Raw genomic sequence first — 144,179 nt, 5'->3', positions numbered from 1 at the left:
AGGGAGAAAATCATGAGGATTACCAACCACTATATATTTTCTCCTTCCATTTTTCACACTTTGCCTCGGGGTGCAAAGGCATGATGGATACAAGCGATGTAGCTAGATTGTTTCAAACTAAACCTATTATTAACTTATTCTTACCCTACAATGATTCATATCCTTTTTTAAAATTTAGACGCTATAATGTTCCAAACAAGGTTTCCATCAATTACAACCTGTGAGAATATGTAATGCATTTCCCTTGTCCATAGTTCATTTAAGGACATTCAAGTCAATCTGCAATGGGCGCAATAACAACTCGAAAAAAATCACAATCAAAGCAATGACAACACCGAAAATGAAGTAAATTAGAGTGACCATGGCATAAAACTTCAAGCTAATGGTAGGTAGTACTTTTACAACATAAAGAAATTCAAGCATGCCAGAATTTAGGCATGGTAACTCTCGAGCTATTTCTCATTCTCGTTCGCTACTGGCATACTTGCGCAAACTATTATTTTTGAATGATTACAATGTGTTTGCTTGGATCGAGGTTTGTGAAAGATGCATGGCTCAACATAGATTGTAACCCTAAGCAACTGTAATAATGCAATATATACATTCAAGTAATTTTGTTGCAAGTCCCCAAGTTAGCCATCCTCTACAGGATTCCAAATGACAAAGTGATAAGAGTGCGGCAAAAGCTAGGGACTTTCTAAAACCTAGGCTTTCTTTTGCCCCAAAATCCCATGAAGAGTAGTGTAATTCTTGCTCCTCAAGGTTAGCCAATAGGAAAATCCTTTTAAGATTCCTAGTATGCATAACTTGACTTAGAGTCAATATACATACACACACACACACACACACACACACACACACACACATATATATATATATATATATATATATATATAACACATATATAAATTATGAGCGAGACTAAAGCATCACAAAAACACAAAAGCAAGGGACACAAGAAAGCGGCTTACGAAAGAACATAATCACTTTCCTTCTTTCTTTCTTCAGAAAAAACAAAGGATTTCTTTCTTTAGAAAAAGAGATTAAAAGAAACCCTTGTCAATTTAGAATGCTTTTAGAAAAGGCATAGGCAAACTAAGTTAAAGAAGCTTATATGGCTGAAACATTGAAACAAGTAATCAATGATTGAATGTCAAAGCACAATGGTTTAGATAAAGCATGCTCCGATTTGTCTGAAGAGACTCTTTAACATTTGGCAAAAACTAACGTCGAAAAATTGAATGAAATAGATGCCTCTCTGCAAGTGAATGGCCATTCATTTTAATGTGGATCTATGTATTGAAGCCAACTATGAATATCAATACAAGGCTTTGATTGCCTTCCAAGTGTAGTTAGTCAGACAAACAATCATTTGATTACCTCCATAAAAGAAAAAGTATTGATTCTTTTATATAGCTTTATGTGCAATTAGCACTCATGTTGTACAAGCTTTGCTATTCTGGTTGAAACTATCTGTATGTACGCCTCGACATTTTAGCGTTAACTTTGAGATTTAGGATCTTGTGAGATAGGGTGGCTTGGAAGCCAATTGGAATTACCATGTGCAGGTGGTGGGGCCTCTTCTGCGTGGTGCTCGATTTTGCGAGCTTCAGCTTTGTCTTCTGCATCCGCCTTCTTGCGATCTGCCTTCAAGCTTGCTTGCATTCGTTCCTCTGGTCCCTGGGCCTTCATCTTGTCCACCTATTTTGCAAACCTCTCTCTCTCTTTCTCTCTCTCTCTCTCTCTCTCTCTCTCTCTCTCTCTCTCACACACACACACACACGCACACTCGTTCACGTAAACAATATATTTGACATACCATGGCGCCCATGTTTGCATCGACATTCTGAACCATCTTCTCTGCATCAGCGTAGGCGTTCTTCAACGCCTCCTTCATTGGAGACCCCATGCAGCTTCTCTCGCTCTCTCTCTCTCTCTCTCTCTCTCTCTCACACAGGCCCTTACTCTCCCTCGCACACAGGCCCTTACTCTCCCTTTCTTTGTTCCTCGCAAGGTAGCTGTGTAGGCAAAAGATGATCTGATCTACAGAGCATAGAGTTTCCTCACAAGACCATCAAATGGGGACGCGTGTCTGCAATTAAGGGAGTACTGGAAGGGAGGCAACTCCACTTGGCTATTCTAGAGCTTAGAAGGGCTAAAGTCAAGATTCCTGCCGGAGCCAAAAACAAAAAAACTAGTCTTTGCTTGGTTGGCCTCTACAAAGACATACCTAGTGAATTTGAGTCAGTAGAGTGCACTAGAAAACATTAGGGAGACCAAAAGAAAAATTGGCAAAATCACACTCTAATTTAGGTCAAACGCAATTTGAAATTAGAAGAAACACGCATGAATGTGGCAATAAGTGGAAAATGGGCTATTAGAGGTGAACATACAAGATTAGCTAGGCGCAGATTGTTCAAATTACAATGTATTCAAAATTGAATGCATTTCGAAAGTAAGTCCATTGGAAGTTATCAAAATGTATATGAATGCGACCACATTAAGTTGAAACGTGGAAGACAAGACGAGGAAGACGTTATCAAGATTTAGAAAATTTCATTTTTTTCCTGTTTCTTTTAGATATGTATATTTCGTGCAATGCGACGGGTGAGCTTGCAAGATGTTGTATCCTATGGAGCTTGTGATATTATACTTACAAATCATTGATTTTTCTATTATTCTTGCTACATGTAATGTTCTACAAGTGACGAGAGGTGCAAAAATGAAGTTTTCAACAAAAGGTTTAAAGCGGAGCACATCATTATGCATCATTGAAGGAGGGTTTCAAGTGTGCTCCCTCTTCCTTCTATCGTAGTTGTTAGTGACGCCTACATACTTGTGTCCATTCTTGATTCACGTGATGGAGTATACTGTGAATTTGATGTTCGCTGCCTCTTCATGCATGTGTTGTCCTTTTCGAGTAGCAATACATGGTTCTTGTTGTCCTGTTTTGAATGGCAAGAGTCATGGCAGTTTGAGATGAAATCAGAGAAAATAAAATCAGAAACCATTACAGGAAAGAGTACATGCAATTAAATTTGATTAACTCAAAAAAGAAGCTCACCTATAGGCTGGGCTTGGTTGTTAATGTAGGCATATGGGTCAAACTGTTTGAATCGCAATGCGTAAAGCTCTTTGTCATGCTTCCATGTGACTTTTTGTGCCGTGATAGATGGTGTGTATTCTTTGCCCTCTTTTTTTTAATTGGTCCAAATCTCGCTTGCGCCGTTGTTTGACATGTCCATTAGTTCTATGGGTTCAATATTGTAGGCATACGAGAGCATTTCTAGAACATACGGTCCGACGCTTGTCTTTGTCCGTAGAAGGTGATTTGCATCCTCTATAGTCATGTGCTCCTCACGCACATCAATATCTATGCCCAACTTTGATTATCTTTTTTGTAAGGCATGTGCAAGTAAATTGTGTTAGTCCATTGGCATGTACCTATATGTGTAAAAAAGGAGTTTTGTGTGTAAATAAAACTGATATGTTGCTCGTTTGAGTCCCAAAGTCTTATCCTCCTCCGCAGACTTGTTCGCATACTTGTCCATAAATGCGTACAATTCTGTGTAGTTCAGGACTCCCTTCATGTATGTGCCTGGACGACAGCTCGCAAGGTTGAGCAAATCAATTTGTTTGTCGTTAACGTGGACTCGCTGCTCCAGGCTTGGCTTTTTTTGTTGCAATGTTCTGTTTGAAAAGGTTGAAAAGTCTCTGCATAAAAAATGGAAAACCAACATTAGATGTGCTGGCAAACATCAAATGCAAACTAAGTACTATCAGACCTTGTTGTTGCTCATGGTGTTGATAGAGGATATCGGCTTGCAATAGAGAGGAAAGAAAGATAGACTAGAATGTCAAAGAATCAATATTTAAAGAGGTTAAGAAGAGCAGAGCCCGATGTTATTCATATAAGGTAGAAAATGAGAAGAGTCCAACGTGACATTCCATTAATGAATTGCCATGAAGAATATGTGGCCAAGAAGAGGAAAGCAAAATTTTATTCATTCAAGAAAGAAAATGACAAGATGACAATGTGGTATTACAGTAATGAGCTATCAAGAAAAAATATGTACAAGTACTCAAGCGTGATGCACTCCATGAACAGTTTCTATTGGAATGGGCTGAAAAGTCGCAGGTGTTGGCGTCGCAAGAATTTTCAGGTTGCATCGATCTGTGATTCGTGATAGCACGACATAAGCAAGACCTGGTGTGAAAGCGTCTATGAAGACTAGTAGTACTCTAGTGGATATTGGCACACCCTGTGCCTTGTGTCCAATCATTGCTTATGCCAATGTGAATGGGAATGTGGATTTATGGTACCACGTTCCATTAACAGAAGTTCGTTTGTGCTTTGTTTGATGTAGGGTGATTTTTTTTTCCAGTGCAGTGAATGACAACAGTGATACTATTAATGTGTCCTTCACATGTATGTGTAGCATGGTTGACTATGCATGATGCCCTATTTGCTGCACCGATCGTCAGGTTGATGTTCTCGGTGATCATGCAATGGATGCCTATGGCAATGGAGGAAATCTCGTTGAACCTGGGTTCGTGAAGCCATTGTTGCACAACTTTGATATCTCTTGCATTTGTCTTTAATCGACCTGCATGATTTGATTTTCATTTTATAGTTTTTTTCAGGCGATGTTGTAATTTTGGACATTTACCCTATGAGTGCAAATCACTGTAATAGAACTGTTTATGTAGTCATGAAAATCCTTCTCATGTAGTATGCATGTGCTCATAGTGGTCTCAATCTCTTGAATTGTGGGTTTCCTTTCGCGAATAATGGTAAGGAAGTTAAGAAACTCCGGATCGGTGGCATGTCTGACAGAGCATGACATAATGTAGAAAGTGGCATGCAACCAATGCACAAAGCTTGTGATGTGACCCGTGTAACATAGTTCCGTCGCATGGTTGCACATAGGAGGTAGCTGGGCAAGGTCTCCAAGCAAAATAACACACTTTACACTGAAAGGATCGGCCAATCTCCCACCTGTGACATTGACAATTTGTCTGACAACAAGATCAAAAGTGATTTTTGTGAGCATGGATAGCTCATTGATGATTATCACGTCCACTTCCTTAATGTCGATGTATTGGTCATCAGTTTTGTGAATGGATAGTGGGTAGAGTTGATTTCTGGTTGGTATTTTGAACTGGTAATGAAATGTCGATGCTATTGAGTCTAGTTGTTGCCGCCCCAGTTGATGCAGTGATATCACACTCCTGTCTTGCTTGACATAGTCGTATGTCAAACATCTGATCAAATGTGTTTTCCCATTGCTTGGGGTTCCTATGACAATGTGCAAACCTTTTGTGGCATTCACCAAGTGGTCATATATATTTTGTTGTTCGTTTGTGAGTGTCAAACCAGCAACACTAGCAAATTCTGTCAGTACAACCAATGACTTTAGGCGATGGTGACTTGTGTCCAGGACATTATCTGATGAAGTTGTCGATGTTTCATTTGCTTTGCGCAACGTAGTCTTCTGGATGATCATTTGGACAAGTTGGTCTATATGATCAAAGATTAGCATGTTCCGCTATGTGTACTCTGTAATGTACATCTCAAGTCTTCGTTTCTTTGAATTAGATTCCTTATTTGACATTCCATGAAGTAGGACGATGATGTATTTCCATGCGATATTAGTTCGGCCTATGTACGGAAGGATGTACAACGAAGCAGTACATTATAAAATAAAGCCTTTGTGTGGTGTCCTAATTGGCATTATTGTGAATCTGGTGAGTCTTTTTTGATGTGTGATGGTGTTCCCATAGTTGTCTGTTGTGCCCATCAGTTTTCTTTCTGATGCAAAGGGCTTTTGAATAACATGATTCTTGTGATATTCAAAGAATGTCAAATGCTCGAGCACATCTGGCCTCACACAGTACAAGTCAATGGGGTGCATGAAAACATACTATGATCTGAACAGAATATGCTACCTCAAATCAAGAGGGGAGGAGTCTATGTAGTGAACAGCCTCACTTTTTGATATATTGGGAATTTGCAAGCAATTCAGTGCAATCTCTATTGTTGAAATTGGTTTGGTTAGCAGGGATGCAGCTACTAATGGCAATTTAATCTTGTCTTGTCCCTCTAAGCCCAATTTGATTGTTGATTCTACAAATATGTTAAGTGTACCAATTGTCTCATCCTTCATTGTGTATTTGAGAAAATAATATGATATTGATGAGTTCGTGACGCGTTGGATATTCATATGAGCTTCCCAAAGGAAAAGTATGGTTGGGTGGTACGGCACAACATTTTGATGCTTGAAACTTGGTTGATAGTACATCCACTTCAAGCAGTGAGGGTCCAGGACTGGGAGAGGCTTTTTCTGGTTATCATATGGAAACCCATACTTACACTTACCATTGTTGTTATGTATGGGACACACATCATGACAAACATGCATTTGTTTTTGGAGGACAAGTTCCCGTAATGTCCCTGCATGTATATCATTGGCAGCTACTAACGCGATATGAGTAGTAATCTCTTATGGAGTTTGATCAATGTCTTGATTGTCATTCCATAAGATAACATGGGCATGTATAGATCCCCTGTTTTGAATCTCATATCGTATAAGATGGTGGTGAACACTCCCTAGAATTTGGTTACCATGAAAGATATATCGTTGCATGAATTGTCTCGATCGATTGTGGAAGAGTAGCACACATTCAACCGGGCAGTCCTTCCAAGAAAATCGAGGCTTCATAGTTTGGGCTATATTTTTTAGTGTGTATCTCCGTCCACTTGGTGGAGGTCACTTCATCCACCGTGAATGTATAAAAATATTTGGCAAACCCCATGCATCCACCATGCTGATCAAATCCTTTAGACATCGTCCATGCCATGATGGAGTGCCAGCAACTGTTTTGCAGGAAGGCTGAAGTCAAGTATGTTTTGGATAGCCTCCTCGTCATTTGAATTTTTGTGTGTCCTTTTATATTAGTCAATATCTCATTGTAAAACAGATGTTGTTGTACTGTTTGCATTCAATATTTCCTGCTTCAACTGAAACATCAAGAGAGGTATGGCTTGTGTAATGTAAACAACGAGAATAACGTATGAGCTCGCATCCTGATATAGTCACTGTATCAAATATGGCCATTGTAGTGGCCATGCCTAAATGGAAACAAGCAGGGAAAGACTACGGATTCTATTGTGATATCTTTGTAGACTTAGTCATGAGTGTTATCATTGCAAAGCTGAATGGACCTAAACTCGTGTGTATCAGATGTGCTATACGTGCACCATTGTGATGGTTTAGCCATTGACTGCAGGATCGAGAAGCTGTTATCGTTCTCCACCTGAGTCATGAGATCAAAGGGTTGCAGTTCAGCATGGCGTCAAATCAAATTGCTCAGAACATCTTCAGACAGTATCCATAGTCATAGCCTCTTGTGCCTTTTCTCGGCCATGCTCTTGTATCTTTGTAGTATTGGATTGTGTAGGATATTGAAAGCAATCACATCTGAGATGTCTGAAGTAGAAAGTTCCTGGGTCATTGAGAGTAGAGCGTGATTACTTGTCCAGCACAACAATGGATTATCAAGGAGTGACCTCTTCTCCAGTAATCCGCGCGTTATAGCATGAGTAGTTTTCATCACATTGATGGAGATGTCAACAACATTGAGCAGTTTCACATGCAGCTCTCGTGTTGATAGAACTTGTTGTACATAGTTAGGGGTATAGACAGTAACATAGTTCAGATGGGGCTATCTTTTTTGCAAGCATTGCAAGATGTCCATGTACATTTCACTTTCGCATAGTCCAAGGCATTAAGCAATAGTATTGAAGCCAAGGTGGCGGAAATATCCTGTTCAAAAGTTGGGTTTTGTTGTCAATCATGGCATGTAAAATATGCGAGTCCGCAATATTGACATATTTCTAGATTATGGGCAAGAATAATATCATTGTGTTGTCCAATCTCTATGTAATATAGCTACTTCAAACCATGATCTACAGTACGGACGTAAGGCTAGCTTCATGCTAGTTGCAACACTTTGTCTAGCCCTCTGACAAATGTTATGAAGTACTGCATTTTGAGTGCTCATCATCTTCACCCTAACAGAAGATACAGTATTGTTCACTAAATTTAGGTGTTGTGCAGTATTCAATAGAGCATGCACAGTCAAACGCTGAAAAAATTCACTACCTAATACCGAATTTGTAGAAGATTGTGCAATGGCTAACGGAAGCTACTAGAAGAGACTTCAAAATGCAATCTTCACAAAGAGTAAGTAAATACCAATCTCCTACTTCAGTATAGTTTCTTCAAGACGTGCAGCGGAAAGCAGACTTGCTCTGCAAAGCAGCCAAAAAAACATTTGGCAAATTAGAATTCTCATCATGTTTTTGGCGTAGGAGGGAAAGTAAGAGCAAAAAGTCAATGGCATGCAAACGTGCCATACACCAGTATGGTGGAGAGTCGGCACTGTGTCTCTCCGAAAGTAGTGTGCCCTGCCTTGTAGATTGTATGTGCCATCCAAGCAGACATATAGACATGGAGATTAGGAAGCAAATTACAAACCTTTCTCAAAGCGTCGTTCGACACTATCTTGTTGCTAACATCCTTATTGATGCTTGTAGATATACACAATTTATATCGGTTTCTAAAGCTGAAAGGTGATAAATATCATTAATCTCAATCAATTAAACACCTCATCATTGCCATATCCTGTTATCATATCATAGTTGTTAAACAATGTAGAATACACTAGGGAAGTCAGAGAGAGTGAGAGTAAGTACATCAATTCTTTGGTTGATAAGGAAGCTAAAATGGAGACATTTTTACTATTAGCATCGCGATTGAAGATGGTCAAGGACGTGTGAATGCAGGATAAGGAAGATATTTGTTTTTAATATGGAAATCAAAAATAAAGAGGCGTACATGTTGGCATGGCAACGATACTACAACGGTAGTGTCGGTTGCATAAGACAGTTGATCGTAGTACTAGATGAAGAGAATTTCAACGCCGTGTGAAACTATGTTAACAAGAAGGGTTTTAACATGGGACTATGTGGCTATTTTTAGATTAAGTAAATTAGCTATGTATTGAATAGCGCTTGCTGAAGGAAGCCTCAATGCAGGTAGGTGCCACCACCCAGTGCATGATGGATCTATGTGTCGGAGCAATTAATTTAAATTCAAAAGCTTTTTCCTGCCTCCAAATAGAGCTTTCACCAAATCCATGTCAAAATTTCCATTGACATGCTTATGCTTCAGTATCTCATTGACAAGAAACCAATCTGGTTTTAACCCATCCGATTCATGCGTTTTCAATATTGAAGCTTTTGTTGAAGATGGAAAATGACATATTACAAATTTCACGAGAGTATGAATATTTGGAAGGGCAAGTTTGGACTCCAGTCACTAGCCTATGCAAATCATGAATGACTAGTTTATATTGATAATGCTTGAGAGGGTTTGATGGATCCACATGATCAACAAGTTGCAGGTCCAACAGGCCATGATACACACGATTCTCGCTTTTGGTAGAAGCTACGTGCTACAGCGACATGTTGGGCTAATACGAGAAGGTGCAAGCATATAGAACACCCTTGCTTGGTTGGAAGGGCAAGTTTGGACTCAGTCACTAGCCTATGCAAATCATGAATGACTTTTATGTTGATAATGCTTTAGAGGGTCTATGTGCTACAACTATATGTTGGGCTAGTACGAGCAGGTGGAAGCATACCGTACGCCCTTTCTTGATCATGATACACACAATTCCCGGTGCTTTTTGTAGAAGCTACATGATACGTCTACATGTTGGGCTAGTACAAGGAGGTGCAAGCATATCAGACGCCCTTGCTTGATCATGATACACCCGATTCCCGCTTTTTGTAGAAGATATGTGATACGGCTGCATGTTGGGCTAGTACAAGGAGGTGCAAGCATACCAGATGCCCTTGCTTGGTTGGAAGGGCAAGTTTGGACTTAGTCACTAGCCTATGCAAATCATGAATGACAACTTTGTATTGATAATTCTTTAGAGGGTCTGACGGATCCACATGATCAACAAGTTTCAGGTCCAACAGACCATGATACACCCAATTCTCACTTTTTGTAGAAGCTACATGTTATGTCTACATGTTGGGCTAGTACGAGAAGGTGAAAGCATACTGGACGCTCTTGCTTGGATGGTTGAGCTAGAAGGAGAGAGAGTAGATAAACGAGAAGAGAGAGAGCGCACAATATTAGCACAGTATTTGTTGGATGTTGTTGCCTCTCATTGCATGTTACTTACAACGTCATCCGCCAGCTCAGTGTTGTGTTGATGATCGATGTTGTGTAGCTTGGTTTACACGTTTGTTGTTGGTCGTTTGTTGATGCACGTTTCTTGTTGCCGTAGGATGATTGGAACAATCATTTGCTTCTTTTTATGTCTTACTACATGCAGCTCGTAAAGCAAGGAATCATTTGCTTCTTATTATGTCTTACTACACGTAGCTCGTAAAGCAAGGAAATAAAGCTGCACTAGAAAAGCAATCACAGGCTCGTCGCAAGGAAGAAATAAAGCTGCGCTCAAAAAGTGGACGATGGTGGGGGACTGATTTTTACTAACGCTGGGCTAAAAATTCATTGTTGTGGTGCCGTAGGATGATTGCCACGATCTGACAATAGATGATTGCAACACGTGAACCATGTTGGGGGCTAATTTGAGACTTTTGGCCTATGCCAACCAAGTAAAGAAACTAGAGTGCTTTGTTAACCGCTTTTCTATTGAATTGAAGTGAGTTTGAGGGTAAGAGAAAACAAGAACCTAAAAGAGAAAAAGCTTCGGGTCGGGGGGAGGAGGAGGGAGAGAGAGAGAGAGAGAGAGCTTGCACTTTGTTTTTCACAAATCCTATTACCTTAAGTGACATGGTCTTGTGTTTACAATGCCATGGTCTTCATGTTCCAAATTTAATATGTCTAAATATGTCCTTAGCTTTTAGATTGTATTAATTCTTTGATTCAGTGTCTCTCTATTGTGTGTATTTGTCATTTGTGTGAATGTGGTTGTGTCATTTGAAATTTCAACAAGAGTATACGTCCCTAGAGAAGAAAAAGGAGAAAGAGAGCGCACGAGAGAGAGAGAGAGAGAGAGCTTGATACCTTTCACCATAGCAAGGTTTCTTGTTCCTTGATTGGTACCATCTCTAGTACGTTACGATCATGATGCGTCAATTTTGAGCCGTGTACCTCACAAAAGAACCATAAGAAGGGTTAGAATTTATACAAAGTGATGATGTGGATCATTTGAAATATGTTCACTTTTAGATTTTTTCTCCTTTTTATGTTTGGAAAAAAAAAAGACATTTAACTCGCCTTGCATGGGGGAGTTTGCACAATCCTGCCCAATTTTTATAATACAAAGAAATGTGCCATTCCCGCGGCAGCGTGCAATTTTCAGTGCGTTCATTTCACTCCATCATTAGTAATGAGTTTAGAATTGAGAGTATTTTACGTACCCTTCTGTTTCATTGTTGATTTTTGTACCAAACACGATGATGTTGGCTAAAGCTTTGTGAATGATTTTGTTGACACGATGCTTGTCTGCTCCTATTGGTAAATCTTGCTATCTCATCGTGGATTCTCATTCTTGTGAAGGCGTTGTGTAAGGCCACCTACTTTCAAAGAGCTGACGAAACTGGAGGAAGTGTTTGGGGAGAGACGTTCTCTTAAACCAACCCAAAACTTTGTGGCATCGACGCAAGAGACTTTGTCCGAAGACAAACCCTAACCTCGTTTATTGATCTAAAATGTCTCTCATGGGCAAGACGGTGAGGCAATCTTCATCTTGGTGGTGATACACCATTCACATCAATCTTGTGTCATCATTTGAAGCATCTTTGGATGGAATCTCTGCAATTAATACCCACACATTAATCAAGAACCATTGCATCAACAAATTAATCAACTATTGCCCATAAATTCATCAAGATCCACAAATTACTTCTGAGGTGCTTCTCCAGTTGAGTGGATACGCTCATCTATATAGCTCTAAAGCTTACTGTGAAGCTCATTAAGGATCCCTGGGTGATCCTTATCAGGGTCAAGAAGGAGTGGAAACGACCCTCTTCCATTGGTTGGCAAGGAAGTGCAAGGGAAGCATGCACCATTTCAGTCACTTGCGACACTGCATGTCAATCTAGAATCGGCAAATCAACAAAGCACAAATGCATGTGATAAAACTGATCTTTTTGTATAATTCATGCCCCTTGTCCATTACCTATGCATGAATCGATTCTCCATGTTTTAAAGCAAGAATGCTAGTACAAACCTTTATCAAAGAAACGAATGTAACCCTATCTGGCTCTATTCCTCTCTCCACCATCCCTTCAGGTAGCTGAAGAGCCTCCTTACCCTACCATGTCTATTATGTGCATAACCAAAAATCAAGACACTCCATGACACACAATCTTTTGCAAGGAAGTCTATCAAATACTGCACGAGTGTCCTCCATGTTATCGCACTTTCCATACATGTCAACAAGGGAGCTGCCAATAAATGGGCTGATATCTAGACCCCTTTTGATGACTTGGTCATGTACCCATTTGCCATGTTCTTCATTGCAATGATAGAGCATGATTTGAGAAGCGCAACAAAGGTGAATTTGTGTGAGAGTGCGCATGTGCGGAAGCGAGAGAGAGAGAGAGAGAGAGAGAGAGAGAGAGAGAGAGTAGACACAAACACCAAAGATGGTGAAGAGGGGGCAATCAACCCCCCATGAGTACCATGAGCAAAAGACCCAATACAATCAGATGTGTGTGATCTCTATGAGATGAGAGATATGGAAGTGGGTACCCCCGTGGCCCCATAAATAGGTGCCCAAGGGGAGGTAGGGCAAGGCCTAATAAAAATCCCCACGAATAGCGCAGATTACTACATCTGGCCTTCCTGGAGTTTACAGAGCTTAGCCACATGGCCACACTAGGTTACACGTTCATGCACTGACAGGCTTCCGGTCATTCTCACGACGGTTCCTAAGCTTCCCCATTTTCTCCAGAAGGTTTGACTACAGACACCACAGATCCTATTGGGCAGTGTACTTGCAGGTCTATTGGCACTTCTTTCATGACAAAAATTTGTTTTCAAACTCAGTTCGGGACCTTCACGCAATATCTTCACCCTGTATTGGCTGAGTACAACAGTTTTCTACACTGCTCGGCATCACACCATGGAGATTTCTTGGCAATCGGGACACCCCAAACTGCTGCTACACTCGCGGAGTTCGGCGAAATATTGTCCTTCAGTGGACATCATAGCAGACATCTTCATCATTTGCCTCACATCTTCCGCTTCGTGCGGTTTTTTCAGCATCAGGTGTTGAGAGGGGGTGTTAGATTTACACCACTCTACTGCTTCACAGGTCTAGGGCATACATGTACGACTAGTATGTCTCCGGGCTGGCCACCCATAGTCTAGGTTGCTCCTAGTCCGCCGAGGCCGCCCAAGTTTGGGGCCGCTCGCCCACATATATTTCCATATATCATTTTTATGTTGGGTCGTGGGGATTTTTTTTATTTTTAATTTTGTCTTTGGGCTGGCCACCCATAGTCTAGGTTGCTCTTGGTCCAGGGCTGCTCGCGTTTGGGGCCGACCGCCCACATATATTTCCATATATCATTTTTTTGTTGACGTTCCTAGTCTCAGAATGACCATTGAACATGTCATGGACTATAATGCAACACTGAAGAATAGGCTAGATGAGTTGTTGAAGCTGAATGCACTCAATTCATTGTTTGCATCCTATCCTTCAGCTATCCTTATGCCTTATAGAATGATAAAAGAAAATATATAGTGGTTGATCTTTAGAGGCAAATGCTTCCTTGCCTTGCTCATTTGATGTTGGAGGTTTTTCTAATCTGGAATAGTTTAACTTGATCTTCTCTCCATTATACAACCCTAGTAGCATGAGTCCAAATAAATCCTTCGATTTGATTGTACCCAATCCATCTCATATGGTCCTGACCATGATATCTTTGCATTAGGCTTCTTTGGACTAAATTTTATTGATACGGTAAGACTAAGTCCTGTTTTCTAAACTCCTTGACCTTCATCTTATTTTCATGCCAATATTTTCTTCTCTGTTGTACCACTTCCTGTTCTAGCATTGCTCTCTACCTGATTTCAATGAAATAGGCGATAATAAAAAGGCATCTAAACTTCATAACGGTCATGCAATTCATTAAAGACCATATCTAATCTATGCACTTGTGCATACTATTGTCTTTTTTCTTTACCAACAAGATGGGAGAGGCCCATGGTGCATAATTGGGTTATATAAACCCTCTACAGAGATAGTCAGCAAGGTGACTTTCCACCTTAGCAACCTCAAAATAACTCATTCTGAGGCTCAGAATGAATCAATTCTATAGGGTGGTTTATTTATGGGCTTACTGCCTACAACCACATCTATGCCATGTTGCATAGCACGTGTTGGCAATAACCCTGGTGGAAAATCATGTGGAGCTATATCTTTGTATTCCATTAATATAGCTTTTAACCTAAAAGCAACATATGCTTGTTATGGTGAGAGAGAGAGAGAGAGAGAGAGAGAGAGAGAGAGAGAGAGAGAGAGAGAGAGAGAGAGAGTGCGAGTGTGTGTGTGTGTGTGTGTGTGAGAGAGAGAGAGAGAGAGAAGTAGCCATAAATGGAAGAGAAGAGAGAGAAGCGTGCGGCATTGAGAAATTATCATTCAAAACATTATCAAAATTTGAGAAAAAATGACTGGTGAGTAGCACAAAAAGAGTTCTTCTATTTCAACTTGAGAAGAGAGCTTCATAAGCTTGGTTGTACAAATGAGTAGTGAGGACGGAACATCCTTCTTCCCAAACAGTAGCACCTACATGCCATTTGATTCAAACATCAAACTATTGTGCTCATAGCTATGTTTTAATGATAATCCTAAATGATATAGCCTTTTCCAACTACATACCACATCTACTTGATATATAAGCACCATCATCAATCAAGATTAGCACCTTGTGACATTGGATAAACCCATGCATATGCACCAATTGATATCGAATAAAGGTTAGTTGCCACATTGAGGTCATGATACAGCACTTGTACACCCCTTTGGTGTGTGTTACTTTCACATTGGATCAATGAGAAGAGGACTCAAGAGGAAACATTTACGCCATTTGCACCACTTTCTCCTTACCCACCAAGGCAGCACATTTCCCCTTGGGACAATATTTTTTGTCGTGTCCACTTCCTAAACATATAAAACATATCTTTCTCCTTACCCACCAAGGCAGCACATTTCCCCTTGGGACAATATTTTTTGTCGTGTCCACTCCCTAAACATATAAAACATATCTTTTTCTTCTTACCCTTTCAAACTCTTCACTACACAAATGGCCCCTAAGCCCCTTGGGCTTCTTGGATTTATCAGATGCAGCTACTATAAATTTTCTCTTATTATGTCCATGCTACGTCAGTGCATTTGTGGGTGCAATGTCAGACACGTGAGTGTTATGCAATGTTTTTCATTGGGATCATTGTGTATATGTGCTTGCATTGTAGCCTCCTCAAGCGTCTTGGGGCCCTAGGTTATGACATGCTTCTTAAGCTCTAGTGTCATCACATAGATGAACCCACACACTTCTTGAAAAGTATCTAAACAATCTAGCTTGAGAATCACGTCACGATAGTGCAAGATATACTCCAGTAGTGTCTTATGTTGATGCATAGAGCACTTGTCCCATGCAAACTAACTTATGTCTGCTTCATTATGGATTAGAACATGTTCTCAAAGGTTGTCCAAGTTTATGGTATATTCACAGCATCTTTGTTGCGTTCCCTTCCCTCTCTTCTAAATATCGATGGCTTGGTATTCTTTAACAAGTCATCCACCTCTTTTTGAGAAATAAGATGCAACCCCTCCAGATTGGAGCCTTGCTCCCGTAGACCAGGTGTGATCCTACTAGGTATGGGGGTCACAAAAATGCAAGTCTGCCCAGTAATGTTCCCCTTGGCCAACTGTTGCATGAATTGCACAAGCATATCAGACATCTTGGTGACATTCTCATTCAACTATGCAAAACTAGACTCAAAAGCAGTCATGCATGTTTGCAGTGCTCTAAACTCTTGGATATAAAACAATTAAATGCTATCATCCAACCTCATTTCCACACAGGTATCATATATGAGAGTAGCCAACCACCACAGGGTAGCAGTAGGTGGAACTTGTGCAAGATTTTTTATATCAAACATATGCTACATGTCAATATCCAAATTTATGGTGTGACATGATGTGCTAGCCAGAGAAAAGATGTACCTTAGAGAGAAATTTTCCTGCCAAGAACATATTGGAATCAACTATGAAGTGAATTAGCCTTGCTAATTCAATACCGCCAAGTCGTAGACAATCATCGATGTCAACCACGAATTGCAAAAATCTCCACCCAATTGTGAACTTTGTCAATATTAGAAAGCCCGTCAAATTTTTTTTTGACTAATTCTGACATAAAAAACTGTTAACTCATAGATAGATCAGGGTGTTGCTAGCATTCCCCAACTAATACAGCACAATTGGTGGTGGTAAACGCCATTTTGGATGGTTGAAAGTAACCCTTTTTTAATACTGATGTAATATAGGCATTTGAAATCGCTCGCATTTCTTTATAATATTTCAGCATTTGTAGCAATTAGAGAGTTTCCCTTTGTTATAGCATGCCTCGGCTACCTTCACTCAGAGGCTTGCCGAGTTTGTAGCCGAAGAGAGCAAGTGGGGGGAGGGGGGTCAATTTCGATCGAGAGCACCCTCCCTTATTGTCCTTTTTTTAAAGCTTCATCTTAAAGGCTAACTTTGGGCACCCCAAGTGGGAAAATGTCAAGGGCTAACTTATCTTTCCCATTGCGCACTAAGCAATATACTCTTTGTTATGTGTCTTGAGCTTTTTCATCTTTTTCAACTTGTGTGTGCTTCCCTGCAACCCTAATTCCAATAATTGGTATCAAAGCAGGTTGCATCCTCTTGGGCATAGTCCTCAGCATCACAAACACCCACCTGCTCATTTTCTTTGACTTGGGTGAGCTTTCGTGAGCGTCAGCAGGTCAACAAATACTTCGGGATAGCTCTAAGAGCTTGGTGTGCTCAAAATTTTGATTTGAGCTCATTTTGGCCTCCATTTCCACTATATGCAGTATTGCACAAGTAATCTTGTCCTTTTGTGCAAAATCTCTTTCAATGCAATATTTTGTAGAACATGTCCCTTACAAATTTTTTGGGGGTTGTGCTATATAGCACATGTTGGTCCTACTTTGTTTTTTCTCTTTTCGGCAGTTTTCATTTCAAGTGCGGTCGTTCGCCATGGCTAACAACAACACACATGTTTTTAAGATGTTTGTTGTTGAGGATAAACTAGATGGGTAGAATAACCCAATATGGGCTTACATGATGACATGTGTTCTTGTGTCAAAGGGCATTTGGAATGTTGTGCAGGGCATTGATGTACGTCCACTTTCTGTGGATATAGGCTCTATGGAGGATGTTGAAGGGTTGGAGCAATGTTAGAGATGTGCAGACTCGTCTATTGATTGCATTATCTATGAAGTACACTATTATTCCTCACATTTTCTCAACTAAATTATTAATACAGGCTTGGGATATCCTGGCTGGTCTTTATGCAAGTCGCAACTAGGCTAAAACTGCATTGTTGCGTAAAGAGCTAGAGTCAAAGATTACACAAGAGGAAGATGACATGGACAATTTTCTTGTTGGTATCAAAAATATTAATGAACAACTCTTTTTTCCAGTTGAAGTCATTTCCAATAGTTCACTTGTGCAAACTTTTCTTGATGCATTGCCAGATTCTGACCAGAATTTTGCTAGGGAGACTTATGACCCAAGGAAACCCTCAAGTTGTCAAATTTAATCCATTATGCACATTTTTGTTGCAAGAGTCACTTTCAAGAAAGAACATGGGTAAATAGAATGCAGTGGAAGACGCTTTTGTTGCTGCTTAGAGAAAGGTGGTAACAGCAATGTAGCCACTTCTCATGGTTCTTGATGAGTAGTAAATCACTTATTTCTAATGCTTCTACTGACAACACCTCGTCTAGGAATTCTAGTGAAAAAGACAAAAATAATATGTGTTGCCATTATTGCAAGGCTAATGATCACTTGATAAAGTAGTGTCCTAGATTGAAGGCAAAAGAGGCCAAGAAGAAAGAGGTTGGTTCCACTACAAGTGCAACTATTGTAGAATCTTTTGGGAAAGGAAATTGTGATGCTGATGTAGATGCAAAGTGGGCATTTAGTGCAGAGTATACTTATGATCCTTTTGTCCATGATGCATGTATGTCAATTGTTGTAGATTCACATGTGTGGTACGTTGATAATGGTTCTATAAAGCATATTACTTCACATCATGACTTTTTTGCCACTATCAAGTCTGTGCCTCAAGGGAATACGATCACTTGTGCCAACAATGCCTCATATTTGGTCCAGGGAGTTGGAAAGATTTTGGTAACTTCTGTGAATGGCAGTTCTTTCATACTTGTTGATGCACTTTATATATTAGGAATCAAAAGGAACCTTTTGTCTGTATCTACACTTACGAGACTTGGTCTTGTTTGCAAATTTGTGGATTACAGATGTAGAGTTCATGATTTCAATTCTGGTGATGAAATAGTTTCATCTTGCATTTTGTGTTGTGGGCTGTATAAGCTCACTTTGTATGACAAGTGTGCATACAATTTTGCAAACGTAGTTGTGGATTCAAAGGCTATTCCTAGCGCAAAACTTTGGCATGCACATTTTGCGCATTTAAATTTTGCCAGTTTCTTGCATTTTCAAAAATCTGATTTGGTTACTTGTTGACCGCTGGGTCAACAACACGACATAACTCAACAAAGCCTTGTTTTTTTAGAGTTATGGAATGCTGAGGATTATGGTTATAAACATCGTTGGTAACAAGTAGGTAATCTAGTTACAGAAGCAGGGTCCAATGACACTTCCAAATTGTAAATACCAAGCCATTTGACCCCTCAATCTCTATTTTTGGTTAACCTAAGGTAGCCTTAGGTTATAAGGTACCTAGGTCACTTTTGTAAGAACACTTAATCATAATCATAAGTTTTAAGCTGCCGTCGACTGTGTGTGAGAGAGGAAGAGAGTGAACGTGAGCTTCATCCTGGCGGTACTCCCCGCTCGTTCATCACATTGAAGAACCAACAACACCATCGTGTTAGGCTTGGCAAGAGCTACACAACATACCCAAGCATTGCTCGCGGAACGGAGCGAACCTGCTTGCACATCTACAAGCTATTTGTGGCTGTAAGTATATCAAATGATGTCTGTTTTCTACGTGCAAGTAGTCTTTAGAATCTTAGCAACATAAGCTACACATAGGTACTCATAGATTTTAGTTTCGGGCACTTTCAAAATTTGGCTCTATCTTTATACACGTTCTTTGTAGGTGGGTTTAGAGCTAGGGTTTTGAGTGTAGAGGCTTTGGGACATGTGTATCTTAGTGAGGGGATGGTGTTCCTTAAGTTTCGTATGATTCTGGCATGGTTTGGTGAGTTTCCTTCCGTTGTGTGTATGTGGGTTGAATGGTGTAGTTGAAAGCAGTGAGATTCTAGATTGTGGTTTAGTTGGTCTTCCAGAGTGTTGTATGTGTAGGATGGTCTCAACCTAACAAGCTAAAGAGATTTCCTATGTGTGCCTATCGTGTCATTTATGTCCTTGATTGACATTATGTTGATCTAGGTTGTGTTGCATGCACTTTATGGGTGGTGTGATTCACTTCCGCAACATTAGCGCTGCTGTCGGGGATACAAGGACTTAGGTAGATATTCCTACTAACACTCATGTGATGGTTGCTTGCTTTAGTTTTGGTTAAAGAAAGCATTTTTCTTAAGTGGATCCGAAAGAGATTATTCCAATATCAAGTGGATAGCCAAGAAGCCTGTGTCTTGCCGAGGGTCTACGACGACTAGGTAGATTTAGTTAGGAGTTGTAGATTAGAGTAGTTGTTGTGGCGGGTGAGTGTTTTGTGAGGTGATAAAAGTGTTTTCTAGTCCGTGTGTGGCATTGAAGCGTTTTTCTACTCATAGATGCAAAACCCCATATGATTTGTAGGAGTAGCTTTAGGTAACTAATCTAATAAGTTGATCTAGAGCTATTCATCATTGATCTATTTACTAAGTGCTTGTTTGCATTTAAAATCATGGTTTTGACGAAAAAATGCAAAAAAAGTGCTTTTTGTTCACATTTTTGCATGGCTGATTGGTGTTGAGCATGTAAGAGGGCATGTGCTAGGGTTCTGTGTACAAAAACTGAAATTCTGTAAACTTGGACATGATACGCGTATGATGTCTCAAGGGGCATTTGGAGACCAAATTTGAAAAATATGATTGCACTACTGTGTTCAAAAGGGGGGTTTTACTCTAGGTCTATTCTGAAACTAAAGTTTTTACCAACCCTTGACACCCAATAGACAAAAGACGAAGTGTCAAAAACGGGAAAAAGGAAAATTCGTGATTCTGAGCACTTTTTTGCATGAAAATTGGTAGAAGTGCTTGAAAACCAATACTAGAGACTTGGGGATGCTTGTGAATGAATTTTGTCCAAAACTTCATCAACAGACATCATACGCGTATGATGTCTGAGGGGTTATTTTTGTTGGAATCAGGGTTGCATAGAAACGCACACAGCTTGGAGAAGACAAAGGAAGCTCAAGGCACACAACTCAGAGTGTATTACTTAGTGTGCAATGGAAAGATAGATAGCCCTAGAGTGATGGGCGTATATACAATGCATGGGGAGGAAAACCTCCTAAAGAGGGAAAAAATACCCCGGCATCCAAGTGTGTGTTCACACACATCAGTACCACATGTATATGGTAACAAATCCCCCCTAGAGTGATGTGGTGAACGAGAGTTGGCACATGAGTTAAGGGAAGTTCCATGCTCTGAGGATATGATCAGTCCACAAAGGGGAGTAAGCTCAAAGCTTTGTGGAAAGCTTTGAGCTTCACACGAGACAATGCCTTTGTGAAAAGATCCGCAAGGTTGTCCTGTGTTGGCACATAAGCCAAGCTGATATCTCCTGTTGAGAGCCTCTCCTTGACATAGTGGTAATGCACCTCAATGTGCTTTGGCGAGCATGAAAAACTGGGTTCCTCGCAACTACCAATGCGCTATGGCTGTCAGTGTAGATAGTGTTGGTAGTGTTCTGTCCAACACCCAAATCAGCCATAAGGTGTGTAATCCATACACACTCAACCATAGCTGTGAAGACTGCCTTGTACACAGCCTCACAACTTGAAGTGGCCAAAGTAGGTTTCTTCTTGCTCAACCATGATATACATGAACTTCCAAACATGAAACAAAAACCACTTGTGGACACTCGCGTGTTGAAACAACCAGCCCAATCTGAGTCCGAAAAAGCATGTAAGTCTGGCGGCAATGATCCCCCCTTGGGATAAAACAAGCCAAGATGTAAAGTGCCACTAAGGTAGCGGAAAATCCTCTTGACAGCCTGCCAATGCTTAGACCCTGGGCTATGCATAAATATGTTGACGTGTGAGACTACAAATTGAATATCCGGCCTCATGTTGCATACATAAATGAGGCAGCCAACATCAATTTGATGGTAAAGAGTGACATTAGCAGGATCGGCAGCATCATGTAGACTCAACTTCAAACATGTTTCCATGGGAGTAGCAATAGGTTTGCAATCCTCAAGTCCAAACTTACATAGCAATGTCTTTATGTAACTTTTCTGACACAAGGCAATACCACCATCACATTGCTTAAACTGTATGCCCAAGTAATGATGCACCAGTCCCAAATCTTTCATCTTGAAAGTAGCATTCAAGTCAGCCTTAAATTCAGTAATATGTGCCTCATTGGGACCAATGATCACCAAATCATCCACATAAAGAACAATAATGAGAAGTACATCACCCTCACGCTTTACATACAATGTGATTTCTGTTGGACTGTTTTACAAAAGCCTCATTTGACCAAATGAGTGTTAGCTTTCTCATACCAAGCACTAGGAGATTGCTTCAACCCATACAAAGCCTTCTTACATCTGCAAACTTTGTCCTCTTGTCCTTTCTTGACAAAACCACAAAGCTGCATTACATAAACTACCTCAAATATGTCACCATTCAAGAAAGTAGTAACAATGTCTGATTGATGTACATCCCAACCAAAATGAGCTGCCAATGCACATAGAAACACACAGTAGTCATACAACAAGTGGGAGCAAAAGTCTCTTCATAGTCTATGCCTTTTTGTTGTGCATAACCCTTTGCAACAAGTCGAGCCTTATGGAAATCGATCTCACCATCCAGCTTGCATTTCAACTTGGAAACCCACTTCATACCAATGGACTTTTTGCCAGGAGACAAATCACATAAAGTCCATGTGTCATTTTCTATAAGTGCATCATATTCTGATTGCATGGCAGCCATCCAATTTTCTGAATTCTGTGCTTCATCAAAAGACAGAGGTTCCTCAACATCATGTAAGCTAGACACAGCCAAAGCATAACAATCTCATGCATACGATGCATGGCCAGAGCCTGAACGAGTACAACTAGACTAAGATGCATGGCCAGAGCCTGAACGAGTACGACTAGACAAAGGTGCATCCAATTTATTGTCATGCAATGTATGCACCAGCCATTTTGGCATACCTCTAACCTGCTCATTTTAAGCCCTTTCCTCATCAAGTACATCATGTACATCTACATTAGTAATAGACTGACCTATAACATTTTTGGAAACCCCCATAGATTGTACATTTTGCCTCATTGGAATTTGCATTCGAACTTCCACCACTGAAAAGAGGCAACAAAGTGTCATAAATGTCATGTGAGCTTACATTATTGTCTCTAGTACATGACAGCAAGGGCTAAATAGAATCTTCCACAAACACTACATCCCGTGAAATTTGCGGATGATACAACCTGTAACCTTTTCTTTCAACACTATAACCCAACAAAAATACATTTGATAGCCTTATCATCCAATTTTCTGGCTGTGTTTGTGGCACCAAAGCATATGCCAAACAACCAAAAACATGCATGTGCTCAATAGAAGGCTTTCTATCATGCCATGTTTTATATGAAGTAATAGATTGTAAAGCTTTTGTAGGACACCTGTTAAGTACATAAGTGGCACACATGATGGCTTCAAGCCAAAAAGAATGCGGCAAAGCTTGACTTTTGACCATACATTGTGCCATTTCCGTAAGTGACCTGTTTTTCCTCTCAGCAACACCATTTTGCTAAGGTGTAGAAGGCATTGTACATTGGTGTTTTATCCCACGACTAGCTAGAAATGCATTAAATTCATGAGACATATACTCCCCCCCTCGATCGGAACGGAGGGTGCCCATAGTACATTTTGATACATTCTCAACCATAGCCAAAAATTGTTTGAAGCACATAAAAACTTCGGACTTCGCTTTAAGCGGAAATACCCATGCATGCCTGGAGTAATCATCAATGAAAGTCATGAAGTACAGGTAATTGCCCAAGGACGGAGTTTGCATGGGCCCACAAACATCACTATGCACAAGCTGCAACCTGCATGTGGCCCTAATTGAACCATCCTTTGGAAACTTAGAATGCTGCATTCTACCCAAAATACAGCCTTCACAAACATGTTTGATAGGTGCCTCAAGAGGCAACAAAGAAGCAACCATATCAGATTTCTGCAAACGCAGCAAACTGGCAAAATTCAGATGCCCAAAACGTGCATGCCACAGTTTTGCATCTGAGACAGCCCTTGAATTTGCAACTGCATTTGAAAAAAAATTTCCACACTTGTCATACAAAATGAGCTTATACAGCCCATGGCACAAAAGGCTAGATGCAACAATTTCATCACCAAAACTGAGATCGTGAACTGTACTTCTATCATCCACAAATTTGACTACAAGTCCAAGTCTAGCAAGTGCAGATACAGACAAAAGATTCTTCTTGATCCCAGGCACATAAAGTGCATCAACAAGTGTGAAATAACTGCCATTTGCAGCAGTAAGCACAATCTTTCCAACTCCTTGAATTGGATAAGAGGCATTGTTGGCACAAGTGACTGAATTTCCATGAGGGAGAGACTCGAGAGAGGTGAACAATTCATGATGTGAGGTAATGTGCTTTGTAGCACCACTCTCGCAACACCACACATGTGAATATGCAGCAACTGACATGCATGCATCATGGACAACAAGATTATAAGTGCACTCTGCACTAAAAGTCCATTCTGCATCAACATCAACATCACAATCTCCTTTCATAAAAGACTCAACAATGGCTGCATTTGTAGTGAAACCAACATTTGCAGTGGAACCACCCTCTTTCTTCTTAGCCTCTTTGGCCTTCAACTTAGGACACTACTTGATCAAGTGATCATTAGCTTTACAATAATGGCAACGCATCTTCTTTTTCCCCTTATCGCAAAAATTTCCATACGAATTGCTGCCAGCAGAAGCATTAGAAACAGGTGATTTTCCACTCGCAGAAGAACCATAAGAAGTGGTTGCATTGTTGTTACCACCCTTTCTTTGAGAAGCAATAAAAGCATGTCCAACTGCACGCTATCTAGTCCTGTTTTTTTTGGAAAGTGGCTCTTGCAAACAACAATGGTCATAAGTCTCCAAGTACTAGCAAAAGTATGGTAAGAATCTAGTAAGGCATTAAGAACAGTCTGCACAAGGGAACTGTCATAAATGACTTCACTTGCAGAAATAAGTTGCTCATTGATATCCTTGAGACTAGCAAGGAAATTGTCCATATCATCTTCCTCATGCATAATCTTCGATTCCAGCTCTTTACGTAGCAAAGCAATTTTTGCCTCATTACGGCTTGCATAAAGACTAGCCAGAATATCACAAGCCTGTTTAGCAAATTTCATTGAATGAATGTGAGGAGTAATGGTGAGCTTCACAGAAAACACAATTAATGCATGAGCATGCGCATCCTTTACATCCCAACAAGATTGTTCTACCGTAGGCAAAACAACTCTAATAGCAGCAATCCTTGCAGCAAGACCTGTAACATCCTCAACATCGCCTACATCCTCAGAACCAGGACGTACATCAATGCCTTGCACAATATTCCAGACTCCCTTTGACACAAGAACATGTTGCATCATGTAAGCCCACATAGGGTAATTGTCCACATCCAACCTATCCTCAGTAACAAACATCTTGAACACATTTGTGTTGTTGTCAAAATTTTTGTCGACCTGCGAGAACGCTTGCCAAAGTTCACTGAAATTGGAGAAAGTGAGCAGGCTTGTGATGGAGTTGCTGGCGACTAAGCCCGAGAGGATGCAACCTACTCTGATACCAATTGTTGGAATTAGGGTTGCAGAGAAACGCACACAGCTTGGAGAAGATGAAGGAAGCTCAAGGCACACAACTGAGAGTGTATTACTTAGTGTGCAATGGAAAGATAGATAGCCCTAGAGTGATGGGCATATATACAATGCACAGGGGGGGAAACCTCCTAAAGAGGGAAAAAATGGCCCGCGGTCCTAGTGTGTTCACACACATCACTATCACATATATATGGTAACAATTTTGGCAATAATTTTGAACTTTTGACATTATGCCCATCTTCTGCATGTTGTGTTGAGCACATACACCAAATTTCATAACATTTGGGCTTATAGATTGAAAATCGGGGGCATTTTACTCTTTTAGGGGATTTCCTTGTCAAAACTGACGATTTTGTGCATTTTTGACATCGAAAATTTGTTGTGAGCACATATTCTTGTTCTACACACTAAGGGGCACCTCTGGTAGAAACATAACTGAATTCTGACCACTTGAACATATACGCGTATGATGTCTTAGAGGCTAGATTTGCATTCAAAAGTTTTATATGAGTGCGCCCTTGTGATCTACATCATTTAGGAAGCATAAAGGCCAAATTTCATCAAATTTGAAGCATTTTCGGGCTTGTAAAGACCACAAGATGCATCTAGGCAAGTGGCTTGTATTGGCCATAACTTGCACAAAAAATGTCAAAATTCAATTCTAAAACTTGATGTGAGTTGCTAGAATAGAGAGGAACCTCTGGAATGAAACTTACTTCATTGTGACCAGTTACACATCATACGCGTATGATGTCTAAAGGGCATTTTTAGAGGCCAAAATTGAGATTTGACCATACCAAGGTGTTAAGCACAACAAGACAAGCTCACATACCAAATTTTGTCAAAATTTGAGTACATATACATTATACGCGTATGATGTCTCAAGGCCAGATCTGAAAGTCAAATTTCACTTTTGACCACATAGGGGGTTGGAAAATGATATGTTAAGCTTGCTCAAAAAATTTCAACTAATTTGGACACATACTTTTGCATTTAAAGATAATTTTGCAGATACAAGAAGGTAAAGGTGAAAAAGTGATGATTTTGAGCAATTTTGACATCCAAAATTTGTTGTCATCACATATTCTAGTTGTATGCATCAAGGAGTACTTGGGGTAGAAATATAAGTGAATTCTAAGCCAGTAGTCATCATACATGTATGATGTCTCATAGGCCAGATCTGGGTCAAAACAAACATTTGAGTATACCTCAGTGTCCTAGAGCATAAAAGAAGTCCCTAGCCAAAATTTCATTGCATTTGGAGCTCATTTGAGCTTCTAAAGGCCAGAAGACAGATCTTGACAGATTCATGCTTGTATTGATCATAACTTGCCAAAAAAAAGTCCAAATTGAATTCTAAAAGTTGCTGAGAGTTGCCCAAGTGATAAAGATCCTCTGGAGTAAAAATCACTTGATGTCGCCGCAATAGACATCATATGTGTATGATCTCTCTAGCCCTAATTTGGAGGTGAAAACTCACATAGAGCTTCTAGAAGCGTTAAGCACAGTAGAATAAGCCTAGTGACCAAGTTTCAACAAATTTTGGTAACATTTGGTCAAGATACAAGGAAAAATCCTTGATCTTGAAACTATTTTCTGTGCTATTTCAAGTGCAGTTCACCAAAACTGCTCTAACTTTTGATAGATAACTCCAAATTGAATCAGGTATAGATTGATAAACATTTTGTCAACACAAATCACCTGTACAATAATGTTAGCCAAATTGTTCTATATATGACCAAAAATGTGGGCAGCTGTGGGAAAATACCTAGAGAAATTTGGTGTTAAGAAACCAATGACTCAGATCAAAGAAGGGATCAAAAAGCTTGAAATGCCTCAGCTAAATACTAGACTAGTGCCATTAAACAAGTTTGGAGAGTATTATGAGGGAGAAGATGGGAACACCACTCTTCCCATGGAATTGACAGTGGATGGTGTTGCCATCGCAACAAAAGAGGTCTAGAAAAAATGGGGAAAACCAACAATGAGGGCTACTAGGAAGAAAGTGCATCTTACATATGGACACATGGAAAGCCCCATAGGACTGCTAGAAAAAGCAATTATTACTTCTTGTAGAATTGAATATGAGCAAATCTTTGCTATTGTTGACTCTGGCAAGAAGAACAACTATGATATCGTTCTAGGAAGACCATTCATGCAACAATTGAAAATGGTCCAAGATTGGGGATATGACTATATCTACTTGAGACATATGGAAACCATGACAAGGATAGATTTGAAGGACCATAGTTACAGGGATGTGACAAGAACACCTATGGAGGAGTTTTGATTCCGCTACTGTAGTAGGATCAAAACTTACAGCATTGTTGGGTAAGCCTAAAGAACTGTGGATGTGTGGAGCTTCGCAATGCGAAAGCTTAAAGTGAGAGGAAGGCATCCTAGAAAGGGCAATTGAAGATGAGGATTATATTTGAGAAACCTTTCTTGAGGAAGCTTTAGAGACACTTGAATGGCACGCATCTTGGTTACTATGGATGTGTGTGCTATTCAGGACGATCCAGCAACAAAGTTTTGTGATGAAAATGGCTATGATGTTGTTCCTTACTTTGCAGTGAGTGTGATCCAGGGTAATGAAGACAAAGAAGAAGATGAGTTCTACGACTCCGTAGAACACTTGGAGCTTCAAGAAGATGTCGACATTGGAAATCTCAACAACTTAGCAGGTGACATAAAAGACACTTTAACTAAAGAACAGTTTTTTGAGTGTCCAGATCAAAGACCCAAGAACCAATGTCACCATTACAAGAAGAAAGTGCATCAGAAGTGGATTCCAAAATCTCTGATGGTGAAAAAGCAACCGCAACAAGCATCATCATATGTGGCTCCTATACATGAAGAAAAAACTCAACCAAGAAGAACACAGCCATGTCAACGGGCTAACAACATGCTAATCAAGTGGATAGAAAAGTCATCCCAGAAACAACAACCCAAGAGCAAGCAAACAATAACTTTCCATAACGAGCCAAATCACAAAGGGAAAGTTCTTGAATGCAACCTTACTAAGCACAACAACTTTAGTTATGATTCTTTTGGCATCCCCTACCAGGTACTCATGTCATCACCATCACTAGCATCTTCCGTGATAACCAAGGTAGGCCAAAAGCAAAGAACAACGAGTCAGAACCAAAAAGCTCACCAAATCTGGATACCAAAGAGCCAGATTGGCCAGAAACAAGTATGGATCAAGAAGGCAAAGATCTCTAATGAAAAATCACAAGATCCAATGCCAAAAGAAAAATAGTCAGAGTTTACAAGAACGGCTAAGCAAATAACAAAGTCCAAGGCTTTTGCAAATTGGATTTGGATTCCAAAGAAGTTGATTCAAGCACAAAGAGGTCAGGAGTTTATTTAGATTCCAAAACGATTAAATTGTCAACTCCCAAAGTATCAACTCCCAAAGTCTCAATCACGTCCTCAACCAAGAGAACAAGAGCTAAAGCAAAGACAGCTAAAGTATCACACAAAGACAAGGTGGATCCCAAAAAATTCGAAGCAAGGACAAGTATGGGTCCCCAAACAAGCAGCATCAACAAAAAAGCCAGTAATCACGAAGAAGTGGGTCCAAAAGGAAACCAATAACACTACTGTCACTGCATCGCCGCTTGAATTTTTTCAATTCCTCCTACGATTACAGTACAGTTAGAAGAGAGCAAGTCACTCACTTCAAGCCAGAACCCACTCTAAGGAACAATGCCATATACGAAAACCAACCACAAGGCTAAACTAGATTCCAAAGAAACATTGAACACATAAGCAAGCCTTTGAAAAGCTCTACAAACATATATCAAGAAAACGTCACAAGAGCTTCAAAAAAAATCACATTCCTTAGAATAGGAAGCCTTGTCAACAAATGCCAATAAGCAAATTGCTTATACCCACATCTTGCACAACATAAATCTTTTCAATGCATTGATTGTGTATGCATAATAGGGCTACATTACAAGGCCTGCACATGCACAAATTTTGTTTGCCCAAGCACAACAGATACCCTTGGTGATAATACCCTGTCATCAAGGAGGACTCCAAATAGGAGGGGGGGAGGCATTCTAAATGCGGACCTAATATTATGAATATTAGAGGGAAATGTTTTGTGAGTTGTATTGAATTTTTGTGTTTGATTGTGATGATTTTTTTGACAAAATTCAAGTATATGCCCAAGCAGTAGCATTACAAGAGGATTACGGAGATGATAAAAGCCATATATGAGCCCCTAGGGACATTGTACAATGTACATAGAGTTTACATTATTAGGTGTTAGAATGATTTTGATTTTTTAGTTGAGTTGATTTTTAGTTTTATTTCGTTATTTTTGAAGTTTTTTTAAAAAAACAGGTAGGAAAAATCTATAATCCAGATGAAGTAAAGCAGTACAAAGAGAAGAAGGTACATGAAAATGACGACACTTCACAAAATATATCTCAAACACCATATACACAATGGGTAATGTTAGAGGTAAGAAAAGCATGTTGATCAGTCTTCAACAACAACATGAGGCCCATAATGATTGGGAATGGTCATCAAAATCCGGGATGGACTACAAAGACAAAGAAAGTTGGTGATTGACTAAACGAAAGCACCCATCAAGTGTAAAGTTTCCTATCAGACACTTCATGCGACTACAAGGTTTATACTGTAATCTTCTATCTTGTATGTGACTTAATGAAGCCTAACAAACAAAATGGACTAACAATACTGACAAAAACAAAAGGAGCGAAACTGATAGTTCAATCATTTATCGTGATAGATGCCTGCAATAGCCACCAGGGATCAAGCCCAATTTTGATCATCATCATTGGTTCTACATGTGTTTGGTAGCCTAAACGTGCCAGAGATGCCCATCAGTCACTTTCCAGACTGAAATTCAAAAAAACAAAAAAGCCAAATACAAGTCAAAATCAAGCCAAACTTTGTCAAGAGGCTACAAATAGAGAATACACGCTAAGGGTGTTCCAAAAAAAAAAAGTTTAACCCCTAGCCAAAGGTATAATTTTTGGCTATATGAAGCCGTGATAGCTATCTACATACCCTATACATCATGTATATGAGTTTTGGAGACAAATGGACAATGATAGCTCATTGATAGTCATCTATTGCGAATGATGTCGGATAAAGCCCTTTTGATGCAAGTTACTAACTTAGGGAATTAACAGGGTTTTTTCGGACTTTAATTAAGTCATGTATCACAAGTAGAAGCAATATAATGATTTACAAAGCACAAAAGCTAACAGTGGCAAATGCGACTTTGATCACCTTGATACAAGAACAAAGGAGTCACCAACGAAGAAGAACATACACAAATGGAAACAAGCCAACCTTCGCATGGTTACATATCTTGAATTTGACGAGATGGATCAAATGCTAGACATGGGTTTTCAACCTCAAGTCGGGGAAAGTTATCTCCCAGATTTGGCATGACAGATAGACTTTGCATTGGAGTGCAACTTGGCCTAAAGAAGTTGAAGGTTTAGCCAGACAATTTCTACAGAATCCTTACAAAGTTGTCATTGTCTCACAAGATTTGAAATCCAATCACTCAATTCTACAAATTGTAGAAGTTGTTTCTGAAAATGAGAAAGACAAAAAATTGGCAGATATTCGTCATCAATTATGATTTTCCTGAATCATGTGAAGACTATGTACATCGGATTGGACGAACAAGACGACCTCGTGCAAAGGCTACACATCAGCAAAACAACAACAATGACCGCACCGACATCGAAAACCAGGTCATGTCAGGGACGACATGAATTAGGAGGGGGGGAGTGTTGACCACTAGGTAACACGACATAACTCAACAAAGCCTTATTTTTTTAGAGTTATTGAATGCTGAGGATTATGGTTATAAACATCATTTGTAATAAGGAAGTAGTCTAGTTGTAGAAGCTGGGGTGCAATGACACTTCCAGATTGTAAATACCAAGCCATTTGACCCCTCAAACTCTTTCTTAGTAGTTTTTCTAGTGGGAGACTTGGTTGTGTGCAGCTTATTGATGATTTTGTGTGTGACATAATTGTAGGAGACGTATGTTTGTCATTGGCCAATGGTGCATCATACACATTTCGTCACCTGATACGTTCCTCAGTTGAGATAGAGTTTGATCTCAATGAGACAATTGAGAGATAGTGGATGTTAGGTACTGCTTAGAGAGAAGTCTTTTCAGTTGCATTGTAGATTTCTAGTGATTGCGCGTGGAGCGAGGATTGGTTTGGTCTACCCTATGCATGTATCTGAGGTACAAGACATCATAGTCTCGATTACATTGCAAAAATGTCAACGAAAGACGAGACGAGTCTCTTTCACAAGTCTTCAGATTGCAGTGCATGACATGTCTGTTGTTACAATGTTAGAGAAAACAAGCTCTAGCAAGACACAATAGCTTGATCCTCTTTAAATAGAGATGCCTCCTACCATAGAGATGAGCGATATAGATTTTATTGACATGCTCATCCTAGAGGCTGATATGGTGATGCCAAGACGTGTGGATACAATCCCTATGGAGAACAAGGGACTACCCTAGAGTTAGAATTGACACAACCATGTGTGGCTAGTTTTGGTGGTGATGCAAGGAGTGTTGAGATGCCTATTGCAGATAGATTGGTAGAGGTCACTACACATGGCATTGATGTGGTTGCATTGGATATGTTGGCAGAGATTGTGCATTTGCTATCAATCTTTGGGACTCTCATGTACAACCTCTTATTGGCAAGACCTGATATAGCAGCTACAGTGGGAGCGTTTGCATTTTGGATTCACTCATGCAATGAACGACACTAGCATGATGCATCATGGAGCACTGCAGGTCTTTACAGGATACCTGCAGAGTATTCATGGTGATTCTAGCAGGGACATACACTTCCGCAGACCGCTAGAGCCTCTTACGGTGGCATGCATTGACTTTCGAGAGAGCAAGTGGACATAGGTTGAGACGAGATTCCTCCCTTTACCTCATGTACATATTACTATGGAGCTACCACTAGGGGCTTTCTCACATATTATCGTGGTGAGCAACTCCACCCCCTCTGTGTGTTCTCTCTCTCTCTCTCTCTCTCTCTCTCTCTCTCTCTCTCTCTCTCTCTCTCTCTCTCTCTCTCTCTCTCTCTTTTCACACATGCACTACATTCGCGTACCTTGCACAAAATTGTATTATCAAACATTAGTTCATATTTTTCATCAATGGAATATCCATGGTTAAGTAATATTTAAAAAATTATTTAATTTACATTTTCATAACAATTTGATAAACTGCCATATCCCCACCGCTAGGGAATATAATCTCAAACACCTCATTGATCCATAGCCCAAGTACTATAGGAGAGAGTTGGCACCCTTGCTTCTCACAAGTGGTGCTAGCAATCAACGTTGACATCTCTCCTGGGCATCTAAATCTCCCAAATACTTTCTTACATACAAGGCATAGATGCCCCATTGTTGGAAATAGGGTTGCACGAAAACACACACAACTTGGAGAAGACGAAGAAGCTCAAGGCACACAATAGAGAGTAGTGTTACTTAGTATGCAAATGGAAAGATAATTTATCCCTAGAATGATGGGCGTATATACAATGCACGGGAGGAAAAACCTCGTAGTGAGAGTAGAAACGCCCCGACGATCCTAAGTGTGTTCACACACATCACTACCACATATGTATGGTAACGAATCCCCCCTGGAATGATGTGATGAACAAGAGCTCGCACATAATGTATAGGGAAGTACCATACCCTGAGTGCATGATCAATCCACAAATTGCCCAAAGCTTTGTGGAAAGCTTTGAACTTCTCATGAGGAAAGGCCTTTGTGAACAGATGGGCAAGGTTGTCATGTGTTGGCACATAAGCCAAGTTGATCTCTCCTACTGAAAGTCTCTCCTTGACATAATGATAATGCACCTCAATGTGCTTTGTGCGAGCATGAAAAATTGGGTTCCTCACAACTGTCAATGCGCTCTGACTGTTAGGGTAGATGATGTTGGTAGTATCCAGTCCAACACCCAAATCAGCCATATTAAGGTGTCTAATCCATACACACTCAACCATAGATGTGAAGACTGTCGTGTACTCAACCTCACAATTGGAAGTAGCCACAATAGGTTGCTTCTTTCTCAACCATGATATGCATGAATTGTCGAACATGAAACAAAAACCCACTTTGTGGACACTCGTGTGTCAAAATAGCCAGCCCAATCTGAGTCTGAAAAAGCATGTAAATCTGGCAAGAATGATCGCCCCTTGGGATAAAACAAAAGACAAGATGCAAAGTTCCACTCAAGTAGCAAAAAATCCTCTTGACAGCTTGCCAATGCTTAGACCCTGGGCTCAGACTTAAAGTCAACAATATGTGTCTCATTGGGTCCAGTGATCAGCAAATCATCAACGTAGAGAAGGATGATGAGATGTGCATCACCCTCGCGCTTTACATACAAAGTGATTTCTGTTGGACTATTACAAAAGCCTCATTTAACCAAATGAGTGTCAGCTTTCTTATACCAAGCACGAGGAGACTGCTTTAACCCATACAAAGCTTTCTTACGTTTGCACACTTTATCTTCTTGTCCTTTAATGAAAAAATTGCGAGACTGTGTTACATAGACTTCCTCAAACATGTCACCATTTGAGAAAGCAGTAACAATATCTGATTGATGTACATCCCGTTCAAAATGAGTTGCCAATGCACATAGAAAACTCACAGTACTTTTTGTTGCGCATAACCTTTTGCAACAAGTTGAGCCTTATAGCGATCAATCTCACCATCTGGCTTACGTTTCAAGTTGTAAACCCACTTCGTACCAATGGACTTTTTGCCAGGAGGAAAATCACATTAAGTTCATGTGTCATTTTCTATAAGTGCATCATATTCTAATTGCATGGCAGCCATCCAATTTTCAAAACTGTGCTTCATCAAAAGATAGAGGTTCCTCAACATCACATAGGCTAGAAATAGCCAAAGCATAACAATCTGATGCAAAAGATGCATGGCGAGAACCTAAATGAGTACGACTAGATAAAGGTGCATCCAATTTACTATCACACAAAGTATTGTTAGATTTTCTTCGTCTCCAGATGCTTCGCACACTGTCTATAGGCTCCTCACCACTCACGTCGTGCACTGGCCCTTGGTTGTGGGTTGGCCACCCGTACACCTGCTGGACAGGGATCTCAGACACACTTAGGGTTGTTCAACACATTTTCCATTTTAGATATGTTCTGGTCACATATTCCCCCATTTATATTGGAGGGTCATATTTTTAGGTCATTGGGCTATGTTGAGGATTATTGCCCGACCATCCCCTATTCTCCTATATATAGGAGAGGAGCCACCCTCTTTCTCATTGTATTGTCTCACACCATGTAGCCATCTGGAGTTATTGGGCACCCAGCCTTTCCACCATCTATCTCTTGTCATGTCCTCTCTCTCTCTCTCTCTCTCTCTCTCTCTCTCTCTCTCTCTCTCTCTCTCTCACACACACACACACACACACACACACACACACCTTCCGCTGCACACTCTGACATGGTATTAGAGCTCTCTCTCTCTCTCTCTCTCTCTCTCACACACACACACACACACACACACACACACACCTTCCGCTGCACACTCTGACATGGTATTAGAGCTCTAGGCTTGGATCTACCATCGCCAACACCTAGGAGGACTCTGCGGAGGATTTCATCACTAAGAAGTTCTTCTTCCCCATCATCATTTTTTTGGAATTTGGAGTTTTTGCTATAGCCCTGCGTTTTTTTGGGTGGATGGCATCTTCTTCTGCACCCTTTGCTAGCGCACCTCCCTCCATCTGCCTCATCGCCGCCACCTGCCCTCTCCTCTGCCTGGCATTTTTCAGCCAGATCTGGACCAGTGTTTTTGCAAGTGGGCAGCGTGCTGACCTTGCGTTTTCAGCCCCTTGCATCAGCGTTTTTCAGCCAGCTTCTGGCTTAGCGTTTTTTGCACGAAGACAGCCCGTTGATCTACGTTTTTCAGCCGTATGCCCTAGCATTTTGGGCAAGACAACAACCAACATTTTTAGCGTTTTTTGGGCAGGACAGTAGCCTTTAGACCAACGTTTTTTTAACCTCTGCTTCAGCCTTTCCTCCTTGCCAATCTTGGATAACCGGAGCCCTGCTCCTTGCTCCTTGGTCTTCCCGCTTGGAAGCTGATCGATCCCGTGACTTTGTCGGCGATTCTCCGACTTCTACCTTGCTGATTTTCAGCCTGTTTTGGTGCATTTACCGCCCTCGCCTTACCTTCTCGGCATTCGGTGATTCCATCACTTGGCATTTTGCTCAAACCCCTGCATTCTCGCAGTGTTTTGAGCTCCCTTTTGCTGCAATTTTAGTTTTGGACAGCACCTTGATTTTGCTTCTTCAGCATCCCTTCGGGTTTCCCTTGCCTCTCCCGTCACTTACACCCTACTTCGCAGTCATTTGGCATTTCATCCAGTGCGGTTATTCAAATCCTCTTCTCACCTTTGCTCCCTTTCAATCGACATTAAGACGTGGACTCAGATATAGGTTCTGGCACAATGGACGGATCTTCCTCGACATTACAGATCTTCCCTCCTCGAGGCTCTCTTGCCCTTGGGGAGATGCAAGGGATTGGATTGATACAGGTACTTATGTGGACGTGGCTTGTATTTTCCGCTGCTACTTCTCTCTCAGTAACCCTCCCTCCCTTTCCCTCAACTGTTGTCTCTCTATTTGGGATTGCCCTATCCACCCCCTTCATTGGTTCTCTGTATGATAGACCCATGCCTCTTGGCACGTTAGACACTTCTTTTAGACATGCTAGATGTGAGTATCCTTTGGCATTTGGATGCCTGCAGGGTCTCTTCCGGCACATTGCTCCATGGTGACTCTTTTGCCTTGCCTCTACTTGGTAGAGCCTCTTCCTTGCTTGTGCTTAGTTCTATGGCTCCTCCACTTGCAGTTTGCATGTACTTATGCACTACTTACACGGTGAAGACCTCCTAGATGATCCTTGCTTTGCTGTCTACTCCGAGGCTATGAATTCTACAACACCGGTCATTCTTCCCAATGCATCCTCTCAACCGTCCTTTACCTCACCACATTCCATTACTTTCCCGGGGGGGAGTTCTCCTATGTCACGTGTCTTACAACTTGCACTTGCAGATTCCCTCTTGGATATTTTGTCCAAACCCTGGTGGTGGATGTGCTCCCACAGGTTGACCTTTTTTGAGATCTCCTCTGAATCTTTTGTCCGATATTGTGTGTCTGCCATGGAACGACAGATCGTATTACAACTTATATATACCCTTGAGACGACTCCTCTCCCGGAATATTGGAGATTCTGCGGTCTCTACATGGATGGATTGCTTATCCTGTCATCTTGTCTACTATAGTGGACGATGCCTTCTCTATTGAGACTCTTCTTCTTGCACTTCCTCCCTCTTCTGCTCGAGCTTCTTTGACTTGGATATGCTACCGGTTTTCCACCTCGGCAGTTTTCCTCTCCTCGTGTTCCTCCTCGGGGGCGTCCCCATGTCTTGTCTCCTGCTGCTACACTGGGTTCCTCCATCCTAGTGGTGATCATCACTGATGGGCTATTGGACGCTCATCTTAGGTTACCTCCTCATCTTAGGTTACCTCCTCATATAAATCCTCTTCAGCGACTTATTCCGTAGCTTGCCACTCCATCAGCTTCCTTGTGCGACTTGAACGGAGTTTCCTCACCCTTGGTCATCATCACATTGGTGTTGTACGGATTGTCGTGTTGTTTGACTGGCGCTCCTTATCCTTTTCTCTTGAAATTTACATCTTCTCTAGATTTACTAGGCGTGTTGTATTCTCCTCGTAGCTTCTCCACATCTGTGGGGGTGTTAGATTTTCTTCATCTCCAAATGCTTCACACACTGTCTACATGCTTTTCACCACTCACATGCATTGGACCTTGGTTGTGGGTTCACCACATGTACACCTGCTGGATAGGGATCTCAGGCACACTTAGGGTTGTTCAACACATTTCCCACTTTAGATCTGTTTTGATCACATATTACCCCATTTATATTGGAGGGTAATATTTTTAGGTCATTGAGAAATATTGAGGATTATTGCCCGACCAGCCCCTATTCTCCTATATATAGGAGGGGGGGCACCCTCTTTCTCATTGTATTGTCTCACACCATGTAGCCATCTGGAGTTATTGGGTTGTCAACCTTTCCACCATCTATCTCCTGTCATGTCTCTCTCTCTCTCTCTCTCTCTCTCTCTCTCTCTCTCTCTCTCTCTCTCTCTCTCTCTCTCTCTCTCTCTCTCTCTCTCTCTCTCTCTCTCTCTGTGTGTGTGTGTGTGTGTGTGTGTGTGTGTGTGTGTGTGTGTGTGTGTGTGTGTGTGTGTGTCTCATGCCATTGTCTCTTTCTCTCTCTCACCTTTCGCTGCACACTCTGACAAGTATGCACCAACCATTTTGGCATACCGCTAGCTTGCTCATTCTCAGCCCTTTCCACATCAAGTACATCATGTACAACTACATCAATAATATGTTGATCCATAGCTTATTTAAAAACTGTACATTTTACTCATTGGAAGTTACGTTCAAGTTTCCATCAATAAAAGGAGGCAAAAAACTATCATAAATGTCCTGTGAGCTTACAACATTGTGTCTAGTACATGACAACAAGGGCTGTGAACAAAATATTCCACAAACACAACAAATTCTGAAACCAAGATATGCTTTGTTTGCGGATTGCACAACTTGTAACCTTTGCTTTCAGTACTTTAACCAACAAAAATGCATTTAACAGCCTTATCATCCAATTTTTTGGGTTGTGTTTGTGGCACCAAAGCATAAGCCAAAGAACCAAAATGCGCATTTGATCAACTATCATGCCATGCTTCATATGGAGTCATAGACTGCAAAGCTTTTGTAGGACAGATGTTAAGTACATAAGTGGCACACATGATAGCCTCAAGACAAAACGAATGTGGAAAAGCTTGACTTTTGACCATAAATCGTGCCATTTTTGTAAGTGACCTCTTTTCCTTTGAGCGACACCATTTTGTTGAGGTGTATACGGCACTATACATTGGTGTTTTATCGCATGACTAGCCAAAAATGCATTAAACTCATGAAACATATAATCCCCCCCTTGATTTGAACGGAGGCTGCCCATAGTACATTTAGAGACATTTTCAGCCATAGCCAAAGATTGCTTGAAGCACATAAATACTTCAGACTTTGCTTTAAGCATATACACCCATGCATCCTTGGAGTACTCATTGATGAAAGTCGCAAAGTAAAGGTAATTTCCCAAGGACGGAGTTTGCATGGGCCCACACACATTACCATGCACAAGTTGTAATCTACATGTAGCCCTAACTGAACCATCCTTGGAAACTTTGAAGGCTGCATCTTACCCAGAATATAGCCTTCCTAGACATGCTTTACATGTGCTTCAAGAGGTGGAAAAGAAGCAACCATATCAAATTGCTGCAAATGCAACAAAGTGGAAAAATTCAGATGCCCAAACGTGCATGCCAAAGTTTTGCATCTAAAACTGCCTTTGAATCCACAATTGCATTTGCAAAGTTCTGCCCACATGTGTCATACAAAGTGAGCTCATACAACCCCAGCATAAAATGCCGGATGCAACAATTTCATTATCAAAGCTAAGATCATGATGAACAATACATCTGTCAACCACAAATTTCACAACAAGACCAAGTCTAGCAAGTGCAAATATAGACAAAAAGGTTCTTTTTTATCCCATTTACATAAAGTGCATCAACAAGTGTGAAAGAACTATCATTTGCTGAGGACAACCTCGAGAGAGGTAAACATGAGAGGTAATGTGCTTTGTAGCACCACTATCAAAGTACCACACATGAGAATCTACAACAATTGACATACATGCATCATGGACAGAAGGATCATATGTGCACTCTGCACTAACAGCCCATTCTGCATCGACATCAACATCACAATCTCCTTTCATAGAAGACTCGACAATGGTTGCACTTGTAGTGGAACCAGCCTCTTTCTTCTTGGCCTCTTTTGTATTCAATTTAGGACACTGCTTAATCAAGTGATCATTAGCCTTGCAATAATGGCAACGCGTCTTCTTTTTGCCCTTTTCACCATAATTCCCAAACGATGTGTTTCCAACAGAAGCATTAGGAACATGTGATTTTCCACTCAATGAAGAACCATGAGAAGTGGCTACATTGCTGTTACCACCTTTTCTTTGAGCAGCAATAAAAGCCTGTTCAACTACATGTTGTTTAGCCCTATTCTTTCTTGAAAGTGACTCTTGCAATAGTAATGTGCATAATGCATCAAACTTGACAACATCAGGATTTCCTTGTATCATAAGTCTCTAAGTTCTAGCAAAAATCTGGTAAGAATCTGGCAAAGCATGAAGAACAACCTGCAATGACGGGAACTGTCTAAAATGAATTTGCATGGAAGAATGAGTTGCTCATTGATATCCTTGATACCAATAAGGAAAGTTTTAATGCCAGCTTCCTCATGCATAATCTTCGATTCCAGCTCTTTACGCAACAATGCAATTCTAATCTCATTGTGACCAACCTATTTAGCTGATTTAGTTGAGCGAATGTGAGCGGTAATAGTGCGCTTCACAGATAATGCAATCAATGCATGGGCCTGTGCATCTCAACATCCCAACGAGCTTGCTCAACCATAGGCAAAATAGCTCTGGCAACAACAACCCTACCACCAAAACTTGCAACATCCTCAACATCGCCTATATCCATAGAGCCATGATGTACATCAATGCCCTGCACAACATTCCAAACACCCTTTGACACAAGAACATGTTGCATCATGTAATCCCACATTGGATAATTGTCCCCATCCAATTTATCCTCAATAACAAACATCTTGAACACATCTGTGTTGTTTTCAGCCATGGCAAATGCCTGCACCTGATGTGAAAACTGCCTAATAAGAGGAGAAACGAAGCGGGACCAGCACATGCTATATAGCACAACTCAAAGAAGATTGTAAGGGACCTGTTATGCAAAAAATGGCACTGACAAAAATTCTACACAAAAGGACGAAATTGTATGCACAATACTTCTTGTATCGGAAACAGGGCCGAAATGAGCCCAAATGGAAAATTTGAGCAGACCTAGCCTATTGAGCTTTCCCCAAAGTATTTGTTGACCTATTGATGCTCACCAAAGCCCACCCAAACCGAAGGAAGTGAGCATGCATGTGCTCGCAATGCTAGTGACTATGCCCAGGAGGATGCAACCTGCTCTGATATCAATTGTTGGAAATAGGGTTGCAAGGAAACAAACACAACTTGGAGAAGATGAAGAAGCTCAAGGCACACAACAAAGAGTAGTATGCAATGGAAATATAAGTTAGCCGTAGAATGATGGGCATATATACAATGCACGGGGGGGAAAAACCTCCTAGTGAGGGAAAAAATGCCCCGACGGTCCTAAATGTGTTCACACACATCACTACATATGTATGGTAACACCCATATAGTGGCTGGAATATTCTCTCTCATGATTCTATGTCAAAAGCTTTGTGAGAATCCCAAATACTTTCTTATATACATGGCATAGATGCCCCATATCATCTCCCTGTCATCTCTCATGGTCTTTCGAGTGAATATAGTGGTGGCTGGAATATCGCGTCTCTCATGGTACTATGTCAAAGGCCTTGTAAAATTCACAAAGTAGCAATATGACTTCTTCTTCCGCACCTTGCCTTGCTCCATTAAAAATCTCAGGGTAAAGATAGAGAAGGCTCTTTAGAAGCTTGCATGCCATAATGTTCGCAAAGCCCTCTCGTTCAGCATACAAGCTAAGCTTTGTCTCAAGCACTGCTCCATCATACAGTTCGGTCAAGGCACACCCGTAATAGTTCTGTCAGATGGGGGGGGGGGAAGAGAGAGAGAGAGAGAGAGAGAACTTTGGTGCTAAATTCTCTTTCTTGCATTTTTGCACCTTACATCGTGGAGACATATGTCATGATGTCTCTTTGATTTATGTTTGAAATACGTCTATATAAAGTTAGAAATTCGTATGGTTATATTACCTTTGACTATAGATTTTATTGATTCTTATAATTTCCTAATTAAAGTATAAATGGTACATATTGTATTACCTTTAACTACAGACGGTATCGAGCCTTATAAGTTCCATCATAAGACTCTAGTAGGATCCTCAACAACTCTAAATCTTTATTTCTCAACAACAAACCAAATTGGGAGTCTCTCCTTATCATCAAGGTTTGATTTTGAGGACATAATTACTTACAATAGTGATAACATGACTTCACATTAATTTTTATATAGTGTAAAAATGTTCATAAGATACTATATGGAGATGGAATGCTATTGTCCTTTTTGAAGGACACTTAGCTTATCTAAATACCCCACTAAATATTCGCGATAATTTTTTAGAGTATGTTGTCGTGCCAAAAGTCATTTTAGAATATTTTACATTGTAAAGCACACTAAATATTTGTGATAATTTTTTGTAGTATGTCGTCATGGGGCAAAAGTCGTTATAGAATAGTTACATTGTAAATCACACATTCATATCTGAGTAATCCTCTTATTCTTTTTTTGGATCAACGTTTAACATGTGCATTCATGAAGTTGGCTTTATGTGATGAAATTACGATAATAAAGATAATTATTTAAAAATTTTGGTGTTAACTTGCTATCTTATAGTGCTTCCTTCTTGGATTACTGAATTCCTTATGCAAGTAACTAGAGGGCTTCGTTAGCCTGCATGACTGCAAGTGGATAACAAACTGGTGGAAGGTACAAGCCTTCAAGGTGATTGCAATTAGAGAGAGAGCTTGTGAAATTCTGTGCCCACGTTCAAAAGCGAGCGTAGTGCCGGGGGCGATGAGTCAACATAGTGGACGCTATCGCTCTTTGAAATGATTGGGATTTGCAAACAATTTAATGCCGCTTCTGTTGTTGAGATAGGTTTCGACAGTAAAGAGGCTGAGATCAGCTTCAATTTCACAGTGTCGAGGCCACCTAGGCCTAAGTGCTCTGCATCTTCTGAGCGGATGTTGAGATGGCCCATTCATTAAGTTTTGAGTGCATACTTCAAGAGGTAGTAGGACAACGATGAATTGGTGACCCGCTGTATATTCGTATTTGCAACCCATAGCAAGAGCAGTGTAGAGTGGTAAGGTACGACATTTATGTCTTCATGTCGGGGCCTGAAGTAGTGCCGTCTGTGATTTTGTTCGTTGAAGACTGGGTTTGGATTTGGCTGCACATGAAATGGAAACCCGTGTTTACATACTCCATCTCTTTGACTGTGGTAACAACTGGTACGGCACTTGTGAAGTTGTTTCCTGAGCACGAGTTCTCAGAGCCGACTTATCTCTAGTGAAACCACAGAGCCAGTTTCTGTCGGGATGTATGTAGCTATTTCAGCAAATAGTTGCTCTTTGTTTTCTTCATGCATCCACAATATGATATGAGCATGCAATGATCCTCTATTTTGAACCTCATATCTAACCAAGTGGTGTTGCCCACGGCCCAACACACCTTTTGCAAGTATGTATTTGGACAGAAGCATCTGGAACTTGGAGTGGAAGGTGAGGGCGCATTCGACTGGGCAGTCTGTCCAAGTGAAGGAGGCATTTAACTGCTGCGTAATTAGCTTGATCGTGTCAATCTCAGGCTATCTTGTGTCTGTGAGCTCATTGGCAGTGAAAGTTAAGAAGAAATCAAGAATTCCCCATTCATCCACCATTGCTATCAGGTCCTTTAGGTTCTTGTGGTGCCACGAGTAGGAGCCTGGCATGGTGGATGGGGTGCTGTATCGAAGCACATGCCTCATAGTATCTTCGTTAGTTGTTGTACGGTTGACCCTGTTGTAGTTGTTAATGTCCTTCTGCAACAAGCTCGTGTGTGTATTGTTAGCCAACATAAGTGTCTCCTTTAGTTGGTACATTATAAGAAGATATGGCTTGTACAGTGTGTAAACGGAGAATAGAGTCAATGCACGTATCTTTACATATATACTGAAGTTGATTTTACCATCATACTGGCCTTTCCCAAAAGGGAATATGAATGGAAACGATACTGTCTCTATTGTGATGTCGTTTGCAGAGCTTGATGGGGCAGGCATGCCATTGGGCTTGAAAGTAACTGTTCTCGCAAGCAACTGTGACGGCCACGGAGTTGCAAGGAAGCAAATTTGTAAGTATTGCTAGCGGTGAATGCTCTTCTCCTGGCTGGTTCAATGATGTTTTTGATGATACCAAATATCAAACTTGTATCCAACTACGCATCAGTGCAAATGGTGCATTATCTCGTTGTTGTTGAATGATCTTCCTCACACTATCTTGACTTAGTATGCAGAGGCCAACCTTCTTATTTGACCATTTAGCCATTGACATGTACTTCTGTAGTACAAAGTTGTTCTCGAGATTGAATGCAAGTATGTTCGCCACTTGTGATGTAGCTAGATCTTGCTCTGTGAAGGTTGTTCTATGCTCTTTACTCCATGATAGCAGAGGGCTATCCAATATTGAACATCTGTCTAGTGTACCTCGTGCAATTGCTGTCACTGTTGAGATGGCTTTGACAGATATGTCAATGACGCTCAATAGCTGTATGTGAAGCCAATTTCCGTTCAATATTCTTTGTGTGTAGTTTGGAAGTAAGGGCACACAATATCTGCGACATGCACTTGAGTTCTCACAAGCGGAGCACTGCACCCATTGCGTTTGTATTTTTGTAGCCTCTAAGCTAGATACCAATAGACTGCTAGCAAACATTGCAATCGATGTCTCATCTGGAGCTCGAGTACAATCAAAAGAGGCACTTCTTTGGATGAAAACTACACCACAAACAAAGCATATGCTTAAAGGTTTAAATATCACTGCAACGTCTGAACTCCATTGATAGACTATATTGATGATATCAATCCATGATTGTGTGCACGGTAGAAATATGGCCTTCTTCCTGATTGAAGTGCGATATCTCGCTTTTGATCTGCTGAGGTGTATCCTACGCTTTCGGTGATGGTCCCTTCAAGGCTTAAGTCGGACTCAAACTGTATGATTCAATGCAATGAGAACCTTGTGATATTTACTTACTAGTCACGCCCAAGCAACAAACAATGCAAGCATTCGAAACAACCATGTACTTGGTGTTGGATTGTGCTACTGTGGGTTTTCAAGCTAGGAAGAGGAGATGTCGCCGTTGCAAATGAAGAGGAGATGTGTCCAAGCTTCTCTTGATTGTCAGAGGTTTGAATGGGATGCATGAAGAATAGTGGAATAACAAGCTGAATTACAATATTTAGTGCACTCCGAGAGGCGAAATCTTAGGCAAAAGCTCCTCAAGCAGTTTTTTTGCTTTCTCAAGCGTAACACATTTGGCATACATATCAACCAAAAAACTGCCAAGCACAATATCTCCTCTCAATAACCCTGGCTGGAAATCTCATCACATTCCAAGCGATGACATGCAACGAACTGTTGCAAATTGTGACGCTCTGCTGCAATGATGGGAGGATTTGCAGATCATGGAGAACTCTAATAATTCAAATGGGGAATGTCGCCGTGGCAGGAACTCTTTGATACGAAGCACCTCCCAGGCTGATTTGATGCACCTTTGAATCCTTCTCGATGGGGGATTGCCGATGGCCACCGATGGCTGGAATGCGCACCCGATGTGAGAGGAATGAAGGACTCAAAATGCAGATCTTGGCGTTGCCAATGATGGACAACAATCGAGCAATCAATGTCGATGAGAAAATGGCTAAGGAGAAGCCCAACGGGCTAACGATGCACCGGACCGCAATGGGATGATTGCGAAGGTAGTTACGACCCGTTTCGTCGACGGGGAATGGGCTGAAAACTGGGATCGCTGGCTGATTTTCTGTAGGCTGAGAGAATAGGCTGATTCGAAGAAAAAACACTAGGCTAATATGCTACAATTGCCAAGTAGCAGGGCTGATCTGTAGTAGCCAGCACAATGCGAGCGAGCCGGAAACGCTGGCTATGCTGATGCAAAAAACACTGGGAGAGCATCCCTCTTTTATACGGGCTGATATCTGCTCCGAAAGTCGATCATGCAAAGATCCACATGGTCATACTCGCGGAATTCCTCTGCTAATGTATCATAGAAGGTAGCCTGACAAGTTGTTGTCCTTGCATTCTCGAAGAGCACTCCAAGAGACTCTGTATGGCAAGAAGCCCTTACTTCCTTGCCACAACCATGTTAGGTATATCCTACAATCAACATACTCCAAGAGACGACATTTCTCACAAAAAGCTCATTAAAAACTTTTTCTACTTTTGCATTTGGCATACATATCAAGAAAAGCCTTACCATGAACAACATCTTTCTAACAGGTCATGACTAGCACTCTCATCATGTATTCTCTAAACCATGTCAGGATCTTTCGGAATGGCAGATGCTTTCAAGGTGCCGATCGCCACTGATGGTTGAAATGTGCACCTGATGCGAGAGGAGTGAAGGACTCAAAATACAGATCTTGGCATTGCCGATGATGGATAGCGATTGAGCACTCGATGTCGTCGTGGAAATGGCCGAGGACATGCCAATGGGCTACCGAAGCATCGGACCGCAACGGGATGATTGCGAAAGCAATTACAAGCCATTCCGTTGATGGAGAATGGGCTTAAAAGTGAGATCACTGGCTGATCTGCTTGCAGGCTGAGAGCATCAACAAAAGAATGTGCTAAACGGGCCAGCAAAGGCAATGAGTTTTGGTGATTCGACTATAGATCAGACCAACTGATCATCGATTGAAATCTGATATCTTCTGCTTCAGCAGCACTAGTAGAACATACCTCTGCCCTAAGTTGATCGCACGAGATATCTGAGCTTTGCAAGTGCTCATCATGTCGGCAAGTATCCGAAGTACTCTCCACTTGATGATCTGCAAAATATTACAAGGGTTTGAAAGATCTTCGATACTTCTTTCTGGTTCTATCCGGCTTGCTGCTACGCAGACATACTGCACGGAAAAGAACTGGTGTGAATCTTGAGAATTAGGCATGGGACCTGCTGTATATCATTTCCAACATTGAAGGATGGCCGAGGGCACATGGTTGTTGAATCTGCATGAGCTATACTTGGAGCGGCATAATGCTGGTCATAACTAGTTGCACCTGCAGAAACGAGCTGAGTAAGGTAGTTGAACCTTGACATACTATTCAACTAGCCACTGGGTCTTGTTGCACACAAAGCTGCTATGATTGCTACGCGGGGAAGGCACAGAGGCTTCACTGCAAAAGAAGGTCGATTCCAATATGCCGATGAGGCAAACAGTGACATTATCGACCTTCTATTGCTGGAATGATAGGGAGGAGCTTGGCCTACATACTCTATGCTACTGAAGAATGCTCTTGCCATGTCGACGAGGTAGGATTTTCTTCATGGCTCTTTGCTTTCATGTGAATAGGTATAAGGTGCCAGTACAACAGCTAGCTGGGCGTTTCCACTTCCAACACCATAGATGGGTGTTGCCACTCCCAACACCATAGATCAGAGGATGAGTCAAAGGCAGTAGGGTCCGCGTTTGATGGTTCCATTAAAGCTCTGCGCGAGCAAGTACTTTTAACTTTTGTCTCCATTGCTTTCTCTTATATGACTTCATATGTGAGTAGAAGCTGCTAGTTAACCTCCTAATAAGTTGCTTAAGCGTAGGGTAAATGCGAGCTATTTTGGAGCACAGAAGAAAAGCATGGAAAGAGAAGGGTAATCTACAGACCCACATCCAGCAATGCTTGTTACTTCTTGTAGTACTAGCTAGAAAGAAGTCGCAGTCTCCTGTAGCAATTACTCCTGTGAGTATGTGTGCGTGGAAATTATAATGTGCTGCGATGAGTTTTGGTAATTCGACTACAGATTAGACCAACTGATCATCGATTGAAATCTGATATCTTCTGCTTCAGTAGCACTAGTAGAACATACCTCTGCCATGGGTTGATCGCACGAAATATCTGAGCTTTGGGAGTGCTCATCACGTCGGCAAGCATCCGAAGTACTCTCCACTTGATGATCTGCGAAATATTACCAGGGTTCGAAAGATCTTTGATACTTCTTTCCGGTTCTATCCAGGCTTGCTGCTACGCGGGCATACTGAGTGGAAAAGAATTGGTGTGAATCTTGAGAATTAGGCATGGGACCTGTTGTATATCATTTCCATGAACATTGAAGGATGGCTGAGGGCACAGGGTTGTTGAATCTGCTCGAGCTATACTTGGAGCGGCATAATGTTGGTCATAACTAGTTGCACCTACAGAAACGAGCTGAGTAAGATAGTTGAAGCTGGACATACTATTCAACTAGCCACTGGGTCTTGTTGCACACAAAGCTGCTATGATTGCTACTCAGGGAAGGCGCAGAGGTTTCACTGCAAAAGAAGGTTGATTCCAATATGCCGATGAGGCAAACAATGACACTGTCGACCTTCTACTGCTGGAATGAATAGGGAGGAGCTTGGCCTACAGACTCTATGCTACTGAAGAATGCTCTCGCCATGTGATGAGGTAGGCTTTTCTTCATGGCTCTTTGCTTTCATGTGAACAGGTATAAGGTGCCAGTACAACAGCTAGCTGGGCGTTCTACTTCCAACACCATAGATGGGTGTTGCCACTCCCAGCAACATAGATCAGAGGATGAGTTGAAGGCAGTAGGGTCCACGTTTGTTGGTTCCATTAAAGCTCTGCGTGAGCAAGTACTTTTAACTTTTGTCTCGATTGCTTTCTCTTATATGACTTCATATGTGAGTAGAAGCTGCTAATTAACCTCTTAATAAGTTTCTTAAGCTTAGGGTAAATGCGAGCTATTTTGGAGCACATAAGGAAATCTTGGAAAGAGAAGGGTAATCTGTAGACCCACATCCAGCAATGCTTGTTACTTCCTGTAGTACTACCTAGAAAGAAGTCGCAGCCTCCTGTAGCAATTACTCCTGTGAGTATCTGTGTGCAGAAATTATAATGTGCTACGATGAAGGCTTTGGTTGAAAGGAGGAGCATCAAAAGATGCTACTAGCTTCATAGCCTTCTCTCTTTGTCTCTCTCTCTCTCTCTCTCTCTCTCTCTCTCTCTCTCTCTCTCTCTCTCTCTCTCTCTCTCTCTCTCTCTCTCTCTCTCTCCCTCTCTCTCTCTCTCTCTCTCTCTCTCTCTCTCTCTCTCTCTCTCTCTCTCTCTCTCTCTCTCTCTCTCTCTCTCAAACAGTGGCTAGAGACAAACCTGCAGACAAAGCTCCGGGCTGATTCTGGGAACCTGCAAATTGCTTATGGAGAAGATCGAGTTTGTTGCTGAGAGCCTTCTCTCTCTCTCTCTCTCTCTCTCTCTCTCTCTCTCTCTCTCTCTCTCTCTCTCTCTCTCTCTCTCTCTCTCTCTCTCTCTCTCTCTCTCTCTCTCGTTTTTTGTGTTCGCTCGGTAAAGTTTGCTCGGTGCTTGGTAAAACTCCTCAGGGAGCTTTGTCTGTAGGTCTCTCTCTCTCTCTCTCTCTCTCTCTCTCTCTCTCTCTCTCTCTCTCTCTCTCTCTCTCTCTCTCTCTCTCTCTCTCTCTCGTTTTTTGTGTTCGCTCGGTAAAGTTTGCTCGGTGCTTGGTAAAACTCCTCGGGGAGCTTTGTCTGTAGGTTTGTCTCCGGCCACTGTTTGAGAGAGAGAGAGAGAGAGAGAGAGAGAGAGAGAGAGATACGATTATTTGCTTTCATTTCTAAGCCATGAGTAACACTTTAGTGAAATTAACATCATTTCTAAACAACAAAGTAATTATAACAATTGGCTTCATCAAGTACAAAACATGATAGTTTAGCATGAATCACACGTAAACATGATGAAGGCATGTCTTTTACGTGGTTTGTCGCAGGCTTGAACATTGTATTATGGATCTCGCACCATCCTTTTAGCCCTGGCCTAAATGTACATAGGCAAGGCGATTTCATGAAGCAAAAATCAACAAAGCAGAGTAAATCAACCGACCTCACATAGTGCAAATCAAAATTCTTAAAAATCATTCAAAACCACATCAATAGCCGGCTAGCTGCTAGCAAATATTACAATGAACATACATAGCTTGCAAAGGCAAAATATAAGTAAGGGGAGGTACTCAAAAATAACATGTCCATGACCAAAGGAAATGGAATGCTCACAAATGATCGAATAGGCTCCCAGAGGGAGGTTTATTCTCCTCATCCACCACATCTGCAGAAGTATAGGAGGCCAAAGCATGTGTGTTTATGCTACAGAAATAGATTCACCAAATAACACACTTGGTTTAGCATTGCACTTACAAGTTCATTCTTTGAAGACTTGTCATCAAAGCAATCTCTGATACCTTGGTGGCATTAATGATCATAAACAAAACTCTACAATGCTTGTGTTTTTTTTAAAGTATAATAACCAACAAACATTCAATTACATATACCGGATTTATCTAATTATAATCAAGACTTTTGTTCATTTCAATATAAATTTTGAGCTCGAACACTTAATTCTTGCTAGACTTAACACGTGGCACATGCAATCTCTCTGTGTGGACAAATCATGTAAAGCTTGTGGGACAATTATGAAAACCGATGGGACACTGCCCAAAACTGCCCCACGTCGATGCAGGACAGCTAAGGGGAGTATCCCAAAAGGGTAGTTCTATGAACATGATACTAAAGATAGTAATAGAATAATGATAATATCAAGGGTATTTAATTCTCTGTGCCCTAAAAGTGGTCGTTAATAACCATGGCAAGCAATTGAGGAACTTAGAGCCTCGTCTCGCAAAGGGACTGCAAGACCTACAAGACAAGCATCCTATGCTTTGCAAATTCCACCTTATTTCTTGATAATCATGGAGAGAACCCACAATTTTCCCTAATTATGGTTCAAATGCATCCTACTTTTCAATGTGAGGTTTAAGTGTATGCGTTCTAAGTTTTACCTATTTTCACAATAGCAGCACTTGCAGCACGGTCTTCATGTCCTTATAAGTCCTGCAAGCGGATTGGTGTGACAGTTGCTTTTGGAGAATCCAAGTTGCTGTAACCCCTAGAGGTATGGGGCAAGACGGGGCTCTTAAAGCAGATAATAGTGGTGGATTGTCCCATTTTGTATTTATTGGCACTGTTTGCTTGCAGGGAGCGATATAAGCATGGTGCCAATCAAATGTTGTACACAATTTTTAGGCTTTTTGAAGCTATTTTAAGATGCTGCTTTTCAGCGTCCCTTTGGAACCATGCCTTTAATAAAAAATAGCGCTTGCATAAAAAAAGCTAATTTGTCGAGCGTAAAGAGACGAGAGCAAGGAATGCAAGATATGCTGCTACATTTCTCTCTCTCTCTCTCTCTCTCTCTCTCTCTCTCTCTCTCTCTCTCTCTCTCTCTTTTTGACCAAATTGTCAGATACTATATAAAGGTCTTGTCGGACGAAGATCACAAAGCTTTTACAAATACAGGACTTGAGTACAAATAACAATATGTTGAGCTTTGGAGCAGTGAATGGCTCCACGTACAAATGCAAAAAATACCTTGGAATCACAAAAAAACATTAGGCAGTGCCAGTAAAATGTGCATTAAGTCTCACGATAAGTTGTTGTTTGCACATTGTTTGTGCATGGGTCTAGACTCTCGTAAGTACCATGAAGGCAAAGATCTATATGATGATGATTGAGCTCATTTCTTGCCGAAGAGGCCAAACAAGCCACCACCACCACTGCTAGAAGAAGACTGCTTGGACTTGTGAGAGGGCATTCATGCTCACGGGGTGGCGGGCTTTTTCGGGGCGTTTTCCACGCTCTGCAATGGAATCAGTCTCCGAGAATGACTCCTTGTCCCCTCGCACACCGTTGTCGGCACGCCTAGCACTGCCCATGACGCTATTCTCTCTCTCTCTCTCTCTCTCTCTCTCTCTCTCTCTCTCTCTCTCTCTCTCTCTCTCTCTCTCTCTCTCTCTCTCTCTCTTTTTGACATTGAAATGGAACATGATGGCAGTTACATGGCATGTCCTTCCTTATAAATTTGACTCGTGGCTTTTAAACTGTCATTTGAACCAAAGCTGTCGTAGTTCCAATCAACATCTCACACATTGCATACTAACATAAAAAGTCCAGCAATCTCCAAATCATCTAAGGTTATGTACATGGAAAAGGCCAATATCGATTTTGCAACATTTTGCATGAAGTATCCGCATGACTTGAGTCCAGCCTCTCTCTCTCTCTCTCTGTCTCTCTCTCTCTCTCTCTCTCTCTCTCTCTCTCTCTCTCTCTCTAATTTGCTGACAGCAGCAACTCAAAGTGATGAGAGCAAGGTATGTTGCTACTGAATTCTCTCTCTCTCTCTCTCTCTCTCTCTCTCTCTCTCTCTCTCTCTCTCTCTCTTTCCGACAGCAGCACCACAAAGAGACAAGAGCAACTAGAAGTGTAAGGTATTGTGCTACAGCACTCTCTCTCTCTCTCTCTCTCTCTCTCTCTCTCTCTCTCTCTCTCTCTCTCTCTCTCTCTCTCTCTCTCTCTCTCTCTCTCTCTCTCTCTCTCTCTCTCTGTCTCCCTCTCTCCCTCCCCCTCTCTCTCAGGCAGTGCCAAAAAATCCCATGTCGATGTAGCACTCTCTTTATCCCTCTCTCTCTCCCCCTCTCTCTCGGGCAGTGCCAAAAAATCCCATGTCGACAAATCTTCTGAAGTTTATGAGGTGAGTTGTCAAGCTGTGGAGGTGGAGAACACGCAGTAGTCGAGGAGGAGGAGGCATGGGCACCGAGGAGGTGGGATGACCAGCCAATCTTTGAGTACATAGGCTGCCACTAGGTGTCGTCTGCGACTGCCTATCTCACATCCGGTAGCTTCTGAGAAGCTGTGGTTGAAGGGGCGGGCGAGGAGAACCAGCAAGTTCGACTCTCGAGCAGCCTGACGATCATACAAGTTCAATCGGGACACACACCTTAACCATTCCGCGTCGGCGCGGGAGCATTTAGGATAGAGTCCCAATATAGCCTGCCTAGCTAGGATGAGCAAATGAGTTCATTTGGGACACACCCCTTAACCATTCTGCGTTGGCGCGGTAGCATTTAGGATAGAGTCCCAATATAGTCGCCCAAAAGTTTTTCTCAATCCATTTAATTTAATTTCATCTCAATCCAATTCCAGATGGCACTTGATTGTTGAGCATTCCACGTAGGGTCCCGAGCTTGATGTGCTTATCATCATATAGGTGTTAATCTTTGTAATCCTATCTACCCGGACATGACCCTTCAACATATCGCGTCTATGGGGAACAAGTTAAGGCATGAATTAACATGAGCTAATGCTTTCCCTATAAATCATTAACTAAATGAACAAAACGACATGAACATCTTTATTTACTCCTTTATCTACCAGATCATAAACCTTTCTTCACACTTTGACTCGCTCACCTTTGTAGTTTTGAAAACAAAAAGATGCAAGTTTCTCAAGAAGGCCCCCCTTACCTTTCTTAACAGCGCGCTCCAATCCCTTGCTACCCTAAAATGGGACTTTATCCTAAATTGTTCCACACCGACGCGGGAGCAATTAGAGCAGTGTCCAAGTGGTTTTTGTTACATTTGTAAATAGCAAGAGCAACGTCCACCTAATGGGTGGACCTTGCTTTGGAGACATGCTTTGGAAAATTATATGCTCTGTGCATAGTTGAACAAAGAGGAGCAACGATGTCTAGGGTTGAAAAACATTAAAAACACAGCTCTTTTGAGACATCAAAGAGGTTTTAATGATAAAAACTTAAGCGAACATAGATAAAGAGGAAAATGGATCATAAAGGTGTAGTTCATCAACGTTATGAAGGAAAATGAAACGTCGAGAATAAGTTGAGAGAGGTGTAGTCGATTGAGGTTCTGGGGAAAAAAAAACACTTAACCTCTTGAAAACATTTTCCCTAGGTTTTGGCATTTTCAGACTTAGTATCTGAAAGCGTGTGGCATGGGTAAAAAAACATCATTGGTTTGTCTTCTCCAAGAGATTGTGGTGTGGAAAAAGTGGTCTTTGTTTCGCTCTAGGACAATAGTTGTTCAGCATGTGCTATCAGTTGCCATATGACTATAATGGTTATGATAAGCCTAAATTTTGAGGATTTATAGCAAATAAGGCAAATGCAAATTGGATTGTAGTTCATACTGCCTACTTTGGAGGAGCCAAGAAAAAGATGCTGAACGAAGAGATATCATGTGTTTTTTAAGCACATTGTAAGTTAATATACACTCCTCTTTTCAAGAGAAGCATAAATATTGTGTTGAAAATGGTTACATGCACCATCAGATGATGCAGTACAAGTGTGCAAGGACGAACTCAAATAGTTCTAGAGAACGGGACATGCTATTTTGGATAAGATTCCAACATCAAAAACTTGGTTGTCATGGTGGGATGTTAGAGTGCCACACTGAGGAGATAGATTTGTTGCTCAAGACGAGTCAGGTTCTTTTGTCCCAAGCACAAATCTTTCTAAGGCTAAACATGCAAGTATGCATGCTTCAGTTGGTTATAAAAAAATTCATTGGTCTTTATGAAGTCAATTGTGTAGATATGTCACTAGCAGTTCTTCAAAGTGTGCATTATAACACCTACTTGAAGGGCATGTAATCATCCATAGGACCAATGTGGTAGACTTGGCAGCTAGATTTATGAACAATCAATCAGTGTTTGCATCCAATAGAATACTTGTTGATGCAGCTCAATCATTAGTTCTAGAAATGAAAACACCAAGTCTAGAAATGAATAGAGATACAATACAAGATTTGTGTGCGAAAATCGTAGTCAATTTTTCTTAACCCTGATGAAAGTCTTGAAGAAGATTTCCATAGATCAAAGTTTGTTACTACCACTACACCATTTTGAACCGTACCACAAGCAAGCAAAATGCTTCCACTGTTCCTAGTCTTTGATGGGAGAAGAAGGTGCCTCAGATAGTTTGGGCAATTATGCGCACAGAGCCTGACAAAAAAATAAGTGTTTTGGTGTTCTTCTCGGAGAGAAAGTGCGTTGTAGTAGGTCCATAAACAACAATTAATGTGAAACATGGTGAATATTCATGTCCTTGCTTTTTTTTTTTTTTTTGAGGGGGGGGGGGGGGGGAGAATATCGTGATGTGGGTGCCAAACCAAGAGGAATTGTGGAGGGGTTCGTATGGTTTTGGAACGAGAGTAACACTCATGCATGGAATATTGATGAGATGATTATTGGACCTCTTCGGCCAGTTCCAGGGATGTGGGTCGTGGAAGAAGGAACCTATCTGCTTTCATGGGAGGTTGAGATGCTGCAAAACAATGGATTTGTGCTACAAGGAAGCAACGCGGCAACACAACACAACCTCTGCCCTATTGGGCAATGTGAAACACAGCCTAGTTCGGTCTATGCTAGATTCATAGATGGAAAGCATCTCAGATGGAGGTCAAAATTAACCAAAGACTTCAATGAGAGGATAGCCACTGGGTCTAAGCATGCAAGCACTAATAGTGAGAGAGGTTATATTGGTACCTACTGTGTTGCATGTTTTTCATGGTAGCACTCTTGCCTTGCTTCAACAGGGGGTTACTTATGCTATGACCATTGCAAACTTCCCTTGATGTACTTGTGAGGATTTCCAAAAAAGAGACAGCAGGTGCCTCACGTATATGCATTGTAAACACACATACTTTGTGTATTTTTGAGTCCTTGGGTTGGATTCTATAGCTCATGATCAGTTTGTGCTTCAGGCAGCACTGACAAAAGTAGAGTTGTTCCAGGATTGTCTGGGACACCAGAGTTTCAACATAGCATTGACTTTTTGAGCTAAGGTTTATGGCCCTCTATGCATTGTTTTGATAGCTTATGTTATTTAGTCAATTAAGAATTTATATTATCGCAATGATCACCTTTTATTGATTAAGCATTTTTTTTGGACTACTTGCACTTGACATTATGGAAGGGATTAATACAAAAAATCCTTCTATGCTACGATTCTCTTTATTTTTGCTCGAAAAAATGCCACACTCGGTTTTTTTCGCTCGGTGTATGGATCTCCTCCTCCCCGAGCTGCTTTTGGGAACCTGCGAACTGCTTGTGGAGAAGATCAAATTGCTGTTGAGAGCAACGCAGAATGCTTTTTTTATTTTATTCACTTGGCAGTTGGTAGCTTTTGATGGCGTGGTTTTTTTTAGAGCTTTTCATCGCAGTGGTTTTTTTTAAGAAGAGAGCATCCACGTGGGTTAACGAGAGGGCAGGGATTTGAAATTGGCTCCTACGCTAACGAAGTAACCATATTTGTTTTTATTTATGGAGTTTTAAATTACAAATTTTTTCTTTGCTCAAAAAGTTTAATTTTGTCCTTGTATAACCTTTGGGTACATAAGGGCATGTGTTGCTTGTGGCACCTAAATTGCTCCATCAGACTAAGTGCGTTGTTACACATGCTAGAAAAGGAATTGCACGACAATAAAAATGGATTTCCTCGTTAACACCACTTACAGCAGTGTCTAAAATTTGATCAGATTTATAAGTCGCAATTCAAACATGAGTGAAACCGGAGATCGCGAGAGAAGATGGCGACTAAACAGATGGAGGAAATCCAGCAGAAGCTGGTGGCCTTGAGCTACCCCAGAGCTAATGCGCCTGCCCAATCTCTTCTCTACGCTGGCCTCGAACGTTACGCTCTGCTAGAATGGCTCTTCTTCAGGTTCTCCACACACACACACACACACACACACACACACACACACACACACACACACACAGCTTCGAGGAGTCACGTTCACGTGCTAGATCTCTCTAGTCTGAAGAATGTTTGCTAAGGCGTACATCTTTGTTTGCTGGGTTTGTGCCCCTTTTTTTCCATATAACTTTGGGTGTTTTATGCTCGGTCAAAAACACATTAAGGTGTCACTGTACATGGAGTGGGTTTTGACTGGAGATCTTCTTGTTGAAGTAAAGTTCGATTGTGGGCAATGTAGTAATATTTTTCGCAAATGGGATGACAAAAGCTGGAGAGCGGAGTCAATGTAAGAATGGCGAAAAGGAAAGGGGTTTTCCTTTGGAATTTTGGAATGATATTTATGCTGCATAGAGAAAACAACACGCTGAGCATAGAATTGCACCAAAAAACATGACTCATATTAGCAAAATTTACGAGTACATAATCGATAGAGTGGTGATGGATACCACTAGATAAGTACATTTGAGGGCTCCAAGTGACAGACCATGTTGAAGTAAAGTTCGATTGTGGGCAATGTAGTAGATTTTTTCACAAATGGGATGGCAAAAGCTAGAGAGTGTAGTCAATGTAAGGAATGGCGAAAAGGAAAAGGGTTTTCCACTGGAATTTTGGAATGATATTTATGCTACATAGAGAAAACAACACACTGAGCATAGGATTGCACCAAAAAACATGATGCATATTAGCAAAATTTGCCAGTACATAATCGATAGAGTGGTGACGTCAAACGGATACCACTAGATAAGTACATGCTTGGAGGGTTCCAAAGGACATACCAAAAAATGTTAAAGCCTAACTAGAGAGGGGGATGGGGGGACACATTATGCTTGACATCAGAGTCTTAGACGGTTCTTGGAGTTAGAGACTTTCAAGATTGGATCTTTGATAGTGGTGCTTCATGCCACATGACAATTTTGAAGGATCTCTTCCCCAATGTGTGGCGATAATGTGGCTCCGTCTTTATTGGCGACTAGTCGGTGATTCCTATTCATAGTGAGGCAGTATGTGTTAAAGTTATGGCATCTCAAGTGAATTACCCAATGTGATCCCAATATTTGTTTTGTCTTTAGGTATTTATTTTACTAATTTGTCAAATCTAGGGTAGGGCAATTTGCCTAAGTGACGATATAAGAAACCTAAAGCCCCCATTGTAAATCATCTAATTCATTGCCCAGATTGATCGGTACAATACTCTCTCTCTCTCTCTCTCTCTTGCATTATGTCCTTGGTTCGGGTGCTTCCGTATCGCCAACTGGACACGTTATCAGAGTCTTGGTGAAGTGAAGCAAGTGCTATGAAGAGAACCCCTCCCCCCCCCGGCCCATTTTTCCTCCCTTGCCGACGGCGACATCTCCTCCCTTCTCTGCACCGTGCGTTTTGAAATGCTGCCCTATCGGAGCTATTGGCACTTTCTCCCCGTTGCACACCTCTTGTGCCCGTTGTGCTCGCGTTGCCGCTTGCGTTTTGAAATGCTGTCCTCTACAGCGATGTCGACGGTATCGCTTGCAACAAGCTTGGTGACTTCGCAAGCGTTCTGAAATGTTGCCCTATCCACGGCACCCCCCTCTCCCCTTGATGGCGGCGACGCTTTCCCCCTCTTTCCGGCGACTCACCTCCCCTTGCCATAGCGTTTTAAAACGCTGCTTGCAGTGCTTGCAGAGGCTTGTGGGCGCCCAAAGGGCATTGAAGTGGAAACACCTCCCCCCTCCTCAAAAGTCTTGGTGACTTGGAAGCATAGGACTCCGGAGCTCCCTTTTTTTTGCAGATTTTGGTCGATGGGTTGGGGATTGTGCGGCCCTTTTGGAGTACGAGAAGGGAGCAACTTTTCGTTTCCAGATCTTGCACTTGCAACATGGACCCCCCTTGCTCGAGTGACTGACAAACTGAACGACGATAATTATGCCCATTGGAATTTGATCATGCGACTCTGGTTCACGCGGAAAGGCTTATGGGACATTGTGGATGGCTATCCTACGAGGGATCCCAACAACACCCCCCTTCAGGATGACGAGCTTAAAAAATCATGTGTTGATTGGGATGTGAGCAATGCAAAGGCAATGTCGGCCATTGCGGAATCTCTTACAAAGGAAATTTCTCCAGCCATACAAACTTTGAAGACTACCAATGATATGTGGTTCAAGCTCGTCGGAATGTTTGATCGAGATTCTACGATGCGAGCGGTCACCCTTCTTGAACAATTGTTTTTCATCAAGTTTCAAACAGAAGTGCCATGCAGTCTTTTCGTATGAAGGTTAAGGTTATTCATGATCAACTATCCGCTATGAAAAGTGCATTGACTAGCACTCAATTATTTGCTTTGGTACTCACAAAATTGCCCAAGGAGTACGAAACAATCTCTAGGACACTTCAACTACAAATCACGAAGGAAAAGCTAGAAGTTGATGATCTTAGCTCTTTTCTCATTGAGGAGGAAGCTGTGTTACTCAGTCAAGGCAAAATTCGAGCTTTTCACAAAGGTGGTGAAGCACTTGTTGCTTCGGATTCCTAAAAGAAGACCAATCGCAGTTGTTACAATTGTGGGAAGCGTGGTCATTTGTCTAGAGATTGCAGATCCAAAGGCAAAGACAAAAGCTCTACAAAGGACAAAGGCAAAGGCAAGCATAACCATTGCCGCCATTGGCTTCAGCCAGGGAGAGGCTTGTGAGTGGCAGAGAGGGGCAAACAATGCTCCCTACAAATGATTTGGACCCATGTGTTGGAGTTCAAGGTATTGGTGTGTGAAGCCGTGGGTCGGAGGCACATGCATTTGGCAAGGAACCAATCAGACGTATCTTAAACACTATGGATGAGTGCACCAATTTATTGTCGTTGGCCGGATTATGGATTGGATGTGTTTCAAAGTTCATTATGAGGGAGTCTTTCGACGTGATGTGTTCACAGTTCAGGAATGGGGATTCTTGGACAGTGTGTTCTAATGTTCAACTTTCTAAAAAGGCAACTACTTCTCAAGATGGCATTCTTCTTAGGTGACACGTTTGATACTAGTAAACCCGAGGTTTATTGAGTATGATAAGTGGGGGTGTCCATTGTAGCTTCTTCATCGACTTGGTCTAACCATTTATGTCCACTATGAGCTGCAGAGAGGGTGTTAAAGTTGTGGCATCTCAAGTGAATAGCCCAGTGTGATCCCAATATTTATTTTGGCTTTAGGTATTTATTTTACTTGTTTGTCAAATCTTAAGTAGGGCAATTTGCCTAGGATTGCCCAGGTTGATTGGTTGAGTAGTCTCTCCCTCTCTCTCTCTCTCTCGTGCATTCTCTCCTTGGTTTGGGCGCTTCTGCATCATCAACTTTGACACTATGGAGCTGATCCTATACGGAAGAGAGGGGAGGCATTCCTCCAAGGTACTCTATGTTCCACAATTGGGCTTCCATGTCACGTGACAGATCCGACCCTGTGTGTCCGTGGACAAGTTACAACATAACAGGGTTCCGTTAGTCGAGTCAGCCTAGATTAGAAGTGATCTGGATCATAAGCATTCCCATCAGAATCCATCAGAATCCTTCAAAGGAATTTTCTAGTGCATTTAGTGTATTTTCCCTATTTTTGACATTTTTCACTTATTATTTTTAAGTGACATAGGTGGGGCAAATTGAGTAAGTTTGTATATAAGCAAACCTAGACTAGCACTAAATGGCAGAAGAGGCGGTAGGTACTAGGAGCACCTTGCTCAACAGGCAACTTCTCAGTAGAATCCATCAGAAGGCCTAGCGTTTTGCAGATTGCAGGACCTAGCGTTTTTCCCATCAAGATCAGCCAACGATTTGCTTTGCAGATTCCGGCGACAGCAAGACCACAAGCCTAGCGTTTTGATCCCAGATCTTCACCGTCAGAAGCTTCAGCACCTAGCGTTTTTGGAGACCCAGCACCTAGCGTTTTTGACAGTTTTCAGCATGGCGTTCTCAGCATTGAAGCACCTGCAGATTCAGCCCTAAGGAGTAGCAGATTCAGCCCGGAAAGACCATCAGTTTCAGCCCTAATACCTGCAGATTTTCAGCGACAAAGACCTACAAAAACAACTCCCAAAATCAGCGTTTTTGGACTAACCACAGATTTCAGCCCATAGCGTTTTTGGACAGCAAATAAAAGATTGCAGATTTTAGCCCTAGTGTCGGTCTCTCGTCCCTGTCGTCATCACCGACATAGCTTCGAGTTGCATCATTCACATGCATCCGCATTGTACCAGTTTGTGCAATCATAAGTAGACCACTCTCGCCGACGAGAGTGGGGCCTTTGGAGGAGGGTTTTACAACAGTCTCTGGTGTCGTATCTCTCTTCTCTCTCTATCTCTCAGTCTCATACACTTGCACGCATAGTGTCCATTCACTTTGTTTGTGATCATAGCATCTCTCATTAAGAACGGAAGGCTCTACCTTCCATAAGAACGAAAAGGAACCTTGAGCACAGTTCGGAGCACTCATCTTGAGCAAAGGGCAAACATTCATTCTGCTGCACCTAACATTGGTATCAGAGCTTTGGCAGTGTTTTGTATCACTCAAGGAAAGAATCACAAGCATTTTTTTTGCTTCTTGTGGTCGCACGAACCCAAGTTCGCTTGGGCGTGTTGATTCCTAATCGTGTTTTTGAAGAGTGACAAGAATCCCACGAAAGAAGGGCTTGTCCAGCCTACCCTTGTGTCTCTTTTCACTCATTGAGAGCGGACCGTGCACTTAGCGGCCGGCCAATCGACGTGAGGTGGGAAAAAGCAATCTTGGTGTGAGCGCAAGGCCGCCAAGGGGTGCGTGTGCGGAAAAGAGCAGAACTTGGGTGAAGAGAAGATCCTTCTCAAACACAGATTGCAAGCGAAAGAAAACCTCAAGAACCTCAAGAACCTCAAGGCCCTCAAGAACCCAAGAACTCAAGACCCACAAGAACCCAAGTTCCTCGTGAACTTAAGAACCCAAGACCACAAGAATCCACAAGAACCCAAGACTTCAGTGGATGGTCATCACTTGAAGTGGAATGGATACTTCGCTTGGAGGTGATGAGCATGAGAGAGGCGAAGAAGAATTTTCCCCACCAGGAGGTTTTTCTGACCCTCCCTCTTCTCCATCTACGCCAAGGATTGCACCAGATCCTATGGAGGCTTTGTGCAAGAGGATGATGGACATGATGACAACGTGGCACGAAGCAAGAATGGCAGCCATGGAGCGTGAGCGCAAGCAATTACGCTTGGAGGCCAAAGAATTTGATGACAAGTACGCAGAAAGAAAAACAGAATTAGATCGCAACAACGTTGTTCATTCTTCCTCTCTCATCTCTAATGTGCAGGTGAAGATTGAAGAGATTCGAGAAAAGGAGACTCTCTCAGTCTCTTCTTCTCCAAAGCATGACACACAGGATTTGCATGATGATAAGCATGATGAATTGAATGATAATGATACACATCATGATTTGAATGACAATGATAAGCATGATGATTTGGATGACACTGACAAGCATGATGATTTGCATGAAGATGACGTGATTGTTCACAAGGATGATGAGTTAGTTGATGCTTTTTCTAGCGAAGCTAACCTCGTTGCAGATTCGATCAATCACGAAGGATCGATCTTGGCTCTCGAGCCTAAATCCAAAGCACCCTTTCAGGAAGAAGCGATCTTGGCTCTCGAGCGTAGGTCCAAAGCAGAGTAGAATCCGTATGTACGTACGGTACCTTTCCGTACGGTACAGTACGTACCGTACGGTACAATACTGCATAAAAAAAAATTTGGGCGTTTTTTGCTCGGACAAATTCTGCTAGGGAGCGCTTCCAGTTAGGCTTATTAGTGTGAAGGGGGGAAGCCTTAGGCAGCATGCTTTTTTAATCGACCACTGTAGCAAAAGAGTCTCTGTTCTGTTACAGAGAAGTCTGCAGAGCAGTGCACAGAGTCTTGCAGAGCCGAGCTACGCGCGTGAAAAGGTACTGCTTCTGCCACCATGCACTCCGTACTCTTCTCTCGCACTCCGTACTTCTCATGTGCGTGCACTCTTTTGCATTTGCAATGTGCAGGATTCATTATGCCGCGTAAAACCAACCCCAACTGGTCGCTCCACACCAATGTTTTGAGGATCATCACGACCACTTCTCAGCAAGGTTCTGGTACACGCTTATGGCAATGCAAGTATTGTGGGGACCAATACACCAGCACTATTACGCGAGTCAAAAAGCACTTGACAGGCATCGGGTGCACTGATCAGATTGGTGCATGTGAGAAAATACCACCACCTTTGAGGGAGCAGCTTATTCAAGAGTATTTTCCTGTTGGTGCTCCTGCTTTGAGAGGTGCTCCCAGCACACAGGATGCTTTACATGATGCTTTTGTTGGAGAGCTGGAGTCTTTAGGTGCGGAGACAGAGGTTGGAGGAGGTTCGGCCTCCATGCAACCCCCTACTTCCAGGAAGAGAGCACGTGTTGGTGGTGAAGGTGAGGATTCCTTGCCACGTGAAAAAGGTACATCTGAAACATCAACGCAGACCACTTTGCCTAGTCGCATCTCTTCTCAGGCTTGGGTGAAAGAGCGTCAGAGGGTGGCAGAGATGGAGATATGTCGCACTCTTATTGAGTGCAACATATCTTTCAATGTTTTGCGCGCAGATCAGTGGAAAAGAATGGTAAAAGCCATTGCACAGGTGGGGCCTATTGAGACATGGACAGGTGTTGATTACACAAAGATGCGCACCACTATGTTAGATGAACAAAAGGCCTTAATTGACAAGGCGCTTACGCCTGTGAAAGGTGGATGGAAGGAGTTTGGATGCACCATTATCTCAGATGGTTGGGCAGACATACGCAGACGACACATAATCAATATTCTTGTGTCTTCTGCTTTGGGCACCTATTTCTTGCATGCTGTGGATGCAGGAAAACTAGGGGAAAAGATCACGGCTGAGTTTATTTTTGGTCACATCAAAACAGCCATAGAGGAGGTTGGCAAGGAGAATGTTGTGCAGGTGGTGACAGATAATGCAGCTAATTGCAAGGCAATGGGATTTATGGTGGAGCAACATTTTCCTGGCATAGTGTGGACTCCATGTGCTGCACATTGTTTGGATTTGCTCATGGAGGATATTGGCAAACTTTCATGGGTGCAGCCCATAGTTGCAGATGTAGTCAAGGTCACCACATTCTTTCGCAAGAAACATCAGGCTCTTGCTATCTTCCGCAGCCATAGCACTTTGGATATGGTTCGACCTTCAAAAACCAGGTTTGCCTACATTTACTTGGTTTTACAGAGGCTCTACAAACTTAGAGATCCACTACTACAGACAGTGGTGGATCCAAAATGGTGAGGCATGTCAAGATCGCAGGATGAATCTACAAAATACTTGCAAAGGCGGATCCTTGATGAGAGCTTTTGGCAGGAAGTGCACGCTCTTTCAGTGGCACTCAAGCCAGTCTACGTCCTCCTTCGATTGACGGATATGGAGGGATCGACCTTGGGACTAGTCTATCATCTGTTTATGCAGATGAAAGACCACGTTCCCAAATGCGATCTGTTGACTATTGATCGATAAGGGTTCCTCATGTTCTAATGGTTGTAACTTGTCTATTTTAACCATCATATGTCACCATTCAAGAAAGCAGTAACAATGTCTGATTGATGTACATCCCAACCAAAATGAGCTGCCAATGCACATAGAAAACGCACAGTAGTCATACGACAAGTGGGAGAAAAAGTCTCTTCATAATCAATGCCTTTTTGCTGTGCATAACCCTTTGCAACAAGTCGAGCCTTATGGCGATCAATCTCACCATCCGGCTTGCGTTTCAACTTGTAAACCCACTTTGTACCTATGGCCTTTTTGCCAAGAGGCAAATCACATAAAGTCCATGTGTCATTTTCTATGAGTGCATCATATTTTGATTGCATGGCAGCCATCCAATTTTCTAAATTCTGTGCTTCATCAAAAGACAGAGGCTCCTCAACATCATGTAAACTAGACACAGCCAAAGCATAACAATCTGATGCATAAGATGCATGGTGAGAGCCTGAATGAGTACGACTAGACAAAGGTGCATCCAAAGTCTAAGTTATAACAGTTAACTTGTATTGACAAGTTGTTTTGATATTTCAGCCGATCAGATTTATTGGGATGTGTTGAGAGCCGCTGGACTTTCATGAGCCGTCCCATACATGCGATGGCTGCCATGCTTCATCCTCTCTACAGGTCGCCAGAGCTATGGAGTGATACCTTGCTTAGCACAAAACAATCAGAGTATGTTGGGCTCATGTTTTCAGAGGATGATCAGCTTGGGATAGACAAGGAATTCACCAACTACATGAATGGCATTGGCGCTTCTTTCACGAGAGCAGTTTCTTTGAGGAAGGAAGCCACAAAGTATCCTTTGACGTGGTGGCACTCGTATGGGAGAGTTGGTCTTCCCAACCTCTCACGCATTGCTCTTCGTATCCTTTCCCAGGTTAGGAAACTGCCATCCATGATTACATTGTATATATCATTTTAAACTTCTAACTTCATCTTTATATTACTTGACACTTGTCACTCTCTTGCTGATGATTGCGCTCTTGCTTGATCACTGAGCAGGATTGCTCGGCTGGAGCATGTGAGCGCAATTGGAGTGCTTACTCTCTCATACACACGAAGATTCGAAATCGCCTTAGCACTTCTCAGTTGGAGAAGTTGGTGTATTTCAGAGCCAACATGAGGCTCGTGCGGAGTTACCATTCTTTGGGGCAACCCAAACATGTAATTACCTTGATGTTGGCCACTGTAAACTCAACCTGCAAGCATATGCCATAAATAAGTCAGTTTAACTTTATTTTACTCTTCAACAGGTTGATGCGACAGAGCTGAAAATGGTAGATGATCCTAGACCAGAGGAGGTGGACCGACAGATTAGAGACGAGCAGGAGCAGATTCTCAGAGAGCTGCATAGAGAGCTCGAGAGCGTGGATCGTCGTGTGACTAGATCACGTGCACGAGCTCTTAGCCTTCCTCTACGCACGGTGGGAGGAGATCCAGACACTGTGAGACGAGAGAGTATTCGCAGGGGGAAGCTTCCTATTCGCTCCATTCGCAGGCGAGCGAATGAAGCTGTCCGGCTCATCCATGCAGAGATTGCTGATATGCCTGAGGAGGCTTGTGGTGCAGAGGTGCTTGTACCAGATTTGACATATGTTGAGCCTGACCCTGAGTTTGATGAGGAGGGCAATGTCCTTGATGATGGGGGCTTGCTCTCTACCGACGATTCATCTTCCGCATCTGACACAGACTTTTGAGGCCGCACGTCTTAGTGCACACTGGTGACTTCATGCTTTGGAGGACAGGCTGCAACAGACTTTTATTGTTATTATGGCATTGTAGTATTTCACAGTACTTTGTTTTGGATCTTGATTCAGTTTGTATGGTATATGCCCACTTCTGGCTAATGCCATGGACATGATGTTTGAACTTTGTAGTTGTTATTTGGTCTTATGATTTATGGTCATTGGTTTTCTCATTGAGTATTGAATCTTGAGTCATTAAGTTTTTTGATCAGTATGTTCATTTTAAGCATTGCATTGTTAATGAGGCTGAATTTGGAAAGGTCTGTGAACTTAAATTTAGTGTAATTGTCTTTTTTTACAAATGGTACGTACCTATCACGTACCTAAAGGTTGGTTCAGTACGGAAGTACGTTCCGTACGTACCTAAACCGTACCGTACACTACGTACCTTTCCACCTTGGTCCAAAGAGCCCTCACAGGAAGTATTATGTGTTCGCATGATTGATATGCGCGCATTGTTCGAGTGTTTCATTCGTGATCGTTTCCTGTATTTTAGTCAGCGTCTTTATGTGATCCCTTTTCCTAGGCATGACATATTGTAAGTTGAGCACGTTTCACTCGTGAATGAGCACGGATGTATGCGGATTATTCATGAAAAGCTGAAAAGTATGCATTCAAGGAAGTCACATTCCATGTCTCTTCCTTGGTACGACACAATTGTAGAAAGAGCACATGAAAGTATGAGCACCAAGCATGGGCATTTCTGTTGTGAATTGCCACAGTTGATTGCTCTAGATCGTAAGAGAAAGATTCGATCTCATTGTTTGCGTGTGTGTGGTGAACGGTTTGGCACTCCGTCCCTATGTTCATCTATATTGCATGCACTGTCTTTGAGGAAGACAAGATTTTTTCCATTCTCTTTACATGGAATGGGTATGTTCATGTTTTTGTGTTGGAAGTGGTTTCAGGAATTTTCAGCCATGGAGATTCTTGAAGAAGAAAGGAGCATGACACTCGACGAAGTTGAAGCATTGAAGGAGCTACAAAAGACTTTGTGTCGCTTTTGGCGCGGCCCAAAGAAGCAAGCATTGCAGACCTTTACGAAGTTCAAGTACCGCACGACCCACACATCAGAGTGGGCAGGCGAAGAGTCCCGTCCAGGATTCTGGATGCTATTGGCGATCTCCCTCGACGTCATACAGTTCGGTACCAGTACCTCACTTTGAAAAGGAGGGGATGTCACGTGACACATCCAACCCTATGTGTCCGTGGACAAGCTACAGCATAACAGGGTTCCGTCAGTCCAGTCAGTCTAGATTAGAAGTGATCTGGCACTTTTGTGAGTCTATTCGTAGACCGTGCATGTCCAGTCACTTAGTGTAGATGCATATCCTTTGGTTGCACACAGCATGATCATAAGCATTCCCATTAGAATCCTTCAAGGGAATTTTCCAGTGCATTTAGCCTATTTTCCCTAGTTTTGAGATTTTTCACTTATTATTTTTAAGTGACTTTTGCTGGAAAGTAGGTAGGGCAAATTGAGTAAGTTTGTATATAAGCAAACCTAGACTAGCACTAAATGGCAGAAGAGGCAGCAAGAGCACCTTGCTCAATAGGCAACTTCTCAGCAGAACCCATCAGAAAGCCTAGCATTTTGCAGATTGCAGGACCTAGTGTTTTTCCCATCAAGATCAGCCAGCGATTTGCTTTGCAGATTCCGGCGACAGCAAGACCACAAGCCTAGCGTTTTAATCCCAGATCTTCACCGCCAGAACTTCAACACCTAGCGTTTTTGGAGACCCAGCACCTAGCGTTTTTGACAGTTTTCAGCATGGCGTTTTTCAGCATTGAAGCACCTGCAGAGTCAGCCCGGAAAGACCATCAGTTTCAGCCCTTAAGAACCTCAGTTTTCAGCCCTAATACGTGCAGATTTTCAGCGACAAAGACCTACAAAAACAGCCCCCAAAATCAGCGTTTTTGGACTAGCCGCAGATTTCAGCCCATAGCGTTTTTGAACATCAGATAAAAAATTGCAGATTTCAGCCCTAGTGCCAGTCTCGTCTTCCCCGTTGTCATCACCGACATAGCCTCGAGTTGCATCATTCACATGCATCCGCATTGTACCAGTTTGTGCAATCATAAGTAGACCACTCTCGCCGACGAGAGTGGGGCCTTCGGAGGAGGGTTTTACAACAATCTCTGGTGTCGTATCTCTCTTCTCTCTCTATCTCTCAGTCTCATACACTTGCACGCATAGTGTCCATTCACTTTGTTTGTGATCATAGCATCTCTCATTAAGAACGGAAGGCTCTACCTTCCATAAGAACGAAGAGGAACCTTGAGCACAGTTCGGAGCACTCATCTTGAGCAAAGCGCAAACATTCATTCCGTTGCACCTAACATTCCATCTTATGTTAGTGCATGAGGTGTGCAAGTTGGACATAGAGGTGGGCTTCATGGCATGCATGGGCTATTTGGGATCTTAGCGTATGCAAGGAGGTCAGAGGGGGCACCTTGATCAAAAGGCTTTCCTACAGGTGATCTTTGGCATTATCCATTTGGCCATTTGAATATTGATGCTCTTCGTCGGGCGTTTGGTTATCAAATGATAGAGAGCTTACCCAATGTTGGGTGTAAGCAACAACGATGTACTTCTTGCATTCATGGGAAGGAGCACATAGAGGCAACCATAAAGCCAAGCCCGCACATTGGAGAGGGGGAATGGGGAACACATCCGACACACAGTACAATGCCTCCCTATAGCTCAGGGTATCCACAACACCCCTAACCTCTCGAATAACACCTTCAGATTGGCTAATTTGCACTAACAGAACCACCTTTGCACACAAAACAACAATCTCCTGCTTTGCTAAACCACCACTCAACACGAATGCACCTCGACAACTCAACATTTCTAGGCCCAAAGATTGCACATTGAACCTCCTTCATCTGCTCCTCAAATTAGCCCCTTTTAGAGCCTTTCTTGGCCTATAAACCGCATCAACCATACACATCCGTTGCTACCAACCTGCCCAAGGTCTTTGTAGCTGCTCTAGACCTTTGCCATGCTTCTGCTAGCCTGCACATACCTGCCCATGCCGTCTTCTACGGTTGACCACTTTGGCTGCACCATCATTGCCCACCCCCTAGTTGAACATTTATGTTCAACCATAAAAGAGCTTTATTCCACTTCTAACTGCAAAACCTGGCACACTATGAGAAAACCAAAACCATATATACAAGTCTTATTGCAGCCTTGTTAAGTGCAGCGGAATGAATGCTTGTGCTTTGCTCTCGGGCTCCGAACTGTGCTCAAGGTTCCTTTTGTCCTGATGGAAGGGAGAGCCTTCTGTTCTTAATGAGAGAATGCTAGGATCACAAACAAAGTGAATGGACACTGTGCGTGCAAGTGTATGAGACTGAGAGATAGAGAGAGAAGAGAAATACGACACCAGAGACGTTCTAAAACCCTCCTCCGAAGGCCCCACTCTCCATGGCGAGAGTGGTCTACTTATGATTGCACAAACTGGTACAAACGGTATGCATGAGACTGATGTAAGTCTAGGCTATGTCGGCGATGACGACGGGGATGATGACATCGGTCTAAGGGTTGAAATCTGCAAGTGAGTATCTGTTGTCCAAAAACGCTATGGGCTGAAATCTGTGACTAGTCCAAGAACGCTGATTTTGGGACTGTTTCTGTAGGTCTTTGATGCTGAAAATTTGCAGGTTTAGGGCTGAAAACTGAGGTTTCTTCCGGGCTGAATCTGCTACTCTTTAGGGGCTGAACTTGATGGTCTTTTTACTGCTGAAAATGGCGAAGGCTGAAATCTGCAAAGGCTGAAATCTGGAACCGCTGGGATCTTCAAAAATGCTAGGGGAAGAGCTACTGCTGGCGTTAGTAGATGCTGATGCAAAACGCTAGGTTGATGCAGATCTAGGGCGATGGTGCTTGATGGAGAAAACGCTAGGGATGAGTCCTTGCTTGGAGGGGAGACCACCAAGTTCTTGCTTGAGAAGTTGCCTGCTGAGCTTGGCTCCTGTTGCCTCTTTTGCCAATTAATGCTAGTCTAGGTTTGCTTATATACAAACTTACTCAATTTGCCCTACCTACTTTCCAACAAAAGTCACTTTAAAATAATAAGTGAAAAATGTCAAAAATAGGTAAAATAGGCTAAATGCAGTGGAAAATTCCCCTGAAGGATTCTGATGGGAATGCTTATGATCATGCTGTGTGCAACCATAGGATATGCATCTACACTAAGTGACTAGGCATGCATGGTCTACGAATAGACTCACAAAAGTGCCAGATCACTTTTAAATCTAGACTGACTGGACCGACTGAACCCTTGTCGTGCTGTAGCTTGTCCACGGACACACAGGGTTGGATGTGTCACGTGACATCCCCTCCTTTTCAAAGTGAGGTACTGGTACCTAACTGTATGGCGTCGAGGGAGATCGCCAAAAACATCCGGAATCTTGGAAGGGACTCTTCGCTATCCCACCTTGATGTGTGGGTCGTGCGGTACTTGAACTTCATAAAGGTCTGCAATGCTTGCTTCTTTGGGCCGCGCCGAAAGCGACACAAAGTCTCCTGTGACTCCTTCGATGCTTCAACTTCGTCTAGAGTTCTGCTTCTTTCTTCTTCAAGAATCTCCATGGCTGAAAATTCCTGAAACCATTTCCAACACAAAACCATGAACATACATATTCCATGTAAAGTGAGTGGAAAAAATCTTGTCTTCCTCAAAGATTGTGCATGCAATGTAGATGAACCAAATTACCAATAGACGGAGTGCCAAACCGTTCACCACACACACGCAAACAATGCAATCGACTCTTGTCTTTTTGATCTAAATCAGTCAACTGCGGCAATTCACAATAGAAATGCCCATGCTTGGTGCTCATACTTTCTTGTGCTCTTTCTAGACTGGGTCGTGCCAAGGAAGAGACATGGAATGTGACTTCCTTGAATGCATACTTTTCAGCTTTTCATGAAAAATCCGCATACATTCGTGCTCATTCATGAGTGAAACGTGCTCAACGTACAATATGTCATGCCTAGGAAAAGGGATCACATAAAGACGCTGACTAAAATACAGGAAACGATCACGAATGAAACACTCGAACAATGCGTGCGTATCAACCATGCGAACACATAATACTTCCTGTGAGGGTTCTTTGGACCTAATCCCGTATCCGTGTGAAAAAATATCCGCAAAATTTGTATCTGTGGCATACTAATCGACCATATCCTCGAACCTCCTATGATGTATCGCGGAAATAGCCAGAATCAACGGCTTCCGAGACAAAGCATCTGCCGCCACATTCTTCTGTCCTTGCACATGGACAATTTGGAAGTGAAACTGTGACAAGATGTTCGTCCACCGCATCTGCTTTTCCGAAAGCTGCTTCTGTGACAAGAAGTAGCGCAAACTCTGATGGTCTGTAAAGACAGCTCCGAGTAGGTAATGCCGCCACTGAGTAAGAGCATGGATAACCGCCAAATGTTCTTTCTCATAAATCTGTGCTGTCATCTCCGGCCTAGAGAACAATCGGCTCTCGTAAGCAATGACATGGCCTTCTTGCATTAAGACCGCACCCAGACTACGACCACAAGCATCACAAAATACTTCAAATGACTTCTGCAAGTCCTGCAAAGTCAAATCTGGTCCTGTAGTCAATTTCTCTTTCAATGTCCGAAAGGCAGTCACCTCTGTGGATCCCCACGAGAAAGGGACTCCTTTTGTGTCAAGATATGCAAAGGGGAAGCAACCTCTGCAAACTTTCGTATGAACCGCCTGTAGTACGAGCACAGTCCCAAGAAGCTTCTAACTTCATGGACATTCTTCAAATCGGGCCAATCACGTATGGTCTCTATCTTGGCCGGATCCATTTGTACTCCTGCTGCTGAGGCAGTCACCTCTGTGGATCCCCACGAGAAAGGGACTCCTTCTGTGTCAAGATATGCAAAGGGGAAGCAACCTCTGCGAACTTTCGTATGAACCGCCTGTAGTACGAGCACAGTCCCAAGAAGCTTCTAACTTCATGGACATTCTTCAAATCGGGCCAATCACGTATGGTCTCTATCTTGGCCGGATCCATTTGTACTCCTGCTGCTGAGACAATGTGTCCCAAAAAGTGCATCTCTGGTAGGAAAAATTCACTTTTCTTTGCATTAATCACTAACTTGTGATCTCGTAATGCGTGAAAGACCTGAAGTAGATGATCCTTGTGTTCTGCCTCATTCTTGGAGAAAACAATGATGTCGTCAAAGAAAGTGCCAACAAATAGCCTGTACTCTCGAAAAATCTTGTCCATCATCTGGTTAAATGTCGCAGGAGCATTGGTTAAGCCAAAAGGCATCACCAAAAACTCAAATAAGCCAAAAGTCGTCTAAAAGGCCGTCTTGTAGACGTCTCCCAACGCGATTCGGATATGATGATATCCACTCTTCAAGTCAATCCTGCTAAAGCACGAGGATCCCTGTAACCTGTCGAGTATATCATCGATCCTAGGAATCGGAAATCTGTTCTTGATGGTGATTTTGTTGAGAGCTCTATAATCAATGCACATTCTCCAAGATCGTCTTTCTTCAAATCCAACAACAGTGGAGAGCAATACGGTGAAGTACCTTCTTCGAGTACCTTCTACTTCGAGCTTCAAGCTTCGAGATTCGGGGCTACAGGTTACAGGTTACAGGGACAGGTACAGGTACAGGTGATTGACACAAGTACAGGTAGCTGGAGTACAGTGATATACTAGCAGTGATGTCACTTGCAGTTGTTGTGGGTATGCATCACTTGGCGCCTATTTGAGCGCATTGTCTGCTGGATTGTACGTTACTTGTGGAAACTGCCATTGTACGCATTTGTGGAGCCATACTTGATTGTATTTGGCAGTCTCAGCCATTTCTGAGACTTGGTCTGGAAGATAGTCATTTCTGAGACTTGACTATACGCGATTTGCATTAGCCTTCGTGTGAGGGTCGATAGCGTGAGGTTTTATTGAGCTGGGGGATTCTCAAATGTGGAGATCCTTTCGGTGATACAGGTAGCTGGAGCACCTTTTCGTGACCTCGCCATAGGCTATGTACTAGTGAGTCCTATTTGATGCTCGGGTTCTATTGTTGAGAGTTTATGCATATATATACAGTCTATATTTTGGGTTCCTACAGCTCTACTTTTGGGGAAACTTTGTCAAAATTTTTTCAAGTTATGATGGCTGGTTTCTTGGTCTTTTGAGCCATTTATGTTGTTATGTTGTTGAAATTTTGGCAAAATCAGAGGTTAAGTCAGGTGTGCCTTCTTGGGAGCTTCATGGTTGGCTTTAATGGATGATCAAAATGGTCCTCAATTCACTCCTTTTCATTTAACTCAAAGAATCCAGATAAATGTTCATGTGTCCAGGAAGATTTTTTTCCAGCAACGCATAGTCTTTATGTTCGGGCCAAGAAGATTACGAGAGATCCTGGAATGTCCTTTGCCTGTTGTCATTCCAATGATTAACTATGAAAACTCATTTGATGTGCATGTGTTTGTCCTTATCTAAAGTTGAGCTCCATTGAAGTTTCTGGGGATTGGATAGTGAGAAGTTTTGGGTTCTTGCATGTGTGTTCGAAGGGGTTCTCAAAGCATCGTAGCTTGGGTAGCGATGGCTTTCTCTTATCCGGAGTTTCATGGAAGAAGTGATGAAGATGTGGAAGACTTTTTGGAAAAGATGGAGGTTGCATGCATTAGCAAACAGATCCATGACCCAACACAGATGTTACGTCTTCTTCAAATTTGTTTGAAGAGTGATGCACGAGTTTGGTCCAAAGCATTTGAAGAGGAGTTGCGTGCAGCGGATCCACCCGAAAGATTGAGTTGGGACAATCTAAGGCATGGATTGGAAGTGGAGTTTATAAAGATAGAAGATCCTGACAAAGTGTAGCAAGAAGTACAGGGTTTAGTGCAAAAAGAAGGTGAGCCAGTAGATGCGTACATACGTAAGTTCTCATTGGCATGGGAGAGGATGTGCAAGGCCTTAGCACCACAGGTATCCCTGCCTGACATGATGAAGGACAGGTTCTTGGCTGGTCTTTGGGAGAATATACGTTGGAGAGTGGAGCTAAAGAAGCCTAGGACATATGAAGATGCACTAGAGGTAGCAAGGAACAAAGAGTGGAAGCTGAGGAAAATGAGCCAGTTAGGGGTGGAGTCTTTGTCCATGAGGTCTGAATTTCAGCCTATGGACTCTTTACAAGGTCACATGCCAGGGGTTCATCACGAACCAGTGGTTCCTGTTACTACTCAGGTTATGCCAGCAGTGGTCAATACATCGGTGCAAGATGATGGGCTAAGGCAAGCCATGAGGCAAATGGTAGATTTGATGAAGAATCTCAGCCTAAACATGCTAGGTCAAGTGGGAAATAATCGAGGTCGAGGGAGGTATGCAAATTAGCCAGGAGGTGAAGAGAGTCGTAGGAATGGTGTTGGACAAAGCAATGGTAGGTTTTGGAGGCAGACGCCCACATGTTACAATTGTGGAGAGTTGGGTCACATCAGCCCGCAATGTGATAAGCCACCAAGGATGGGAGGAGACATGTATCCATTGCCAAGATAGGTGTTAACTAGGTCAAATGATTATGGCATTGAAATTAAGGGAGATGAAGGAACCAGTGGATTAACCCAAGAGGAAAAGGGAAAGACAAAAGTGCTAAGTGTAGTCACCTTGGAGAAGGCATCAAAGCTAGAGGATACATTAGTGATGCCTATTGGGAAGAGGACCACAGAGGATAAGGAAGGAAGAAGTGCCCCAGGTCCTAGTAAGAAGAAAGGAAAGAGCTATGAAGGCGAGGATGTCAAGGCCAAGAGGAAAAGGAGAGCTCGTCGAAAGTTTCATGTTTCAGATTTTCCACTAGGGGATGGGCAATTAAGCTATGACTTGAAGGAGGATCTGACGAGCAGGAAGACACATGTTACTTTTGGGCAGCTTATAGAGATGGTGCCTAAGCTAAAGCGACAATGGAAGAGGATGGTTAACCCAATGGAGAAAGAGCCAGAGAGAGGTTTAGTAAAGGTGTTGGCAATGGATAAGCTACTAGACATTTGTCCAATAGTAGATGTGTGGCATAAAAGGAAAAATTTGGGACAAGGTTATGTGGATGGTGGAGCCCAAATATGCGTCATAACACACTCATGCGTTGAGAAGATGGGTCTCACAGTGACTGGGGTGTTAGGTTTCCGGATCAGATTGACAAACCATCAGAAAGTAAAATGTTTAGGTGTTGTAAAGAGCTTACAAGTGGAGGCATATGATGCAAAGGCAGTGGTTGATTTTCATGTGATGCCAGCAGGGTTGGGAGCATATCCTATTATACTGGGCAGACCATGGTTACGTGCAGTGGGAGCTGTTCAAGATTGGCGACATGGAACGATTAGCCTCTATGGAAAGACAGGTACCAAGAAGCTTTATAATATGGACACAAGGAAACGATTAGAGGAGCTTTATGAAGATGAGGATGAGTCTAGTGATGAAGACTCTTCCACGGTGACAGATGAGGACAGTGATAGCAGTACCAACAGTGATGAGGATGCTGATGTTGCATTTCTTTTGATGGACAAAGAAATCCAGGAGTTTGGTTTAGTTGCATTTGCGAATGAGGTTGAAGATGAAAGTGAAGGGCCTTATGAAGTGATTGAAGGGCTGATGCAAACCAAGGTTGAGTTGTCAAAGAAGCAGGAATTGATGACACAAATGATCAGTGGAGACCTCTCAGCTATGGAGAAGGATATATATTTGCACATGCTGGCTAGTTTTCCTGATTTGTTCATTACTTCATATGAAGAGATCAGAGGGTTCAAGGGTGAAGAGATGCATATAGAGCTGAAAGAAGGTGCTAAGTCAGTGCGGCAAAGGCTAAGAAGGATGGGTCAAGAGCAAATGGAAGCCTTGCGAGAAGAGGTGGACAAGTTATTGAAGGCAGGGTTTATAGTCCCTGTGGAGACCACAGAATGGGTGAGTCCAGTTGTAGTCAGTCCAAAGAAGGATGGGAAGTGGAGAATTTGTGTAGATTTTAAACCCTTAAACGCAGCCACTAAGAAGAACCCATATCCTCTTCCATTCATCGATCAGATCTTGGATTCAGTGGCAGGTTATGAGAGGTACAGTGTGTGTGATGGTTTTTCAGGCTATTTTCGATTGAAGATTGCTCTTAAAGACCGCACAAAGACCACTTTTATTACGCCATGGGGCTGCTATTGCTACACAGTATTGCCATTTGGGTTGTCAAATGGACCTTCCTTCTATCAAGAGAGAGCAAATTGGGTGTTGGAACCATTCATTGGTAGTTGTGTTAAAGCTTTTATGGATGACTTCTGTGTTTATAGCAGTAGGGCTGAACACCATGAGAAGTTGCAGATGGTATTGGCTCGATATGATGAATGTGGAGGATAACTAAATCCAAAGAAATGTCATCTAGCACAGCCAAGGGTGAAGTTATTGGGCCATATGGTGTCAGAAAATGGCATTGAGGTTGATCCAGATAAGGTTAAGTCTATTATTCTTCTTTCATCACCTACGAGTACGAAGCAATTGGCAACCTTTATACACAAAGTGAAGTACATGGCACGGTTTATTCCATTGTCTTCACAGCTCCTTTATCCATTACAACAAGTGGCAAAGCATGATCCATTGCAATGGGATGACAAGTGTGAAGAAGTGTTTCAAGAGGTGAAAGAGGTGTTAGGGGGGTTGTCAGCCATGCAGGTTCCTGATTGGGAGAAAGTTTTTTATGTAAATCCCTCAGTAGGGGATGATGCCATTGGAGCCATGCTATTGCAAAAGGGGAAGGGCAGCCATTATATGAGGCCAGTGTATTGTGCAAGCCGAGTGAAGTTGGTAGCGGAGAGAAAGTTCTCGGAAGTAGAGCTAGTGATGGCTAGTGTAATATTTGCTTGTCGACGATTTCGTCATTACTTGCTACCACGACCTTTTGTTTTCTTGACGAGTTATGCCTTTTTGCCACAGTTAATTAATGGTACTAACATGTCAAATGTGGTGAAGAAATGGGTAATTGAGCTGCAAGAGTTTGAGTTCTCTTTTCTAGTGGAAGATAGTACAAGGGCTACCCTAGCTGATTTGTTGACCTACAAGGAGAATCTCCTTATTGTTAAGGAAGAGGTGGTGAGAAAGGTAGTTGAAGAAGTGCCACAGATCAGCAATGCACATGTGTTGTTCTTTGATGGTTCATACAGAAAGAGCCATGATGCAGCTTCAGGGGGTATAGCACTTTATGATCCAGAGGGGAAGCTAGTATGCAAGAGAGGGTTCAAATTGGATGCTCATAGTAGCAATGAGGCTGAATATGCTACTCTGGAAGCCGGATTACACATTTGTTTGAAGCATGGGGTTCGAAGGTTGAGCATAAAAGGTGATGCCTTGTTAGTGGTCAAGCAAGTGCTGGGTGTGTGGAAGAGCAAGAACACCTCATTGAAGGAAATGTGCTTCAGAATTAAAGGCCTGTTAAAAAAGTTCGAAGCATGGAGCATCAGACACATTGAAGGTGCTCTAAATGGAGAGGCACATGAAGCAGCTCAAGGCATGATTGGGGAGCTATTTGTGTTGAGGAACACTTTACCTCTTTATCATGGCCGGGAAAGTTTGGCTCAAAAAGAGGAGTTTTTGCTAACAGGAATTATTCCAAAGGAGATTCAGAAGTCTAAGAAGTATGGTTTTGTGGGTAGAGCATACAAGTACAAATTGATTGGTGATGTCTTATACATGAAAGGGGCTGATTTCGTGTTGAGACGTGTACCTTGGCGAGAGGAGCTTTATAGAGTGTTGGAAGAGAATCATGAAGGCGCATGTGGTGGCCATTTTGCTCTAAAGATCACCTTGCATAAGATTTTGCAAGAGGGGTATTTATAGTCTAGTTTGCACAAGGATGTTCATCATTGGTGTAGGTCTTGCAGTAGGTGTCAAGCATTTGGGAAGAGAGTGTTGAAGCCAGAGCTAAGAAAAACCATTATGACGTTTGATGTGTTTGAAAAGTGGGGGATTGATGCAATAGGCCCGTTACCTATCACAAGCAGGGGCAAAAGCTATATTTTGACTGCAGTGGACTATCTCTCTAGATGGGCAGAGGCTATAGCAATAAAACAGATCACTGCAAGGGATGTGGCAAAATTTGTGTATGATGAAATATGTTGCAAGTTTGGGGTGCCACTGGAGCTACTTTCAGATAAGGGGCCTGGCTTTAGAGCTAAACTGCTAGATTTTTTATGTGCAAAGATGAAGATTAGGCACCAGCATACCACTCCTTATTACCCACAATGTAATGGCTTAAATGAAAGATTCAATGGTGAGTTGGTACAGATTCTTTCGAAAGTGACAGAGCAACAAGGAAAGAAAAAGAATTGGGATTTAGAATTGCCTAGTGCATTATGGGCTTACCGTACTTCGGTGAAGACAGGTACAGGGTTTACTCCATTTCATTTGGTGTATGGAAAAGAAGCACTATTGCCTGTAGAAGTAGAGTTGCCTGCGGTCAAGATGTTAGAGAAGTTGCTTGGGCCGCCTAGTGATGCATTCGAAGAGAGGCTCTTACAGCTACAAGAGGTTCAATTGGATAGGATGAGTGCATTGGAACATTATGGGCAGATGCAAGATAGGGCTTTGGCAAAGATAAATGAAAAGGTCAAAAGTAAGGGTATCAAGAAGCATGACTTGGTTTTACGCTACAACAGTAAGCTGGACAACACCTTCCAAAAGAAGTTTCAAATTACGTGGGAAGGCCCTTTCAAGGTAGTGGAGTGTTTCCCGAATGGTACATATCAGTTGGCTAACCTGGATGGGTTTCTACATAAGTCAAGGGTAAATGGATTGCGTCTTAAATTGTATCATGCCAGGTTGATGATGGTCGAGAAAGATGAGCTGTATGTGGATCAAGGAGTGTTGGTGAAGGACGAGGAGACTTGTGACGCTGCTAGTCTCATATCGCTTTTTGCTGCTGCTGATCATGAATGATCTAGCAGGCTAGGAGATGGACAAATTATGTCAGGAGTTTTTTGGAGCAAGGGATTGCGCATATGTACATACACATGTATGGTGCATCGAATAAAGGATTGCCCATTTTCCAGAGCCAGGTGGTTACGTGGGGCCCACATGTGTACAGGTAGGACAGCATGTACATAGTGCATCGATTTCACTATTACTAGTACCAGTGTGTTTTTTCTACAATAAGGAGGAGTTGGTAGCGCGTAAAACTTCTGGAGGAAGCTATCCGCGGGCCGACGACATGAGGTAAGCAGGTGCGTCAGATGGCATCGAGTGGCGTCAGGAGGTCGAACGGGGTCAATACTTGCACGCGGAGAAGTACGGATACGACGTGGGTGTTTTCTTGTGATACTTATGCAGAAAGGTCATCATGAGGACCACTTTTTGGGGCCACTTCACGTGGTTGCGGGATGCATTATTGGGAAAAACTGAGTGCCAGGTGTGCGGATGATGCAAAAAGGTGACAACTATGCACTGCGAGGTCAGTTTTTAGCCTGTTCGGGGTCCGTTTGAGGTCATCTAAAAGGCCAAGGGTGCCCAACTAATAAAGCTAAGTGTGGGAACTGAAAAAACAGAGGGAAGACCAGAAAAAAACGTGGAGAAGAGAAGAGGAACAGCCGTAGGTGTGTTTTTGGGGTTTTTGGAGCTTGTTTTGGCCGTAAACTGCTCATCCGAGGTCGGATTTGAGCACTTTGACATTGTAGTCTGGGGTTTTGGGCCGTTTTGACGCGATGGCGTTGTCCATTTTGCCAAATTCCTCATTGTTTTTCTGTTGTTTTGGCTGTGTAAGTTTCTCCTATAAATGAAGCTTCTTCTCCAATTTGTGATTGTATCTGGCATATTTTACCCATATTGTGTGAGCTGTTTGCCCCATTGGTGTTGGCCCAAGCTCATTTGTATCTAATTATCAGAAGTTCTCCTCTTTTGAGCTGAGTTTTTTGGGTGTGTGTGTGTGTGTGTCTCTGTGTGGAGTGGACAAGTGGATAGTCTCTCTCCTCTCACTCCAGAGGTGTGTTCCCTGTCTCGGCCAGGTGTGTTGTGTAAGCCGAGTGGTGCCTCATAGTGTGTGTGTGTATCTTCCCAAGAGTGTGTGTTGGGTAGTTATAGAGGTGCTGTGTGTGTTTTTCTCCCGCTCACAGCGACAAAGTTTGTACTTTCATTCATTAGATTCGGTGCAGGTTCCACGCTATGTGGTACCAGTTCTGTTTTTCTATCTGCCTTTTCTGCCACGTTTCTCAGCTGCTCTCGAACTCTCAGGCTTGTCGTCGTCTTTATCATTCTGTTCTTTCTGTGCCTTATTAGGGCACTTCGCGGAGATATGTCCATGTTCCCCGCATCCAAAGCACTTCCCCTCTCTGATGAAGCGAGCTCTCTCCTCAGGAGTAAGCTTGGGTCGTGCATACTTTTTCTCTGGGTTGCTCTTTTTCTTTCTACTTCCATTCCTAGAAGTCTGTTCTGCTCGTTGTGTCATGGCCTCATCTGTGGGGTAGGTCAGACTGCCAGAGTGAATGGCAAAGCCCCGCTTCGCATGACTCATCAACTCCTGAATAGAAGCTACCTTCTGTTCCAAGCAGTGATCTCGGATCTCTGTAGGTAGACCCAAGGTAAACCGCTCAATCTGTTCTCTGAATGAGATCTTCTTGAATGAAGAGGCGGGTAGAAAAGAGCTCCAGAATCTTTCACATTAAGCATTGATTGTATCTTTCTTGGTCATCCGAAGATGGTTCCAAGCAGCTCGGACAACTCGTTCATATTCTTGCGTCAACCAAGAAGAAATAAAAAGCTTGTTAAATTTCAGCCATTTAACTGGCGCACTCCTGTTAAAAGAAGCGTGGACTACCAAGTACGAGCATCCCCCTTAAGGTAAGAGGTAGCTCTCCGAATCTTGGAGTGCTCTGAATAGCGTCCTCCCGCGAAAGCGATGTCAAACTGCTGTATAAAAGACAAAGCCTTCGAAGCATCTAGTATCCTGAAAAAGTATCAAACTTGATCGAGTGGCCACCTTCCTTAAACTCTCGGACTTTCTTGCTTTTATAAAAATTCTTCTTGTTTGCAAAAAAGTTTCCGTCATCGGAATCTGAGGTGTCTGTAGACGAGTCCTCAATAGAACTGTCAGTCTTTGGGCGAGATTTAGCCTTCTTTGCCTTTCTCTTGCCCTTTCCGAAGCTTTGTTTCTTGCTTCGCTTTTTACCTTTTCTGTCTTTCTTCGCTCGAATCTGAAGAGCTAGAGGAACTGCCAGAAGAAGAAGAAGAACTGGGTACTCCTTCAAATCGAACACGCTTCTTCTGTTTCTTTGCCTTGTCAATTGTCGACTGACGACCCAAATAACCCGTGAAGTTAGTGCTTTTCTTCTGCTTTTTTCCGTGCTTTTTGGCTTTCTTTTGCGCGTCAAAAAGCTGAGCAATCCGTGCATCAACCACCTCTTCTAGTTCCTTCTCTGTATACTGTTTGTGATCAGAAGGTTTCTTGAGAGCGGGTTTCAGGGGTGGTGTAGTGGTTTTCTGCCACTGCGCATGCACTTCCTGAAAAGAAGTCTCGCTCATATATTTTGCCAACTTCGGATCCTTCGCAAAACTGAGCATCATCTTTGTTGCATCGCTGATCAATTGACGACGCTTCATCTCTCTTTGCTCCGCTTGAGTAGGCCGAGGCGGGCCATACTCTCTGTGATCCCTGCCCGCATCTCCAGATGCAGAGGGAGTCGACTGATCCTTGCGTGAAGCCATAGGTGCCGCGGAAAAAAAATTGGGGATCGGATTTCCCGTAGAAGAGAAATCGGCCGTGCTCTGATACCACTGTAACAGACTTGGACACTCCAAGTCAAGAATCAATCACCACAACACCAAATAACCACTTCAAAACAATTCACAGATCACAATAGATTTGCACTGGCCCCGCAGAGTTCCGTGCCTAGAGATATTGGCCCCAAAGACTGGCGCCCCTTTCGGTATTTCTTTATGTATTAATCAATCATCAAAGTACAAGAGTGCGGTTAGGGTTTCACTCTCAGACTCTGCGTCCAGATGCTCTGAGAAGTGAGCCCTAGACCACTAATAAAAAGGTTACAAGGGATGCCCAAAAGGAGAGCCCCAAAAGCTTTCAGTTCCAAAAAGCAGTTTCTCTCTCTCTCTCTCTCTCTCTCTCTCTCTCTCTCTCTCTCTCTCTCTCTCTGTGTGTAACAGACTTGGACACTCCAAGTCAAGAATCAACCGCGACAGCACCAAATAACCACTTCAAAATTCACAGATCACAATAGATTTGCACTGGCCCGGCGGAGTTCCGTGCCTAGAGATATTGGCCCCAAAGACTGGCGCCCCTTTCGGTATTTCTTTTTATATTAATCAATCATCAAGGTACAAGAGAGCGGTTAGGGTTTCACTCTTAGACTCTGCGTCCAGATGCTGTGAGAAATGAGGCCCTCACCACTAATTTAAAGATTACAAGGGATGCCCAAAAGCAGAGCCCCAAAAGCTTTTAAAATCAAAAGCATCAGTTCTCTCTCTCTCTTAGAGAGTCTTTTCTCTTTTTTTTAATAAAAAAAAAGAAAAAGCAAAATTCGCGTCGCTCATCATTTTCCTTTTTTTTTTATAGCCTCCGCGATTTCTGGAAATTAGGGTTTTTGGCAAAAATTAGGGTTTGCAGGAATTTTAGGGTTTCTGGCAGAAATTAGGGTTTCTGCTGTCTGCCACGTCATCACTTTGTGACACTCTCTCTCAATGAGAGTTAGTAAAAATAAAGCAAATTCAATCTTTCTCTCTCAATCTCCCTTGCGTAGCCAAAAGCATGCCCAAAAAAAATGTCGCTTGCTTTTTTTTTCCAGCTTCCGCAAATTCCGGGACGTCCGTACACTGCCGCCAGTGGCACTGGTGCCAGCTTTAAGGGTTTCCAGCCACTTAGGGTTTCAACCAGCAGTTAGGGTTAGGGTTTCCAGAAATAGGGTTTTTGCAAAAATTAGGGTTTTTGGCAAAAATTAGGGTTTCTGCTGTCGGTAGCCACGTCATCACTTTGTGACATCCTTCCTAACTCTTGCTCAATATTTGTGCACAAGTTATGCAATGTAAGACGCTTTGCAGAGGATCTTTTTTGTTTGTGACATTCCTTCTCTGCAAAATTTTATGTACTTGAATTCAAGTTCTATAGGTGGAGGAATGTATCCTAAGGAGTGTTGTGCACTTAATTGTACCACAAATAGTGATTGTTGTGCCTTATGATATGTTAAACTCCCTTGGGTTTGGAAGTAGAAATTTATGATAAATGCCTTGAATGAGAGTATCTCAATCTAAATATTATTCTATGCCTCACATTTTTTCGAATATCTCCCTTTTTGCTAAATATGGTATCATTGATTCTCAGCTAATTAGATTTTCTCGACTTTGTTCTTGTAAATATGCTTTTTTTGTTCAATAGTGCCATCTTATTTCTTTACTTGTTGAGAAAGGATACTCATTCAAAAGAATCATGAAAAACGGTCTTTTATTTTTGCATTGTAGTAAGTTTATTTTCAATGTTTCAAGCCAGTCAGTAGTAAATTCAATAAAAGTGGGCAGCTTAAAAGCCCACTTGTTATTTAACTTAGTAACACACTAATTTGTTGTTTAGATCTTTAATGTTTTTAGTAGTTTTGCTCTTACTTGACAAATGCTAGTCTTTATCATGACTGAGTTTGTCCATCACCTCCGGAGGGTGATAGAAACTCGGTTTGTTGGTTTTATAGAGTACGTTCAAGTCATGAATGAACTCCATACAAACTTGCACCTACTCTTTGGCACTGACGACGTGAGTAGGGATGTCATAGCTGTTGTCTAGGCTTATGCATGATAAAGGTGATAATCTTATTCTTCCTGTTTGGACAAGCAACGAAATTGAAGTTAAGGTCGCATGTTCCTTTATTATTGGGGTTTCCATTATACCCCAAGAATGCCTTCTTTTTAGATGGTGTTCAAAGATATGCATTCCAGTTGAGCTTTGGAATGTGTATTCACTCACTCACCACTGTTGGGGTCATTTCTGTGGCAAATGCACGAGTTTGGAAGGATGGCCTCTTAGCTGCTACATTCATTGCTTAATCCTCAGCATGACTGCTTTGCCATCTTGGTTGAACTTTTCATGTTGGTCTTCTACTGTACATAGCTGTTTGATTGGCGTTTGAGAATGTACAATTTTTTCATTAATCGATATGATTACACATTGCAAAGAAAAAGGGATAATTTTTTCCGTGTTTTCCTGTATAGGCTTCTTGGAGATAAGTCACCTTTTACTCAACAAAACTCACATGGTGACAGTGCTGACAGAGATGAGGAGGCTTCTCGCATTCAATGTAATCACAGCTTCATTATGCAAACTTCTTTGAATCAGACTTCTCAGTTTGCCTTACTGCTATTAGTCAGTATTTCTGGTGAGAGTGGGTGAAGTAGCTTCATTTAAAATTTGTGTAGACATTTTACTAAGGTTGGAATCAAAACTTGAATGGGAACAGAGTGTTTCAAGGTCATTATTTCAAACTGGCTTTACACAAGGAATGTGACTGTCTTCTTAAATATTCTACATTGTGTCCACAAGAAGGGGTTATAAATTTTAACCGCATTACACTTTCATCTTCCATGTTGGTGACCATAGACATTGTAGGGCTTGGATTGACTTCGCATGCAATTAGACAAAAGAAAACTTTTTCGCTTCAATTTTTGCATTTGAGGTTCATGAGGTGGTGCGTGTTGCTAGAACTCTGCATCGTTCATTCTGCCTAAGTTTGTTTTAGCATACATGAGGAAGCCAAGAAGTTGATTTGCGCTTTGAATGCAACAGCGGATGTTGGCTAGCCATGTTTTTCTCCGAATTGATCTGTTTGTTTCTCTTTTTGATGCTTCTGTAAAAGCTCTTCTGAATCAGCAGCATGGTGTATTTTTGTTTCTAAGTAGCAATTTTTGGTATTCATCTTGACAGATTTAGCAGAGATAGCAAAATTTCTAGGATTGACTCCTACAGTTGACACGGAGGCAATTCAGGTAAGCACACTTTACCTGCATAGGAGAATGATTACGAGCATTTGTTGGACTTTTAAAGAATTACTTCATTACTTCTCTTTCTTGCATACATTTTTCTATAGGGTTATTCTTTCTTAGGTCTCTGGCACAAGATATATACTTGACCTGGGGTTTGTGCCCTTAAAGCTTTTATCAATGGAACATATTTCTCTCGCCGAACAAAACCAAAGGAAAAGCTGGTAATATTAGCTCAAGTTAAGCATAGAAAGAATTACTTCATTACTTCTCTTTCTTGCATACATTTTTCTATAGGGTTATTCTTTCTTAGGTCTCTGGCACAAGATATATACTTGACCTGGGGTTTGTGCCCTTAAAGCTTTTATCAATGGAACATATTTCTCTTGCCGAACAAAACCAAAGGAAAAGCTGGTAATATTAGCTCAAGTTAAGCATAGAAAGAAAAAGCTGGCAGCTGTCCCACTATCCAAAGGGCTGCCATATCTCTCTTTCATACTTACAATTTGCTTTCTTAACTCTCAAGTGAGTCCCATACTTGTAGATTGGTTGTGGAAAGCAGTCAAGAACTCTCAGCCAGCAACCTTACGGAATTTGGATTAGCTCTTGGCAGTCTAATTGCCTTTTGACAGTATCAGATCAGCCGATCGTTAGGCATCACATCAGCCTCAAGGTCCAATGCAAAAGAGCATGGAAGTAGTATTCCTTAGCCCGAAAGGCTGATTCAGTCCAGAAGCTCCATCAGAGCAGCCCATTGAAGGCATTTTCAGCCTAGCCCTAAACACCCATCTCAAATCAGCTTCAAGAGATATCTTTTTGGAGGAATGACTTCAGGCCTTCAGGAAGGAGTAGATTGGAGCCGAAGAGAGAGGCCATCTGGTAGCCACAAGTCATCTATGGGCTGCATCATCATCTAAAATACATACATTGCTTATCACAAGGTGACATCTCCAACAAAGAAGCAAATACGACTCTGGGAATGAGTGGGGGACCCCATGAGAGGATTGGATAGGACCCCATATTGGTGTTGTCACGTCTTTCCCTCTATTTCTCTATGATTATCTCCCCTCTTTATATCTCTATATCTACTTCCTAAGGGCAAGGAACGTTCTCTCTAAGTAGGAACCAAGGAACTAAACAAAAAGTGGTGGTGTGCTAGTCAAAAACTGGTGGTGTGTCAAGTTTTAACGTCCACTGCACTTGACATTGGTATCAGAACTTTTGGCTATCTCAATAATGATCTAAGCAAGACTTACAGGTTTTGTCTCTCGTGTCTGAGTATATGCTTTCAACGTATTCCACCAAGAGACTCCTCTCACTTGAGGAAAAAGAGATCTGCCAACTAAGCCAGAACTGTTTGACCTTAGTGGAGAGAAAAGGCAAACATTTTATACACAAGGTTGCAATGTGGTGTGCCTGCGAGAGGGTAGATTGTATGTCATTTGCATACTGCTTGGTTTGCCACGTTGACATGCTTAACATCCTTCCAAAGCCAAACAATGCCTATAGAGCTTAGGAGATTTTGTTCTCGCGTTTTTGTGAGCTTGTTCACAAGACCTGCATGTCCCAGTAAGTCAGGAGATTAGGTTTGTTACTTTACGAACCCCTTTGCATAACCGCTTTTTTTTTTTTTCCCGAGAGAAAGATCCTTCTATTAGTTAATGAAACTGCCCATAGGGCTACAACCACCTCTATGAGAGAGGGCTAAAACAACCATGATGGGGAGACTCTCCCAATGAAAAAACACCAAATGTACAAAGAGGCTAAATCAAGAGATGGGAGGAGGGAAAAGCCACACAGGTGGACGGTAGTGCCATCTGAGTACACCCTGGACCATGGTGTAAAAAGGCCCAGGACACCAGAGTCGAAGGAAAGCCTCTCTGCGCTCCCGCATGTGGTCGGAGCTGCCCTGGAGTCTCTCGAGTTGTCCTCTGAGAGTGTGGATCAGCTCTAGCCAAAGATCGCGAATAGTCTCTGCTGGTGGTACAGGGCGAGCCTCAAAGATGCGGAAGCAGCGGGCCCACTATATGAACCAGAGTGTCAGGCCACTGATGAGCTCCCAACACTCCTCTCTCTCACTGCACCACTCTTGTGGAGTAAGCTTTGTGGCAGGCTGGAGTGTAGGCCACCTCCCCTGCATCACTATCATCCTGCTGGTGGAAGATAGCTCAAACTGAAGTGCCGGGCCCGTGAGGGTGGACCAAGTAGCTGCTCCCCAAGTGTACTGCTGAGCTGTGGAAAGAGCAGGCATCAGCCAAAGAACACGAAGCCACACCTGCTGTGCCAAAGGATAGTCCCAAAGACAGTGATGCTGACTCTCCACAAGATGGTCACAAGTTGCACATGCGGTCGAGAGACCACTATGCACAAGCCAGCTCCCAACTGCTGTAGCTCTGTGTGCGACCAGCCACTGAAACAAGGTGACTCGCCTCGGCTGTCTGGAGTCCCACAACCTCTCCCAAAAAGCTGCCAAGAACTCAGCTGTGAGACCCTCCTCTTGCCAATGAGGTGCTGCAGTAGGGCGAGCCTCTCTGTGTGCTGATAGTATGTGATGTCTCAGTCGAACTGTGTATTGAAAGAAAGGGACACCTGGGTGGTCTGCAAAAGAGAAAGGGTCCCTCCAAAGCACTCTCCAGGATCCCACTGTACTCGTGCCAGTGGACAACACTCCCAAGCCCACAGTCTCCAATGTCCAGTCTCAAGAACTGCTGGGTCAGGATCGATGACACTAAGTCCTCCCACAAATGCCCACCACTCGGATCCTTTAAAAAGAGTACTCTGCCACCTGCAAGGCCTCTACTGCAACTCGCTATAAGCGTCCCTCACCATGTAACTCGAAAAACAGGGAGGGAATTGTCTTTGAGCAGGCCAGAACTGAGATGAGAACCTCCAGTCGCATGAAGGCTCCCATACATCTGGGTGCTACTGGCTCGAGAGGTGTGAGCCACTCAGTTGGAACTGCCTCTAAGATGTCTTGGCACATGCTCTGCACCCCTCTCATGCCCTGTAGAGCTGGAAACCTTGCAGCTCCTCTGACAAGCCTGAAAACTCTAACCAGTCACCTAAAGAGCGTGCTGGACCTGCTGCCATGGGACCCCAGGAAACATGATACGGACTACCAACCAAGTGGCCTCTCTGAGTGCTAACCATGGGGTTCCAAACAAGGGGCTGTTGTAGGCGCTGCTCCGTGCAAGTAGGCTGTCGCTGCTCCAGGCCTCGCTGCAAATGCTCCCAAGATTGAAGCAAACTCACAGCGAAGCGGTTCTCCAGTCCCCTGCTCAAACCAACTCTGCGCATCTCTGTGAAGATCCATCTGGTTGAAGGTCGCCAGGGGCCTCCTACCTGAGGCACCCTAGCATGAAGACGCTGTAGCAAGAACTCCTTCCAGTGCTCCTCACCTGGAAGAAGTCCTCTGACTATGAACTTCCAAGAAGGGCTCTGCTCTGTTGTGCTGGGTCTATGATCCCAAGTCCTCCCTGTGAACAAGGAAGAGTGATGACCTGCCAAGCCACTTTGGCCCGGGCTATCTGAGTGTCACGTCCTGACCAAAGGAAGTTCCTGATCAGCCTCTCTACCTGGCTGATACAAGAACTCAAGAAGATTCAGCAAGAAGTGATGTACCACATAGTCGCCAACAACACCCGGTTTGCCACTACAACTCTGCCAGCCAAAGAAAGTCGTGCGGAGCTCCAATGTAACAACTTCCTCCTGATAGACAGGAGGAGGGGAGCAATCTGCTGCTCGGGAGACAAGTCCATACCAACCTGACAGCCCAAGTACCGAACTGCAGTCCTTGGGGGAATCCACTCGAAACCCTCACCTGGCATCCAATCGGGCACAGGAGCACTACCAACTGAGAAAGCGACTGTCTTTCTCCAGTTGATCAGTGCGCCAGATTCACAACAGAAGGTCTCAAGAGCTTGCTCACACTTGTGAAGGTTGGTCTCCTGGCCATCCAAGTACAAGGCTAAGTCGTCAACAAACTCAGCGTCCAGTAGCTCATCTCCCCGAATAGGAAGTGCTAAGCCCCGCAAACCAACCTGCTGCGACACCAAAAACCTGCTCATCGCCTCAACATAGAATAGAAAGAGGAAGGGGGCAAGAGGGCAGCCCTGTCTGACCGAACGTGTGAGCATGAACGATCACCTCTACCTCCTGACAAAAGTACGTGACTGTGTGCCCGTCTGTACAAAGTTGACACCCCTCTGATCCAAGCATCTGAGAAGCCCATCCTACGCAGAGTGTCCTCCAGAAAGTCCCAGTCAACTCTGTTGTAGGCCTTCTCAAAATCGAGAAGAAGAATCACCAGATCCTCACCACTTAGCCTCGTTAGGGCAGAAGCCTCCCAAAAAGTAAAGATGTTGTGAAGGATACTACGCTCCTTGACAAGACCAGTCTGAGTCCCATGTATAAGGCTCTCTAGAAGTGGGTGGATCCTCAAACTCAGAGCCTTGGCAAGAATTTTGTAGGTTGAGTTGAGGATGGTGATGGGGCGCCACTGTCGAATCTCATCCAAGGAGCTACCCTCCTTGGGAATGAGGTAGATTGGACCCTCACTCATGCTGTCCGGCATCTCTCCTGTGTGCAAGATGTATTGGAAAGCACTACAAAGATCTGGGCCAAGCAAGTCCCAGTACTCCAAGAAAAAATTGGGAGTCAAGCCATCCTTACGTGGACAGCTACCACGGGAGAGGGGGACACTTGTCCCAAGGCTACCCCTGTTGCTTGTAATGGCTCCTGCTTGTGATTGGCTAGGCCTGGAGGGATCCAATGAGCTTCAAGCATGAGCTACAAGGGGGGGGTCGACCCAAGCAAGCTAGGGGGGTGCTTAGGGGGTATACTCACCCACACACACTCACAAACACTCACATTGTGTACTATGCAAAGTGCAAGAGCTCCCTCTCCTTCTCCAAGCAAGTAGAGGTTGAGAGCCTACACCAACACTCTTGGCTATGGAGTGCAAATCCATCCAAGAGCCATGCTTCAATGCTTGAGCTTGCCATCTATTTCTTCTTCATTACTATGCTATTATGTATGCTAGCACAAGAGTTATGATAAGTGAGGAACTAGCTCTTTCTCGTATGAAATGTTTCTTCCTCCTCTTCCCTACCCTCATTCCCTGCTAGCTCTCTCCACCTTCGAAGGTGTTTGAGGTCTTGGGACTGAGGCTTGGTATAGCTAAAGCTTTCTTCAAGTTTAGGTTATGCTATGATGGTGATGCATGAAGCTTTCCATCTTCATTGCTTCACCTAGGTCACAAGGAACACAAAGAATGTATTGTAACAAGTCTCTCTTTATGGGAGAAATCATAATACAAATGCCTATTGGAGGGGGGACCGGCTCCACATAAATCCGGTCCTCAACTGTTGTCATGTTCTCTAAATTCTCTCTCTTGCAAAAGTATTGTCTATGCCAAGTTAACTAATTGCTATGCTTATGTTGCTATCTTCAATTATGTCTACCCGCTATGCTCACAAAATCATTTCTTGAAAGTACTCTCATTAAATTCCGCTACTCTCAAATTGAATAGGCAAATTCCATTACATTGGTATCAGAGCATTTGGTTTCTCTTTTCTTGCTTAAGAAGAGAGGTCCTTAAGTAGCCTATAAATGGTTGATGTTGTTAATTATAATAGAGTAAGTGGAACTGGGATCTAATATCGGTTTTGTTAAGCCCACTATGTGGGGGATGGTGCACACCTCGGGAGCTTTGGACTTAATAATGGAGTCATTTTAGACTTGCCTACGGCTTTACCATTATTGAGCCATAAGAAGTCCGAAAGGAGCTAGCCCTTGGCAACTCTGCTATGTTAGACCTACTCCTCTACTCTCTATAATTAACCACTTTGAGCCGTGGGTGTAGATACTTAAGAGCCGATTTTCAAAGGCTAAGAGGAGTGGCAACTAAGTTTTTGTATTGCCAAAGCATACACTAAGTATAAACATAAATTTTGTTAACATGGCTGACAATAATCAAGAGAGTAGAATGAACATTGATAGCTTTGATTTTGCACATGAAGGTGCTAATGATGATGCTCCCATGTTTGTGAATTATCTTGTCACTAGGTTGCAATAAGCTATGGGCAACTCTGTTTTGCAAGCCGAAGTTACTCAACAACTTCGTGCTTATGGAATTTCCCTTCCTCTCCCAGAGGAGAGAGAGAGCTTAGGAGGCCTCTTGAAGAGACCCCCAAAAGAAGACTCTCTCCCATTCGAGAGGAGGAATCCAAAGAGAAAGAAAGCAATGAAAGTCTAAGTTCCTCTGAAGATGTGGCTCCACGAAGACGGCGGTCTAGACGATCGCCTACTCCTCCCAAGAGGAAAAGAGCAACCCATAGTCCTTCTCCTCATCACTCTGAAAGGCAAGAGAGGAAACAAAGGAAGAAAAGGGTTAGGAAGAGGTCACCCTCTTCTCCTTCTTCTTCACCTTCCTCCTCTTCCGATGAAAGTTATGGCTATTCTCCTCGAGAATACAAGAGGGGAGGACATCGCAAATCATTTCCTGCATGGCGAAGGTCACAAAAGCTAAAGAAGTTCAAGGAGAGAGGAAAGAGTATCTCTTTTCTCACCTATGATGGCACCTTTGGTGCTACCGACAAAGTGTTGGCCTTCATCCAACAATTTGATGCGGCCTTTGGGGACGAGGGCTTCACAGAGTCCTCCAAGCTACGCCATGTGGCTATGCACTTCCAAAAATCAGCTCGTCAATGGTGGGCTAGCCTTCGTGGCAATGGAGAAGCCCCAAAGACATGGAAAACTCTACGAGTTTCCATCATGAAGCAATTTTTTCCAAGTGATACTAAAGATAAAGTTCTTACCGAATGGCGTGGCTTGAAGCTTCTCTCTCATGAGTCTATCAACAAGTATGTAGACAAGTTTTGGGATTTACATCTCGAAGCTACCGTCTTTCAAAAGATAGACTTTGCCGAGCAAAGACAACAATTCTGTGCGGGATTACCTGAAGAGATGGCCGAATACATCAACTCTCAACAGCCCGATACTATTACCGAAGTAATCCACCACACCATGGTTGCTTCACGCATCAATTTCCATCAAGGGGCTAGACGTAATGTCAAGCCCATGGAAAACAAAGATAAAAATGATGCAAAGGGGAAATCCAATGCTCAAAATAATTCCCAAGGCACTTCCAACAACAACAATAACAACAACAACAATCGGTCCAAGGAGAAGGGAGTTTACAAAGGTAAAAACAAACTCTCTCCTGAAGAGCTTGAAGCTTTTCGCAAGGACCATAAGTGTTTCAAGTGTGGGGAGCAAGGACATGGCTATCGTTCTTGCCCCAAGAAGAATACTCGCAATGAGACTCCTAGGGCTTCCACCATCGAAGCTCTAAAGAGGATGCTCATTGCAAAGGATCATCACTTTCCTATGCGTGGGGAAAGGTAAGAGAGCATGATGCCCTCATCTTGTTTGACCTAGGCTCTACTCTCAACTTCATATCAATAGAGTTGGCCACCAAGTTGGGCATTCAAGCTTTTGAGATGGGAGATATAGTAACAGCTGATGCAGCTTTCAAGGGACAACAAGCCTCCGTTACTCCCTTGATTGGGAAGTTGAGGCTTCATGTCCAAAGCTATGTCGACAAAGAAGACTTCTTCATCTCTCCTCTCCAACATCAGGATGTTATCCTAGGGGCACCATGGTTTGATCGCATGGCTGCCAACATGAAGTTCCCTGAAAGGAGAATTTACTTCACCTACAGGGGAAAGAACATGTATATAGATGCTAGTGAGCGTGGTCGCACTATTCCACTTGTAAATCCTCTTTCTTTTGATAAATCAATGAAGAGCTCAGTTTCTGCGTACATGATTTATGTCAAAGAGTCTCTAAAAGCTAATAATGTTTCATCAAATGTAAATGATAGGAATCAAGAAGAGTTAGACTTGTCTACTTTTCTAAAAGGATTCCAAGATGTGTTCATCGATGATATCCCTATGGACCTACCTCCAAAACGAGGGGATGATGACCATCGTATTGAGCTCCTTCCAGGAAGCTCACCGCCTAACAAACCTCCTTATCGAGTCTCACAAGCTCAATAAGAGGAGATTATGAGGCAAGTACAGGAATTGGTAGACAAAGGGATGGTGAGGCCTAGTTCCTCTCCCTTTTGTTCTCCAGTCCTTTTAGTGCAAAAGAAAGATGGTACATACCGTATGTGTTTAAGGGGATCGGGGAGCACCACAGACGGAGAGTGAGAGAGAGAGAAGGAGACACACAACACAGATATGGGTGGGGAGACTCCAAAGAGTGAGCAGCCCCCTATACACTTATGCTATGTATAAAGTATACAAGTCAGTGGGCGCCCAGACTCTGGGCGGCCGGGCAAGGCACAGACGCCTATACCCCAACAACCTCCCACTTAAAGGCGACTGTGCCTTTAAGCAAGGGAACCTAGTCTAAAGACTACAAAAGGCGAGAGAAAACCGCTCTCAACCGATGCCCATTGGCTGGCTGTGATCGTGTGCATCCGGTTGTCCTGCTCCTGTGTAAGTCCATACACCACCAGACGTACCGCACACGTACTGCAAGTATGTACGCAATACCTGCATATCTCCCTCGTGCACTATGCCATCATCAGTCAACAAACGACTGACAACCCCAACTGCAAATGCTCCCACTGCAGCTGCGATATCCGGTCTCAAGATCAACATCTCATACATGAGACCACCGAATGCCGATGCAATGCTAGCGGGCCCTGCTAGCTCTACGGAGCATGCATCAACATATATATCCCTGGCAATAGGCATCTCTGACTGACAAGGCGTGTTAGCCACATGCATCTCCTGACTGTCCGCAAAAGACGCATCAACCTGTCGTGCAACCTCAGAGCAAACCAGTTTCTCTAGGTGTCTGCTGGAAGACATATCCTGCACAACTATATCCCCATGCTCACTGTCGAGCATAGAAAGGAATGACTGCATAATCGCTGACATCTCAGCCTCCTCTGCAATCATCCACTGCAAACATGACCACTCAATCTGCTGTGACTCACTAGAGCTCTCATGCTCTAACTCCGTATGCATAGAATCTTGCACAACGTCCTCCTGTCGTGACTCACTAGAGCAAGACCGCTCTACCTGTCTATCCTGCATAGAAGTATCTCGCACAATTGACTCTCTGCTTTGCTCAGTCACTAGCAAAGCATGCATGTCTGACTCTGTCACCTCTCTGTGTGACTGCTCAAGTTGTGCCCCAACTGTGTGCACAACGAGCTCACTACTCTGCACTCCATGCAAAGCACCCTGCAACCCATGAGCAAAAGAGACTCGCCTGCTCTCTCGCTCTCTACCTGGCTACATGATCACAGAGACAACACCGTCTCTCCTGTGATCCACATGCAATGGGTAACCTGTACCACTCCTGGCACCTCTCGCAATCACTAGCGAACCCAAATGCATCACAAAATCTCGCTCTCGTAGCGAAATCTGACATCCACTATCCCGTAACTGTCTCACTGAGATTAAATCCCGTCTCAGATCTGGTACATAACGCACATGACGCAGGGTAAATCTCATACCACTGGGCAAGGACAAACATATGTCTCCTGCACCCTCAATGTCATACAAAAAACCATCAGCCATGTGCACACAACCAAGTCTCCCACTAAAAAACGTGCTAAACCACTCACGATGAGATGTGACATGGAAAGTAGCATCTGAATCTAGTAACCAATGTGAAGACAATGTGCAATCCGATATGCAATCCGTAGACATAAGGTCGTCTGAAGACAAGCTAGATGTAAATGTGACATCGCCGTCACAAGCATACTCAGTAACCACCGTACTGATCTCACTAGCATCTGTCATGCCCAAATCTGCATCACGCATCTGTCGCCTCCGTTGTCTCAAACGCCTAAAACATCGACGCCTAATGTGCCCTCTATGTCCACAATGCCAACATGTCAAGTCTCTATGCCGTCGAGACTTGCGTGTGGGACCAATCTCTCCCATGGACATAGAAGTGGGACTAGACTCCCCTGTAGACATGGATGTCGCGTACATAGCATGTAAACTCTGCCATAAAGCATGAGTTGTAGTCTCCCTCGAGACCTGCCAGTCAACAGATTCAACCAGATGCAAACGAATCGTAGACATTGCTAACTCATCAAGATCCTGCCAATCATCATCACGCATAGACTTGGGCTTCGCCGATAAACCATGCAAGGGTTTATCCTGCCCCAAATCCGCCAATGCAACAAGCATATGCTCCTTCCAAGCAACAAAATCTGCACCATCAAACTGTGTCAGACCATAACGCTGGAAGTCAAATGAAAAATCAGCCATAATGCTCGCAAAAGAGCAACCAACAATGAGTAGCAAATGTCAACCAAATCAGTCCTAAACTGGCTCGAATCGCATCAACAAAAGTCTGCAAATATGGCTGCAAATCAGCCCCAAAACAGCCCCAAAATTCAGCTCTTAAACAGCTGCATAAACAAGTCACAAATGTGTCCCAAATCAGCCTACAACTGAGCCATACATGGACACCTGCAAAGAGGAAACAATGGCTGAAAATTCAGCACCCAAAGAAGCCCTCAAACCTGCCTGTAAACTTGTAAACCTGTAGCTGAAACCTGCTGAAAAACCTCAAGCCATTAGTGCTCGAATCCGGCTACCTAGCTCGTAGCCACACAAGCATACATCACAACATTCACTCTTGTGAGTGTGTCAAGATAATTGTACGCCTGTCAAACTCGTGAGCTAATCACCAAGCCCACAATGTGCGGTATCAATGCATAGTGTCAAACCCGTGAGCTAATCACCAAGCCCACAATGTGCGGTATCGATGCATACACACGCACAAATCTCCCACCTGCAGAGAACACCGCACGTAAATGCTGAGTGCAACCCGCAATCTCTACCTAGATCGCATAAATGATACGCATAAAACTCCTGGGAAAATTTCGCCAGAGTTTCGTCAGTAAAACGGCCACAAAACCAATAACCAAACCGACTACACGCTCAAAACCATGAGCAACCAAAGCACATCAAACCGCACTCCAAATGCATGCACCAATCTCCACACTTTGCATACATCATTGCAAACACTTGCAAATCTAGTACACAAATATCTGCTCTACCTGTGACTGCCAAAAAACATGCTCGAGGCATACATTGCCGAGCTCAAAATGCAATCACATTAGTCTCCCTGAGCATCAAACCACATAAGGCATACATCGTATCCGCCCACCTGTGAGGAAACTTGCAGCAAATATCACTCTCACATTTGAAAGCAAACCATGTGTGGAATCCTCGACACACAATAAACAACTGCTGCTGCAGAAAATTCAGCGTTCAGAATTTTAGAATTCTGATATGACGAGCGCGTCCGGAGTGTGCCAAAACCCCAAGGTAGACTCGTGGATCACATGTATCCGAGTCCGGGTGTGAAAGCTATGCCAAAAACCTCCGTTTCGACCCAAAAACGCAGCATAAACTGCCAAAAGAGGGCTGTAAATGCAGCTCCTCAACCGTAGCTCGAATGAAGTTTTTGATGGCTCGAATGGCTTCGAAAGGGGGGAAAACGGCAGGACGCCTGAGGACGCCTGGTGGAAACGCTCTCGAAAAGCTGAATTTGCCGATGCCGAAGTCGAAACCCTGTTTGCACTCTTGAAAGTGCACGCGCGCGCGGACGCGATTTCGGGAATGAAACTGGCTCTCCGCTGTCGTCGTGACTGTGTACACACGCGCTCCCTTCGCACCTACGCTCTGATACCAATTGAAGGGGATCGGGGAGCACCACAAACGGAGAGTGAGAGAGAGAGAAGGAGACACACAACACAGATATGGGTGGGGAGACTCCAAAGAGTGAGCAGCCCCCTATACACTTATGCTATGTATAAGGTATACAAGTCAGTGGGCGCCCAGACTTTGGGCGGCCGGGCAAGGCACAGACGCCTATACCCCAACATGTGTGTGGACTATCGAGCACTAAATCATATCACTATCAAAAACAGATTTCTCGTGCCTCGGGTAGAAGATCTGTTTGATAAGCTACAAGGCTCTACCTACTTCAGTAGGATTGACCTTAAGAGTGGCTATCATCAAATAAGGATAGTGGATGAAGATATCCTAAAGACCACGTTTCGCACAACATTTGGTCTTTATGAATATCTAGTCATGCCTTTTGGCTTGACTAATGCACCAGCTACTTTCAATCGTCTCATGGAGAAAATTTTTAGACCATATCGTAAATTCACTGGAGTGTTCTTTGATGATATCATCATCTACTCCAAGTCTTTGGAGAAACATAAGCAACATCTCCAAGTGATTTTTCAAGCCTTGAGGGAGAACAAACTTTTTCTCAACCAAAAGAAAAGTGAATTCTTCCTTCAAGAGATTCAATATCTAGGTCATATTGTCTCTCACGATGGTATTCGTATGGATCCATCAAAGTTAGAGGTAATAAAATCATGGCCTAACCCAAGGAATCTACATGAGCTAAGAAGCTTTATTGGTATGTGTGCATACTATAGACGCTTCATAGCAAATTTCTCTCAAGTAGCTGGACCGCTACACGACTTAACAAAGAAGAACGTTAAGTTTGTATGGACTGCTAAGGAGCAAAATGCTTTTGAAAAACTCAAAGAGAAGCTTACTTCCCAACCAGTCCTCGTGCTTCCGGATCTCTCAAAGCCATTTGAGGTCCAATGTGATGCTTGTGGTGATTGCCTTGGAGCGGTTTTGCTTCAAGAAGGGCATGCCATAGCATATGAGAGCCAAAGGCTCAATAGTGATGAACGAGTCTTGGGCATTTATGAGAAAGAGCTTTTAGCTGTTCTACATGCCCTAGACACATGGAAGCACTACCTATTGGGGACTCCATTTATCCTACGAACCGACCACCAAAGTCTCAAGTATTTCATGACGCAAACCAAACTTTCCGACAAACAAATGAGGTGGGCAAATTTTCTTTCGCAATTTAATTTCCATATTGCTCACATAGCTGGTAAGCATAATCAAGTTGCCGATGCACTTTCACGATGACCAAAAGTTAATGCGGTGTCTATAGCTACTTACAATGATCTATCCTCTATGATAGATGAGTATGCTATTGACCCTGACTTTAGAGATATAATGTCAGCCCTTGCTTTGGGGAAGAAAGAGGAACCATTCACCTTGTAGGATGGTTATCTTCTCCACGGCAATAGGCTATGTGTTACCCATTCCCTTCGTGAGAAGGTTATGTATGAATCCCATGCTCCTCCATATGCAGGGCATAGAGGTATTCAACCTACTCTCCGAGAAGTAGAGACGTATTTCTATTGGCCTACTATGAAAGTGGACATACAAGAGTATGTTTCAAAATGTGTAGTATGCCAAAAGACCAAGTATGATAGAGGGAAGCAACCTGGATTACTCCAGCCATTGCCTATTCCAAATTCACCATGGGAGAGTATATCCATGGATTTCATCTTTGGATTACCCAAGTCTATCCATGGGAATACAGGAATATGGACAATAGTCGACAGGTTTAGCAAGCAAGCACATTTTATTCCTGTCAAAAAGACTATTAAGGCACATCAAATGGCAACTCTCTTCATATCTCAGATTTTCAAGCACCATGGATTACCCACATCCATCGTGTCAGATAGAGATCCTAGAATGACTAGTAATTTCTGGAAAGGTCTCTTCAAAAATCTAGGAACAAGATTGAATTTCTCTTCGGCCTATCACCCACAAACGGATGGCCAAAGTGAGATAGCCAATCTTACGATACTCGATCTACTCAAGACTTATGTTACCGAAGTAGATCAACGCTCACAATGGGAAAAGTATTTACCTCTAGTAGAGTATGCCTACAATAATACTGTACATACTTCTACGGGGAAAGCACCTTTCGAGATCATAGAGGGAAGACCTAAAAGTCCCTTGCTACTCAAAGTACATGGGAAGATCTTCGTCGCCGATGAGTATAGCCGTGACCTACAAGAATCTTTTCAAAAGATTAGAGAGGCTATAGCCATCTCTCAACAAAGGCAAAAAGCTGCTGCTGATAAGCGCAGAAGAGTCTTAATGTTCAAAGAAAATGATTGGGTCTTACTCAAGTTTCCTAAGGCTCGATTAAGGCAAACGACGGGCAAAAATCCTACGGGCCATCAAAAGTATTATGCTAAACTAGCAAAAAGATACTATGGTCCTTTCCAAATCTTGAAGCCCATCAATGAGACGGCTTATCAACTCAAGTTGCCCAACCATTGGCTTATACACAATGCCTTTCATGTAAGCCTACTTAAGCCCTACACAGGAGAGCCACCAACTGAACCAATTATTGAAGACCCTCCCGAAGTTGAAGACCAAGAAGAAGTGCTACAACCCGAAGCTGTCCTTCGGCATGAAGACAAGGTACTACGACATGGTAAGATAATCTGACGGTATCTTATTAAGTTCAAAAATTATCCTTTTGAAGATGCTAGATGGATGCAAGGAGTACAACTTAAGGATAGTATGAACCTTGTCAATGCTTACAATGCTACATTAGAGTAAGCAAATGTACAAATTTCTTTTAAATGACTCATGTTTTTGTCTCATAAGACTAGTCCTCTTTTTAATTGTGCACAAATTTAACTAGTATGCATGCTTAGAATCATGTTTGTGATGACGACGTCTCTCAAACACCAAGTAGAATTTGTCACTCTACTTTGGGAGAATGAAATGGACTAAAGAGCAGACATGCTTGCGGCAGCTATATCTCCCAAGCACCAAATGGATTAGTCATCCATCTTGGAAAGATGTCGTAGGGTAAAAAAAAAAAGGGGGATCCTCTACCCGCTGAGTAAAATTGACTAATGACTAAGGATTTATCTCTTCTACCTCATAGTCGAGGACGACTATGATTTCAAGAGAGAGGTAATGTCATAAAATCTAATATCTAACCAACCCAAATGATTTTCTCATATTAAATTGATCACTTAATGTGGGAGAATAAACGGGAACAAGTGTTAAGATATAGATATGTGCTTATAGATCTATCTCAACACGGGGCCAATAGTAAAGGGGCCCAAATGGGAGATGGTCTATCAAGAGCAAGGCTAACCAATGGAGCATAAGACCTTAGGGTTAGCTTCATTGAAGACCTCCAATAATGTGTGTAAAAGTCCTTTGACCTTAGGTAAGCTAGGGCTGAGCTTGAGGTGGGAACCCGGCCCAAGCTTGAGGTGCTTGTTGTGCTTGTCGTGCTTGAGGTGCTTGTCCTGCTTGAGGTGCTTGTTATGCTTGAGGTGCTTGATTAAGATGCTTGAGGTGCTTGATTGGCTCCATGCTTGAGGTGCTTGACTTGGTGCATGATTAAGGTGCTTGAGGTGCCTTGAGAAGCTTGCCTGAGATGCTTGTGGGAACACCCCCTACTTCAAGTGCTTAGTCATGCTTGATGACTAAGGGGCTTGCTCATCCAAAGTCAAAAAGATCCCTACAAGGAGGGGGGCGAGCCTACAAGGGGGGGGATGAGAGAGAACACACACACACACACACACACACACACACACACACACACACACACACACACACACACACACACACACACACACACACACACACACACAAGGGAAGTCCCAGCTTGAAGAGGCAGCAAGGACACTTGTCAAGTTCCTCCTCATGTTGCCCTCATGGTGTGCCTGAAGCCTATTGGTTGGCCACCCAAGGGGTCCGATGATAATTTAGGATATTTAATTAATTGATTTTGCATTTATCAAGTCCTCTCTCTCAAAGGGGAAAGGGGGACACTTGTCCCAAGGCTACCCCTGTTGCTTGTAATGGCTCCTGCTTGTGATTGGCTAGGCCTGGAGGGATCCAATGAGCTTCAAGCATGAGCTACAAGGGGGGGGTCGACCCAAGCAAGCTAGGGGGGTGCTTAGGGGGTATACTCACCCACACACACTCACAAACACTCGCATTGTGTACTATGCAAAGTGCAAGAGCTCCCTCTCCTTCTCCAAGCAAGTAGAGGTTGAGAGCCTACACCAACACTCTTGGCTATGGAGTGCAAATCCATCCAAGAGCCATGCTTCAATGCTTGAGCTTGCCATCTATTTCTTCTTCATTACTATGCTATTATGTATGCTAGCACAAGAGTTATGATGAGTGAGGAACTAGCTCTTTCTCGTATGAAATGTTTCTTCCTCCTCTTCCCTACCCTCATTCCCTGCTAGCTCTCTCCACCTTCGAAGGTGTTTGAGGTCTTGGGACTGAGGCTTGGTATAGTTAAAGCTTTCTTCAAGTTTAGGTTATGCTATGATGGTGATGCATGAAGCTTTCCATCTTCATTGCTTCACCTAGGTCACAAGGAACACAAAGAATGTATTGTAACAAGTCTCTCTTTATGGGAGAAATCATAATACAAATGCCTATTGGAGGGGGGACCGGCTCCACATAAATCCGGTCCTCAACTGTTGTCATGTTCTCTAAATTCTCTCTCTTGCAAAAGTATTGTCTATGCCAAGTTAACTAATTGCTATGATTATGTTGCTATCTTCAATTATGTCTACCCGCTATGCTCACAAAATCATTTCTTGAAAGCACTCTCATTAAATTCCGCTACTCTCAAATTGAATAGGCAAATTCCATTACAGGGGCCCTTGTAGGGTTGGTTGTGACTCTATTTAAGTGAGTCTTCTCCTCTCTCTTTGAGCCACAGAGCTAGCCAAAGTCAAGGACGCAAGTAAATGGGCAGTATGCAGTTGAGGTAAAGCAGTGATCAGAGAACCCAAAAATCCAACATTGAGTGCATCATCAACATAGAGTGACGAATCTTCCTATAGTATGGTCATTTCTTGCTGTATCAAGACTAAACAGTCCCAGCTTACAGATCTCTTTCACCGAGCGATTGCAGCAGCACTTGTTACCACCACACAAAGAGGGGTCACTTTCCAGCAGGCAGATGCAATTGAGCCAGGAGATGACCCAAAGCAGTGGGATATCGTGCTCGATGGGCACATCAGAGGGAGATCTACTAGATTCGGACACAGCATGAGCAGACCAGGCAGAGAGAGATATAGCGAGTCTTCTCCAACCCGGCTGCCATACTACATGGGCTCTTCATACCTTACCCCCCTATGCATGATATCCTACACCCCCAGTTTTCTACTGGTGGATGGAGCTAGTTTGCACCTCATGATTGTACCTCCTAAGCATATAGTTTCACATCTAATAGAGATAGAACTCCATCTCATCATACTGGCACATGTATTACCGCACCTCTTATCAGATTGCTGCACCCTTGTACCACCTTACCTCTAGTAGTCTTGTATCACTTTACTTCAGTTCTTTTTCAACACTTTTATCTTTTTTTGGATACCCAGAGGATACACACATGTCACAAAGTGATGACGTGGCGGACAACAGAAACCCTAAAATTTTTGCAAACCCTAATTTCTGCCAAAAACCCTAATTTCCGGAAATCGCGGAGTCTATTATTATTATTTTTTTTTTTTCAAAATGATGAGCGACGCAAATTTTGCTTTTTCTCTACAATATGAGAAAGAGAGAGAGAATGCTTTTGCTTTCAAGTTTTGACTCTCTGTGAGAGAGAGAGAGAGCAATTGCTTTTGATTTGAAGCTTTTGGGGCTCTGCTTTTGGGCATCCCTTGTAACCTTTAAATTAGTGGTGAGGGCCTCACTTCTCAGAGCATCTGGACGCAGAGTTTGAGAGTGAAACCCTAGCCACTCTCTTGTACTTTGGATTGATTAATATAAAAAGAAATACCGAAAGGGGCGCCAGTCTTTGGGGCCAATATCTCTAGGCACGGAACTCCGCCGGGCCAGTGCAAATCTATTGTGATCTATGAATTGTTTTGAAGTGGTTATTTGGTGCTGTTGGGATTGATTTTTGACTTGGAGTGTCCAAGTCTGTTACAGTGGTATCAGAGCACGGCCGATTTCTCTTCTACGGGAAATCCGATCCCCGAATTTATTTTTCCGCGGCACCTATGGCTTCAGGCAATGATCAATCGACTCCCTCTGCATCTGGAGATGCGGGCAGGGATCACAACGAAGATTCCGGCAGAGAGTATGGCCCGCCTCGGCCTACTCAGGCGGAGAAAAGAGAGATGGAGCGTCGTCAATTGATTGGCGATGCAACAAGGATGATGCTCAATTTTGCCAAGGACCCGAAGATGGCAAAATATATGAACCAGACCTCTTTGGAAGAGGTACAGATGGAGTGGCAAAGAAACCTTCTGTCTCCAAGAAAATATACGGAGAAGGAATTGGAGAACGTGGTTGATGCACGGATTGCTCAGCTTTTTGATGCGCAAAAGCACGGCAAAAAGCACGGCAAAAAGCAGAAGAAAAGCAATGACTTTCCAGGTTATTTGGGTCGTCAGTCGACTTTTGACAAGGCAAAGAAACAGAAGAAGCATGTTCGATTTGAAGGAGTACCCAGTTCTTCTTCTTCTTCTTCTGATAGTTCTTCTAGCTCCTCGGATTCGAGCGAAGAAGACAGAAAAGGTAAAAAGCGAAGTAAGAAACAAAGCTTCGGAAAGGGCAAGAAAAAGGCAAAGAAGGCTACATCTCGCCGAGAGACTGACAGTTCTATTGAGGACTCGTCTACAGACAGCTCAGATTCCGATGACGGAAAGTTTTATGCGAACAAGAAGAATTTTTACAAAGCCAACCAGTATGACTTTCTCGAAGATAAAAGCAAGAAAGTCCGAGAGTTTAAGGAAGGTGGCCACTCGATCAAGTTTGATACTTTTCAGGATACTCAGATGCTTCCAAGGCTTTGTCTTTTATACAACAGTTTGACATCGCTTTCGCGGGAGGACGCTATTCAGAGCACTCCAAGATTCGTAGAGCTACCTCTTACCTTAAGGGGGATGCTCGTACTTGGTGGTCCACGCTTCTTTTAACAGGAGTGCGCCAGTTAATGGCTGAAATTTAAGAAGCTTTTTATTTCTTTTTGGTTGACGCAAGAATATGAACGAGATGTACGAGCTGCTTGGAACCATCTTCGGATGACCAAGAAAGATACAATCAATGCTTAATGTGAAAGATTCTGGAGCTCTTTTCTACCTGCCTCTTCATTCAAGAAGATCTCATTCAGAGAACAGATTGAGCGGTTTACCTTGGGTCTACCTACAGAGATCCGAGATCATTGCTTGGAACAGAAGGTAGCTTCTATTCAGGAGTTGATGAGTCATGCGAAGCGGGGCTTTGCCATTCACTCTGGCAGTCTGACCTACCCCACAGATGAGGCCATGACACAACGAGCAGAACAGACTTCTGGGAATGGAAGTAGAAAGAAAAAGAGCAACCCAGAGAAAAAGGATGCACGACCCAAGCTTACTCCTGAGGAGAGAGCTCGCTTCATCAGAGAGGGGAAGTGCTTTGGATGCGGGGAACATGGACATATCTCCGTGAAGTGCCCTAAAAAGGCACAGAAAGAACAGAATGATAAAGACGACGACAGGCCTGAGAGTTCGAGAGCAGCTGAGGAACGTGGCAGAAAAGGCAGATAGAAAAATAGAACTGGTACCACATGGCGTGGAACCTGCACCGAATCTAATGAATGAAAGTACAAACTTTGCCGCTTTTGGGGCAAAGTGAAGGATCAAGAAGCTCTTTTGAAGGAGCCAAGGCCAACTTCTTTTCACTTGGAATTGGTGGCTCGATTTGGAAATTACGCCCGATAGATTGACGCCACAGGTGGAGGTAGTTCGACTGGCACCCGGATGGGATGTTGCCGTTACACCGAGCATTGGCAAACTTCGTTTGCAATGACAGGGTTGTTCAAGGCATGCGAGTGACGTTCTACTCAGGATCCCTTGGTACCACAAGAACTACGTCGTGGTTGACTACCGGGCCGAGAAAGCGACTTTGATAAATGAAGGGCTTAGAGATTGTACTTGATGAACTTCAGTTTCTTACTCATTCTTTTGGAAGAGAACTGAACGATGGATATAGGTTGAATATGTTTTGACCTGATCAAAAGAACGCCAAGATTTTTCTCCACACTCATGCCGATTGCTTTTCAGAGGGCCTGAAGATGAAACCATTGATCTGATACCTAGAAGCACGCCACCGAATCGGCCACCTTACCGTGTGAGCCAAGTACAGAATGAAAAGATTATGAACCCAGTGAAAGACCTCTTGGAAAAGGGTCTTGTCGAGCCTAGTACTTCACCGTATTGCTCTCCAGTGTTGTTGGTTTTGAAGTAAGACGGATCCTGGAGAATGTGCATCAATTATAGCGCTCTCAACAAAATCACCATCAAGAACAGATTTCCGATTCCTACGATCGATGATATACTTGACAGGTTACAGGGATCCTCGTGCTTTAGTAGGATTGACTTGAAGAGTGGATATCATCAGATCAGGATAGCGCCAGGAGATGTCTACAAGACAGCTTTTCGGACGACTTTTGGGTTATTTGAGTTTTTGGTGATGCCTTTTTGCTTAACCAATGCTCCTGTGACATTTAACCGGATGACGGACAGGATTTTTCGACAGTACAGGCTATTTGTTGGCACTTTCTTTGACGACATCATTGTTTTCTCCAAGAATGAGGCAGAACACAGAGATCATCTGCTTCAAGTCTTTCAGGCATTACGAGATCACACGTTAGTGATTAATGCAAAGAAAAGTGAATTTTTCCTACCAGAGATACACTTTTTGGGACACATTGTGTCAGCAGCAGGAGTGCAAATGGACCCGGCCAAGATAGAGACTATCCGTGATTGGCCCGATTTGAGGAATGTCCATGAAGTTAGAAGCTTCTTGGGACTGTGTTCGTACTACAGGCGGTTCATACGAAAGTTTGCAGAGGTTGCTTCCCCTATGCATACCTTGACACAGAAAGGAGTACCTTTTTCGTGGGGATCCACAGAGGTGACTGCCTTTCGGACATTGAAAGAGAAATTGACTACGGGACCTATTTTGACTTTGCCGGACTTGCAGAAGTCATTTGAAGTATATTGTGATGCTTGTGGTCGTAGTTTGGGTGCGGTCTTGATGCAAGAAGGCCATGTCATAGCTTAGGAGAGCCGTTTGTTCTCTAGGCCGGAGATGACAGCACAGATCTATGAGAAAGAGCTTTTGGCGGTTATCCATGCTCTTACTCAATGGGGGCATTACCTACTCGGAGCGTATTTTACTGTCTTTACAGACCATCAGAGTTTGTGCTACTTCTTGTCACAGAAGCAGCTTCGGAAAAGCAGATGCGGTGGGCGAATATCTTGTCACAGTTCCACTTCCAGATTGTCCATGTGCAGGGACAGAAGAATGTGGTGGCAGATGCTTTGTCTCGGAAACCGTTTGTTCTGGCTGTTTCCGCGATACATCATAGGAGCTTCGAGGATATGGTCGATCAGTATGCCACAGATACAGATTTTGCATATATTTTCACACGGATACGGGATGGGGAGACAGTAGCTGGATACTTCCTTAGGGAAGGCTACTTGATGAAAAAGACTATGTTGTGCGTTACACAGCCGTTGAGGGATAAGGTTATGACTGAAAACTCAATAAGGATGTGGAAGAGTTTGTGCGCAGTTGCTTGGTATGCCAGAAGGTCAAGTTTGACAGGCATAAGGCAGAGGGATTGTTACAGCCTTTACCCATACCCACCCACCCCTGGGAAAGTATTGCAATGGATTTCATTTTTGATCTCCCAAGAACACAATGATCACGATGATTTTCCGATTACATGGCACGTCTGAGACGATTGTCTCCGACAGAGACCCCAGATTTATGAGTTTGTTTTGGAAGGCAATTTGGGAGAACATTGGCACGCAGTTGTAGTTCTCGTCATCGTTCCACTTGCAGACTGACGGGCAATTTGAGATTGCCAATTCAGTGATTTTAGATTTATTGAAGTCTTGTATCTCGGATCAGAAGACTTAATGGGAAAGAACTTACCTTTGGTGGAATTTGCCTACAATAACACGATACACTCTTCGACGGGGAAGATGCCATGTGAGATTGTTGAAAGTGCTGCGAAGGTTCCATCCTTCCTGAGCACGAAAGATTAGATATTTGAAGCGGATGAATATTCGCGAGATTTGGATACGACTTTTGCCAAGGTTCGCGAGACTTTGCAGGAGTCTCAAGAACGACAGAAAAAGGCAGCGGATCGCCATCGTCGCGACTTGAAATTGAAGGAGGATGATTGGGTGCTCTTACGTTTTGAGAAGGCACGCCTATGAAAGAAAAAGGGAAAGGAGAGGCTTTTTTCAAAGCTTAGTATGCGATACTTCGGACCTTTCCAGATTACTGAAAAGATAAATGATGTCTCCTTCCGATTGAAACTGCCAGATACTTGGAGGATTCACAATGCATTGCATGTGAGTCTCTTGAAACCTGTTAAGGGTGATGTGCTTGATGATGGGGAGCCTGATAAGCAACCCGAAGTGGAAGAAAACGAGGAGATCCTTGTTCCTGAACAGATTTTGGCACATAACGATACGAAGAAAGGTAAAGTCCGAAGGTGGTTCTTGGTTTAGTTCAAGAACTTTCCTGCATTTTGATGCGAAGTGGATGGAGGAGGAGGACCTAGCAGATACTCCTCGGATTGTGAAACTTTACCTCGATGTTTTAATTTAGCATAGTCTACTCCAAATGGAACCCAGAAATTCAGCTTGGCCGAAGATCTGGTGCAGTGGGATGCACAAGAGGGGAGTCACTCCACTCCTTTGTCAACAGATGCCTCGATTTTGATACTAAAGTCACTGATGTCTCTTTGAGCTTCAGGGATACTGAGAGCTGACAGTATTCTGCTGGATGACTTTATGAAATGGAATTCCTGATAATGATACTGATTTGTTCTTGACTTCTTTTGAGTGCAGGAACTGATAGCCGAAATGATTGCAGCATTTTGGTCTGATTGATCTTGAATAGACATGGTTGCAATAGGGGTTAGTCAATCGGACATCGATGAGGTCCTGATTGGACCTAGATGTGATTGCTAGCTACATTGCCGATAAATCATGGTCTCAGATCCGAATGAATATTGAATTTCATGTGATGTCCTGTGATGTCTGGTGATGTCCTGTGATGTCGTGTGATGTGACTGTCGATTTTGTACATGTGCTAGATGTGTGTTCCTAGTACGTAGATACTAACAGTCAGTGTCTGCTAAGACGGTTTATGGCTTTTGTCGGTTTTGCAGGCATAATCGCGGTCGATTACAATGCTTTCAAGTGGGGGGTATGTCACAAAGTGATGACGTGGCGGACAGCAGAAACCCTAATTTCTGCCAAAAACCCTAATTTCCGAAAATCGCGGAGGCTATTATTATTATTCTTGCTTTTTCTCTACAATATGAGAAAGAGAGAGAGAATGCTTTTGCTTTCAAGTTTTGACTCTCTGTGAGAGAGAGAGAGCAATTGCTTTTGATTTGAAGCTTTTGGGGCTCTGCTTTTGGGCATCCCTTGTAACCTTTAAATTAGTGGTGAGGGCCTCACTTCTCAGAGCATCTGGACGCAGAGTTTGAGAGTGAAACCCTAGCCACTCTCTTGTACTTTGGATTGATTAATATAAAAAGAAATACCGAAAGGGGCGCCAGTCTTTGGGGCCAATATCTCTAGGCACGGAACTCCGCCGGGCCAGTGCAAATCTATTGTGATCTGTGAATTGTTTTGAAGTGGTTATTTGGTGCTGTTGCGATTGATTTTTGACTTGGAGTGTCCAAGTCTATTACACACATGTTTATGGTTTTGTCTCATAGGCGGAGTTCGGTCTCACGTTAATACCCCCCCCTTTTTGACGTGGAAAAAAAATCTCTATGTTAAGGAGCCAAACAGAAGAATTGTGTGGCGTGTGAGATGCACTGTCCTGTTATAGTAGCCTCTGTCTGTATGCCCAAATATGGTTTATGTAGTTTGTGGGAATTTAGAATAGAGGGACGTGGCAAGTTGCAGCAAATCTCTTTTGTATTCCATGCTCTGTTCGATATATCCACATTGTCATTCTCACTGCCCCCTCTCCCGAACTCATGCTGTCAATGTCAACCCAATGATAATCTTATTACTAAAGTGCTATTGTTTGTATGTTGTTTTGTTTAGGGAAGAGGTACTTATGAAAGCCGTGCTGAAATGCTCCGCTTGATTGTAGATCTTGTAGAAGCAAGCTGTTTTGCCGACAACCCAGAATGGAGGTGAGCAGTGTCAAGGTTTTGGCATAACAAAATGCCAAAAATATAACAAAGCTGGTTTTTTGGAAGCAAACACACAGTCATCTTTTGTATATCTCCCGTCATGTGGTGTTTATACTGCCATCTGTGCTTAGCGCATGCTGCTCCTAATTTTCCCTTTCTGGTGCACATCAGTGTGGATGAACAGGTTGCAAAAGACATTCTTCTGGTAGATGCATTAGCAGAGCGGCAGGCCCAGATCTTCTCAGATGAGTGTAGGCTGTTCCCAGCAGATGTTCAGATTCAGTCCAGTTTTCCAGTGTAATGTATTTTGTAAAACCTCAGTATCTGATACAAATTTCCCTTTTCGAGGAAGCCTCGAACATATATTTTGAAAATATTTGTGTTCAAAATCCCATCTTTTTTTTAAGTCGTCCTAGCTCTATGCAGCGAAAATGGTTCCTGAATAGGATAAGTTGCAAAATCATAAGAGGGTAAGTGTTGTAGATTTTAATTTTCTTGGCATTTTTGGCTCATCCCAAATTTTCAAGTATTTCCTTCAACCTGTATTTGAACATTAAGGAGCAATTTTGAGAGGACCTCCTGCATAGCTTTAGGCAATGGAAATAATAATTGAAATGGTGTAGATCTTCAAGATGAAAGTTGGTAAAAGAAGATTGCGAGATAGGAAACACCATGATACAGGCGTGTGTGTGCGTACATGTGCGTGTGTGTGCTGTGAGGGGGGAGGGGGGTGGGGGTGCGGGAGGACAGAAGGACAGGAGGACAGGAGGGAAAAGGAAGGGTTTATTAATATCTTCAAAGAAGCCAATTGACCAACCCGGCAGGATACATTTTTGTGAAGTCTAAAGTGCAACAAATACAAATTGGAATACTTAAAAGTGGGGAGGTACTTGTGCTTCTATGTAGTATGATCGAGGTGCATTTTGGCTGTATCAGGCTAAAATTAGTATGAAACATGCGTGCACGCTGATGTGTGCACGTGCACATCTATTATTTGAATGGTTCTTAATATTGTGCTTTGGGGTTCTGTTCTCTTTGTGTAGGCCAGCTTTAACTGATCTGGAAAATAAGCTCTCTGAAAATATGAAGCAGCTTGCAAGTCTACAGCAATTTGTGAATGAGCTGGCTGCAAAGGTTGAACCTCTTTACTGGATTTTTTTAAAGTCTTTACTGAAGGCTTCAGCTTGACATATGCTATGCACTGTCTGTACAGCAAAGTTACAATCCAAATGAAGATCATACAGCAGCTGAGTCTCAATTGCAAGAGCAACTAGAACTTTTTCTTGAAACAGTGAAGACATTCAATACAATTTACACGAAGGTGACAACTTTCATCAGCATCAGTTTTATATTCGTTTGATTTTGCCTTTGCACACAGGGGTAAACCTGAACAGTTGTGGAGCTTGTAGTAATTTGTGTAACCTAATGCTATTTAGGCATTTTAAAACCATCTTAGAGAACCAGGAGAAAGGCATACAAATTTTTGGATCCACTTTTTTAGTTTGTAAACGGGTCCCTTCTTTGACGAGCCTCATGACTTACTTTTCCATTTCAAAAAAAAAAGACTTATTCTAGTTTGTAAATGTTCCCTTTATTTAGGGGCCCGGAGTTCCTTTTCAACTTTTTGTTTTAAAATGCCAACATGAGTCTTCACCTTTGTTTCCTTATATTTTTGCCTCTTAACCACTGGCCAGGAAATCTGCCCTTGGACTCACATGATGGAGTTACCTCAGCTACATGGATTGGGGCCTGCGGCTAATCGTCTGTTGGAATCGTATAAGTTATTACTGAAGGTCGTCATACTTAATATGGACATTGACAGTTCATTTTTCTTTAACATAATCTATGAAGAGGAAACCATATCCTAACACATTTATTTTGACTTTCAGCTACTGAGAAGTTTAAGAAACTTAAGGGATTCTTATGCTGCTGTTGCAACCGGATCTGATATGCCTAATGATGATGGCACTGTAGCCGCTGATTCCAGCTCTGTTTCCAAGCTGATATCAGAATGTGAGGATGCACTTGTTCAGTTAAACCATGACTTGAGTGTAATCTCGGCCTCCCGTTCTAGACAGCTGGGTGCTCTTTCAAATGATGATACTTTAACAAAGTTTTGAGCTTATTATGAAGCATCTGAGATCATTGCTTCTTTGAAGGTGCAATACAGAAAGCATGCAGTTAAAGTTGTACATGGTCTCACTAATCGATGATTTGTAATTAACCGTGTTGTCATACTCCATGTGTTGTATAGATGTATTGCCAGATCTTTTGGCTTGAGGTTGTTGGAGTTCTACCAGACACCTAGTGAAAGTTTTTGAACAAATCAAACCAAGTGCTAACTCACAGGCGGAAAAGGAATTGAATGAACTGTTTATTGACATCTGAAAAGGAGAAAATTATATCATCCTTGGTACGATCCGAATATCCAATGTATTAAGTGCTAAATATGTAAACAACTAATGTGGACAGTAGAGCCAGCTCGTAACACATCTCCCAAACTCTGATCTCCTATGTGTCTTTACGAACATGTGACATCGAATGATGGTGCATCCAAAGAGTAGTAAATGCGTGGCAATTTGTCTATTGTAAAGCCATGCAACTGAAATCAAGCTGATATCTCTGCATAGCAACATACTCTGCCACTATGGCTAGCTGTGGAGGCTACTTAAGGCCTAATCTAGCATAAGGATGACGTGGAAGCTCTCACAAACCATGTATGTATGATATTGAACTAGTACCTCAACCACAATCGGTGTAGCTCTCAATTTTGCTACAACGACCTATTGTGGCATGCAACCATACATTGGATCATCTTGGAGGTCACACGACTAGCGGTCTCTCCAACATCAAGGCATACGGCTTACGATGGTCTAAACTAGGTCTTCAAACTTGTGTCTTATACAATAATATGAATGCCACCCATGTATCAAACAACCATACCTTAGTGTGGGGCTCCTAAAATTGTCTCAGTGAGCACGTCTTCTCCTGCTCCCAATGTGCAAGGGTTGCTTATCCTTGTGTCAATCTCGAAGTTGAAGCTTTTCTCATAGACAAAGGGGGACTGTAAAAATGACTTACAGTCGATGAACTTTCATGGATAGCCCCTTTGGCACATGCACTCTACTTATCATTGTCCCATAAACTTGTAATCAATATCTCTTTGAATACCGTATCGAAAATTTTGCAGATATTCGTAAAGCAGCAATACATTTATGTCCATGTACTCGATCACCTTCATTTATAGCTTGAATATATGATCAATGTAGAGATTCCTCTCCAAAATTCAGCCTATCTTCGTGCTTGGACACCCTCTCTCTCTTTGCCCAATGACTCAGCTTGTGCTCAATCACAGAAGCATAAAAATTGACTATCATGATGGTACAACAGCTTCTAGGGAGCATTGAATCCCTGGTCTTCAATATCATGGCAATAGGCTTAGTATCCAACTGCCGGAAAGCCTTTCCATATGGCTATATTAAACATGGGTGCCAATGTATCTCACATAAATGCTCAATAACTTGATCATCGTGGTCATGTGATCAACATGTGTGTAGTCTATTAATGGCACATCTTCTACCCCTCTTACATGGTCTACTGACCCATCTTAGGCGGTCTCATGACCTAAGAAAGAAATTTTTATCTACCTGCACAATAGTGATTAAGTGGGTTAGAACCGGTACAACGAATGCAAGTTCACACCTTCCCGTGAGGTCTACTATCCCAGTACTGTTCTTGCAATGTGTGCTTAATTGTTGGTGGATTTCACACACTAGTCTAGCCATCAAGACTCCAAAACCTTAAGTTACGCACCTTTGATATAGCCGATTTATGCAAGCCTTAAAGTTAGGCACCACTTATATGTCACAAGTTTGGCTTGCCCCAACAAGATTTTAGAGCGAATGGAGACTCTTCCAAGAGTAGCGAGCACCAACAACCGTTTCTTCTAGACATACTTGGGGAAAATATGCAACTAGTCCCTACCATTGCCACCAATGTCCCGATCCCAAACCTCCACCTTTCAATTGGAAACAATAGATGTAGGCATCCAATGAATCTAAAGGAGTTTTGAGACAAATAATTCGGCCAACTGATAGGCCTTTACTGTCTTCTTCACTCATACAAAGTGAGCGTGCTTATTGAATGTATCCGTGATAATCTAGATCAAGGTTACATTCCAAACCCGTATTTAGCAGTCTTCCCATATTGTATAATAAAAACTCTACTGGAAATTAGTACTTTATGTTATTTATACACACACAAATACACATACATGCATGTATGCATTCATGTATGTATATAGGATGTACACATGTATGTGTATGTGTGTATACAAGCATGTATCGATGCATTTACATGTACACAAGAACGCACGAGTAGATATGTACATCTATTTGTATTTGATACCTAAGAGATAAATCGCATTGCTCAACAACTAATTTGGGAATCCATTCTCTCCTTTTGGGTATTCTTACTTTATAGTATGCATCCATCACCATAGCATTCTTGCTTCCTTTTGAATTGAATTATTTCTTCCTTCTTCCATGCCAAGCTCTTGAAGCTTGCTTGACTCCATGTAGAGATCTTTCCTTGCTTGCATATGAAATACTTTGGACTTGAAACCATGCATCCTTGTGGTTGCTTCTCTTCCTTCATCTTTATTTCCAAGTGCATTGTAGTTGTAACGACAATCCTTTGTGGTCTTCCTCAAGCAGCCCATTGAGGAAGGCATAGTGGACATCATTTCGCCATACTTTATGAGTTGAAATAGGGGTTGACCTTCCCTCACCTCTCTTTGAAAGTGTTGAAAAAAAATACATTCAACTTGAAGAGCTTGCCACGCTTTTTCCCTCTCGCTATCACTTTGTAGTGATTCCTTGTGTGATTGATAAGGCATCGTGGGCTTTCAAACTCCACTTTGAGACCCTTCGTTATCATAACTCCATGTGAAAATACGTTCTTGTTAAGTGATGGTACCAAGATAACATTGCCAAGAGTCTTCTTTACTCATGTGCCCAATTGAATAGGCATGTCTCCTTTACATGGAATAGTATTAGGAGTGCTATGGGTTGTGTAAAAGGTGCTATTGTGAGTAGCACTTAAGTTAGAGAAGTACTCAACATGTGTGTTCATGTGGGAGATTGCCCCTTTATTAATCCACCATGGTTCCTCTTCACTATGAGCTGGCATCTATACAACAATGTATCCCCTTGGAAGCAATGTGAGCTTTCTTCTCTATCTTCTCCATCCATGTAGTTGGCTGGATTTCCCTTCCAATCAGCTTAATTTCTCTTGCAATCCTTAGCAAGGTGCCTATACTTTGATCATTTGAACCATTTTAGGGAATGGTAGTTGCTTCTACCTATTCGTCTTGCTCTACCTCTAAACGAATGACTTCCTCTACCATATGCAAATGAGTTACCTCCATAAGATTGTTGACCTTGGTTGTTGTCGTTAGTCTGATTTCTTCCTCTTCTTTTTTGTGTGGTGGATCTTCCTCTTGCTGTAACGAGAGATCTATCATTGGTGTTTGGAGGTGCTGCTCTTCCTCCCATGTATTGTCATCATAATTGCTTGCCTTTGATCTTCATCTCTAAGAATTTGTTCCATTTCATTAAGTGATAGCTTCTCCCTCAAGATAATGAGCCCTTGAACCAGGCCCTCGTATCCATCTCTCAATCCATGAATGATGAATGCGCTGACATCTTGTCTCCAACAATACTAGTTGTTGACGTAGATCCTTCACCCTCTTGATGAAGCATGTAGCATCCTCTCCTTGGTTCCTCTTGGTGTTGGTGAGTTCCAACTCTCAAATCCACTTTTCTTGAGGTGCTCTTGGACTCATAAATGTTCTTCTTGGAAGTCTTCACATCCATTACATGGCTGAGAATGTCATGTAGACTTGTTTCATTTCTCCAACTCCTCTTGCCTTCTTGTCTCATTTCTCCAACTCCTCTTGAGTATAATCTTCTGCTCTTGGTCTCTCCATAGAAACCATCTCCCAAAAAAGTTCACCTTCCAAGTTACGTAGTTGTTGCCATTGAGATTTTCAACTTCCTTTAAGTGTAGATTATGTAGACTTGGCCATCTTCAACTTCTCACAAGTGATGTGACGAAAGGGGGGGATTTTTACAGTCACTCAAATGCACTCAACCTCTATCTACTTAGGAACTATAACATGTTGTGATACCACATGAAAATACATTGGAAGAGAGAAGGAGGAGATAAACACAACTCAAATATGATAGAGGTAATGGAAAGCTATACTCAAACAAAGAACTACCATGGGATGAAAACCAAGTACTTAAAGTACTCAAAAACGTACTTTAAAGTACTTTTTATTGTCTATAGAAGGTGCTATGAAAGTACGTATGATATATGGTATAAGTACTTTTTAAGAAACTAAATGACAGATCCCCAAACCCAAGCTAGAGGCTAAAGTTCCAAGTACAATGAGTGTGTTTTCCTAGCTAACAACACTCGTATAAAATGATCCAATGCCTCACAATCTCTCTCTCTCTCTCTCTCTCTCTCTCTCTCTCTCTCTCTCTCTCTCTCTCTCTCTCTATGTGCTCTTTGCAAAACTAGTGTCTTGGCACATCTTTTGTGTAGTTGTAGCTCTCTACTTTGAGCATAAGTCGTGGATCCATTTGGTAGGTAGATGCACCATAATGTGGAGAACATTATTTCTTCACACTTCATGAAGATATCATGGTTGTATCTCCTTGTAGGTAGCTCCCAAGTTGGTATGTTGGCTCCTTGTGTAGTCTGTAGCTTTGTAAATAGCCAACTTGGCGCCTTCATTGAAAATGGTAGAAGTGAAACTAATATAGACCCTACAAATAAATCGTAGTCCATATTGAGTAGAGAAAATTCTCTTTGTATTTCTCCATGAGATTACTACTATAGATGGTTGATACCACCCTTACAAGTCTTCCTTCTGAACTCTTTAAATTGCTCCTACCTTTTAGGTACTTTTTAGCAAACTTCTACGTGGTGATTGTAGACTCCACCAACATGTGTAGTTGATGATGTAGAGGTACATGGCCATCAAAAATTATGTCAAAGAACCATGCTAAGATACCATGCCAACATGCTTGACCCTTCTTTTCTACCTTATGGAAGAAAATGTGGACTTGAAACTTTAACAAAGGGTGCCTAGACAAAATATGTCAGACTAGCCAATGTGTTCCCCGACCTAGAACATATGTAGCCTAGGATGCAATGCACATGGGTGGCTTGCCCAAGAGCAAAAAAAACTCACAAGCATGCCTTAACCCTAGATGAGCAACATCTTGGTATAACTCTCAATTCTCGATGTTGAATGAAATGCCGAAAGCCAAAAATGTGAGGCCTTGAATGAAGATGTCTGTTATGATGTCACAATCAAAGGAACACTCTAGGGAATAAATGTACTCCATCAGTGCAAAATGTGTGTACTACTCCAAGAAAGATTTCCCACATTGTATGTAGAAACAACTTCTATCATAGAACCAACAACTGTAAAGGAGTTTCGATAGGACTAGACATGTCCTATCTTGTTGAAGAAGATCTATGGTCACCCATCCAAAGAAAAGGAAAGAAATTGTGACCCATCATAGTCAAGCATCCAATCCACAAAATCTCTAGGAAGGTCAAATTAAGAAGTATGTCAAAGGTGAATTGGATGATGATTGAGCCTATATTTATGAGCACAACTTCTCTCCATCTTGGGCACTAAAAACACGAGAGCGAGAGAGAGAGAGAGAGAGAGAGAGAGAGAGAGAGAGAGAGAGAGAGAGAGAGAGAGAGAGAGAGAGAGAGAGAGAGAGAGAGAGAGAGAGAGAGAGAGAGAGAGAGAGAGAGAGAGAGAGAGAGGGACTCTTTGTGCTCACATTCTTCTCCTACATCTAGCACTTTGATACCCATTTGGATTTAGTTGCTACATACTCTTTGTTGCCAGTGGGATACTTTAGCAGGTTCCTTCAAGGTAGTGGAGAGGCATAGATGCTCGTTTCTTCGGACATAGGAAAGATCTTTAGTTCTTTTCACTTTGGACCATGGTCACATCACATGGAATTATGCACCTTCCTAGTGGCATAGCTCACATTATTATTCCTATTTGTGCATCCTCTATAGGCCATTGAGCATCTCTAGAGGTCTCATTTGTACACAATATATAGACACCTTTCAGAGAGAGAGAGAGAGAGAGAGAGAGAGAGAGAGAGAGAGAGAGAGAGAGAGAGAGAGAGAGAGAGAGAGAGAGAGAGAGAGAGAGAGAGAGAGAGATGCATGAACTATATACTAAAGAGGGCACAAGGGAGTCTCTGTATAGGGACTCATCCCTTTTGCCCAACTATATAAATAAGACCCCACAACACATTGATGTGGAGGTGCCCTCCAAAAAATATACGAACTCAACCTACAACCCATGTGGCATAAATGCGTCAAGGTGGCACGTTGATATTACATCATCAAAATGAAACAATGTTAATTTCTTGCATAATACATATACTCTGACCCTAGGAAACCTAGGAATAAGGGTCTCGCACCTAATATATGGTCGAGCACATCCACAAAATAGCCCTCACTCTCTAATCAAATCTTGGGAGATACTGAAGCAACCACCGAACAAAAGACGGAAGTCTTAACACTTGGATGGAGAACCAATCTAGGGAGTTGTCACCATGGAGGGATAATGTTGCATGTGGTAGAGGCGTGGTGAAGATATTAGCTAGGTTATCTGACGCAAAACACTACCTCAACTTAGAATATACTTATTTTTGCTTAAGAGTGTGGTATGTCAAGCTTATCATGGTGGCATATTTGACTCGCCCAGAAAGTTTGATGAAAGCAAATGTTGTCCAAAAATAGCACTTGGCATGTGTTGACATCCATGATGGGTTTAGAGGTCATGAAAAGTGGAAAAATGAGGTTCAACATAAAAATAGAACTCAAGGGAATTTAGAGAGAGAGAGAGAGAGAGAGAGAGAGAGAGAGAGAGAGAGAGAGAGAGAGAGAGAGAGAGAGAGAGAGAGAGAGAGAGAGAGATTTCGACACGTACAAGCCTATTCTATCCTTGTTTAGAGACAGGTAGTAAGATAGAGGTTGGCAGGGCTGTTAGAGTTTTGGCATCTCAAGTGAACTGCCCAATGTGAACCCATTATTTATTTTGGCTTTCAGGTATTATTTTACTTATTTGTCAAAATCTGAGTAGGGAAATTTACTGAGGTTTCTATATAAGCAACCTCAGTTATTTATTGCCAAGGTTGATTGGTTCAGGAGACTCTCTCCCTTTCTCTCTCTCTCTCTCTCTCTCTCTCTCTCTCTCTCCCCCCCCCCCCCCCCCCCCCCTTGGTCTCTACGCTTTCGTATCGTCAACTTTGACATGGTATCAGAGCCATGTCATGCTTGAAGAGCCTTGGTAGAAGAAGAGTGGCTTGGAGAAGAAGAACCAAACCCTCTCGTCACCGGCGTTTCCATCCCCACTCTCTATCGCGCTGCCCTATTGAAGCCTCCATCCCCAATAATAGAATTTCAAAACGCTACTGCATTTTGTGCTCTTCCCATCACTGCCTACCGACACCCTCACTATTTGTCAATTATGTTTTAAAACCCTGCTCACGATAGCGTTTCAAAACGTGCAGCGGCTAGGAAATGGGAATGGGAGGGCAGTGCCCTTGGCGATGGCAGTAGTGACCCTCTTTTTCTCCAGTGTTTTAAAATGCTCCCCAACAACAGAGTTTCTCCCCGTCCCCCCCCCCATCCCAGCCCCCCCCTTGCTGCAATAGTGCACCCCTCTCCCACCCAGCATTTTAAAACACGAGCATGAGTAAAGGAGTGCACCCTTGGACAACACAGAGGGTGAAAGACTTGGCTTGAAGGGTGGGATCTTGGAGCCCAAGAAAGGGGCATCTACAAGAAGATTTTGGCTCGGAAAGCAAGGAGGCAACTTAGAAAAGGAGTGGAACAACTTGGAGATTTGTGCGGCTTGATTCATGCGGCCACCCTTGGAGTGCTAGAAGGCTTCCCTACTTCTAGATCTTTCAACTTTAGAATGGCCCCCCCTTGCTCGATTGCCAACAACAAATTGAACATCAATAACTATGCTCATTGGAATTTGATTATGCACCTCTGGTTCTCACGAGAAGGCTTATGGGATGTTGTCGACGACTCGGAGCCTTGTCCCACAAGGGATCCCCACAACAGGTACACACGCCTTCAAAATGATGAATATCTCAAATTGTGTGTTGATTGGGATGTGTTTAATGCAAAGGCAATGTCGACCATTGCAAAATCTCTTACTAAGGACATTTCTCCAGCCATTCAGACCTTAATGACTACCAAAGATATGTGGTTCAAGCTCGTCGGAATGTTTGATTGGGATTCTACGATGCAAGATGTCACCCTTCTTGGACAATTATTTGCCATCCAGTTTCCATGAGTATTCTATGCAATCATTTCTTATGAAGGCTAAAGTTATTCATGATCAACTATCGGCTATGAAAAGCGCACTGACGGGTACTCAATTAGCTGCTTTGGTCCTCACGAAGTTTCCTAAGGAGTATGAAACGGTGTCTAGGACACTTTGGCTACAACTCACAAAGGAAAAGCTAGAATTTGATGATCTCAGCTCTTTTCTCATTGACGGGGAAGCCGTGTTGATAAGGCAATATTCAGATTTCTTAGATAGATGGGGAAGCACATGGTGAAGCACTTGCTGCTTCAATTCCAAAAAGAGGATAAAAACCGTTGTTACAATTGTGGAAAGCGTGGTCATTTGGCCAAGGATTGCAGATCCAAAGGTAAAAGCAAGCAACAGGAGGAAATCAATGATAGTGACTCAAAGAAGGACAACAAAGCAACTGCTGGTGTAGTGGAGTCTACACTGCCAAGGACTCCTGCCTTCTAGTCACATGGAGATCAGTGTCACCACTAGTTTCATCCAAAGAGAGGCTTGTGAGTGGTAGGAGAGGGGAAAACAGTGCTCCCTATAATTAATTTGGACCCTTGTGTTGGAGTTCAAGTTATCGGTGTTTGAACCCGTAGGTTAGAGATCAATGCACATGCATCTGGCAGGGAACCAATCATACATATCTAAAACACTATGGATGAGTGCACCGATCGATTTTTTTTAGTCGGATCATGGACAAGATGTGTTCAATAGCTCATTATCTAGGAGTATTGTATTTCGGACGTGATGTGTTCACAATCCATGTATGGGGATTCTTGGATGTAGCATGGTCTACAGTTCAAAGTTTTTACAAAGAAAACCGATGCTCAAGATGGAATTCTCAAGTACAAAGTTGAGTGCAACAAATCCGAGGTGTATACAACATTACCAGTGTTGGTGGGGTGTCCATGGTAGATTCTTCATTGACTTGGTCTCACTATCGATGTCCACTATGAGCTACAAAGAGGGTGTTAGAGTTTTGGCATCTCAAGTGAAGTGCCCAATGTGAAACCATTATTTATTTTGGCTTTTAGTTATTTATTTGACTTATTTGTCAAAGTCTGGGGTGGGCAATTCACTGAGGTTTCTATATAAGCAACCACTTGCCTCCATTGTATACACATTCAATTATTCATTGCCAAGGTTGATTGGTTCAAGAGACTCTCTCTCTCTCTCTCTCTCTCTCTCTCTCTCTCTAGCTCACTGTCCTTGGTCTCTATGCTTCCGCATTGTCAACTTTGACAAGAGCATGCCCCAAATAGGCCTCTTGAGGAGAGCTTACAAGATCAAGATCAAGAGGAGGTCTTACAGAAGCTAGAAAAATTTGATTAAAGCTGTCTACATAAGTTTGGTTGGCAGACATGTTGAGGTAGATGGGTTCTATCTTTGGCATACCATACATGTGCTCAATAAAAATCTAGACATATGTTCCTTCTATAAAGGTGGATACCACCCCTTCCACAGTCTTTCTAGATACAATCACTTTTGAGCGGAAGGGGGTGCTACAAAGGATTGTGGTTACGGGCAGATTGAACCAGTTCCATATACGTCATGGGATGGGGCATCTTGTCAAAAATAGGATTGCAGGGAAACACACACATCTTGGAGAAGACGCAGGATGCTCAAGGCACACAACAGAGAGTAGTATTACTTAGTGTGCAATGGAAAGATAATGTATCCCTAGAGTGATGGGCGTATATACAATGCACGGGGGGAAAAAACATCCTAGTGAGGGAGAACAGGACATAGCCAACACCATCCACACTAATAGTCACAACGCATTAGCAGTTGCAAGGAACCCAATTTTTCATGCTTGCACAAAGCACATCGAGGTGCATTACCACTATGTTAGGGAGAGGCTCTTAGCAAGAGATCAGCTTGGCTTATGTTCCAACACAGAAAAACCTTGTAGATCTTTTCACAAAGGCATTATCTAGTGAAAAGTTCAAAGCTTTCCACAAAGCTTTGGGCTTACTCCCCTTCGTGGAATGATCATGTCCTCAGGGCATGTCACTTCTCTATACTCTATGTGCTAGCTCTCGTTCATCGCATCACTCGCGGGGGGATTTGTTACCATATACATGTGGTAGTGATGTGTGAGAACACACTTACGACTCTCGAAAAGAGAATTTTGTAGGAGCATGCATTTAAGTGATCGAGCAAACTTTTACATATGTACTATGAGAAATAGAATGCCAAAAAACTACTTTCATATTTTCTAGAATTATGTCTCTCTATGATGAGCTGGCATTTCTTACAGGGCCCAAAATTGAGTCCAAGTTTCTTCTAATGAGGATCTCTCACTGGAATAGAGGGAAACAACCTATGGCCCTTAACCTTATACATTGGCACCTTATGGCCCTAAGTCCATAGGATCACATATCATACTAAAGGGTACTCTATGGCCCTAGGGTCATAGGGTAGACTATGTGTCAATGTAGAAGCTCTCAAAGAGCCTTGGGGCCCTTGAGCTTATACATTGGTACCCTATGTAAACACCCAAATTGGCCATAGGCATCTGAGCCGTATACACTCAACCGTAGTTGTGAAGATTGCCCTGTACTTAGCCGCACAACTAGAAGTGGCCACAGTATGTTGCTTCTTGCTCAACCATGAGATATATGAACTGTCAAGCATGAAACAAAACCACTTGTGGACACTCGTGTGTCAAAACAACTAGCCCAATCTGAGTCCAAAAAAGCATGAAAATCTGGCAGTAATGATCCTCCCTAGGATAAAACAAGCCGAGATGTAAAGTGCCACTCAAGTAGCAAAAAATCCTCTTGACAGCTTGCAAATGCTTAGACCATGGGCTATGCATAAATCTGCTAACGTGTGAGATTGCAAACTGAATATCCGGCCTTCGGTTGCATACATAAATAAGGCATCTAGCAATAGTTTGGTAAAGAGTGACATCGGCAGGATTACCAACATCATGAAGACTCAATTTCAAACCTGTTTCCTTGGGGGCCTGCAATAGGTTTGCAATCCTCAAGTCCAAACTTTCATAGCAATGTCTCTATGTAACTTGTCTGACACAAGGCAATACCACCATCACAATGCTTAAATCGTATGCCCAAGTAATGATGCAGCAATCCCAAATATTTTGTCTTAAAAGTAGCATTCAAATCATCCTTAAATTCAGCAATATGTGCCTCATTCGAACCAATGATCATCAAATTATCCACATATAGAATGACAATGAGAAGTACATCGCCCTCACGCTTCACATAGAAAGTGCTTTCTGTTGGATTGTTATGAAAGCCTCGTTTAACCAAATGAGTGTCCGCTTTCTCATACCAAGCACGAGGAGATTGCTTCAACCCATACAAAGCTTTCTTACATTTGCATACTTTATCCTCTTGTCCTTTCTTGACAAAACTGCGAGGCTGTGTTACATAAACTTCCTCAAATATGTCACCATTTAAGAAAGCAGTAACAATGTCTAATTGATGCACATCCCAACCAAAATGAGCTACCAATGCACATAGAAAATGCACAGTAGTCATACGACAAGTGGGAGAAAACATTTCTTCATAATATATACCTTTTTTATGTGCATAACCCTTTGCAACAAGTCGAGCCTTATAGCGATCAATCTCACCATTCGGCTTGCGTTTCAACTTGTAAACCCACTTTGTACCAATGGCCTTTTTGCCACAAGGCAAATCACATAAAGCCCATGTGTCAAATTTTCTAAGTGCATCATATTCTGATTGCATGGTAGCCATCCAATTTTTTTAAATTGTGCTTCATCAAAAGACAAAGGTTCCTCAACATCACATAAGATAGAAACAACTAAAGCATAACAATCTAATGCATAAGATGCATGGCAAGAACCTGAACGAGTACGACTACAGAAAGGTGCATCCCATTTACTGTCACGCAAAGTATGCACCAACTATTTTGCCATACCTCTAGCTTACTCATTCTCAGCCCTTTCCTCATCAAGTACACTTACATCAGTAATAGGCTGATCTGTAACATTTTTAGAAACCCCCATAGGTTCTACATTTGCCTCATTGGAATTTACATTCGTACTTCCACCACTAAAAAAAATTTATCATAAATGTCGTGGGAGTTTACAATACTGTCTCTAGTACATGACAACAAGGGTTGAACAAAATCTTCTAGAAACAAAACATCCTATGAATCCAAGATACGCTTGTTTGCGGATGGTACAACGTGTAACTATAACCAACAAAAATGCATTTGACAGTCTTATCATCCAATTTTTTGCGCTGCATTTGTGGCACTAAAGCATAAGCCAACCAGTCGAGAACGCGCATGTGATCAATAGAAGGCTTTCTATCATGCCATGCTTCATATGGAGTCATAAGGCTTTCTATCATGCCATGCTTAATAGAAGGATTTCTATCATGCCATGCTTCCCACGACTAACTAGAAATGCATTAAATTTATGAGACATATACTCCCCCCCTTGATTGGAACGGAGGGTGCCCATAGTACATTTTGAGACATTTTCAGTCATAGCCAAAAATTTCTTGAAGCACATAAACACTTTGGACTTTGCTTTAAGCAGACACATTCATACATGTCTGGAGTAATCAACAACGAAAGTACAGGTATCTACTTAAGGATAGACTACGGTGGGCTCAGGGTGGGCAATTCTCCATGTGAACACATTGTAAAGACTTTTTACGGCTCAAGATATCCTAATCCAATTTCTCTTTTTTGCATGCAATCTTTTATTGTGCTCTCTCTCTCTCTCTCTCTCTCTCTCTCTCTCTCTCTCTCTCTCTCCATTCATGGAGTGCTTGAGGTATCACCCGCCATAGCTCAATTCCCTACAACTGGTATCAACGCACTGTGATTGGGGCTTGTGGAGTTAGTTTTCAAGCAAGGAGAGGAAGGCAAAGCTCTATCACAGTACAAAAATCTAGCGTCCATACCAAGGTCTTTGCTACCACCTACCATGGTGCTAGTCCCGTAGCATGAAGAGTAGAGATTGCCATGCCTTCATGTGCCACCCATAGTGCCTGATGCATCAATCCCTCTATAGAATGCGATGAACATGCTGCTCCATCCACACCATTATCACTGCCATAGTACTTGGCAACTATTTTTTTCACACCACAGTAGCTCCACGCCAAGGCATACTAAAGAAGCACAAGTTGGACCTGCTAGTTGCCACAACGAGGGGCCATTTTGGGGGAGAGCTAGCTTTTTGGGGTGTTTGGAGTGGCTAGGATCATCTGTCACCAAAGCGTGTACGCTTGCTTGACATCATCTCACTGATGACAACATTGGCCTTTGCCACATAGTAATTCTCATGTTTTATTTTTCATTAAACGGTATTTTTGTTTAAGACGTGATTCAGACTATCTTGCATGTAAAATCCATCGACCACAATTCTTCACTTGATATGTATGATGTATGGAGGACTTTTGCGAAAAAGCCCATCATTTTTTGTGTTTCTATGGGACTACACACTGCCCCAAATGTGTCTGAGAGAACCATGAATGATGAATCCACTAAGACTCACCAAGATCTATTTGACAAGAATCGTGAGTGCTAAATCCAATGAGAACCACCACATTGAAGAGATCACGTCACCTATGAGTTTTGGGCCAGTTTGTTTGAAGGGGCGATTGTTGGCAGTAGCCCAACTAGGGCGATCAACTCTCCATGTTAGCACATTGTAAAGCCTATTTAAGGCTCAAAGAATTCTAATCAAATTTCTTTTTTTTGCGCGCAATCTTATCTCCTACTCTCTCTCTATATATATCCACAATGTGCTTGAGATATCACCTGCTATAGCTCAATTTCCTGCATAGGTGTGTGAGCGTAATCTCATAAACCTAGTTGATGCTTTGCATCAGTTACATCAAATTGCTGTAAGAAAAAAAAAGGATATCACTAACTGGTTTATGATTATCAATAAAAAAGTTACTTGAACTTTATTTGTAAGAGCAGCTCCTAACTGAGCTCTTGAACAAGTTTCCATAAAATTAAAATGTCGATGATCAACCATGGCCCTAAGCTTAAGCCTTCAATCCCTTACTAGACAATCAATTGTATGATTTATGGGATAGATCATGATCTATAGGTATAAAAGCATGATTTTCCTTATCACCCTTGCGAGGCCCTTGTAGTGCTACATATGTTTTCTTTAAATATGTGATCACCAATGTACACCATTGTGTGTTGGTATAGGGAGATGCTCGCAATGTAGAACAGCTAGTGAGGACCTCTCACTCTTATTCAAGGAGTGCTCGACGATCTATGGTCTAGAAGGAAAGATTTGCAAACAGATTCAAAAGACCTGCAAAATAGGGTTCTTCAAGAACGGTCTCTTCCTGGGAGGGAAGATGTTGAAAAGCCAAGGGCTACTTATTTTTACGCAAATTATTAGATTCTATTACTTTGAGCAAATATGGAAGGCCAAGAACTGTCAGGTCTTCGGGAAGACCCTAGAAATAGCTAGTTTCATGGAGATTATACAAGAAAGTAGGGAAGCAATTGTTGCCACGAGAAAACGGAAGAACTCTGAAGAGTGAATTGGTGACACAATGACTGACTTGCATGTTTGAATATATGGGTTCTTGTTCATGGGTTTACTCCCTATTGAGCCAGTCTTTACTTTGGTGTCCTTTTGATACGAGCATGGCTTGCTTATGCTACTATACACACCATTGTGAGTTCTGAAATAAAAAAGTGTGATGGTATATAATTACAAGGGTAGCTAAGTGACATCAAAGATATGAACAATGATTTTAAAAAAAAGTAGAAATCAATGCTTTTAGCTTTTATTTTTTAATAATACTACATATATTTTAACTTAAAATAGTGGTGTTGCATAGCTGTTAATGGTCTGTTGCTTAAGCTAGCCAAATGCAATTGGAAAGAGTTCTTGAAACAGTGAAGCAAATTCTATGGAAGAACAACACAAAAGACTCGATGCCCTGACAGTGGGCTAAGTGGGAACAATTGCAAGAAGGCGAGCTCGAGATTCTTTACCCTAGCACTCATGCAGAGGTCCAATGTGCCAAGTTTGTGGTAGCACTCGCAAAGCAAGACCCGACTTGGGCTATTATGGCTAAGGCCATGATGATGGACAACTCCAAATTATGCTCACAAGGCTGCCAGTGGAAAGGGCTCAAAGTGAACGACAAGCTGCTTGCCCCCCTTAATGGGCTGTCTTGAAACTTGGGGGTACGATAGGCAAGCACACTTGAAAATGCAACCGGTAGCCTTTCTAGAGGCTAATTGCGCTACCTCCTCTGTGAGATGTTTGATATGTGCCTCATTGGTTTTTTTAACCCGAGGACTCGAAGTTTTGATTGATTTTTGTACACTCCAAACAAATAGATTCCAAGCACTAGGTTTATTCATCCCCACATCTTTCTTGAGCTTTCCCAGTGCTTTCTTGGTGATACTTATGAAGAGAGGGTCTTTGAACAGGTGTTCCCTGCAACAAGGAGCTTTTTCTCCCCTCCTGAGAATTCCCCCCCCCCCCCCCCCCTTTTATCTTTCTTGAGTTGTAAGTGTAATGGCATGTGATCGGAAAGGCTTTTTGTTGATATTACCTTCATCTCTAAGGTCGATGAGATCCAGTCAGCTTGATGAGAGCAGTAGCATCTGTTCATCCGGGAGGCAGTGCGGGCATACTGAAGGCTCGTGTATGTGAATCCAGGCATGTTGTTCCAAGGGCCCACTTCCCACAAGTCAATCATGGCCCACTTCTCACATAAGCTCAGCCATTTAGACTCGCTCTGAGCGAGCCAGTATACTGGTGGAGCGTGTTCAGTCCTTGTTTTTCTCAACCATATTGAAATCTCCAACCATCAGCCACTCCCCTTAGATCGGAGTATCCCTGAGTTGCATCTTCAGTTTAGCTCTATCCTTTGCATTGCAAGGGCCGTATACATTTACAATGGTGATAGGATGGTTGTCCCATCTGATTCAAACACCAAGGACTCTTCCGGAGGGGTGGTTTGACACTATCTTTGGCTCCAAATCTCTGTCCTCAATAAATAAGACACCACTGAAACCGTCACTTCCTTCCCCATAGAAAATAAGTTTTTTTTCTACAATCCATTTTCTCTTGCTATGAGCATCCAAATGGTGCTCTTGGATGGCCCAACAATTGACTGCCTTCTCTTTATTCACTTATTTCCAGAACAAAGTTCCCTTCTTCCGGGTTTTTAATCCCTTCACATTCCAAGATTGAATAGAGAGAGTATCCATCATTGGGAAAGGGGGACAAATTCTTCTGCCTCCAGTTCCCATTCAGGTTGTCCTCTTCCATTGGCTCCTTTTCTGCTGGAACCTGCAAGATATCCAGCTTGGAAGTGAAAAGGTCCTCTTGATTTGTCTTCCCCAAAACTTCGAAGAAGTTGTCATACAAGAGAGAAGGCTTTGGGAAATCCAGCGGGAGACCTTTGATTTGTCCCACGGCCCTAGCCTGCGCTTTGAAACATTTACATGAAATATGAGATACTTGTTGCGAACCCTCATCTTTAGACCTAAGAGTTGGAGACATTACAATATTTTGTATTACTGGGGTGACCGGTCGTTGCTGAGTGGTGGATGAAAAGCAGTAGCTTTGGGTGGTGTTACCCTTACTCCAATTGCTATGAGCTTGTTTCTCCCCAACTTTATCCGAGTTGTCTTTATTTTGGCCACCCTCTGCCTTGCCAATATTTTCATTGGGCTTCTTTGTTGGATCTACTGCATTCGTGCCAACCTGTGGGGTAGCGTGTACTTCACTTCTTTCCATCATCTGGTCTGTAGGCTTTAGCACCTCAACGGGACACGCCGTCACCTAGTGAATTTTTCTTGCAAGAGATTCAGTATTTAGGTCACATTATCTCTCAAGATGGCATCCAAATGGATCCATCGAAGTTAGAGATAATAAAAGGATGGCCTAGACCAAGGAATCTTCATGAACTAAGAAGCTTTATAGGTATGTGTGCATACTATAGTCGCTTCATAGAAAATTTCTCACAAATTGCAGGGCCATTACACGACCTAACAAAGAAAAACGTCAGGTATACATGGTCTACCAAGGAGAACAATGCTTTCGAAAAGCTTATCCCTCAACATGTGCTTACACTGTCGGATCTCTCAAAGCCATTTGAGGTCCAATGTGACGCTTGTGGTGATTGCCTTGGAGCTTTTTACTCCAAGAAGGGCACGCCATAGCCTATGAAAGTCAAAGGCTTGACCCTGTTGAGAAGCTCTAGAAATATATGAAAAGAAACACCTCGCAGTTCTACATGCCTTAGAATCATAGAAGCACTATTTATTGGGGACTCCTTTCATTCTACGAATGGATCACCAAAGTCTTAAGTACTTCATGACGCACACCAAGATCTCTGACAAACAAATGAGGTGGGAAAATTTCCTTTCACAATTTTAGTTTTATATTTCTCATATTGATGGCAAGCATAATCAAGTACCCGATGCACTCTCAAGACGACCGAGAGTGAATGCGGTTTCCATAGAAATTCACAATGATCTATCTTCTATGATAGATGACTATGCAATTGATTCCGATTTTAGAGATGTGATTTCAGCCCTTGCATTAGGGAAGAAAGAGGAATCATTTACCTTACAAGATGGTTATCTTCTCTATGGCAATAGACTATGCGTTACTAACTCACTACATGAGAAAGTAATGTATGAATCTCATGATCCTCCTTATGCAAGGCATAGAGGGATTCAATCTACCCTAAAAGGGATTGAAACATATTTCTATTGGCCTACCATGAAAGCAAACATACAAGAGTATGTTTCTAAATGTGTGGTATGACAAAAGGCGAAGTTTGATAGTGGGAAGCAACCTAGATTGCTTCAACCTTTGCCAATCCCTAATTCACCATGGGAGAGAATATCCATGGATTTTATCTTTGGATTTCCTAAGTCTATCCATGGGAATACGAGAATATGGACGATAGTAGACAGGCTCAGTAAACTAGCTCATTTTACACCTGTCAAAAAGACTATCCCAAAACCATCAAATGGCAACCCTCTTCATTTCACAAATCTTCAAGTACAATGGCTTCCATAGTGTTGGATAGAGATCCTAGAATGACCAGTAATTTTTTGAAGGGTCTCTTTGAGAATTTAGGGACAAGGCTAAACTTCTCTTTGGCCTATCACCCACAAACGGATAGCGAAAGTGAAATAGCTAACCTAAAAATTCTTGATCTACTAAAAGCCTATGTAACGGAAGTAGATCAAAGGTCCCAATGCGAGAAGTACTTACCCTTAGTGGAGTATGCCTACAATAACATTGTACATACTTCCACGGGAAAAACACCTTTTAAGGGAGTTGAGGGAAGATCAAAAAGTCCGTTGCTACTTAAGGTACATGGGAAGATCTTCGCTGTAGATGAGTTTAGCCAAGACCTACAAGAATCTTTCCAAAAGATTAAGGATGCTATCTCTATCTCACAGCAAAGGAAAAAGGCTGCTGCTGATAAGCACAGAAGAGCCCAAGCCTTTAAAGAAAATGATTGGGTCTTGCTCAAATTTTCCAAGGCTCGATTAAGGCACACGACAGGCAAGAATCCTATGGGACACCAAAAGTACTATGCTAAGTTAGCAAAAAGGTACTATGGTCCCTTCCAGATTCTTAGGACAATCAATGAAATGGCCTATCAACTCAAGTTTCCCAGCCATTGGCTCATACACAATGCTTTCCATGTGACCCTACTAAAGCCTTACAAAAGAGAGCCACCTCCAGAACCAACTATTGAAGACCCAACAAAAATCGAGGACCAAGAAGAGGTGTTGTAGCTCGAGTCCATTCTTCAACATAAAGACAGGGTACTAAGAGGCGGTAAGACTATCCGACGATGTCTTATTAAGTTTAAGAATTATCTTTTTGAAGATGCTAGATGGATGCAAGGCATACAACTAGAGGATAACCTAAACCTTGTCAATGCTTACAATGCTTCCCTAGAGTAAGAAAATGTACAAATGTTTAAAATGAACAAATTTTTTGTCTTATAAGACTCTCTTTTTCTTTATTGTGCACAAATGTAAAGTAGTATGCATGCTTAGATCAAGTTTGCAGAGACGACGTCTCCCAAACACCAAGTAGAGCTTGTCACTCTACTATGGAAGATTGATAGGACTAATGTGCAGACATGCTTGCGGAAGCTTAGGCTCTCAAGAGTCAAATGGATTAGTCAACCATTCTGGAACGATGTCGTAGGGTAACATAGGGATCCTCTACCCGCTAGAAAAAGGACTAATGAATATGGTTTATCTTCTCTATCCCATAGTTGAGGAAAACAATGATTTCAAGAGAGAAGTAATTTCACAATAACTAAGATCTAATTATCCTAAATGATTTTCTCATGTTAAATTGATCATTTAATATGGGGAAGTGCCAGGGGAGAAAAAGCTAGAATATTGGTTAAGCTGGCAGACCGGCCACAGTAGGGATCCAAAGGAAGGAAAAAAGGGATCCAAAGGGGGGGGCATATGCAAAAGAGCAAGGTGCAACAATGGGCTTAAAAGACCCTAAGGTTCAGCCCATTAAGACTTCCAAAATGCTAAGGTTCCAAAATTCAAAGGTTGTGTCCAAAGGTCAAATACTAGGAAATTTGGATGCTTAGTGTGTGTAAAAAAAGTCTTCATAATCCCTACATAGGAGGGGGCGAGCCTTGCAAGTAGGGATGAGAGAGAAACACACACACACACACACACACACACACACACACACACACACACACACACACACACACACACAAGCTCCCTTTACACAAAGGGAATGAGGGACACATGTCAGCTCCCTAGCCTAGATGCCCACAAGGTGTACTCAAATCCTATTGGATGGCCATGGAGGTGACCAATGAGAATTAGGCTAGAGTAAATCTAGTTTAATTAATTTAAAAACACTTAATAAAAGAACCGATAGGAATTAAGCTCTCTAGAAGACTATTGGACAGTCTCCCAAGGGGTCCAATGAGCATTCAGCAGCCCAATGGCTTGCCTGATTCCTATTGGCCAAGAGACAAAGGGGTCCAATGAGAGTTTAGTTGCATTAGTTAATTACGTAAAGCTCTGACAAAAGGGAAAAGGGGGACACACATCAAAAGGCTATCACTTATGATGCTTAAATTTCATTGGCTGGGCCAATAGGGTGTGAGCATGAGCAAAAAGCAAGAGGGGTCGACCAAGAGAGAGAGGGGGCTGATTTTTCAAAGGCATTATTGCATACGCACTCACACTAGTCTATGTGTGGAGTAAGAAAACTCTCTCTCTCTCTCTCCTTCTCAAGATTTAATGGAAAGCTTATCACCTACTCCAAGCTTATGAGAAGGGAGGCCTACACCAACAACTCTTGGCTTTGTGATGCAAATCCAACCAAGAGCCAAGCTTCAATGCATGCTCATCTCCTCTACCATGCTAATTACTAAGCTAAACTATGCTAATATGAGTGATTATGTGAGGAGATGTACATCTTTCTCGTAAGTCTACTCCTTCTTCCTCTCAATCTACTCTCATACCCCGCTAGCTCTCACCATCTTCGAAGGTGTGTGAGGTCTTGGGTCCGAGACCGTGAGGGAATTGATGTTGTGTTTAATAAGTGTTTTGCTTAGTGCTTGAATTTTTCATCTTCATTTCACTAGCTAGTATTAAAGGAACACAAAGAATTGTATTGTAAAATGTCTCTCTTGATGGGAGAAACCATAATACAAAGCCTTTTGGAGGGGGGACCATCTCCATGTAAATCCAGTCCTCAACTGTTGTCAATAGCTTAATTTCTCTCTCTTTTGAAGTATTGTTCATACTATCTAACTAGGTGTTATCTCTCCACCCAAGCACTCTTGTTATTCTCATTAGGAATTTATTCTAATGAAATGCTCACTATGTTCATGCTATTTTCCGCTACACACAAGTTACTAGGCCATTAAATGTTACACAAGAAATATTGATAGTATGACTACAGGTCTGTGGTTGCTTGAGTACAATCAAGAAACTCATTCATACGTTCCGAATGATATACCTTTGTCTAGTAATTCTTCTTTTGTTGAGTCTTTAGATAATCCCAAGTTGTTGCACTAGAGTCGGCATTGTTCTCAGTCGAATGGTCTCCACCAACGCTTGGCCATCTTTTCCAATTTGAACTTAGTAATAATAGCCTTATTCTTTGCAGATGAATGAGCCAAATCAAAGTAATCATCAATGCACTCAATCCAATCCTCAAGAACCTTGCATACATCTTTGTCCTCCACTAAAGTTTCTAGTTGTGACTTTCAAAGCATAGCATAGATGTCACAATGAACGATAGTCAGTTGAGGTGTGATTAGAACATTGGCATTAGCAGCCAATCCATTTTCTCTAGGAGGCATGATTGATTATTGCATCATGTTAAATAAAAAACCTTATATCACACGGTTAACAATATATTACATTAATCTTCTTGCACTATAAGTCAAAAGGGTAGGCGGGAGGGAAAGACTTTTAACCACAAATTTCTAAGGAATGGCAAGTTATTTATATATAATCAAAAGACAAGGTCTAGTTACGAGGCATCAAAAGTCAGTTATACTATCATCAGAACCTCATACCCTTTTCTGACGTAATCAACAATCATCTGAAGAGTCATTACTAACTACAAAGCAAACATTCAAAGAAATATTTGATACACTTGTTGTTAGGGTCAGCCCAAACTTGGACGGCCAATTAGCATGTGAACAGGTTGTGTAGCTTTAAAAGTCCTAAAACCTAATAATGAAACTCCTCTTTTTTTGCGTACAATCATCCAACCTTATCTTATTCCTCTTGTCTACTCTCTCTCTCTCTCTCTCTCTCTCTCTCTCTCTCTCTCTCTCTCATCTGCTTGTTTCTGTTGCCATGTCTCTGTGTGACGCCATCGGCTTCCACGCGTGCTCAATAGGTGGTATCTGAGCTTGATAGAATCTTCCATGGCATCTTTTCCAATAACACTCTCAAGCATTGTAGAAAACTACACGCATCGAGAAAAAATCCACAGATATTGTTGTCGTCCTCAAGCTCTCTCACAATTCACCTCCGCATCGCAGAACGATGAATCTCAACAAGTTTACTCACAAGACAAATGAGGCTCGGGATGGCAAGCTTGAGCATGCTTTGAGTGCGGGGTATGCTCAATATACCCCCTTGCACTTGGCCCTAGCCCTTGTTTTTGACGAAGGAGGCCTACTTCGACAATCTCCTACAAATTCCAACAGTGATCAAGCATCTTTCTCCTTTGAAAAAGTCATGCAACAAAAACTAAAGTAGTTATTCTACCACGATCCTACTCTTGATGAGGCCCTTTCCAACACTACCCTTGTCAAGTGCATCTGGTGATCCCAATCTGCAAAAAAGCTTTGTGGTAGTCATGGCGACCTCCTCCCTCAATCTCTCGATCGACAACATCCACCTAGAGTTGGTGTAGATGATCACACACACACACTCACACTAGCGTCATCTTGCTGATGACTGCACGTCAACTTTTTTGTTCTTGTTTTTGTTTTTTCTTTATTGAAAATTTCTTTCCATCATATAAACTTGAATGGCCTTGATTTATTTTAGGAGGATGTTCACACAAAACTTGAAACTTGTTTGTCAATGATGATGTACACAATAAAATGATGAATGCTTTTTCTAACAATGAAGAAATTTTTGTTCTAGACACTACCATGGCCATGAAAAATGATGCTGTAGGTAATACCTTCCCTATGACCCTATGATAGGACTACCTTGTGAGCCTAGGATGAGTACTCTTGTGAACCTTGGTGATGAATCCGTTATGAGAACCGCCATGATGGATCAAGAACTATACTTAGATGTATCAGTAGCTCCTAGGGTATGATGACGATGATGACATTGCCAAGTTTGGTTGAAGGGGGCGATTGCTAGGGTCAGCCCAAACTTGGGCGGCCAATTAGCATGTGAACATGTTGTAAAGCTTTAAAAGGCTAATGAAGAAACTCCTTTTTTTGTGTATAGTCATCCAACCTTATCTTATCTTATCCCTCTTATCTACTCTATATCTCATCTGCTCATTTCCATTGCCATGTCTTTGCATGACGCCATCGACTTCCACGCATGCTCAACACTTGTATGACACTCCAATCAATTCATTGCAACCCAACACCATATAAATCCACACAAGAAGACAAATCAAGCATGTGTCACCAATCAATGTCACTCATAAATGCATCATGAATACAATATTCTTTTTCAAACAGCATGCATGAATGCGTACATGATGCATGACTAACTTGACTAGTATCAGGTTTCACACTATCCCCATAAACTTAGGCTCTAATACCAGGTGAGAGATATCCCTTCCGAGGTATACAATTTACACTTTTATACAATTTTCAATATACAATGTCAATATTTATTAGAGTTGCGAAAGTGTTTACATAGCGAGGAGTTCTCAATGCCTGACCTAGCATGGAGTTTAGGCCATAAGCCGGACTGCATCCAAAGGCACCTAACGACTAGTGCTACCTTTGAATGGGTGATATGAATGAAAGTGTACTCAAGAAAAATAAGATTGTGGAGGGTGAATATATGTGTGCACCACATTGCTGATATATATATATATATATATATATATATATATATATATATAGAGAGAGAGAGAGAGAGAGAGAGAGAGAGAGAGGTGAAATAGAGTGTACAGTGACACGTAAGAATGAAAAAGAGAATCTTTAAATACCCCATCTAAATGAAACTAGCAATCATGTATTAATGCAATAACAAAATCTAGGTATATCATAACATCAAAAATATAAAATGATTACCAAAGCGCTGGACCCTGTGTAGGGATCTATCGGTCCACCCATCCACTTCTGCTCTACTATGGACAAAGAGGATTTCACTTTGTCGGGAGAGAGACAGAACATCTCCAACCTACCTGAGCTAGACATAGGCTGAGGCTGCTTCGCCTCCCTCCATGAACCCGAGCTCTGAAAGAATCCCAAAAACCAAAAAATGGTAGGTATCAACACCAATCATACAAGTTTAGGTTCCACGTCTCTTCGATACCCATCATCGGATATCTAGGCAAAGCCAAGGCAAGATACCCAGCATTGGGTATCTAGGCAATGCCTTGGCAAGATCCCCGATGTATTAGCCATGTAGGTCATGCAACACCCAATGCACTAACCGTGTAGATGAGACTAACAAAAAACAAGACCTAAGAAACACCCCAATCTAGCAAAGCTCCAGGTCATCGGTCCCTTTGTCTAAGGCTAAGCAATAGAGGTGATCCTAATCTTGTAGTAACACTGCCATGAAACATAACACATGGGTCCAATCACAATAGCATCATTCATATGCACAAACAATCTTTCCCAAGCAATCAGACTTACAGGATCTCTACCCTTACACGTCCACCATAATTAACCATCAAAGCCACTTCATGTTTCAATCCAAACCATAATCCAATTATATCACATGGGTGAGCACTCCACAAAACTCAAGGTGATGCACATTCAATCCTGCAAAACCACTTTAGCACATAGCATGGCTGCAAAAAGTTTGTCAGCATTTCAGTAGCACAACCATATCCAAAACAAATTCCAACCATATCACAACCATTTCAGCAACACAACCATATCCCAAAAAATTCCTAGGAGCCACATCGTCTTCCACAATCAAAATCACCACCATAATCCATGAGGGATCCCATCCCTTGAACCATATTCCATACTGAACCAAATTCCACGCTTGGAGTTTGATATATCCACTGCATTCAAACTGAGCTCACACACATGGTCCTTAAGACATGAAGTTTTTATGCATTAAAGAAGTCCAACCAGCAACTAAACATGATATCAAAATCCAATTTTGACAATATCCAACCATGCATAAGTGATGCACTATGACTATACTTCACCCCCTTAGCACATAGAGCTAGTTTTGACCTTGAAGGGTGGAAAGCAACATACACACGCACATGAGGTGTCCATATTTACCCATGAGGTTCCATACATCACATGACATCATTCCATCAATATAAACATGATGCAAAACAGCACCGTCACTTACATCAAACATAAACCATAATATCACATATATGTTCTTGTCATTTTTGGGTGCACACAAATGAAAGCATTTGACCTCAAACCAGTACAGTAAGATCAACTCTGTAATATGGATTAACATCTTATCACATCACTTTACCCATGTGAGATTCATGCAACAAACGGTAACACAAAAAGAAAACCACCTTATTCATATTTTCTCGTATACGGTGCTAACCATCTACCCCCATATAAGTTTATGGACATCCAACACTTGAAATGAACTTACCAAAACAAACCATAAAACATATCTGAACAACTCATCCAACTCATGACGTCATATGGTACTCCCCCTTGGTAACACCCCTACACGTGTAGGTAAACTCATACATGAAATGTTTAATAACTCACACTCACGAAGTGATCTCAAAGATTTTAATCCATTTATCAACAATTTTCATGAGTTTTTTGATTTGGATAAGAGACTTCACTCATCCGGTGAGTCTATATAGTGGTTCTCCAAGGAACCTAGGGTCCAAAATTTCGACTGTGAAGTGGGTAGCAAGTTGTTTTTTGACCATAACTCTTTGCTCGTGTGGAATTTTCATGTGACACCCAAGAAAGCAATGTTCTAAATGATGTGTTCAATCTCTCGTTTATAGGGTTTGACCTTATTTATAGAAGTTTGGGAGATATGACCAAAACAGTGTTCCTACTGTCTACGTGACGTGAAACGAAAAGCACTTTTTATGTACACACGTGACCATAAACACATCATGTCCATAAATCAACATGCTCAATACAATGAAACAAACATGGAGAAACCTTATACACACTCGTCAAGTCCATACATACCATCATATACAAAAAAGCAACCACCCAAAGGTAGCTACTTGGAAAACGGAGTAGAGAGAGAAAGAGATGATGGCTATGGAGTTTAAAGATTCTTACCATGCTTTAGAATTGATTGGGGGATGCTGAGAGACTTCTTGATTTGCCACAAGAGAGCGGTGATGAGATCTGCGTAGAGGTTTTCAACACAAAACCGTTGGAGAATGTGCACACCGTGAAAAGAGAAGAGAAGGTAGTAAGCAAGTAGAGAGAGAATGTTCTTCTTCTTCTTTCCACGAACGAGAGAGAGATCTTATAGAGATGGTGATGAAGAGCTTGCACCACTCCGTATAATAGATATGTATGTTGTGCAGTAACGATGCAACTTTCAGCACTGAAAATTGAGCCCTGCAGGTCAATTTATAGCTGCTCTGCCAAGCTGGAGTGAGCCCCAAGGCAACAAGTAGCGCTACCTCTCAGCCTAGAATAGCTCCCAGCTTTTGGGGAACTTTGCTAAAAACATGGCCTTTGCTTTTGGCAGTCAACTCTCCAATTTTCCTTCAATTGTTACTGTAAAAATTGACTAACTAGACAGTATTTTGGCAACTAATGTGACTCTGACTAAACTATGCTACATCGTGATGCCCCAACATAATTATGAAATTTTTGTACTACCTCGACATATTTATGGTGTCGGTTTTTATAAAAATAATTCCTGTAAAAAGCCAGTTTAATCTCGTTTCTTCATCGAATGATCTTCTTTAAACTTGACGATGATTAAAAATAATATTTTTATATTTACATCATCGTAAAAAGCACGTTGCTTTTCAAAAGCGCCAAAGAGCACAAAAAGCTAAAATTATCGTGAAAAACAAAATAATAATAATTTCTAAAATAGCACGAAAAGCGTCTGAGCAGATTTTTACAAAATTGCACCATAGCTTCCTTAGGACTTGTAGATTACTTATCCATTCGTGCTTTTTGCAAAAAAGCACCAAAAACCACAAAAAGCATGAAAGAACTAAAAAAGTGGATTTTCCCAAAATTGAATCAAACGTTAGTCTAACCTACCGAAACATAAAAACGACTTTGTTTTTTACTTTAGAACCAAAATTTCACAAAGCAGATATTAGAATCATGTTTTCTTATTTTAGAAAAAGACCTGAATATTTGGGATCTTACAGGGGGTCACCCCACGACACTGGTAGAGGTATCAATGAAAGTATAAGCTAACTTGGATAGGACTCATCACCTAACCAGTCATTTTGCGACATCAATCTTCCTGTTCCATTCATTAGAGTTCCTTCTTATCTCAATGTCCACAATCGCTTCCCTGCTTTAAAAAACAAGTATGAGCTAAGAAAAAACAAACGAGACAGGTATTCAACTAATGTAAGGGCCAATCAAATTGTGAAATGTCACAAAAACCAACCTTGCACTCATCCTTAAGGTACCCTATTTGGGACTCTTATCCTTAACCAATGTCCTTTTTTTGGGGACGCATCCCCACTTATTTGGACTATTACCTTATGTCCAAATGTAATTTTGATAAGCATTGACATACCCCCCCCTCTTCTGTTTTTTTTGGAAAAACTCACAATGGTGAGTAGATTATATTAGCATATCCAAAAAATTACAGATTATTACCATGCTCATGACGAGCCATGACTTCTTTAAGGGATCATAGATACAACAACTGCTAGGGGAGCCACCCCATGACAGTGGATGAGCCCACACCCTCACTCATGCAAGTCAGTTATTGCGGCGTCCATGGCCTTGTTCCACTCGTCAAAGTTCATCTGTTTCCAAATAATGGCGATGATATCCCCCCTACTTTCTTGAATTATCTCTGTGAACTTAGCCATTTATATGGTGTTCTCAAAGATCAACACTTCCTTGCCTTCCAGACATGTTTGAAGTAACAAAAACTCACGAGTAGTGCTTGACTCTTGAACACCTTCCCTCCCAAGAAGAAGTCGTTCTTGAAAAACCCTATTTTCCAGGTGTTTTGACCATTTGCAAATATTTCTTGCTAGGCCACAGATTGGTGGGCACTCCTTGAAAAGGTGAGGGAGGTCCTCACTAACCATTCTGCATCGCAAGTATCTATTCATACCAATTTTCTTGGTGAGAACCTTCACTTCAATAGGCATGGCTCCCCATAATAATTTCCATAAGAAGACCTTCATCCCATGCAACCATTATGGGTGCCAAGTGTTCTTCACGGCTATCTCCCATCTTGTTTCCGGCCAATCCTTACTCCACTGCTTGTTAAGTGGGGAGAACCAATCCATCAAGGCCATAAGGGTGAGCTACACATCCTTGGTTTATGATTTCAAAAAAACGTATGTTCTTAGTCCATGGTCATGCTTTCCACTCGAACTTGGATTCGCAGTCCTTATATCCCACCTATTAAGACGTTCTAAGACTCTATTGATCAATAATCGTTCAGTCCTACTAAGGTTAAACTAGAAAGCCAGTTGGCTCGTTCCTTTCCAGCTACTACGTCTGTAATCCCACAATTGGTCTAGATGTCTAATACCTTTGTTACTAATCTTTCTGGTAACTTCCCTTCAAAAAGGGGTCAGAAGGATGCTTCCATCCTTATATACTCTCCCTATTCCAAGGCTACCGAGGAGGACCACAAGCGATGGCTTGAAGCTAAATCTCACCTGGCCAACGAACAACTAGAGGAAATCAAGAAGGCGGGATTGCTCTCTAGGGGAATTTTCCTTCAACCAGAGCCTACTAACCAAGCACATTTTTTTAGGGCTTTGAAGGTGAGGAAGAGTCGAGGCTCTGTGCAAGTGCTCGATCATGAGAAAGGGAATACAATTCAAAACCAACATGAGATGGCTAGAATTATGCTCAATTATCTTAGCCAAATTATCGGCCAGCCAGAGACCCCATCTCACAAAGTGGAAGAAGCCCGAGCGTCTTTACTTGGGAGTGTTGAAAAGAAGGTTCCCCAGGAGGAAGCCAACCGCATGGAATTGGCCTTCTCTGAAGAGGAATGCTCAGTGGCACTTAAAGCTCTTGGCAATGAAAAGTCCCCTGGTTGGGATGGACTAACGACCGAATTCTTCAGGGAATTATGGGATGATCTCAAGGGTCCAGTCACATGGATGGCCAATCAAGCGGTTTTCGAAGAGTCGTTGGATGCAAGTGTAAAGAGAGGGCTTATCAAGCCCATCCCCAAACAGATCTGCTGCTCTCAACTTAAACATTGGTGTCCCATTACGATGGGCCTCGCCTTTGTCGCCTCATACGCACACTAGGTGTTGGCAGCCAATCAGGGCTCTTGTTCAATGACAAAATTGTGGGCTCTTTTGAGGTTAAAAGGTCTATTAAACAAGGATGTCCCCTAGCCCCCTTGCTGTTTTCCATCGGGTTGCATCCTCTCATTACGATGCTCGAAGCTAGTGCTGCGTGGGGAGAGATTCAAGGCCCAGAATTACCGGGCAACGATCGGCTACTAGCCAAAATGTTCGCAGATGATTCGCTCCTATTCTTGAAGGCGTGCCCTCAAGTGGTTATGAGAGCTCTGGTCATTGCCCGACATTACCGGGCAACGACCAACTACTAGCCAAAATGTTCGCAGATGATTCGCTCCTATTCTTAAAGGAGTGCCCTCAAGTGGTCATGAGAGCTCTGGAGATTGTGCAAACATTTTCCGTGGCCTCGGGATCCAAGTGCAATATAGAGAAGTCAAGGCTTATCTCCCTATTGGAGAACAACTCTTTTGACCCTTCAGTCTGGGCAGGAGAGATTAAGGGAGTGTTTTCGGACATCTGGGAGAAAATGGGAGTTTTTTCTCTTCCCCTTCCAAAGCCGGATTAGAGTGATTAACTCTTGTATGATCCCATATATTGCTTTCCTCAGCACCGTGCTTAAGATGGCCAAGTGTCACTGGAAAGAATTCTTAAAACCAATTAAAATATTTCTTTGGAAAAACAACACAAAAACCTCCCGGCCATGGTAGTGGGCTAGATGGGAGGTGGTTGCTCGCCCAGTAGACCAAGGAGGGCTCGGCATTCTTAACCCTGTATCCCATGCTGAGGCCATGTGTGCCAAATTTATGGTCTCATTGGCTAAACAGGACCAAGCCTGGGCTATCATGACCAAGGAAATGCTTGATACAATAAAACTGAGATCGAAAGGGGGAAAGTGGAAGGGGGTTGTGATGCACGACAGACTTCTCGCCCCGAAGTGGTCTTATCTTAGATCTGGTGGACTCTCAGGGGAATTGATGAGGAAGTGCAAAAGAGCAGCTGAGGTTTTGGAATGGGGGGAAGAAACGAGATACTTTAAGATTTCCATTTTGCAATGGTCCCCTTGGCTCTCTAAAATATTGGGGCTGCCACAAAGCCCCTATTGGATAGAAATGGCCAGGAATGTGAATAATAAAGGGCTCATTCGACTAGAGAAATTCTGGGATGGTAACAGTAAGTGTTGGAAATTGCTGACTACATAGCAATCCAATTTCAATTGAATTGGCTTTGAGTTATTACTAGTATACAGGGTGTTAAAATAGATTGATAAGGTGGTGATGCCAATCTGTGAATCCAATTTTGAATGGGGGGCTTGGAGATGGCCCGGGAGTAGCCTCTTTTGGAAACCACATTCTAAAGGCATTTGCCATGCATTAATGTACGAGGCTAACTGGTGTAGCCCCCTCAACAAAGTATGGAAGAGGCACTGGACAAACGGTGGGAGGGGGTCATGGAGAACATCTGGAAGCCAAGGTGGTCTCAGTATATGAAGGTATTTCTATGGAAAGTGATGTGGGGTGCTCTGCCGACGGGCGTAAAGATACAAGAAAGAGGAATCGGGTCTGATCGTTGCTCGGGGTGCAAAATAGCTAGTGAAGACCTAGCCCACCTTTTCATGGGATGCCACGCCATCAGTGGCATGGCTGGGAAAATATGTAAGTGGATTCAAAGGACATGGCAAATTAAGTTCTTCAAGACTGATCTGCTCTTTGGTAGTAACAGGATGGGTAGTCTTGCTCTTCTTGTTTGCACTCAAATAATCAGATACTACTTCTTTCACCATATTTGGCAAGCAAGGAACCACCGCATGTTTGAGGGGGATCTGGCTGTGGCAAGCTTTTGTGAAATCATACAAAAGAGCAAAGTGACGATCCACATGATCGGAGGCAAACAAGCCTCAGAGGATTGGTATAGAACCATACATGTCATGATGACAACTTGTAATAAGTAAAACTTTGGAGTAGTTGTGGTCTCTCTGTCAAGCAAAAAACTTGTAATCTTTTGACCCTCAAGGCTCGGTCTGAGCTTGAGGTTGGTGTATTTTTCTGATGTTCTTAATACTATCCACTCACAATTGTGAGTTTTCGAAAAAAAAAACAATTCACTTTTGTTTTGATTAACATAAAGTTTATTCTCTCTTAGAACTTGAAATATTACTTGGATGTGTTGCTTGTGTTCATCTAGTGAATTAGAGTAAATGATAATATCAAAGAACACTCCGTTAAAGGTTTGGTGAGGCCTGAATAGCTTCTCCATCAAGCGGTTGAATGTGGCTAGTGCATTGGTCAAGCCAAAAGGCATGACAATGTATTCATAAATACCAAACGTAGTGCGAAATGCGGTCTTTACAATGTCTTGATCAACTATCCTTATTTGATGGTAGCCATTTTTAGGGTCAATCCTACTGAAGTAGCTCTATCCTTGTAGCTTATCAAATAGGTCTTCTACCTGTGGAACGGGAAACCTATTCTTGATAGTGATCCTATTTAGTGCTCTATAGTCGACACACATTTGATATGTGCCGTCTTTCTTTTGCACTAGTAACACGGGTGAGCAAAATGGAGATGAGCTAGGCCTAACCATCCCCTTCTCAACTAACTCATGCGCTTGCCGCATAATCTCCTCTTGTTGAGCTTGAGAAACTCTATAAGGAGGTTTATTAGGCGGTGAACTTCCTAGAAGAAGTTCAATTGCATGGTCATCATTGCCTCGTTTAGGAGGTAGCTCACAAGGGATGTCGTCAATAAAGACATCTTGAAACCCCTTGAGAAAATTGGATAACACTAATTCCTTGTGAGTGTGTCTATTTTCTTTTGCTAAAACATAAGGTTCATTTTTAGCATCTTTAACAAAAATCATGTACATGGAAATAGAGCTCTTTATTGACTTATTGAAAGCTTGCGTATGTACAATGGGTATGGTGTTACCCATTTGCTTAGCATCTATGTACATATCTTTTTCCCTGAACCTAAAGTAGATTCTCCTTTTAGGGAATTTAACATTGGAAGCCATGCGATCAAACCATGGTGCCCCTAGGATTACATCCTCATGATTGAAAGGAGAGATAAAGAAGTCTTCTTTGTCCACATAGATTTGGACATGGAGCCTCAATTTGTCGATTAAGGGGGTGATTGAAGCTTCTTGCCCCTTGAGAGCACCGTCTGCGGGTAGGACATCTCCCATCTCGTAAGCTTGTATGCCTAGCTTGGTGGCCAACTCTGTGGATATGCAATTGTGAGTAGAACCAGGGTCAAAGAGAATAAAAGCATCATGTTCTCTTACCTTTCCCCAAGCATGGCATAGAGGAGATCCTTTGTGGTGAGTTTCCTTCTCTTGGATTTCGACCAAGGTATCTCTAGGAGATTCATGGCGGGTGTTCTTTTGGGGACAAGTGTGGTACGCATGCCCTTGCTCACCGCACTTGAAACATCGGTTATCCTTGCGGTAACGCTCGAGCTCTTCAGGAGAGATTTTTTTTTTTTGCCTTTGTAAATTCCCTTCTCCTTAGCTTTGTTGGAATTGCCCTTAGGAGACTTTTGGACATTGTCCTTCCCCTTAGGCTCATTGGAACCCTTGTTTTCCGTGGTCTTAGAATTTCTCTTAGCCCCTGTTTGGAAATTGATTCAAGAAGCCACCATAGTATGGTGTATAACCGTGGATATGGTGCGTGGCCTTTGGGAGTTGACATACTCCGCTAGTTCTTCAGTTAAGCCCACATAAAAATGTTGCTTTTGATCTCCAAAATCCAACTTTTTGAAGATAGTGGCTTTGAGTTGTAGGTCCCAAAACTTGTTTACATATTTGTGAATGGATCCGTAGGGAGAGAGCTTCAAGCTTTGCCATTTGGTGAGTACTTTGTCTTTGGCATTGGTGGCCAAAAACTGCTTCATAATGGAAGCTCTTAAAGCTTTCCATGTTTGTGGAGCTTCACCATTGGCTTGTAGGCTAGACCACCATTGTCTGGCAGACTTTTGAAAGTGCATAGCTACATGGACTCCGTGAATCCCTCATCTCCAAATGCCGCATCGAACTGTTGGATAAAGGCCAAGACTTTTCCCGTAGCACCAAAGGTGCCATCGTAGGTAAGGAAAGAGATGCTCTTCCCTCCCTCTTTGAACTTCTTGAGCTTGGACGACCTCTTCCACGAGGAATAGGATTTCCTATGGCCTCTTCTTTTTGAAGGTTCAAAAGTTACACCATCACTTTCTTCAGAAGATGAATAATTTTAGGAAGATGGAGAAG

General features: G+C 42.4%; 3 protein-coding genes and 1 pseudogene across 3 annotated transcripts; 3 read left to right on the top strand and 1 right to left on the bottom strand.

Moving 5' to 3' along the window:
* Positions 1–1,202: 1,202 nt before the first annotated feature.
* Positions 1,203–2,101, bottom strand: LOC147433123 (uncharacterized). Its single transcript, XM_086491717.1, has 2 exons — positions 1,820–2,101; positions 1,203–1,701 (listed from the first exon to the last, which is right to left on the bottom strand). Exons 1-2 carry the CDS (start codon positions 1,907–1,909, stop codon positions 1,501–1,503), a joined length of 291 nt encoding a protein of 96 aa, XP_086347843.1. The 5' UTR covers positions 1,910–2,101; the 3' UTR covers positions 1,203–1,500.
* Positions 2,102–55,797: 53,696 nt separating this feature from the next.
* Positions 55,798–110,821, top strand: AUG7 (nuclear matrix protein). Its single transcript, XM_086492807.1, has 9 exons — positions 55,798–56,001; positions 83,542–83,627; positions 84,251–84,312; positions 108,323–108,414; positions 108,586–108,711; positions 109,458–109,548; positions 109,628–109,735; positions 110,109–110,207; positions 110,304–110,821. Exons 1-9 carry the CDS (start codon positions 55,868–55,870, stop codon positions 110,532–110,534), a joined length of 1,029 nt encoding a protein of 342 aa, XP_086348933.1. The 5' UTR covers positions 55,798–55,867; the 3' UTR covers positions 110,535–110,821.
* Positions 61,947–63,556, top strand: LOC147433122 (uncharacterized; annotated as a pseudogene).
* On the top strand, positions 64,095–65,503 carry LOC147433121 (uncharacterized). The gene is made up of 3 exons (XM_086491716.1): positions 64,095–64,463; positions 64,589–64,750; positions 64,840–65,503. The coding sequence occupies exons 1-3, from the start codon at positions 64,161–64,163 to the stop codon at positions 65,281–65,283; spliced, it is 909 nt and encodes a 302-aa protein (XP_086347842.1). The 5' UTR covers positions 64,095–64,160; the 3' UTR covers positions 65,284–65,503.
* Positions 110,822–144,179: the final 33,358 nt, after the last annotated feature.

Source organism: Adiantum capillus-veneris, chromosome 20, assembly GCF_014529385.1.
Source record: "Adiantum capillus-veneris isolate H3 chromosome 20, ASM1452938v2, whole genome shotgun sequence".
Classification (NCBI taxonomy): Eukaryota; Viridiplantae; Streptophyta; class Polypodiopsida; order Polypodiales; family Pteridaceae; genus Adiantum; species Adiantum capillus-veneris.
Note: the sequence above shows the minus strand (reverse complement) of the source record. Positions and strands in the feature narration are given on the sequence as shown.

What these genes read in the sequence shown, in the direction of transcription:
- LOC147433123 (XM_086491717.1), bottom strand. Translation starts at nt 1,909, where the DNA reads ATGGGGTCTCCAATGAAGGAGGCGTTGAAGAACGCCTACGCTGATGCA. An exon ending in ATGCAAACATGGGCGCCATG is followed by an intron (nt 1,702 to 1,819) that starts GTATGTCAAATA and finishes TTTGCAAAATAG; the next exon opens with GTGGACAAGATGAAGGCCCA.
- AUG7 (XM_086492807.1), top strand. Translation starts at nt 55,868, where the DNA reads ATGGCGACTAAACAGATGGAGGAAATCCAGCAGAAGCTGGTGGCCTTG. An exon ending in CTAGAATGGCTCTTCTTCAG is followed by an intron (nt 56,002 to 83,541) that starts GTTCTCCACACA and finishes TTTCCTGTATAG; the next exon opens with GCTTCTTGGAGATAAGTCAC. An exon ending in TTGACACGGAGGCAATTCAG is followed by an intron (nt 84,313 to 108,322) that starts GTAAGCACACTT and finishes TGTTTTGTTTAG; the next exon opens with GGAAGAGGTACTTATGAAAG.
- LOC147433121 (XM_086491716.1), top strand. Translation starts at nt 64,161, where the DNA reads ATGAGCCGTCCCATACATGCGATGGCTGCCATGCTTCATCCTCTCTAC. An exon ending in CTCTTCGTATCCTTTCCCAG is followed by an intron (nt 64,464 to 64,588) that starts GTTAGGAAACTG and finishes ATCACTGAGCAG; the next exon opens with GATTGCTCGGCTGGAGCATG. An exon ending in CTTTGGGGCAACCCAAACAT is followed by an intron (nt 64,751 to 64,839) that starts GTAATTACCTTG and finishes ACTCTTCAACAG; the next exon opens with GTTGATGCGACAGAGCTGAA.